This window comes from Cornus florida, unplaced genomic scaffold (genome assembly GCF_030987335.1).
Source record: "Cornus florida cultivar Cherokee Brave unplaced genomic scaffold, ASM3098733v1 CherokeeBrave_3.0.0_Hap2_Chr03, whole genome shotgun sequence".
Taxonomy (NCBI): Eukaryota; Viridiplantae; Streptophyta; class Magnoliopsida; order Cornales; family Cornaceae; genus Cornus; species Cornus florida.
This window is the reverse complement of record NW_026775573.1, coordinates 9,274,728-9,418,906: the sequence shown is the minus strand read 5'-3', so window position 1 is coordinate 9,418,906 and position 144,179 is coordinate 9,274,728. Positions and strand designations below refer to the sequence as shown.

Here is a 144,179-nt window from a genome sequence, read left to right as displayed (position 1 = left end):
TTCTCCTTTCTAGCAAAGAGCTTTCATATATGCTTAAGGTTAGCAATGTTGTTTGTCATTTCTAAGTTTGGAAACCCTAAACCTCCATTAATCTCGGGTCTACAAACTACCTCCCAAACAACTTAATTTAGCACATGATCTCTTCAACTCTGGACCAGACCACAAAAATCTCATCAAAATTTGATTCAATTCATCAATAACCTTCTTTGGTAAAACAAATGTTTGAGCCCAATAAGATTGCATTTAGCTTTAATAAGAATAGCTCTCCCACCAAGGGAGAGGAACCTGGATGTCCATCTTTTTACCCTTGCCCAAGTAAAGTTGCGAGTTCTTTTGGGTTGGAAACTAAAGGCATGTGTTTTTTTTAAATAATATATGTATATATATTATGTGCATAGTCTGCCTCGGTGTGTGCGAGCGCATGTGAATTGCTGGACTATTTGTATATGCATACACACATGGTGCATATGGGTTACCTGAGGCTAAGTGGACTCATTATGTTTAGATAAAGTAAGAAAAAAAAAAAAAAACAACAAAAGGATTTGGCCGGGCTTGCCTCGTCGTACGTGTCAGGTAAGTAAAAATGGGTTAAAGAAGTATAAAAAACCAAAACTATCATCTTCCAACAAAACTATATATATATATATATATTCCATTATAAAGAAAATGAAATTAAAAAAATAAAAATGGAGAAGGATTTTAACGACATGTAGTATATGATGTCAAAAAATACAAAAAAACCACAGACATGTTGTGCTAGTCATTAAAGGCATACATTAACAATTTTATAGTAACGTTGTTAAAATGCCACGTACGAGATATTTAAAAATTACGTGTTAAGTCATCAATGTTTCAAAGCAACGGTTATTTAACTATTTAACGACCTGATATTTTAGTATTGACAACTTTTAATGCTTGTCATGGATAGTATAAACTTTTCACGATTTCTTCAATAAAAGCATGCGTCTACTTGTCTTGTGAATCCGCATGTAATTAAAAGCCTTTTTTTTCTTATAGTGCTCATGGAATTTATTTATTTTTATTCTAATTCTCGAGAATAGTTGAAACAAGGCCCAAAACTGGTTCACATATCCTGCTGAAAGGAAGATCTTCTTGTTCACACCATAGCTTCCAGTTACAAGAAGCCTTGAACAAGTCTATTGATTTTCATCAACAGGAATGAAAAATCATAAAGTTAACCCTTTGAGAGTGGGCAGTGTAACAATTCTAATTTTGGTGACGGAAACAAATCCATCTTGAACTTCTGGGCATGTACATGTGGCTCAACGGATATTTTTTTAATCCTAATTGGTACTCACATACACATATCTCCACAGATGCTTAAACCCCTGATTTCTCTACAAACTATCTCCCAAGCAACTTAATTTAGCGCATGATCTTTTCAACTCCGAACCAGACCACAGAAATCTCATCAAAATTTGATTCAATTCATCAATAACCTTTTTTGGTAAAACAAATGTTTGAGCCCAATAAGATTGCATTTAGCATAGAATTGATGTAATAAGAATAAATCAATAAATGTTTGAGCCCAATAAGATTGCATTTAGCATATAATTGATTTAATAAGAATAGATCAACCTGGATGTCCACCTCTTCACTCTTGCCCAGGTAATGTTGCGAGTTCTTTTTGGTTGGAAACTAAAGGTATGTGTTTTTTTTAATAATATATGTATATATATTATGTGCATAGTTTGCCTCGGTGTGTGTGCGCGCATGTGAATTGCTGGACTATTTGTATATGCATACACACATGGTGCATATGGGTTACCTGGGCTAAGTGGACTCATTACTTATGTTTAGATAAAGTAGGAAAACAAAAAAAAAAAAGGGATTTGGCCGGGCTTGCCTAGTCGTACGTGTCAGGTAAGTAAAAATGGGTTAAAGAAGTATAAAACAACAAAACTATCATCTTCTAACAAAACTATATATATGGAATATATATATATATATATATATATATATAACAATATTCCATTATAAAGAAAATGAAATTAAAAAAAATAAAAATGAAGAAGGAGAAGGATTTTAACGACATATAGTATATGATGTCCAAAAAACAAAAAACCACAGATATGTTGTGCTAGTCATTAAAGGCATGCATTAACAATTTTATAGTCACGTTGTTAAAATGCCACGAACGACATATTTAAAAATTACGTATTAAGTCATCAATGCTTCAAAGCAACGGTTATTTAATTATTTAATGACCTAATACTTTAGTATTGACAACTTTTAATGCTTGTTGTGTATAATATAAATTTGCCGTGTGAATTCGCATGTCATTAAAAGCCTTTTGTTTTTTCTTATAGTGCTCATGTCTAAAAATGGTTTTGGAAAGCTTAAAAAAAAATGTATAATTTCATAAAACTACTTTTTACTGTTTTCTCAAAACAAATTTATATATTTTTATTCTAATTCTCGAGAATAGTTGAAACAAGGCCCGAAACTGGTTCACATATCCTTCTGAAAGGAAGATCCTCTTGTTCACACCAAAACTTCCAGTTACAAGAAGCCTTGAACAAGTCTATTGTTTTTCATCAACATGGATGAAAAATCATAATGTTAACCCTTTGAGAGTGGTAGTGTAACAATTCTAATTTTGGTGACGGAAACAGTCCATCTTTAACTTCTGGGCATGTACATGTGGCTCAACGGACTTTTTTTAATCCTAGTTGGTACTCACACACACATATTTCCACTGAAGCTCAAACTCCTAACCTCTTTTTGAGAAGTAAAAATTTGGTACCACTATGCCTGTGTTGGACGGACTTTTTTTGTTCTTGTGATTTGGGCTCACACTCTACAGTTACTATTCTTCACACTTTTAGTCCTTCACATCATTTACCTGACAGTCATGCTGCTAGCACAAAAGTCATTACCAACAAAAATGGTATGTTTTTTCAATATATATATATATATATATATATATATATACATAATATATGAGCTTTGTATTTTTTAAGACACAATAACATCACTATTAATACCATTCAAAAAAATAATAATAACATCACTATTAAATTGGTATATTGGAGGAAATTAATAATGAATGACTGTTTTTGTACCATACTTACAAACTCTACCATTTCTACTTCGATCTTCGGGTTAAATCTTCTGGTAAGTGGGGCACTTGTTCTCTAAAACCAATCCGAAATAGAACAAGATAAAACACCTCCTCAAAAATCTCGTTGGAGCAAAGGTTTAGGTTGATGGTCTAATTGGGTTGATGGCTGATGGCTTTTATACATAAATGGCGCTGAGTGTCTTTATATACACATTAGGGTTTAATTAGTTTTCTAATACGAACACAAATAATGAATTATACCATAGTGATCCTAACAAGATGATATTAAGCTAAATTAAGTTTATGTTTGTTTGGATGTAAAATGTTTTTTAGTTTTTAAATCCTAAAATATTTAAAAAGAAAATAATATATATTTAAACCTAATAAAAATAATTTATTCATCAATTTTTAAATTATTATTTTACATGCTCCGACTAAGAAATAAAAATCAATTTTTAACTAATTATTTTACAATTAGTTTTACTAGATTCATATATATATATATATATATATATATACACACCCTAGTTCAAAGTATGCTTACTTTCTCATATATGTTTGCCAAAGCTATGGAAGCATCTTTTACTACTTCTTAAAGCTAGGTTAAAAACCAGAAAACAAGCTTGGGAAACATATATCAAACTAATTTTTCCTTTGTAAGAATGTAAAAAATTATGTTTTTTATTCTCTATATGTTTTTTTTTTAGGTAAAAGGGTAACCTTTGATAAATAAAAGGAGAATGTACAATAGGTCTATTAAGGACATTACAAGCCAAGGGCTATGACAACAAGTGTTGCCACAGAATCACCAAAGAAGATAGCAAAATATGATACAACACCTATACATTTCTAATACACCACAACTGCTTTTCAAGAATGTAAATTGTTCCACCTGGCAATTTCAAATCTGTTTTCAATATCTCCTATTCTCAACAATCATATATTAACAAGTACCATCTAATCAATTAAGAACCAGGACTGACCATTTGTATACGAACAACCTTGAAGAAATAACTGGTGGAGAGCTTCAGGAGATCCAATCTTCCTAATTTCTGAACCAGACCTTAGTTTAAAGGATGTAAGCCTTGCTCTGATGCAACCCTTGATTAGGTGGATGATGTGAATAGCTGAGGTTGCTTTGTTCCTGGATGCTCTTGCATTCCTCTCCTGCCAAATGAAGTATATGGCACTTGAAAGAAGCAGCTTGTGTGTAATGAAATGGTTCTGTGTCCATGTTGCTGAGCACCATGAAATCAGATCTCTCTAATTGTTAGGATTGATGTAGAAGCCTGCAACTTGCTGAATGAAATTCCAAATGAGGTTACTGTATGGATATTTGAAAAAAGAAGTGATCCACAGATTCTTCAGCTGATTAGCAAAGGTAACATGCATTGGTATAATGTTTCTTCTGCATTGGTTTAGTATCCAGTGTTGCTAATCTCTCCTTGAGGGCAAGCCAAGCAATAAAACCATGCTTTGGGATGTGGTGTTTGAACCATATAAGCTGGACCCAAGCAAAAACCAAAGAAGGAGCTGTAAAGTAATCCATAGTGAGTCTGTGAGAGTAATCCTTTGTTAAGCTTGGAAGCCATTCCACATGATCTGGATCAGTGGTTGGAAGGGGCAAACTAATAAGTTGTGTATTGAAGTCTTGACTTTGAAAGAATGGGATATGATGTAGTGAGCTGGGGATGGTCCACTGATGGTTGGAAATTAGGCTATCAACTGTGATTTGGGGATCCAGTTAAAAAATTTCCACATCATTGAAGCCAAGTTGAATTGTAATGTGACCATTCATGAGCCAGTAGTCATTCCATAAGCTTGTGCTCTACCCAGCTCCAACCCTGTGCTTAACCAAGCCTCTTGCCATACTCCTCAACTTAAGCAACCTTTGCCAAAATCCTGAACTATTGGAAGAAGCTTTGACAGTCCAAATGGATTTGTTTTTAATAAGGTACCTGTTGGTCCATGCCACCCAAAGACTATCCTTTTTAGAACACAGTCTTTACAAGTGCTTGAGACTTGACACTCTATTTGTGAGCTCAAGGCAAGGAAACCCAAGACCACCAAACCTTTTTGGCCTGCAGATGGCTGTCCAAGCAACTTTAGCACCAGTCTTCTTGAGATCAGTTCCAGACCAAAAGAAACATCTCAAAATTTGATTGATTTGATCAATAACTTTCATGGGAAGGATGAAGGCTTGAGTCCAGTAAGCTTGGATGAAGAAGATGATAGATTTAATGAGTAGTGCCCTTCCTGCATATGAGAGAAATGTTGAAGTCCATTGGCTAATTCTGGCTGTGATCTTCTGGACTAGAATCTGGCAATCATTGGCATTGAGAGCTGAAGAGGATAGTGGTAACCCAAGGTATGTGATTGGTAGGTTACCAATCTCAAATTGCAGTAAGGAGGCAACGCTGTTCATTGTGTGTTGATCAACACCTGCAAAGAATGCTTGGCTCTTGGAACAATTGATGGAGAGTCCAGAAAAGGTCATGAAATTACTCAGTCCAGTGTGAAGCACTCCCACAGAAGATAAGTCACCATAAGAGAACAACATAATGTCATCAGCAAATGCTAAATGGGATAAGGAAAGTTTACTACATCTCCAATGGTACTTGAAACAATTACTTTGGGAGATGGCCATGTTAAGTGACAAAGTTAAAACCTCCATGGCAAGTACAAAAAGTTGGGGGGAAATGGGATCACCTTGTCTAACCCTCCTTTTACCTTTGAAAAACCCACATAGCTGTCCATTGAATAAGATGGTATATGAAGGTGTGGTTATACATTGTGAAACCCAGTGTATAAATAGTTGTGGGAAACCAAAGAGTTGTAGAGTATCAAGGATAAATTGCCAATGGATGGTGTCAAATGCCTTTCTAAGATTAATTTTGAGGGTACAGGAAGGGGGATGTGATGATTTATGATAACCATTAAACAATTCATGAGCAAGAAGGATGTTATCTGTGATGTGTCTTTATTTTACAAAAGCAGTTTGGGTAATGCTTATGATTGAAGGTAAGACAAGGCTTAGTTCGTTGGCAATGAGTTTAGAGATGGCTTTGTAGATTAGGTTACAACAGGATATTGGTCTACAGTCACTGACAGTGGTGGGATTAGGGACTTTGGGAATAAGTGCAATGTAAGAGTAATTGATTTCAGCAAGCATTCTTCCTAAGATGAAAAAATCCTTGATTGCGGCTGTGATTTCTTGGCCAATGATAGGCCAAGCATGAGAAAAGAAACAAAAAAAAAAAAAAAAAAAAAAAGAAAGAAAAAGAAACATGAGTTAAAGCCATCAGGACCAGGGCTTCTATATGTTGTTTACCGCTCAAAAGTAAAAATGTCAATTTGATTACCATCAAAAGTATAAATATGGTTTATCTAAGGGCATTTTGGCCTTTTGAAATTTCAGCATTACATAAAGTGTGAAATTGTTGGTTGCGTCTTATATTTTTGTTATTTCCCAAACTTGAGTAAAAGCAAATTTCCATAATTTCGAATATATGGCTTGGATAATATAGATCATTCAAAGGAAAGTGCAGAGCAGGACATGAATGTTAAGTCACATAGTTGATTCATATCAATTCTACCATTTATGAAGGAAAAAAATAAAAAATATTAATCTACAAGTTTTTACATAAAGTTTTGGGTAAATTACACTGACATCTTCTGAGGTTTCGGTCAACACCACTCAGCGGCTGGTCACCACATTTTTTTTTACATTGACACCCCATGTCATTTGAAATGTAATAAATGCCCCCGAATATTTAATTCGATTTTATTATGAAAATATCAGTAATGTTAATTGACAAAAACACTCCCCGCAGTACCCTCACGTGACCAAAAATACACTCTCACAGTTGTCATATCCCTCAATGTTTTTAAATCCAAACCTTCAACACCGCCACCACACCCGTGCCAACATATAACGTCACAGATTTTCCTAATTTTTTTTTAAAATTTTATTTTAATTATTTTTGTGCCTCATTTTTCTAAATATATATATGTTATATTATATACACGTATATAATTTGGGTATTTGGGATGGGTGTTGTGGTGGCGGTGGTTGTGGTTTATTTAAATGTGCGTTTTGTTCGGTGGTGTTGTGGTTGTGGTGTATTTAAATGCGCGTTGTGTTTATTTAAAGTACTTTTTGTATTTATGTTGACAAGTTAAAGGGTTAAACGATAATTTCATATAGTTTTAGAGGTCTGGAGGGGTGTCGATGTATATTTTTAAAACTTCAAGAATGACCATCCTTTGAATGAGTTGACCCAAAACCTCAATATCTCCGGTGTAATTTAACCTAAAGTTTTTTTAGGCAGAGTGTCCTAAAAATTAAACTTTCTAACAAGGTTCTATATGCACTCCTTAATTTTTTATTTATTTATTTGTTTTATTTATTTTTTTTTTTTCACCCTTAAAAAGTCAATATTATATATATATTCCTACATTTGTCTCCCATTACCATTAAGAGCAGCAAGTGCAACACCATTTGATCTCAAAACGACCAACACCTACTTTCACACAAAGCCAAATAAAAGAACTGACAACAAATTCTCAATAACTTAAATAAATATCACGATATAAGCCAAAAATTAGCAAGCCAAACAACCTTATTAAAGTAATGATCATAGATTCATACAACTATCTTTTGCCAATTATTTCAGTAGTGTACTCGTCTTTAACCAATGTGATAGAATGATTGTAAATCAATCTCAACATTATTTTGCAGATATAACATACCTCAAATTAAGCAGCAATAAATGATTGAATTAAATTGAATGTTCTTATTTATCACTTTATTAATTTTGTAATTACAGTTTAATTGTGCATTTGTAATTGGACCATATCAGCAATTAATAAGGATAAACTATTCATCAGTGAATAGGCAAGTCACGTCCATTATAATAATTTAAAACATAAAAGAAGTAAAATGTTATAAAACTTAAAGGACAATATTTGTCTACTCATCGGTGAGTAGGTGATCCCTATTAATAGCTAATTTGGTCAAATTACAAATATACACATTGTCTATAATTATAAAATCAAAAAAGTAATAAATAAAGAAAAAATAAAAAGCGATTGAATTAATACAGAATATATATATATATATATATATATATATTTTTTTTTTTTTTGTTATTTATTACTTTTCTGTTTTATAATTACATGCAATATTTGTATTGTGATTGCACCATACCAACTATAAGTAGAAATAACCTATTCATGGGTAGACAAATATTGTCCAAACCCAAGTAGAGAGAGTAGCATAGAGGCAGAGGCTCCATTCCAAATGAGTTGATAGCAAAATATGGATATTCCTATAATTTTTTGTCGTTTACCTTCAACAATTTTCAGTTGTAGTGGAATATAAATTCCCTGAAATTTAAGTTGAATTGCTCTTTTGCAAATTGGCTATGTGGAACTCGCAATTGGCTTTTATCTTGAGGCAAACAGACACATTTAAATGACCAGGACTTATGGCAGCACAAATGATAATATTATTAAGGCCAACACTTATAATTTTGTAATTTGACCAAATTTTGTAATTTTGTAATTTTGTAATTTGACCAAATTTAAGTTGAATTGCTCTTTTGCAAATTGGCTACGTGGTTCTTTTAATTTTTTTCTCATGACTGCAATTATTCACTCAAAGTGGGTTCAATGTATATATTCTCTTTCTGTGAATGTAACTAGCTGAAGTGGGTAGACCTAGAACACCACAACTGAAGGTGGTTTACTCTGAAGCAGAAATACTATGTATTAAGCTTTACAAATGCATCTAAATGCTCAGACTACAGGCGCATTCCTGCAACACACCCAAATAAAGGTTCCTTATAAGTGTTTCCCTGTCGCGTAAACTGTTGTTTCATTCATGCCATTTTTGGCATGTTTAGACACATCCAGTGACTGACTTATGAAGAGCTCAGTGGGGACAGCCGACCCCACTGATATTTATATTTATTAAATTACCTATAAATTTTATGAAAATCTTAAAAATGCCTCCTCAAAATGTCTGATGATACGTTGTTCAAGGTGCCCCCTCTCATATAATTCTCTGGGTCTGTCACTGGACACATCTTTCTTGTATGACAGTTTTGGATTAAGAGAATTTGTTTTGTTCTTTAATCTTGATAAGAGGTAAGGTGGGAAGCAATTTGTTCCATGATTTTTACATAATCAGTTTAATGTACTGCACATATTCCTTTTTGCAGAATGCATCTTGGGCCAGTGACATGCTTATCATTGAGTGATGATCGGTTGATAATTAGTGGTTCCTCGATTGGTGGTATCACAATATAAGGTCTTTCAACTGGTCAGCGGGTAGCTACCCTAATGTCAAGTGATTCAGCCGGTTTTATGACATTCCTTCTCTGCGATGGTTTTAATTGTAATTGCAAATCTGCTATGCTTATACTTTGTTTCAAATATACACACACACACATAATATGTACCCTTTCCATCTCATATTGTACGCCATTTCTTCCAAGTTGACCAGCATTATGAATTCACATTCAAGTGAAAACTAGAAGCTTTGAAAGAATTCAAATTCAATTAAGAAGGCAATTAATTTTTTTTACAACAGTATGTAGTTTTGTTTTTTTGAAGTGAATATCTATTCCGGGCATTTGTAAAAAAAATACAAAAAAATAGATAAATTATATAGATCTGTGGAGTTTTGCATCTTTAAATAAGAAAGAGAAGAATCCTATATGTAGAAATTGATGACACGAAGCATGTAGATAAGGAAATTTTCCAAGGAAATTAAAGGAAGGGATATTAACTCGATGCACCAGCTATAACTTAAACCCCACACACACAAAGGACTTGTAGCGGGTAAAAGTGGCTCCTTGATGAACAATCAAAGAAGCACCACTTCTGGCTTCTAAAATTTAGTTGGCAGTCTTTGATTCTTACCAGTTGTTGATGACCGCGCCACGATAGCTGATTAAGTGGCGCCATCTCTGCAACATAGGCACAACTGGCCAGTGCTAACCTGGCGTGTCCATGATGGATTAGGTATTTTCGAGCTACCTATCCGATAACTGAACTCACTGGTCGAGGAAGGGGTCGTTACCCTTCCTCCACTGTGGACGCGCCTCGCTCCAGTCGGATGGGCTCTTCCCCCCTTGGCTCGTTCGAGGACGCTCTCTGAAAGAGCGACCTCTACTAACCTGTTCACACGTTTCCCGTCTCAGCAAAGAGGATCTTGGGATAAAATTGGGATAGGACTCTGCGAGGTCATGAAGGCAAGACCTCGAAAGGGACCTATCCCCACTGAAGCACGGGAATCTGAGGACATGTGGATAGGTGACTGAGATCCAAGGGCTCGCCTCAGCCCGAGGCCAACACAAGGGGGAAAGGATACTCGGTACCTAAGCTCGAGCATTGAAGGATAGGAAACGCATTAATTGCGAAAGACGTTTGATAAGACCCGTATTAATTAGGGAGTGCCATTACCTCCTTTAACTGGGGAGCAAAGCGCCGCGGCTCATCCATCAATGTCTCATCCGTCAGAAGAAGAGACCATCAAACCTTTGGGTAAGAGCGGGCTCAGCTAAAGGACCAAAAGACATTAACCGAGGAGGTAAACACTATAAATAGAGGTGTTAATCAGCCTTTAAGACACAACTACCATATTAACAGATATTCCCTGACAAGCTCGAGCTCACACGGTACCAAAGTCGGCCTTCCCTTTCTCAATCTCTATACCTAGAGAATCCCTTGTGTTGCTTGGATCTCCACTTAGATACTGATCTCAGAGTTCTTGGCCTACGTGAAACGATCTCCTCATCTTATTCATGTACAACCATCAACACCAGTCATGATATGGCTAGTTTTCTTTCTCTCTTCCCCTATTTGTGGTTATAGATATAGTGGACACAGTGCAAACACTCCCAATATAGCACATTTTTTGACCTTGGGACCAATATTTGATGCCTCTTATACACGTTAGAGGGAATATTTCTTCTCTTTTTTGCTTCATTAAGGCATTGCTCAAGAGTTGCATCGGTTGGGCTTGCGGAGTTGCCATGTTTTCATCGTCCTGTTATGTTTATATAATAAAATTTATATTTGTTTATTTATTTCTGATGTGTGTGTGTGTGTGTTTTTTTTTTTTTTTTTTTTTTTGGTAAATAATATATTTGTGATGAATCGCTTCCTCAAATCTATTATATATTCCTTTGTTCATATTGAATATTTAACATTCTTCATCAATCGATAAAAGTCTAGAGTTCCTTTACAATAAGGTTTTGTAGATTATTGGTGTTTCTTGTAAATCTATATCGTGGGATGGATATCTGGTTGTAGCTGGGTATTTACTAAAACATATGAAGGCATTGTATATTGTGATAACATGGTATGATTTGTTTTTCAACTACTCGTTACAGGCATTAGGACCTTGTATTTCAACCTTTCTTCTCATTTACTGTTTGATGGATCAACTGCAAGATATGCTTTTTGTTGGGACCTCAGGTATGCTTAACTGATAAAAACTATGCATGCTATTTCATGGAATCGAGTTCTCTTAGAGTTAATCTTGTTGCAAAACGATCAAGTATCTCAAACTAATGCCTAGATGCATATTATTGCTAATTCTGAAAATGAAACTGTGCTAAATAAACAATATATTTGATTTATCCTCTATTGTCTAATATTTACAATGACTTAAGGGTTGAGGAAATTGTTTTGTGGGGACTGAGGAGGTATTTAAACATGCAATCAAGGTGTTAGCTTTAAGATTAATCTTCATTGCTCATAGAAAGCGAAATTTAGTAATATGTTAATCTGAACTTGGTAAATTCTAGCTAATTTTATTTAAGTCTTTGCTGTCTGATAGTTTCTAAAGTTTCTTGATGATTATTATGCTGGAGTTGTAAATTTGGCAAGTTGACCTTGTTGCGTTACATTGTTGGACAATGAGAAACTTTGGGAGACGCAATGTTTTATATTCTATGCATCATCTGCAAATTGATAGATCAACAACATTAGTTACTGGTGGAACAGATGGTGTGTTACGGACCAGAATCACCTCCAGTTGCATAGTGCAACCATTTGCTCCATTTGAAATAAGTGGCTAAGAATGTGCCACATCAATTAAAAAAATTGGGTAACTAATTTTTTACCACTATTTAAATATTGTATTTCAAATATATATAAACTTTAAATATTATTCTAAAATACGTTTTCTCTCTCTAAAAGCTACGGCTGTTTTCCTTTCTTTTTCTAAAAGGAAAGAAGGAAATAGTACCAATGGCAGTATGAGGCGAAGAAGAAGAAGTGAAGAACAGCGGTGAGGTGAAGAAGAAGGAGTGAAGAACGACAGTCTGAGGCGAAGAAGAAGTGATGAAGGAAGGTCTAAGGCGAAGAAGAAGGGAAGAAGGAAGGTCTGAGGCAAAGAAGAAGGGAAGAAGAAGGTCTGAGGGTTATGGTTTGAATTTTGAATTTTGAATAAACAATGAAGAAGAAGGTAAGGGAAAACGAAGAAGAAGGGAAAAAGGTCTGAAGCTAGGTTGGAAAAGTTGGGATAAGTTGGGATCCACCTTAGGAAAATGTTAGGATTCACCGTAGGAAAATGTTGGGATACACCTGAACGGCGGTGAGGCGAAGAAGAAGAAGTGAAGAATGGCGGTCTAAGGCGACGAAGAAGAAGTAAATAGTACCATTTTAAATGGTACACCACCTTAGGAAAATGTCGAGATTCACCTTAGGAAAATGTTAGAATGTACTTTACAAATAAGTTGGGATGTTTGTACGAAAATGTTGAGATTCACCTTAAGAAAATGTTGGAATGCATCTTAGGAAAATTCAATACACAGCTCATTAGTTTGCCTCTTCCAACCACTGATCCAGATCATGTGGAATGGCTTCCAAGCTCAACAAAGGATTACTGTCACAGACTCACTGTGGATTACTTTGCAGCTCCTTCTTTAGTTTTTCCTTGGGACCAGCTTATATAGTTCAAACACCACATCCCAAAGCATGGTTTTATTGCTTGGCTTGCCCTTAAGGAGAGATTAGCAACACTGGATACTAAACCAATGCAGAAGAAACACTATACCAATGCATGTTACCTTTGCCTATCTGCTGAAGAATCTATGGACCACTTATTTTTCAAATGTCCATACAGCAACCTCATTTGGAATTTCATTCAGCATGCTGCAGGCTTCTACATCAATCCTAACAATTGGAGAGATCTAATTTCATGGTGCTCAACAACATGGACACAGAACTATTTCATTACACACAAGCTACTTCTTTCAAGTGCCATCTACTTCATTTGGCAGGAGAGGAATGCAAGAGCATTCAGGAACAAAGCAGCCTCAGCTATTCACATCATCCACCTAATCAAGGGTTGCATCAGAGCAAGGTTTTCATCCCTTAAACTAAGGTCTGGTTCAGAAATTAGGAAGATTGGATCTCCTGAAGCTCTCCACCAGTTATTTCTTCAAGGTTGTTCGTATGCAAATGGTCAGTCCTGGTTCTTAATTGATTAGATGGTATTATGCTAATATATGATTGTTGAGAATAGGAGATATTGAAAGCAGATTTGAAATTGCCAGGTGGATCAATTTACATTCTTGAAAAGCAGCTGTGGTGTATTAGAAAATGTATAGGTGTTGTATCATGTTTTGCTATCTTCTTTGGTGATCCTGTGGCAACACTTGTTGTCATAGCCCTTGGCTTGTAATGTCCTTAATGGACCTATTGTACATTCTCCTTTTATTTATCAAAGTTTACCTTTTTACCTAAAAAAAAAAAATGTTGAGATTCACCTTAGGAAAATGTTGAGATTCATCTTAGGAAAATGTTGGAATGCACTTTACAAATAAGTTGGGATGTTTGTACGAAAATGTTGAGATGTACTTTAGGAAAATGTTGTGATGCACCACTTTACAAATACGTTGGGATATATGTTACGAAAATGTTAGAAAATTGTTGTGCTGCAGTTGGGAAATTATTGTGATGTAGCAAATAAGGAAATAGTGCTGTTTGAAAATAAAATTTCAGATTTTATTTTCAAGGAAATCCTCTTATTTCCATAAGAATGGCAGAAACAAAGAAATCATACCTCTTGCTTTGATTTGGAGAAGTCTGATCTGACCTTCAATTTGGAAATAGAATCGCTTATTCTATTTCAAAATAAAGCCGGTTTATTGCTTTTATTTGGAAAGAAATCAAAATCTATTCGGAAGAAATCAAATTCTAAACTGGGTTGATTGATATTTTGGGAGAGAAGAAGGGTAGCTAGATGGCGGGATTTCAATCAAAATCTATTTGGAAAGAAATAAAATTCTAAACTTGGTTGATTGATATTTTGGGAGAGAAGAAGGACTGGGTGGCGGGATTTCAAATTTATTTCAAAAGGGTTGCTGAAATGAAGGAGGGAGGGAAGAAGAAATAAAGGAGGAAAGAAGAGTATATTTGAACAATGTATACATATATATATGCAAAAATTCTGTATAAAGCAAATATAATTTTTTACCCATTATGGTAAGTACTATTCATTCACAAAAATGGAGCAAATGTTTGCACTATGCAATTGGAGGTGATTTTTACCCGGTGTGTTACATGTATTGGATGAGAACACGGGTGAAGTATATCCAAGGTGCATTGTGTATGAAAGTAACAGGGGATCCAATCGCGCAGAAGGTGTGTATGGAGTCACTGAACGGAAACTAGTGCAGCAGATGCCCCCATTGATCTCATTCCTGGAACTTGTCGACCTCCGATCAGGTACTTGGTGTTGAGATTTTATTTTTTGTAATCCGGGATTATACAGATTGTATAGCTGTAGGATTGCATTATTTACTCCTTGATTTAGGGCTAATTGGTAGGTAATTAGTTTCCTATTATTGTATAATTAGTTACCTAGTTTAGCTAGGTATTAGTCTATAAATTGAATGTCTCTGAATTTCAAGATGGTATCAGAGCCATCCTGAACCGTACCTTTGAATCGTTTGAATTTACCCTTGAAATTCATAGACCCATACACATATCCATACTCGTACACAAACCCATACCCGCTGCTATTTCAGTCCATGCCAAATCAGTCAGCACCGAATCCGTCGCCTGATCAGTCGCAGTCGCTGAATCAGTCACCGGAACTGCAGCCCCCGCCGGAAGTCCACGCTAGCCATCTCTGCCATCCGCCGCCGTGAGCTCTCCTTTCCCGAGTTCGCCACTGCCGCTACTCCACAACCGCCGAGCTCTCTGAAGTCGCCGATCTGAACCGGATTTGGTCTCGCAGCGCTGATCTCTTGACGACCCACCACCGCTGCATCGCCGATCGTCTTCCTCAACCGGATTTTGTTCTTTAGATATATATATATATATATATTGTATTAAAAAAAAAAATCAAAACCCTCTGTTTGGCCATAGGTGTATTTCTATTCCAGTTCTGGATTAGTTCAAAACTAAACTAGTTTTTGTAACCTCATTTGAAAACTGGTTCTGTGATAAACCAGTTTACAAAAAAAAAAAAAAAAAATAAAATATATATATATATATATATATATATATATATTGAATCATCTGGAGCAGACAAATCTACCTACAAATGCACTCATTGCAATCAGATTGGTCATACCAAAAGTCGCTGTTTCAAACTTGTGGGATATCCGGCATGGTGGGATCATCGGCGTTGGAAGAAGAATTCAACAAAGACTTCCACTACATCAGTTGTTAAGACAACAGATACTGGTGGTAAGAATTTCAATATTTCTACACATGTTGCTAATAGTGCATGGATAAGTGATTCTGGTGCCACAGATCATATAACATTTGATTCTAGACAAGTCTCACCTTTTAATTCATCCTCACACAAATTTGTTTCTACTACCAATGGGACTTTGAACCCAGTTATTGGAGAGGATCTTTGACACTCACTGATAATCTGCATTTAGATTATGTTTTAGTTGTTCCATCTTTAGATTCTAATCTTTTATCAGTTTCCCAAATAACCACAGCTTTATCTTATGTTGTCATTTTTTGGCCTGATTTTTGTGTGTTTAAGGACATCCAAACAAAGCAGATGATTGGTTGTGGTATTAGGTGCGGGAAACTGTATTACTTAGACTTGATGTCCAAAAGTTCTGACAAGCTACGACAAGCATTGATAGTGGATGGTTCTGAGAGGGAGAGAAAAAAATCTGAAATCTGGCTGTGGCATCGACGTCTATGACATGCTTCATTTGGTTATTTGAAAAAATTATTTCCAAGTTTGTTTGCAAACCTTGATGTTTCTAGTTTCCGTTGTGATGTTTGTGAACTAGCAAAGAGCGACCGTGTTTCGTATCCATTGTGTTTACATAAAAGTCCATTTCCTTTTATACTTATACATTCTGATGTTTGGGGTCTGTCCAAAGTCACTACTTTAGGTGGATCCCGTTAGTTTGTTACTTTTATTGATGACTGCACCTAGATGACCTGGTTGTGCTTGATGAAGTCCAAAGGTGAAGTGAACTTATTGTTTGAGAAGTTTCATAAAATGGTTGAAACTCAATACAATGCACATGTTCAGGTTCTCCGTAGTGACAATGGTGGAGAATATTAGAGTTTTGCCCTTCAACAGTATTTGGAAGCACGTGGAACTATTCATCAAACCACTTGTTCGATACACCCCAGCAGAACAGGGTTGCAGAGCGAAAAAATCGACACTTGTTGGAGGTTGTTTGTGCTTCATTGATAGAAGCGCATATGCCATTATCGTACTGGGGAGAAACACTTGCCTCTGCAGCATATCTTATCAATCGAGTACCTTCCAGCTCTATTGCCTTCTGGATTCCATTGCAAGCTCTCACTAACGCAGTTGTTGCCCCAACTGTCCCAAATCTACCTCCTCATATCTTTGGTTGTGTAGCTTTTGTACACCTCCATAAGCATCAACGCAACAAGCTAACTCCTCGAGCATTGCGATGTGTTTTTCTCGGATATGGTACTCATCAAAAGGGGTATTGCTGTTATAACCCTCCCACTCGACGAATGTTTATCATAATGGATGTTGTCTTTCATGAAGATTCGATGTATTTTTCGTCTGCGTCTGAACTTCATGGGGGGGTACCAGAACGAAATTCAGACTCTAGATTATGATTATCACATTTTTGAGGATGGCGATTCTAATGTTAATGACTCACAAGTTGGACCAACCAATCAGGAATCAGGCGAATTGGATTCGCGTGGTATAAGTTTGGATCAAAGTGGTGATGAACGCCCAGAAATGGAAAGTATGGCGCCAACCTCATCGTCGTCCGAGTTCGAGTCCCTCGCAATTGATATATCAAACCAATCGTCTGCTGAGGATGTTTCTGATTTAGTGTCTGAGCCATTCAGAAAACAATTACCACCGCGTCACACTAGAGGTATTCCTAAACCCACATATGAACCCGAACTTTCTAGCAAAGTTAAGTATCCCATGAGCAATTATGTGTCAAACCATCGATTGTCAGAATCAAATTTGTCATTTGTAAATCAATTATCTACTGTATCTATTCCTAACAGTGTGCAGGAAGCCTTAGCTGACCCTAGGTGGAAAACAGTTATGAACGAGGAGATGAAATCCTTGCAGAAAAATAAAACTTGGGAACTCATTGATCCTTTACCAGGAAAGAAACCAGTTGGATGTCGATGGATTTACACAGTAAAGTATAAAGCAGATGGCACAGTTGAACGCTTTAAAACAAGATTGGTGGCGAAAGGTTACACCCAAACCTATGGAATCGATTACACAGAGACGTTCGCACGTGTAGCCAAAATAAACACAGTTCGTGTCTTGTTGTCTTTAGCTGCGAACTTGGATTGGCCATTGCAACAATTTGATGTGAAGAATGCCTTTCTGCATGGTGAATTATTTGAAGAAGTCGACATGGATCTCCCACCAGGATGCATGATACCCAAAAAGTATAGTCGGAAGGTTTGCAGGTTAAAGAAATCATTATATGGGTTGAAATAATCTCTAAGAGCATGGTTTGGAAGATTCACAAAGTCTATGATAGCCTTTGGCTATCGTCAGAGCAATTTAGACCACACGTTATTTCTGAAGAAACAACAGGGTAAGATCACTGCACTCATTATATATGTAGATGACATGGTAGTTACAGGGAATGATCCTGAAGAAATGAAGGCTCTCAAGAAGTATTTGTCCAGAGAATTCGAAATGAAAGATCTAGGTCCTTTGAGATATTTTCTTGGGATTGAAGTATCTCGATCTAATAAAGGAATCTTTCTATCTCAAAGAAAATATGCTTTAGATCTATTGCAAGAGACTGGCATGACAGCATGTCAACCAGCTGAGACACCAGTGGAAGAAGGACTGAAGTTATGTGTTGAGTCCAACCAAGAACCTACTAATAAAGGAAGATACCAAAGACTTGTAGGGAGATTCATATATTTAACACACACAAGACCGGATCTGGCTTATGCATTGAGCATTGTTAGCCAGTTTATGCATGATCCTGGAGAGCAACATATGAATGTAGTTATGCACATTTTGAGGTGTCTGAAATCTGCTCCTGGAAAAGGAATTTTGTTCACTAAAAATGCTGGTTATCAAAACATAGATGCATATACTGATGCTGACTGGGCTGGAGCTATAGATGATAGGCGATCTACTTCTGGTTACTTCACTTTTGTAGGAGGTAATCTTGTTACATGGAGAAGCAAGAAACAAAATGTTGTTGCTCGCTTGAGTGCAGAAGCTGAATTCAGAGGTATGACGCTTGGACTTTGTGAAACTTTGTGGTTAAGACTTCTCTTGCGGGATTTGGGTTATTTACCTAGGCAATCGATTAGACTGTATTGTGACAACAAAGCAGCATGTGATATTGCTCATAATCCAGTTCAACATGATCGTACAAAGCATGTCGAAATAGACAGATTCTTCATTAAGGAGAAGTTGGATGAAAAAATTGTGAAGTTGCCTAATATTCGATCTGATGATCAACTAGCCGACATTCTCACCAAAGCAGTCTCAAATCAAGTGTTTTTAAAAATTTTAGGCAAGTTGGGCATGTGTGACATCTATGCACCAACTTGAGGGGGAGTGTTGAAATTTTATTTTTTGTAATCCGAGATTATACAGATTGTATAGCTGTAGGATTGAATGATTTACTCCTTGACTTAGGGCTAATTAGTAGGTAATTAGTTTCCTATTATTGTATAATTAGTTACCTAATTTAGCTAGGTATTATTCTATAAATTGAATGTAATACTCATCGTGAATGATATCGAATAGAGTTTTTTAATTCTCATATTCGTTATCTGAATTTCAAGACTTGGCTGTTGGAATGCAGAGGGTTGTCATCACACACAAAGGCAAGTGCATCAGAATAAGGAAATTCAAAGCATAATCAGTATCACCTCTTCTGGTGCGGATTTGTGATAAATGAAGTTTAAAGATGACGGACAACCATTGGAAAAAAAAAACAGCAAGAAGAAATAAGATATGAATAGTGACTAAAAGTTTTCAAATGATTTATGTTTACTGGCCAGTCTTCTTATCAGTTGCATTACCCATAACTTGTAAAATTTTTTGTCTTCCGTATATGCATTATTGTCAAATTTATGTCACCTCTCTATTATGGTTAAACTTGTAAAATGATTCATATTATAATTCAGTTCACTAAAAACCTAGCTTCTGCCGCATTTATTGTAGAAGTGTTTTGCAGCTACTGCCAAACACATTCATTATCACACGATAAATAGTGCAAAAGCCATAGTGACATAAATTAAATTAAATATGTGGCTGAAGTCATTTGATGACTTCATTATTAAATAGAGATTGATCAATCAGATTAGTGTGTGTGTGTGTGTATTGTAAGAGATCATTGTACTTGCTAGTTCCATAATAAAAATTCAATCCATAACTCGAGAAAATTGGGATCTGAACACTTAAACCACTATGCATTCTCAGCATAGTTTTGTGCAAGGCACAAAATATGTATCTCATTCAGCGTTTTTTTGATCGATACCATCAGAATTAAAATTCTTTTCCATTCCATTATTAACCTTTTGCCACATTAATCTTGAATACATGCAGTAGTAGTGTTTTGCAGCTACTTTCAAACCGATCATGATCACAACATTGAAAGAGATCAAATAATGTACATCAAATACACATGATAAAAATCAATTCAATCCATAACCCAAAAGAAAATTGTGATTGGAAACACCATTTACTTCTTCATTTTAAAGTTTATGAACAGAGAAAATTGATCAGTGTGCTGATCGAACAACTTTAATCAAACAGATTAATTATATACATGTACGTTTGAAAGAATCTAAGTATACACATTAGTATACAACATGAAACTAAAAATCAATTCAGTCCAAAACCCTAGCTTGGGGCAACTGCATGAACACCCTTTAGCTGTTGATTGATTAAAAGAGAACTGATCAACTCTGCGTCGTGCCGGTTGTTGAAGGGATGGAGTTGAACAAGTTTAGAAGCTTTTTTCAAAGATGATGGCAGTGGCTGGTGTTCAACCATAAATGGATGATTTAAGAGCATCTTTGCAGTCCATCTCTCACTTGGCTCCCTCACTAGACACCTTATCAAGAAGTCGGTGGCGTTGGCAGAAAATCCCTCTGGTATCTCCGGCTCTTCTTCTCCTCCGAAACCAATCTCAAAGAGCAGATCATTCAAATCTCCATCAATATTACTCCATGCCGGCTTTCCGGTGAGCATCTCCACCATAACGCAGCCGAGAGACCAAATGTCCATTGGTGCTTCATTCAAGCCTAATGCAACTGACTCCGGCGATGTGTAGAGAGGTGTCCCTCGATAATCATCAAGCCCACCACTCACATATATATCACCCTTTCCAGCCCTCTTCGCCAGTCCAAAATCAGCTATCTTAACTCGATTATTTTCGACCCCACATCGACATGGTACTGATGATGTAGGAAACACAAGGATATTAGCGGGCTTGATATCACAGTGAACAAACCCTTTCTCATGAATGTAATGCAGTCCTTTAAGGATCATTCGGCTGTAAACCCTAACTTCTGGTTCTGACAACTTGCCGCCGCGTTTCTTGATCAGGTCTTCCAAGGTGCCTCCCGGTGCATATTCCAGGAAAAGATTGTAATATTTTTCATCTTTTGCAATCATCTCCTCGAATCCAAAACAACGAATGATCTCCGGACAACCTTTCAGAATCTGTAGAATGATTTTTTCTCGTTGCAGCGAGGCCGATTTTGAGAAAACCGATGATTTAATGGCGATGGGTGGAAGGGTAGGGAAGGTTGCAAGGTACACAATACCGTACGTTCCACTGCCAAGAACCTTCTCTATCTTCCACTGTGTCGCCATTGATGGAGTGAATCGAAGGTTCTTGCCCGGGATAAGTTGATATATATATAATGCAATGTATATATATATATCTTAGTTTCCTAATTGATATATATATACATATATATATATATATATATATATAGTGGTTTCCTTAATTGGCCGGGACCGACTTGATACTTCGAGATTAAGTTATAAGGAAATTAATTGTTTTGTCTGGAAAAAAAATCATCTCTGATTTATCTCTGTTAGATATATTATGTTTTTGACAGGACAAAAAATAATAATAATACTAAACAAAAACTAAAGAAGTAAATAAGGTTTAAAAAAAAAAGAAAAAGTTAAATTTATAGTATAAAGGGTATTTGTTGTATTTTAAAATAAGAAATGATGCATTAATTATTTTATAGATTTTCTTGTCATTTTCTCTAACACAAAAAGGCAAGTGGAGTACAAGTGTAGAAAAATAGAGTTCCTCTTTCTTTTTTTGAGATTATCAAAATTATGTTTTTTATCTTTTGTTTTTCAGTCTAAAGTACAAATATGGATATCTAAGGCCATTTTGGGGTTTTGAAATTTCAGCATTAAGTAAAGAGTGAAGTTGTTGCATGTTAAGATTTTTTCTATCCCTAATATCGTGAATTCTTGTAGTGTAATTTGTGTTTCTTTCGAAACTCAAATATATATGCAAATTTCCATTATTTAGTATGCAACAATAATATAACTCAAAAGGAAGAGCAAAGTAGGGATGCATGAATTAATGTTAACTCATATGGATTTAAGTGAATATAGTTGTGGTATTTGATGGAACCGTATTGGTTGAAAGAAGGGGAGTTGTGGAAGCTTGCCGATTTTTTACAACCGAGTTTTTATGGCGAGTTTTGCCTCTCCTAAAAAGTCTACGTTCAACCTTTGCATACTCTAGAAACACATTTTATTTTATTTTTAAAAAATCCTGCATTTGTCTTAACACAATTAAAACCTATAGCAACAGCATCAATCTCAAAATCCAACACCAAGTTTCACATAAAACCAAATAAAAAAACTGATAAGTAATGAGAATAGATTCGAGATACAAGTAAATATTTGGTGCACGTGATAAAAATATGTGACTCCACTAAGTATTTACCATGCAGGAGATGAAACAAGAAGTTTGCTGATTACCCAATTGTACGTTATCCATTGACGAAAGCTTGAAAGGAAGGTTGATGGCTTTGATGGTGTAAGAATATTAGGGTTTTCTTTTGGAAAGTATATTAGGGTTTTAGTTTCCTAATTGGATTACAAAGACCTATAATTATACAATAGTGATGACGTGGAGATTAAGCTACTTCAACTATCACAACTTTATTTATTTATTACCAAAGTCTTCTAACCTAACCGGTAAGTAACACAGTAACACCTAACATGTTCCCAAAAAAAAAAAAAAAAAAAAAAACTTCATTTATTTATTAGGGAGCCATATTCATAATCCACTTTACTTCAATTTTTTTCTTTTAAATAAATGACATAAAAGTCCCTAAATTTATTAATACATCATCTTCTTAATTGTTTTTTTTACATTCTTTATTTACTCTAATACTTTCTTTTTTCTTTTATTTTTCTTTTTATTTTTCTGTGAGAAGAAATTTACTCAGTTGAAATTATTAGCATGATGGATTAGTGTTAAACTCAGTTATCACTATTCATCAAAGCAAAATTAGAGAACAAAAGGGTAAAAAAAATATTGGAGACAAAATTGTGTGTAAGAGAGACTAATAAGATCTAGCCAAAGATTTAATTTGGCTTTTATGGTACTTTGATTGCAATTATTGTGTATCATTAGATGAAGGATGCTGCAGCTGTTATCCTGGAAAAAATTGAAATCAGTGCTACCACATGAGGGATTATTGTCTCAACCGGATTAATGTTTATTCCTCATAATTTTTTTTTTTAGGCGGGGAGAAAGTAGAGACCGGAAAAAAAAAAAATAGTTTTATTTATTTAGTTATTGGTTGAGAATTTATTTATTTGTGTTAATGTGTCTTATGTGATAATTATTTTTAGTAGGTAATGATGCAATTAAATTTTATAATAATAATAATAATGAATTAGAAAGAAAATAATAGAAAATAAAAGAGAATTGAATAATGTATATAGGTTATATATGTATACTCTGTGCCCAGGTAATGTTGTTTGATATTTCGAGGACAAATATTTTTTTTTTTTAAGGCGGGGAGGATGTAGAGACCAGGAAATTTTATTTATTTAGTTATTGGTTGAGAATTTATTTATTTGTGTTAATGTGTCTTCATGTGATAATAATTTTTAGCAGTTAATGATGCAATTAAATTTTATAATAATAACAATAATGAATTAGAAAGGAAATAAGAGAAAATAAAAGAGAACTGAATAATGTATGTAGTTTATATATGTATACTATTGTGCCCAAGTAATTTTATTTTTTTATTTTTATTTTTATTTTTATTTTTTTAAGTTAAAGGGTAAGCATTTGTATTAATATGTAAAAGAATATACATAAGGTCCAAGTAGTACAACAGCAACTGCCATAGGCAGGAAGCAAGCCCAGAGGCTCAATACAAGCAAGCTCAAAATAGTAGCATTGGACACAATAGTGATAGAGAAATGAGGATTAGCAAAGCAGTCCCTTGAGCTGTGATAAATGCTGTAACAACAATATTTAGTCATAGGTAAGAGAATGAGCATTTGCAAAGCAGCACCCCTCAGTGAATAGCTTCTGTAAGTCCTCCACTTTATCAATTTTTCTCAAGTCATTTGTTTTTCTAACGCTGATTGAAGCAAGCCTTTCTCTAATACACTTCTTGATCAGATTAATGATGGAGGGAGGAGAAGATGAAGTGTTTCTGAAAGCTCTGTTGTTTCTTTCCATCCAAATGAAGTAAAGTGCAACAGAGAGTAGCAACCTAGCTATGTAAAAGAAAACCTTTTGATCTCCAGTTAGCTGAGCACCACAAGATCAAATCAGTCCAGTTTGGTGGTTAATTGAATGTAGAATCCTGCCGAGTGTTGAACAATGGTCCAGATCTCCTTTGAGAACTTACATTGAAAGAATAAGTGATCAAGTGATTCATTATTGGCCAAGCAGAGAAAACAAGCATTTGTGTGGTGTTTGTGCATCATTGATTTCCTGTCAAGTGTGCTTAACCTACCTTTTATGGCAAGCCAAGCAATGAACCTGTGCTTGGGGATATGGTGTTTGAACCATATGATATGGTACCAAGGGAAGATGAAAGTGGGAGGAAGGAGGTATCTACATGTATGAGCAAGAGAGAAATTATCATTTGGTGAGGGCAACCAAATAATTGAATCTGTTTCCTTTGATGGAGTTGGTAGCTCTTGGAGTTGTGAATGGAAATTTTGTGATTGGAAAAATGGAATGTGAGCTAGGGCTGCTGGAACTACCCAATGATTAAAAGAAATTAGACTATCAACTTTAACTTTTGGTGCATACATTGGCCTTGGAATTCCCATTGGAATTTGGCCTTGTTGTTGAGGAGGTTGATGAATGTATGGCCTAGGCATGCCTAATGGAACTTGCATATTATCATTTTGCACATTAGGATGAAGGATGCCTTGTTGGTCTATGTGACCAAGGTCTTCAACATGATCATCATTGAGAGCGTCCATTGGTAGATTGGTTCTATGTGAACTTCCTCTTCCCCTTGGATTCCTAATAGTGGATTCTAAATGCAAATCAAGAGGGACAAGAGTAGGTCTCAATGAACGACGACCATGCATGCACAATGCAACACGAATAAGCAACTTTCTCAACAATGCAATTAAACTTCACAACCACAATTTTCAAATGCAATGTATGTCAAACAAATGCCTCCACGTGGGCCCCAGATTTATCTAATGATGCCATGCAATGCCTCCACGTGAGCCCCCGATTTAACTAAGGAGATTGAGTAAGAAGGTCTCACAATAGTCCTTTAGCACTTCAACTCCAAAATTAAAAGCTTAGCTTAGCAATTTTACTTAACAATTTTTCATTTTAAGCATTTTTCCTTTGCTTTGCTTTGCTCCTTAGCTTGGAATTACTTTGCTAGCTCCTTGCTCAATGCACCTAGTCAATGGAGAACAAATTCAATAAGCAATCAAAAACAGAAAATAAAAAGAAAGTAAAGACACGATCAAAAGAGTACTAATCCTAATTGAATTTCACAATTCGACGTTGCCAATTTAAAATCCCCGGCAACGGCGCCAAAAACTTGTTGTTGGTTTCCTTGATGGAGTCGCCACAACCAACAAAGCTTGAAAGTTGTGTGAGAATTTAGGAGGTGGCCAAGTTTTACATTTATAGAAAGCCACTACTACCTTTCTCTACATAAAATATAGATAGGGCGAGTAGGGATCGTCCCAAGGGATTTGATGGTGTATCGAATTGTGAAACTATGGTAATTAGGGTTAGTAGGCCGAGTGATCACACAATTGATTGGTTGGTTGATTAAGCTAAATTGAATTCAACTAAATAAAATAATATGAAGTAAACAAGAGAGAGAGAGATCTTGGGGTGTAGAGATCACCATCAAGCAAAACTTTTCTATACTACTAACAAGTGATCAATTGAGGGTAATGGATGTGTTACAATATGATAAGGGTGTGTGTGCATTAGGTTGATTCAATTGGCAAGGATGACAAATCAAGCAAGTATTGTCTAAACATCATGTGAAGAGCACAATATATCTAAACAATAGAGTATATATTGTCTAGACAACATGGGGATAGTACAATAGATCAAAACAAGTCATTAATCCTTCATTAAGCTCACAATCCACATACAACACAATATTAGAGGAATATGCCATTTGGACTCACAAGCATGGAACATCAAACATCAAGAGTAGATTGTCCTCCCATCTAACATTACACTACCACTACACTAAATCTACACTACTAGCATGAAAATAAAGCTATCTAGACTAGGGGAGAGGCACAAACCATCAAGAATAGGCATAAACCATCAAATGAACCAAAATAGCATTCATTAAGCATATCATCTTGATAATCTCTAGATCTATAGCATCAATACACATAAACATGCATCAAAAACACTAAATCTAGAGATAAGCACATGAATATCCTACTCTAGCATACATAGACATATGGATAGAATAGAATAGTCAATTGGAAGTATTAAACCATACAAACCATGAAATAATCAAGATTTATATATACATGAATATCAAGATGTATCATACAACACTAATCCCTCAATAATACACAAGATTAGAGTATAAAAAGCATGCTTGGGGCTAACTCTAGCCCCAAGAGGATGTCTAGCCACTCATGGTAGTGATGATCCAACCCTCAAGGGCTAACTCCATGGTTGCTCCTTGTTGGTGAAGATCTCCTCCAATGGTGCTCTAGCTTCCCTCCTTTCTTCCTCTCCAAGAATAGCCTCCAAGATGATTTTCAATGTGTGACAAGAGACTCTCTCCAAAAAGTGTATCATATTCCTTATATAGGTAGGTCAAATACACCCCATGATGAGCTGTGGTTATGCAAGGCATATTCTCCAATGATTGGATGAAGGATCGAATAAATGAGCTGGACTTTAACTTTTTCTCGCTGGAGGAAGTTCGATTGATCGAACCTTAACTTGGATCGATCGAAAATGGGTTCGATCGATCGAACTGCATCTTGGATCGATCGAAGTGGTCTGACTCCTCCGGATAAGGACAAGGCTGAGATATTTCGAAGATATTTATGGGGAAAAGGACAAAAGTGGTTGGTAGGCGTACAGCTGTGGATAAGATCAATCATTTGAATAGGACAAAATAGGGTTCGATCGATCGAAGGTGATGTTCGATCGATCGAACTTGGAATTTCGGCAAAGGCCAATGTTGGATCTATCGAGAAGTACTGTGATCGATCATAGATGTTCGATCGATCGAACTCTAAGTTGGATCGATCGAACTTTTCAGCTGCACAACTTGATTCCTTTTTGCTCCTTTCTTTCTCCACTTTGCTCCCTCCTTTGGTTTATCTCATGATTGCTTCAATTAAGCTCTTATTTGGCTGAGTTAGCTTAATTTTGGGATTAGTGCCTGAAAATATAAATAACACATAATAAGTCTAAAACGGCAAAGTAAGATAGATAAAGGTACTAGAATGCTTAAGCTTAACGGGTTTAAAAGCGCACTTTTCAGTACTCATCAACTTTCAAGTCCAATTGAAGAATTTTCCCATCATTAAGGTTGAGCTGGTTCAGGAGTGGTCCATTTGGCAACCAATAATCCAACCACATTATTTTATCTGTACCCTTCCCCACCCTATGCTTCAATAAGCCCTTTGCCATATCCCTTAGTTTCAGCAATTTTCTCCATAAGCCTGAGCTTAAAGCTGAAGCTTTAACAAACCAAAAGCTCTTATTCTTAATAAGGTACCTATAAGACCTTGCAACCCAAAGATTCTCCTTTTTAGCAAAGAGCTTCCATATATGCTTAAGGTTAGCAATGTTGTTTGTCATTTCTAAGTTTGGAAACCCTAAACCTCCATTAATCCGGTGTTGGGAAACGTGCAATATTTAAAAACTTTTCGAGGGATTTTAATTCATAGATCTTGATTCATCACATAGAGACAAGTTTTATGTAAAAATAAAACATGATGTATCATTCAATTAAAAGATTGAATACTTACATCAAGGTTTGAGTAAACCTTAAATCTCTCCTCTAAAGTGAATGTTCTCACTTATTGTAGATCCCTTTTGCTAGACACCTTTTCCATGGATCTCCATCTTCTTGGTAATGGTCTTGCCTTTAGGAATCACTCATAAGCCTCCATGAATGACCTTGGAAAACTAGGCTTGTGGGAGCCTCCATTAGATGAGAACATTAACCCTAATTTTCTAGAGGGAAAAAATTTATTCCTTTTTCCTTCTTTCCAAAAATCATACCCAAAATATACATAGACCATGTATATTTATAGGCAACATAAAAATAAAGAAAAGGAAACAACAAATCCTTCTCAATCTCTAATTCATATGTCTCAAATCTAATATGATTCCAATATCAAGTTGGGCTACGAGTGAGAATCCATTGGGCCTATTATTTTATTGGCTACAATGAATTAATAATTGGCCCGGTCCATGGACCCAATTCAATTAATTCATAAATTAATTTCTACTCCACTAAAAGAAATTAATTGAACTCCAATTAAATAATAAATAACCTCTAAGTCAATATTGCACTTTGACCCCTCTATTCTTAATTTATTATCGGATAAATAAAGCCATCAATCCGACTACTTAATTAATATATTTATTTTGGTACCATTGATTATTTCTGGCTCGATCACAATAAAACATTTGTTTGACAAAAATAATAATTTAAATAAATAAATATATAATAAATCATTTTGTCTAAAAACACACGAAGGCCTTCGAATTTATTTTGTGATCAACCATAATCAATACAAAATAAATACAAGTAACAATGATGCAAATATTAAAAATATAACCCTCTAACTATTAATTACATAACTACCCAAAGTGTCGGTCTAAGGATCCCGAAAAATCCGCCGAACAAATCAAAGTAATTATTAATTAATAAAAGAGTCTATAATTTTCTCATGCTTAAGAGTCAAATGCCATGACGGTGATAGGGAGCAATTGCATATGACGGCTCTCGCAATATATCTCAACCTAACGCGAATCCAGTTCAAATCTTAATTAATTATGCGTCCATCCATAATTACCGACTATGAACCATTTATGATTACTATTTATATATCATGCATTGATTGCCATCACATACATATATATAAATATTTCTTGTAATCAAATGGACACTATCAATTTTATAATGAATCGAAATATAATACATTGAATTCACCAATTGTATAAAACATAAATATTTCAAAAACGTCAGGAACATATGTCACTTTAATCCAAATAGGAATTTGCTATGCCAGGGCATATAAATCCCAACAGCTCCCACTTGCCCTCATAGCCAATTCAAATTGCACCTAACTCCAATGTTATCCAGATGATGATCAAAATTATTGATCAATGACACCTTTGATAATGGATCAACAAAGTTGTGTTCCAATGCAATGTTCTAGCTACAAGTACATTTTCTTGCTGGACCATATCATGTAGAACATGATACTTCCTCTCAGTGTATCTTGTTCCTCTATAGAACCTTGGGTCATTGGTTTGGACTACTTCTACACTATTGTCGCAATATAGCTCGATAGGCAGGCTCGTATGCTCCACAACCTCTAAATCAGTGAGATCAAACCAATAGGCTTCCTTTGCCGCCTTTAAGGCTGCAATATATTCCACCTGTAGGTTTGAGTCAGCAGTTAAAATCTGCTTAACAATCTACCAACTGATTTCCCTTTCATTAAGTGAACATACACTAAGTCATGAACCTCATAGTATCTACTTCTGATTGAAAATCAGAATTAGCATACCTGACTAGGACCATATCATCACATCCATAAATGAGTATGATATCCTTGGTTCTCCTTAGATACTTAATGATATTTTTCACAACAGACCAGTTATTAAGTCTAGAATTGGATTGATATCTTTTAACTATCTCTACTATGTAGCGGATGTCCTATTTGGTATAGATCATAGCATATATGAGACTTCCATATGCCAAAGCATATAGTTCCAGTCTCATTTGCTCAATCTCCCTTGCTAGTCTTGGAAAACTACTTACTAGAGAGAGCAATCCATATCAATAAAGCAAGAACTCATTCTTTGAGTTATGCATACCAAACCTAGTCAAAACTTTATCAATGTAGGATTATTAAGATAAGCCTATTTTCCTTTTAACCTGATCTTGCAAAAGCTTGATCCTCGGAATATAGCTTACATCTTAAAGATCCTTCAATTCAAAGTAATTGAACAACTACCTATTTATTGATGACAAAACTTCCACATCATCCTAAATGAGTAGGATGTCATCAATATATATAGAATCAGAAAAATAATGACATTCCCTTGTACACTCATAATTTATTCACTAAGAAATCTTCTGGTATCTTTTTGTAGATTAACTTGCCTTCCATAGGAATCACCCTACTAGAAAGTTCTACAAGATCCCAGAATTTATTAGAATACATAGATTCCAACTCTGATTTCATAGTAACTCGCCAAAACGATCTGTATCCATATCGGTTCACGCTTCCGTGTAGCTTACTGGGTCCAACTCATGTTTAACAGGGATGTCCATAACGGTCTCACCTAAAAACATGATTCTGTCGGATTAGATAATTATCCTCCCACTACATCAATGTACCGATGAAGGAATCTGTGTACTAGAAGATGCTGACGCATCAATAGGGAATTCATCTATAATTCTAAATCTCTATACTAAGTGTGTTCATATGTGGTACATCTGGTACTCATACCATATTCTCTAACACTATGCTACTAGGTATGTGATTCATAATATGATTCTCCTATAGATAAACAGTGAGTGTAAACAATCAACTTTTATCATTGAGATAATAAAATAATTCGTTCTAGTGACTTTTAGAGTAGCTATCAAATCTATTATGAGTATGATCTGTTTCCAACTTACTTGTCCATATCAAGCGCACATGTGCAAGACTACCTCATATGCGCATGTGATTCAAACTAAGATTTAGTTAAAAACACAGCTCAACGGTATCCTTGAGACAGACTAAGATGGAATGCAGTTCATAATGCGCATCGATGTCATTAACGCTAAACTCTTAAATGAAAGAGATAATGTGGCATAACTGATCATAGATCTACCATGTTAAATGGAATTCTGTTATTCCTATTTGACACCTAAATGCATTTAGCGTCAATTGTGGAAAACTAGTACACAACACCCTCACTGACCATATAGTCTTTGCACTATCCCAAGAAATACTCATATCCTCGATCAGATCGAAATGTCTTGATAAGTTTACCTAATCTGTGCTCCATATCAGTCTTGACCCTCTCGGAATATACCAAAAGTATAAGACTTGTGTCGCAACAGGTAAATTTATCCAAAACGTGAGTAATCTTGCTTGGATGTTCACAAGACCACATGTGTCTGTGTGTACCGACTCCAATTGTTCTTTATGTCTATTTAATTTGGCTGATTAAGCCCTTAGAGTTATCTATCCTTCAAAACAGGATTCACAAGTTTGGTTTAGGCTCCTCTGCCTCACTAGGTAATAAACCTTCTTTGACCAATCTTTGAATCTCATTTTGATTGATTACAACCCAAAATTGACACCAAAAAATACAATGAGTCAGGAATAACAAATTTTCTCTTAACATTCAATCTAGAGATGCAACATTAGTTTCTACATCCTGTAAATCTTAAGAGTTTGTGATTATAGTATATTAACCATCTTTCAATGCACCAGAAGCAATCGCATATCTATTCAATTTTATAAAACCAATTTTACAAAATAACAACACAGTTTTTATAAACCACAAGTGAAACAAGAATAAGATAGCGTCTAACTTTTGTGCATAAAGATAGTTCTCTAATACTAATATCCTCATACTCTCTAATTTCAGATGTAAAACTCCCACTGACTTAGCTACAACCTTGACATCAGGTCAAGTACAAATATATTCCATATCATCGAGGCTTCTGGATTACTGAAATCCTTGCAACGAATTGCAAAAATGTTTAGTGGCTCCAGAATCTATCCATCAGGAATTAATAGATACAACCACATAACATGGCTCAATGATTAAATATATATTTTCCTGCCACGTCATTGCTTAGACAGTTCGTCCTTTAGTGTCTTCGTTAGCAGCAAAAGAGACAATTTAATTTGCCCTCAACATACACTGCCTTATTCCCTTTAACCTTTTGGATACCCATGTTTTGTGCTAGCCTAGTCCTATTATCATCCTTTTTCTTTGCTTTGTCCGTCCACTTGGGCCTAGAAGAAGATGGTATAGACTAGGTTAGATTGATAGGAACGCCCATACTCTTGATTATCCCTTCATCTGTTACCAATTTTATAAGAATATTAGCGAGTGTGAACTCAAACTAATTCCTTATTTAGTTCACTCTAACAGAGTTGAACGAGTTTGGTAACAATGCAATAATCATGTCAACTTGAAACTTACCACCCAAGTCAGCCCTATTGATCTCCACCCAAGTCAGCCCTATTGATCTCCAGCTAATCTTTATTTGGAACCGTTCGGGCTATTTGGGGAGAAGCAGCAGGACGAATGCTAAACTTTATAGAACTTATGTGCCATGCAATGTGGAAATATTGCCCAAGTATTACATTATGGTTGGAAGTGAATCTTTGATGCGGTTTTGATATCCAATAGTACAAATCCTTTAAGGATTTGGTTAACAGGGCCTATATATGGAGTTGTAATAGGATCTGTTTTATAAAGGGTGACTATAAACAAAAAATCAATGAGTATGTAAGTTCAGAATTTTTTTGTCTCACTTTTTGAAGTGGAAAAACAAAAACAAAAAAACAAAAAGAAATTTACAGTGATATTGGCACTGTAAATTTCGAACAATTTTTTTCTTCTAATAGATTTTGGAGCAAAAGGAATATAGTAACACAATAACATTGGAAGTCCAATTTGGGGTTAAGAATCTTATTGAGGAAGATGTCTGGGAGAAAGTGATTTATGGTGAGGTCTACTCCTGGAATTTGTTTATCATTGCTTTGCTGGCATTCATTAGTTGATTTTTTTTTTTCTTTCTTTTGGGATTCAAAGAGTTTAGAATTTTTTTTTCCAGGGTTGGAGTTATTTTGCATTTGATTGTAGGACTGGAGTTTTCATAAAAATAATCCCTTCTAGATTCTATTGTAATTTGTAAGTAGGGTCACTTATTAGTGAGTTATGAGTCTTATCATTGATGATAATATAATTTTTCTAGATCTTGTTGTAATTTGTAAGTAGGTGTATGGACACTAATTCTATGTTTGGTTGGAAAGAAGGATTGAGGAAGGATAGAAAAGAGGAGGGATAGAAGAATTTCCTTTGTTTGGTTGAAAAGAAGGGAAAAGAGGGAGGAGTAAGCAAGAAGGGATGAAGCATCTAACCCATGGCTTTCGATAAAAAAATCATCTATCCAAAAATGGGCGGAAGAGAGGATGGAAATAAGGAAAAGTTACCCTACAAATATGCTATACCAATTTTAACAGTTAATTACTTACAAAATCACTTGTTAAATCCATAATAAAGGTATATATTGGCACTTAAAAAAAAGGGTATATTTGCAAAATATAAAAAAATTTCATTTGCTTTCTTCCAACCTAAGCAAAAAAAAAAAGAAAAGAAAAAGGTGTCACCCCATCCATCCTTTCTACTATCCCTTCCATTCAACCAAACAAAAAGTGAGGGAGACACCTTCCATTCCCTTCCCTTCCCTTCCTTAAGGATGCCTTATCCATCATTCCTTCTCTCCCTTCCATCCATAATTCTATCCTTCCAACCAAATGGAGCATAAAATTTTGAGATTGACTCATCATTGTCTGATTGGTAAGTGAGTCAAAATCGCTTGATCAAGTCAAAGTCTACGAATGCGGGTCCCACAATGGACACATGGCAAAATGTCAAGGTTTAAGCTTTTCATGGAAAGTTTGATAAATCAAGTTTAAATGCAAATTTATTTCCAAATAAACCGAGACAAAATCTCTTAATTTTGAAAATTTAGAGCAATCATGGTGAGTTTTCAAATTAAACACTCAATGGCCTATAAATACAACTATACAAGGCCACTACACTTTCTGGAAAAACACAGTTTTTTTTTTTTTTTTTTGTAAGTATTTCTGGAAAAACAATTAAAAAAAAAAAAAAGAGACCGCTGAAGCTTTGCCAAAGCTCTGACTCATCCAACACTCGGGAAGTTTTGAAAATGAATAACAAATATGTCGCACAAGTGCCGTTCTTCGAAGACCTTCAACACCTAAGCTTTTGAAGAAGAAGAAGAAGAAGAAGAACAAGCATGCTGCATGCCATGCTGGTGTCATTCTTCTTTAAATACCTTCTACACTCGAAGAATTTGAAGATGGAGAAGAACAAGCACGCCACATAAATGTCGTTCTTCTTTCAAGATCTTCGACCCACCGTTTGAGATGAAGCTTCGTTTGCCCTAGACAGGAAATTCAGTTAAGCCTTCTTCAATTTCAAAGATTTGAAGATAGCTGATCACCACCGGTTCAAGATCAAGCTCCCCTTACTCCGAACATCAAGGAGATTGAATTAGAGGAAGATTCCTGATGGTACAAGAATTAACCATAGAGAATTGCCATTTTCTAAAATTAATTTTATTAATTATTTGTTCATCATTTTCGTTCCTAGATTTTCGGGCATGACACGTCCCAGTGGGAACGGTAGGTTTGTACACACAAATTTCGAGTCCCAAATCTAGGACCGAACACATGGACATTAATAACCAAGAAATGGATACAATTTTCAGTGATTGATTCTTTTACAACAAAGAGTCTTCCTCTCATTAAATCTCCTTGGAATATCCGGTGCAAGGGCTGTAAAGAGCTTGATGTTGAAATGATTATTGAAAGTTGTTCAAGATTGAAGAAGACTTGAACGGATTTGGGCTCGTAAAAATGATGTCCAACAATGTAATGAAGGTCTTCAAAGAAGAAACGGCACAAGAGTGGCAAGCTTGTTGTTCTTCGGCTTCAGAACTTCAAATGTTGGATTTCATAGAGTTTCATCAGTTACTTAGTATGTGTGTGTGTTAAACCCCCCCCCCCCCCCCCCCCCCCCCGAAAGAAAGAAAAAAAAAAAAAAAAAAAAAGAGTTCGGTGGCCTTGAATTTATAGGCAAAAGGGTGGAGGGTTTAATTTGGAAACTGCCTAATGATTGCTCTAAATTTCCAAAATCAAAAGATATTTGTCTCTTTATTTGGAAATAAATTTGAATTTGATTTATCAAACTTTCCATGAAAAGCTCGGACCTTGAAATTTTGCCATGTGTCCAGGATCTACATTTGTAGACTTTGAGTTGGTCGAGAGATTTTGACTTATTGACCAATCGGATGGTGATGAGCCAAATTCAAAATTTTAGTGTCTACAAGGTGCTCACTTATTGGTTAGTTATGAGTCCTATGACTGATTATAAAGGATTTTACTTTTTTAGTTTTTTTTAGAATCTGATTTGCCGTACAACAATTCGGTATTAATGATTATATTTTAACTATGCAATTGCATATTAAGTTTGAATTATTTCGGTATTTTGATGTTGTGCAATTGATATGATGCAAAATGCTGTTTGTATTTAAGTATTTGAAGATACTCTATGGCATGCTATTTTCACTGAAGGTGTGAATGACATCTATTGAAGTGCATAAAATATGGAAGTGGTATGAGATGCTAAGCTGTGAAGACATTAGTCATACTAGCTTTTTATGGATTTTTTGCTGATCCGAGCAAAAAGGGCAAAGGGAAGGTTGGACAGAGGTTTGCCTTTTACTAAATCCCAAATCTTAGGAGGAAGAAGCTATACTTTTCTGCTTTCTTTGGCCTCTAGGGCCTGTATGATCCAGATTGCCAAATCGTCATGGGAAACTCACTGTACACCCCTCCCTCTCCCAGACATTCTTTATTCAATCTTGATAAGCAAGTTTTCTGTTGGAGTGAATTCTATAGTCTACCTATTTCCAAGCCAAAATTTAAATGATCAATTGTGAAAATCTTGATGGGGTTACCATCATCCAGATAACGCCACCTCTGGAAACTCACTGTACACCCCTCCCTCCCCAGCAGACATTCTATATTTCTTCCATATCCATGTAAAGGGTGGCTAATATAGTGCAGGGAAATCATCTGACCATCTGAGCAGGAATAGTTGTTTTCCGTAACCCAGCAAACTGGCAGGTCATTTTTTGTTTTTGTTTTTGTGGGATTGTTTTTCTTTTCTTCTCCCTAGTTTGGTAAAATGAGCTATGGGCTCGAACCCTCACCTCCCATTTGGAAAGGAGAGGTTATACCAGGTGGTGTTTCCATGGGAACTTGTCAGTCCCTCAGCTTGTGTCTTTCTCCACTCCCATGGTTTTTTAGGGTATTAATTCTTTCCATTCAGTTTGAGAAACTATAAATTGGTCTGAAAAAAATTTAACCTGTTTGAAATTGCTGGCCTCTCTGTACTAAATACAGGTTGCAATGAGGTTCCAACAAAATGTTTGGCTTCTGGCAAAGCACAGTCTATTTCAAACTAGTTAGATGAAATGCGTCACATTCTCTTTGTTCAAGTAAACATGCCACCCTACTTGGGTGGCTCAGCAAGCTGATATTGCTTATGCTGGTAAGAGAATACCATTAGCATATCTTTTGGGTCAAAAGTCTTAATTGTTTGAGTCTATACCTCGAATAGCCTGTTCGAGAATTTACGAACCTATCAGGTTAGACTTTAGATGGTGTCATGTTTGTCTCTTAATCTATATATCAGGGGTTTAGTCGCTTTGTTGCCTTTGTATATCTGGGGCTTAGTCAGGCTGACACTCTTAATTGCCTAAAAAATTCCAAAGGAAATAAAAGGCTTTAGAAAATCTTTGAAGTTGTTTGGGACCTCGCATCTAACTCGGGAAAAGGCTTTAGAATTTTCCATGTGCAAAATCCATGTAATTGGATGATTTTCAACTGTATAATTCAATAGCTTTAATTTACTTTTCCTTTCTCCTATGAGAAACCATCCATATGATAACATTTTAACCTGGTGTGTAGAAGTTTGGCAGCGATAATGTCAATTCTGATTCTCATTTTAATCTTCTATAATAACTATTAATTTTCGGGAAATGAAGGTTACGCTGTTTAATTGGCGATCCATCGTAAGATACTAAGAGCGATGGTGGGTTGTTGGTAACACACAGATTGTGTGTGATTTGTGACATAGAGAGAGAGATGAGGAATGCTTTAAGCTATCTGTCCAATGCACGGGTAGCTCAATTGGTAAGGCCTTTGGAGGTATTTTCCTTGGGGTCTTTGCTTTGAGTCTCATTGAAGGTGGTTGAAATGATGCGCGTGGTTTTTTTGGTGATGCAAACTATCCAAAAGTCTAAAGTGGCTAACGAATGGGTTGATTCTTTGTTACTTAAAAAAAAAGATCTATCCAATCTTATCCGTCTCATGTTCCATATAAAATTCATTTCTTCGATAATGGATGGAAACTGAATAACCATCACTGCAATGACTATTCAAAGCGCTGTGCCTAATGACCTTAATGGAATTGTAGATTGCTAACTATGCGTAGCAAAGTGAGGTAGACCCTACAATCAAATAGAACTTAATCATACAAAAGTGCGTTACTCTGTGATTTTTGCGTTTTAAGGGAATTATTCACGGGGTAATTGGATAATGAGTCACCCCAAGATATCAACAAAAACCTGAACCCACTTTTCTTCTCCAATCACTCGTATCTCTTAGGCCATTTTCAACCCTATTTACCTTTTGATAAGTGTTCAACTCTATGTCTTTTGATAAGTGGAGGCCCCACTAGTCAATTATAGTTATTAAAAGAAAATACATGAACACCAGCAACTTTAAGGAAATTTTCATAAACTGAAGTACAAATTTTCAAAGATAAGATGGTATGCAATTGTCCCAGTTGTTGTCCTCGTAGTTCCTCTAGTACTGTTATAACTTATAACTGATTTCTCTTTCAAGTGGTTGGGCGATATGTAGGTGAAGAGGAGGGAAAAGAGTGGTTCGGCTTAGTCAGACTTTATTTTTTCAGCAATTTCAGTTGTATCAGCATCATCATTGTCATCCTTGCCTTTTATCCCATGTGAATTCTCCTTTTCCAATTTTTCCTATTATACACTATGTTTCCTCTTAAGATTTAATATTCTAAAATATTTTTTAGTTACTTTATCCCTTGTAAGTTTTGGCCGGCCTTTTTGTCGTTTACCTTCAACAATTTTCAGTTGTATTGGAATATAAATTCCCTGAAATTTAAGTTCAATTGCTCTTTTGCAAATTGGCTATGTGGAACTCGCAATTGCCTTTTATCTTGTGGCAAACAGACACATTTAAATGACCAGGACTTATGGCAGCACAAATGATAATATTATTAAGGCCAACACTTCCCGTGGTTCTTATAATTTTTTGCTCATGACTGCAATTATTCACTCTAAGTGGGTTCAATGTATATATTCTTTCTCTGTGCATGTAATAAGCTGAAGTGGGAAGACCTAGAACACCACAACTGAAGGTGGTTTACTCTGAAGCAGAAATACTACTATGTATTAAGCTTTACAAATGCATCTAAATGCTCAGACTAGAGGCGTATTCCTGCGACACACCCAAATAAAGGTTCCTTATATTTTTTTCCCTGTCGCGTAAACTGTTGTTTCATTCATGCCATTTTTGGCATGTTTAGACACATCCAGTGACTGACTTATGAAGAGCTCAGCGGGGACAGCCGACCCCACTGATATTTATTTATTTATTAAATTACCTATAAATTTTATGAAAATCTTAAAAATGCCTCCTCAAAATTTCTGATGATTCGTTGTTCAAGGCGCCCCCTCTCATATAATTCTCTGGGTCTGTCACTGGACACATCTTTCTTGTATGACAGTATTGGATTAAGAGAATTTGTTTTGTTCTTTAATCTTGATAAGAGGTAAGGTGGGAAGCAATTTGTTCCATGATTTTTACATAATCAGTTTAATGTAGTGCACATATTCCTTTTTGCAGAATGCATCTTGGGCCAGTGACATGCTCATCATTGAGTGATGATCGGTTGATTATTAGTGGTTCCTCAACTGGTGGTATCACAATATAAGGTCTTTCAACTGGTCAGCGGGTAGCTACCCTAAGGTCAAGTGATTCAGCGGTTTTATGACATTCCTTCTCTGTGATAGTTTTAATTGTAATTGCGTATCTGCTATGCTTATACTTTGTTTCAAATACACACACACACACGCATAATATGTACCCTTTCCTCCATCTCATATTGTATGCCATTTCTTCCAAGTTGACCAGCATTATGAATTCACATTCAAGTGAAAACTAGAAGCTTTGAAAGAATTCAAATTCAATTAAGAAGGCAATTAATTTTTTTTACAACAGTATGTAGTTTTGTTTTTTGAAGTGAATATCTATTCCGGGCATTTGTAAAAAAATACAAAAAAATAGATAAATTATATAGATCTGTGGAGTTTTGCATCTTTAAATAAGAAAGAGAAGAATCCTATATGTAGAAATCGATGACACGAAGCATGTAGATGAGGAAATTTTCCAAGGAAATTAAAGGAAGGGATACTAACTCGATGCACCAGCTATAACTTAAACCCCACACACACAAAGGACTTGTAGCGGGTAAAAGTGGCTCCTTGATGAACAATCAAAGAAGCACCACTTCTGGCTTCTAAAATTTAGTTGGCAGTCTTTGATTCTTACCAGTCATGATATGGCTAGTTTTCTCTCTCTTTTCCCCTATTTGTGGTTATAAAAATAGTGGACACAGTGCAAACACACCCAATATAGCACATTTTTTGACCTTGGGACCAATATTTGATACCTCTTATACACGTTAGAGGGAATATTTCTTCTCTTTCTTGCTTCATTTAGGCATTGCTCAAGAGTTGCATCGGTTGGGCTTGCGGAGTTTCCATGTTTTCATCGTCCTGTTATGTTTATATAATAAAATTTATATTTGTTTATTTATTTCTGATGTGTGTGGGTGTGTGTTTTTTTTTTTTTTTTGGTAAATAATATATTTGTGATGAATCGCTTCCTCAAATCTATTATATATTCTTCTGTTCATATTGAATATTTAACATTCTTCATCAATCGATAAAAGTCTAGAGTTCCTTTACAATGAGGTTTTGTAGATTTTTGGTGTTTCTTGTAAATCTATATTGTGGGATGGATATCTAGTTGTAGCTGGGTATTTGCTAAAACATATGAAGGCATTGTATATTGTGATTGTGGAGGGAAAAAATCCCCTCTAATAAGATTACTCCACGTCATCACGAATGCAAATCTGTCTTTCAAAGGCCCGTCATGCTCAAGCCCAAATTGAATGTATTCTTAGCCCATGATCACTGTTATTTGCCCTCCAACCTTTATCCAGGCCGAATCAAAAGGTTATCAACCCGATTTGCTAATATCAACATCCGGCCCGTTATTCAAGCCCAGCTGGTTAAAGGTATAGCCAGCCCAGTTATTCAAGATTGGACAAATCCTATAAGTTGAAGGATTTACCATAGAAGGAAGACTTTGCAATAGGAAGTTCTACACAAAGCAAATTCTGTGCATTGAAAATTAAATAATGGAAAGAACTCTAATTGTAAAGAAAGTCATACATGGAAAGAATTGGAGGACAAGCAATGCGAGTCCTACCATAATTCTACTACTTTTTTTTTATGTATAAATAGAGGCCAAGACCTCCAAGAAAAAGGATCCCAAGCGTCCAAGCAATTCTACGCTTTTCTATATACTGTTCTTGGTTATTTTTATTGCTGATTGAGTGAGTTGTTTTATTTCTCTTAATCGTTATTGGTTGAGTGAAATTTTGCACCAACACTTTGGCGCCGTCTGTGGGAAACGTATAGAAATATATCCCCACCAAAGTTACAACACTTCAAATTAAAATCTCCAAATCCAGCAATATGACTTGAAATTAAAATCTTCAAGTCCAGGATTTGAACCCAAGTTCTCTACAACAAGTCTCATGGCCGAAGGTTTCCACGTAGCAAGCCGACCAAAGTCCAACATCCGAACTTCCCACAAGGTTCTTTCCATCAATATTCGGCTTTCGGACAATAATTCATAGCAAGACTGATGAATGGAAAACCCAGGAGGCATCACTCGTGTTCACCCTGGTAATCAAATGTCCATCTGAGCTCAAAAAGCCAAGCCATAAATTAATCAGATAAGTGTATAGATCTTGATTTTGTGTTAATATTTATATATATATGTTCTTGATCAACAAATCCAACATGCATAATTATTATATAAGCACTAGCTAGAAGTGATTAATTAGTCTTGCTTTGCTGGTGGCGTATTATTATTTAAGTATTACATCACATGAATAGAGGGTTTTGGGTGGACCATTACATTAAGATCTCAAATATTGGGAAAGAATTACTGATGAATCTACTGCAAAATCTGATTTATTTTTTATTCATGAATAATAATCAATAAGCATCCTTTTATTTATATGAATCACCGTTTGAATGAACTCACTGCAAGTCCAACCTATACAACCGTCAAAAGAAATAAGTCAGTATATATTCAATGTTACATTGAATTGTATTAATCAGTATAAGCGACTGCTATCGTTGATAATCCATCAATAACTATACACTTGGACAATCAACTGGTTCCAGTAACCTTGGGTGCTTCCCGACCAGTCGTAGCATCCCTTCACAGAATTTTAGACTGAAATTAAAATTCTCTAATTCACTCTTCAAAGGCCTGCAAATCGGCACTCTGCAATCTGACTCTTTACAAAATTTTGAGTGGACCTTCAGTATCATCATGGTTAAATAGCATGGTTTGCAATGTTCAGCACCCCTAAAAAGACTGCATTGACTTGCATACACGAGGTGTCTTTTGATTTTATGACACATTGTGCTCGGACTACGGACGTTGATTCGAATGTGAAGATTGAGTCGATCTGCGGTTAGTGATTGGAGATTGAAAGGGCTCTCTGATCGACTCTAACGATGCAATCAAAGACATGATCACAGAGAATTCTCTCTCCGTTGAACAACATCTTCACTGTAATATTCACAGCTTTTAACCAATTCTTGATCTTCATCTCCAACAAATTCTAATCCGTCTTGTGAACCTGCAACGAACTCAATTTTTCAACTCCAAGCCGATATATGCCTTCGTTGATGATCGATTTTCGTATAATGTTGTATATCTTCACCCATCACCGGCTGCACATCAAGCCCACCGCGAGTTCAGTTGAAGTTCGCCGACCTCATGACCGAAACAGAATCTATCTGAGCCAGTTACCATTAAGCCTAGCCACAACTGCTGCACGTTGTCGTCCTTCTTACCGGCCGAGTTCAACCGAGTCGCCGTCGTTGCACCGCCATCACGCCCGTGCTCGCCGTCGATCTCATCTGATCTGCCGCGAACTGCCCATATCTGAACCGAGTGTAGTTTGATGCAACCACATGTGAACTTCTATATCGCAAAGTATTAGTGTCTAACCTGTAGAGATGAGTTGATGACTGTCGCTACCGGCCAAGCCCTTTGGTGTACCGTCAAAAGTTCACAGCCACTTCCTCATGACCAGACCGGAGCTCATCCCAGTCGAGCGACCCATCTGCAGCGTTGCTTCCATCATCGCCGGCCGCAAGTCCTCACCAAGCTCTTGGATTTGTTTCGCCGGCGGTGTTCCCTCACCAAGCGCGTGGATTTGTCTCATCGGCGGTGTTCATCTCACTAGCCTTCCATCTCTGCAGTGAGCTTGCCGGCCATATTCATCCTCGTCGAGCTGTCGCCCACAAGCGGAACAGCCCGTCGTCCATCACATCTGAGCTTCTCCTCGCTCGCCTCCTCTATTGATTGGTACCTTTATCAGTTTTATATATATATATATATATATATATATATATATATATATATATATATATATATATATTTATAGAACTAAACCCGCTTTGTAACCTCATTTGAGAACTGGTTCTGTGGTAACCTAGTTCGGGGGAAAAAAAAAAAAAAAATCGAATTGGGTACTCATTTTGGAGCATTCAAAGCTTTGTCTTCCAAGATAGCTAGGTCTTCCAAGAACCTGAAGAAGTCGGTCTTTTAGGTCGGCAAAGTTCTTCCTAGCATTCCATTTTTCAAGGCTAACGGCGAAATAAAGGCTTTCAAAAAAGTTTTAAAAATGGGTTGCCGCTCAACGCCGCAAACTTTAGTAGACTCATCGGCCGGGCATTTCAAACATCCCAGGCCTTTTCAGACGCGAATCTTTCTATCTCTCTAATCAGATAAGTTTCCTAACTTTGATTTTTACAATCTGGGTTAAGCTTTTCATGATACGAATTTTTGTTAAAAATACATATTATATATATATATATATATATATATATATTTACACATGATGCAATCATATTTTGTTATTCATGTAGACGCTCATTATACATAAAGATTTATGACTTAGTTTGAACCAACCAAATTGCTTATTCAGTATACTCTATTGAGTAAAAAATAAAAAAATAAAAATAACCACTTGAACTTCTGTCTCTGTCAACACTCAACAGATTCTTTAGTCTTTCTTTCTTCGATTATAATCCTCTACTGATTCATCCCTCTCTCTCTCATCGAGGATTTTCAGCATTGTAATTTTAGTTATATTCACTAGCTGTTTTGCTCACACTTTGAGAAAAAATTTAGATTATATCTATTAGTTGTTCACTAAAGGTTGATAATTTATCAGAGCCTTAGGACCACATCACTTGACATTGTTGGTTCAGACTCTTCAGAGGGATGCTCAACTTCATCACTACTCAACTAAAAGAAGATTTTGACCCTCTACATTGACTTCTGAAATTTACAATTGAATAAAGATCCGAGGCCAGAGGCATTGTTGAATGCACGAGCTATGCCAGTTGGTCTATTACTTGAAGTCCTAAAATATTACATACATTGAGTAATTTCAATATACTTGATAAACAAGAGCGAGTAAATACTTATTGCTAATTAGAATTTCTAGTTACAAATTCAATTGTGATACATAAGAAGTTCTTAAAATTCTTACTTTCCATGAATCAGTTGTTATATGCTACGTGTCATCATTTTGCATGCTTCTGATAACTTTGCTTACGAATAACTTTGTATTTGCTCTGTGTTCGTAGGTTACTTAATATTTGGGTTTGATTTATTCGCATTGCAATAAAGATCAATCCCCAAGTGAAGTGACAAATAGTCCAACTATACAGTTATACTATATGTGGCGTCAGAGCGCCAAAAAGCGGGGGTAAGCCTAACCACAAAAAATTTATCTTCGGACCTCAAGAGTCCGAAGACTTCAAATTCCTCTAAAGGCACAACGAGCTACCGAGGAAGAAAACTCATCTTCGAAACTCAAGAGTTCGAAGACTCCAAATTTTCTCTAAGGCACAACAAGCTGCCGAGGAAGAAAATTCATCTTCGGACCTCAAGAGTCCGAAGACTTCAAATTATCTTCGGACCTCAAGAGTCCGAAGACTTTAAATTTCCTCTAAGGCACAACAAGCTACCGAGGAAGAAAATTCATCTTCGGACCTCAAGAGTCCAAAGACTTCAAATTCCTCTTAAGGCACAACGAGCTACCGAGGAAGAAAACTCATCTTCGAACCTCAAGAGTCCGAAGTCTCCAAATTTTCTCTAAGGCACAACAAGCTACCGAGGAAGAAAATTCATCTTCGGACCTCAAGAGTCCGAAGACTTCAAATCATCTTCGGACCTCAAGAGTCCGAAGACTTCAAATTTCCTCTAAGGCACAACGAGCTGCCGAGGAAGAAAATTCATCTTCGGACCTCAAGAGTCCAAAGACTCCAAATTTCCTCTAAGGCACGACGAGGATTTTCATCTTCGGACCTCAAGAGTCAGAAGACTTCAAATTTCCTCTAAGGTACAATGAACTGCCGAGGAAGAAAATTCATCTTCGGACCTTAAGAGTCCGAAGACTTCAAATTTCCTCTCAGGCACAACGAACTGCCGAGAAAGAAAATTCATCTTCGGACCTCAAGAGTCCAAAGATTTCAAATTCCTCTAAAGGCACAAAGAGCTGCCGAGGAATAAAATTACATAAAAATTACTTCGAACTCAAATAAATCGAAGGTTAAATTTTCATGTAAAATTTTGTAAGGCACAAAATAGTGCCGATAAATAAACTTTCATGAAAACAGCAACGAGACATATTTTTCTTTCCTTAATGGGGGCAATACCTTCTGTAATGAGGGCAAGATAAGTAGCCCTAAAGAGCTATTAAGAAAAGAAAATATATTCTCTCACTTTTGAAATCTTCGAACCTACGAGTCCGAAGAATATATATTATCTCACTATAGAGACATTCAAATATTCCCCTCCAAACATGTAGACTCTCAATGCTAGAGCACAGACCTACTTTCAACTTGATGAAAATGTAGCCCACCAAACACAACATGCCACCCTCATCACAGTGGATAATAAGTCTTGGGAAAAGTTTTAAGTTCAAAAAGTTAAAGAAGCCAGCATGCCTCAGCACCGGTCGCTTCGGTACTTGAGAAGAGGAAAAGGATAGATGAAAGGTTCACGCCTCTTCGTACCACCTTGGCTCGGCTATTCCAAGAAAACAAGGTGAGATTCGCAGCCCATCAGCCAATAAGGCAACCCTTAGAGCAAAAGGACATGAGCAAGCACTGCGCCTACCATAGGGACTAGGGATTACGGGCATACAACTAATGATTGCAGATCCATTAGGCAGCAAGTGAAAAACATGATAACCAGAGGTAAGTTGTTAGACTACCTCACACCAAAAGAGTACGTGAAGCCTCGGGAGGTCAACCCTCGAAAAGTGGAGGGCAATCAAGTAAAATTCATTCATACAATACATAGGAGATCAGAGGACGACCAAGAGTTAGAAGAAGTGTACCGATCCAGACTGAGGGCAGCCCACAAGCTAAGGAAGTTATCCTCAGTAAATACTATCACCTTAGACAGTATCAGTATAAATTCCTTTAAGGCGCAAAGCAAAAAAACCACAAGCTTCTGACCCTAAGAGTCCGAATGTATCAAAGAAAATACAAGCCTCGGACCTCAAGATGACGGACAACCATTGGAAGAAAAAACAGCAAGAAGAAATAAGATATGAATAGTGACTAGAAGTTTTCAAATGATTTATGTTTACTGGCCAGTCTTCTTATCAGTTGTATTACCCATAACTTGTAAATTTTTTCGTCTTCCGTATATGCATTATTGTCAAATTTATGTCACCTCTCTATTATGGTTAAACTAGTAAAATGGTTCATATTATAATTCAGTTCACTAAAAACCTAGCTTCTGCCGCATTTATTGTGGAAGTGTTCTGCAGCTACTGCCAAACGCATTCATTATCACACTATAAATAGTGCAAAAGCCAAAGTGAAATAAATTAAATTAAATATGTGGCTGAAGTAATTTGATGACTTCATTATTAAATAGAGATTGATCAATCAGATTAGTGTGTATAGATATATATATATATATATTTATTTATTGTAAGAGATCAAGTGTACTTGCTAGTTCCGTAATAAAAATTCAATCCATAACTCGAGAAAATTGGGATCTGAACACTTAAACCACTATGCATTCTCAGCATAGTTTTGTGCAAGGCACAAAATATGTATCTCATTCAGCGTTTTTTTGATCGATACCATCAGAATTAAAATTCTTTTCCATTCCATTATTAACCTTTTGCCACATTAATCTCGAATACATGCAGTAGTAGTGTTTTGCAGCTACTTTCAAACCGATCATGATCACAACATTGAAAGAGATCAAATAATGTACATCAAATACACATGATAAAAATCAATTCAATCCATAACCCAAAAGAAAATTGTGATTGGAAACACCATTTACTTCTTCATTTTAAAGTTTATGAACAGAGAAAATTGATCACTGTGCTGATCGAACAACTTTAATCAAACAGATTAATTATATACATGTACGTTTGAAAGAATCTAAGTATACACATTAGTATACAACATGAAACTAAAAATCAATTCAGTCCAAAACCCTAGCTTGGGGCAACTGCATGAACACCCTTTAGCTGTTGATTGATTAAAAGAGAACTGATCAACTCTGCGTCGTGCCGGTTGTTGAAGGGATGGAGTTGAACAAGTTTAGAAGCTTTTTTCAAAGATGATGGCAGTGGCTGGTGTTCAACCATAAATGGATGATTTAAGAGCATCTTTGCAGTCCATCTCTCACTTGGCTCCCTCACTAGACACCTTATCAAGAAGTCGGTGGCGTTGGCAGAAAATCCCTCTGGTATCTCCGGCTCTTCTTCTCCTCCGAAACCAATCTCAAAGAGCAGATCATTCAAATCTCCATCAATATTACTCCATACCGGCTTTCCGGTGAGCATCTCCACCATAACGCAGCCGAGAGACCAAATGTCCATTGGTGCTTCATTCAAGCCTAATGCAACTGACTCCGGCGATGTGTAGAGAGGTGTCCCTCGATAATCATCAAGCCCACCACTCACATATATATCACCCTTTCCAGCCCTCTTCGCCAGTCCAAAATCAGCTATCTTAACTCGATTATTTTCGACCCCACATCGACATGGTACTGATGATGTAGGAAACACAAGGATATTAGCGGGCTTGATATCACAGTGAACAAACCCTTTCTCATGAATGTAATGCAGTCCTTTAAGGATCATTCGGCTGTAAACCCTAACTTCTGGTTCTGACAACTTGCCGCCGCGTTTCTTGATCAGGTCTTCCAAGGTGCCTCCCGGTGCATATTCCAGGAAAAGATTGTAATATTTTTCATCTTTTGCAATCATCTCCTCGAATCCAAAACAACGAATGATCTCCGGACAACCTTTCAGAATCTGTAGAATGATTTTTTCTCGTTGCAGCGAGGCCGATTTTGAGAAAACCGATGATTTAATGGCGATGGGTGGAAGGGTAGGGAAGGTTGCAAGGTACACAATACCGTACGTTCCACTGCCAAGAACCTTCTCTATCTTCCACTGTGTCGCCATTGATGGAGTGAATCGAAGGTTCTTGCCCGGGATAAGTTGATATATATATAATGCAATGTATATATATATATCTTAGTTTCCTAATTGATATATATACATATATATATATATATATATATATATATATATATATATAGTGGTTTCCTTAATTGGCCGGGACCGACTTGATACTTCGAGATTAAGTTATAAGGAAATTAATTGTTTTGTCTGGAAAAAAAATCATCTCTGATTTATCTCTGTTAGATATATTATGTTTTTGACAGGACAAAAAATAATAATAATACTAAACAAAAACTAGAAGTAACTAAGATTTAAAAAAAAAAGAAAAAGTTAAATTTATAGTATAAAGGGTATTTGTTGTATTTTAAAATAAGAAATGATGCATTAATTATTTTATAGATTTTCTTGTCATTTTCTCTAACACAAAAAGGCAAGTGGAGTACAAGTGTAGAAAAATAGAGTTCCTCTTTCTTTTTTTGAGATTATCAAAATTATGTTTTTTATCTTTTGTTTTTCAGTCTAAAGTACAAATATGGATATCTAAGGCCATTTTGGGGTTTTGAAATTTCAGCATTAAGTAAAGAGTGAAGTTGTTGCATGTTAAGATTTTTTCTATCCCTAATATCCTGAATTCTTGTAGTGTAATTTGTGTTTCTTTCGAAACTCAAATATATATGCAAATTTCCATTATTTAGTATGCAACAATAATATAACTCAAAAGGAAGAGCAAAGTAGGGATGCATGAATTAATGTTAACTCATATGGATTTAAGTGAATATAGTTGTGGTATTTGATGGAACCGTATTGGTTGAAAGAAGGGGAGTTGTGGAAGCTTGTCGATTTTTTACAACCGAGTTTTTATGGCGAGTTTTGCCTCTCCTAAAAAGTCTACGTTCAACCTTTGCATACTCTAGAAACACATTTTATTTTATTTTTAAAAAATCCTGCATTTGTCTTAACACAATTAAAACCTATAGCAACAACATCAATCTCAAAATCCAACACCAAGTTTCACATAAAACCAAATAAAAAAAACTGATAAGTAATGAGAATAGATTCGAGATATAAGTAAATATTTGGTGCATGTGATAAAAATATGTGACTCCACTAAGTATTTACCATGCAGGAGATGAAACAAGAAGTTAATTTGCTGACTACCCAATTGTTATCCATTGACGAAAGCTTGAAAGGAAGGTTGATGGCTTTGGTGGTGTAAAAATATTTGGGTTTTCTTTTGAGAAGTATATTAGGGTTTTAGTTTCCTAATTGGATTAGGAAGACCTATAATTATACAATAGTGATGACGTGGATATTAAACTACTTCAACTATCACAACTTAATTTAAGTATTATCAATTTTTTTTTTTTTTTTTTTTTTCCTAATTGGGACTCACACACACTGCCTCCACTGTGGTTCGAACCCCTGACTTCCCTTTGGAAAGTAGGAGCCTTTTACCGTTAAGCCACAGGCCTGTTGGTTATCAAAATCTTCTAACCTAACTGGTAAGTATCACCTAACATGTTCCAAAAAAAAAAAAAAAAACTTTATTTATTTATTAGGGAGCCATATTCATAATCCATTTTACTTCAATTTTTTTCTTTTAAATAAATGACATAAAAGTCCCTAAATTTATTAATACATCATCTTCTTAAAATTTTCTTTTTTTCTTTTTTTTTTTACATTCTTTATTTACTCTAATACTTTCTTTTTTCTTTTCTTTTTTTTATTTTTCTGTTAGAAGAAATTTACTCAGCTGAAATTATTAGGATAATGGATTAGTGTTAAACTCAGTTATCACTATTCATCAAAGCAAAAGTAGAGAACAAAAGGGTAAAAAAAATATTGGAGACAAAATTGTGTGCATGTGTGTGAGAGAGACTAATAAGATCTAGCCAAAGATTTAATTTGGCTTTTATGGTACTTTGATTGCAATTATTGTATATCATTAGATGAAGGATACTGCCGGAAAAAATTGAAATCAGTGCTACCGCATGAGGGATTATTGTCTCAACCGGATTAGTGTTCATACCTCATAATTTCTTTTTTTTTTTTTTTTTTAGGCTGGGAGAATGTAGAGACCGAAAAAAATTGAAAAATGTTTGATCGTCATATGGAAAACATGGGAGCTAGAAGTGATTCGAATTGGCTATAAGTGCAAGTGGGAGCTGTTGGGATATGTGTGCCCTAACATAGCAAATTCTTATTTGGATTGTAAAAGTCATGATTCCTTATCTGAATATTATTATTAAGGCATTATACAATTGGTGAATAGAATGTATTATTTTTCGATTCTTTATGGAATTGATTGTGTCCACTTGATTACAAGATATATTTATATATGTATGTAAAGGTAATTAATACTAAGTTATAAATTAGTAATCATAAATGGTTCAAAATCGGTAATTATGGATGGACATTTAATTAGTTAAGACTTGAACCGAGTTCACGATAGATAGAGATATATTGTGAAAGTTGTTGTATGCAATTACTCTTTATCACAGTTATGACTTTTCACTTTCAAGCATGAAAGAAGTATTGGCTCTTTTATTAATTAATAATTACTTTGCTTTGTTCGGCGGATAGTTAGAGGTTTATATTCTCAATATTTGCATCAGTGTTATTTGTATTTATTTTGTTTTGATTATGGTTGATCACAAATTAAATTCGAAGGCCTTCGTATGTTTTAGACAAAATGTTTTCTATATGTATTTATTTAGTAAATTATTATTTTTGTCAAACAAATATTTTATTGTGATTAAGCCGGAAATAATCAAAGGTAACAAAATAATTATATTAATTATGTTGTCGGATTGATGGCTTTAATTATCCGATAAATAATTATGCATAGAGAGATCAAAGTGCAACATTGGCTTAGAGGTTATTTACTATTTAATTGGAGTGCAATTAATTTCTTTTAGTGAAGTAGAAATTAATTTATGAATTAATTGAATTGGGTCCATGGTTTAATGGACCGGACTAATTATTAATTTATAGTAGCCAAGAAAATAGTAAGCTCAAATGATTCTCACCCATAGCCCAAGTTGATATTGGAGTCATATTAGAATTGAAAATTTTGAATTAGAGATAGAAAAGAATTTATTGTTTCCTTTTCTTATCTTTATTTTGTCTATATATACATGGGTCCATGTATATTTTAGAGTGTGACTTTTAGAATAAGAAAAAGGAATATATTTTCTTTCTCTAGTATTTAGGGTTTGCTTTCTCTTTTAAAGGAGGCTACTACAAGCCTTGATTCCAAGTTCATTTATCAAGGCATATTGGTGATTCCTAAAGGGAAAATTATCATCAAGAAGAAGAAGAAATGATCTTACTAAGTGATCTACAACAAGTGAGAACATTCACTTTAGAGGAAAGATTAAAAGGTTTACTCAGACCTTTGATGTAAGTATTCAAACTATTAATTGAATGATACATCATCTTTTATTTTTGCATAAAACTTGTCTCTATGTGATGAATCAAGATTTATGTATGAAAATCCCTCAAAAAAATTTTAAAACTTGCACGTTTCCCAACAGTGGTATCAGAGAATGGTTTGATTCATTACTAGAAATCATGTTTTTATCAAAATCATCTTCATGGATCCAAATTATATATACATATATATATTTATTGATGTATGTTGATGTATGATTTATTATGTTGATATATATTGATACATGATGATGTATATATAATTGTGAATGGATAATGATGTATGGTTGGGCCATGAATGGAGCTTATAGGTTTATTGAATGTAATTTATTCTTTGGATGAATGTAATTAAGGCTTTGATTTAGCCGTTTGAAAGTTCAATGATGTGATTTAATTTTTTCCATTATATTTTAAATTGTAAATATTTATTTAATCCATGTACTCTTCATCAAAGGATGCTATGAAGTTTCAAGAAGTCCAAAAAGATTAAATTAGGCTTCAGCAATTTTCTGGAATTTTTTTGAAATTTTCAGATTTTTTCTGGAATTGTTTAGGCTTAATTTAATTTTCTGGGAATTTTTCCTATTTTTCTAGAATTTTTCTGCATTTTTCTGGTGTATCACACCAAGGATGGGCCTGGCGCTTGAGGATCACACGCCAGGATTGGCAGAGAGTGAGGGCATGCTAGCGCGTAAGGAACACGCGCCAGCCCAAAGTTTTTACCCTGCACGTGCGTGCAGGCACGTAGAGGCGCATCCCGGCACGTACTATAGGTGTTTACAGACTGTTGCAGGACTCTCGTACAGCAAGAATAATATTTAAATGTTAAAAGCTGAATCCATTGGCCATTTAAATTGCTTCTGTCTGTTGTTTAAATATTTATGTGATACATGGAATAATTTAATACTGATTATTATTGTTCATGCATTAGATCCATGATTTTTATTTAAATGGCTTGATTTATATTAATTAAATTATGAAGATAAATTGGATTTGATTGCTAATTAATTTGAGGGTATTTATTGAGAAACGAAAAATTATTTTTGTAAATTATTTTAAAATAATACATCAAATTAAATATTAGTGAATCATTTAAAATCCAGATATTTTCTAAATTTAATTGAAATAAAATCAAGGCATTTTGCATGCATTAAATCATGAATAGAAAACCCAAATTATATATAATTAAAAATTGAGTGGGAGTGGGGATTTTTATACATTACCCCATGGCCTTCGTTATTATAACTATTATGATTAGATCTTTAAAAATAAGGTCCGACGCATGATTTAAAGGGTCTAGATTAAAAGAATGGTTGTCTTATAAAAATATATTTATTAAATGTCCATTATAGTTAGATCTTTAAAAATAAGGCCCTACGCATGATTTAAAAAGTCTAAGCTAATAATGGCAATACATTTAATATTTGATTTTTCGTTGGAGCATTAATTACGTTATACACTCAATCTAAAATCAATAGTATTATTTCCCCAACGGAGTGGTCTATACTAGGTGATTTTAGAAAGGCTAAACATAATCGGGAATTATTTCATATATAGATAAAGTATTGTTTAAAGAGATATGGAAATAATGAGTTTTTCTCGTCAATAAGTAATAATGAATTTCGCCAACTGGATAAGTTATTGGCATATTGATTATCCGATTTTTCATGCAATGTGGTTAAGGGACCCACAGTTAATTAATTATTTTATTTTGCATGAGTATTTTTATTCACTTTATTTATTGTATGAATGTTTTTATTTTCAGATTTATCATGACCAGTCCATTCAGTCCATTTGCAAACATACTAAAAGAAAATCGATTAACTGGACCTAATTATATCGATTGGAAAAGGCAACTAGATGAGAAAAGGTCGGGAAGTAGTAAGCATATAATTGAACTCCTGAGGAACATGAAGTTTTTAAGAAATGGAATAAAGCAGATGAGATGACTAGGTGCTATATTCTTGCTTCACTCTCGAATGTACTCCAAAGTCAACATCTTCATTATCTCACTTCTGCAGCCATCATGCTTAACCTCAAGGAAATAATTGGGCAAGTTGGTAAGAGTGCACGCCAAACTGCTATGACAAACTTGATGACCACCAAGATGGTCCAAGGTACTCCAGTTCGGGATCATGCTTTAAAAATGATTGGTTTTCTAAATAAACTTGAGATCCTTGGATGCAACTTGGATGGTGAACTTCAGGTTGACATGATTATTGCTTTATTGCCAGACTCATTTAACTCTTTTAGGGTTAATTATTCTATAAATAAGCTTGAGTACTCACTCGCTGAACTTCTGAATGAGTTGGTAACCTTTAAAGGGATAATCAAAAGTAAGGGTGCATCTATCAACTACACTCAGTCTGCTGGACCATCCACTTCTAGGCCTAAGAGGAGGGGCAAGAAAAAGAAGAAGGATGGAGCCCAAACTATGTTTGTGCCAAACAAAGTGATCCAAAAGGATAAGGGGAAGAAGAAAGTACGGGTTGAAGGCGAAGGAAACTATTTCCATTGCGGTCAACTGGGTCACTGGAAACCTAACTGCCCAACACTTCGCACGCAAAGCAAAGGAAAATGTATATTCATTATTGAGGCATGTAACGTGGTTGAATCTATAAATTCCTGGTGTATAGATTCTGGAGCTACTAATTATGTTTGCAATTCATTATAGGGATTCTAGAAATCCAGAAGCCTCGATGAAGGAGAGATATACTTATATATGGTATCTAATGCTAAGGTAGAAGCTAAAGTAGTGGGAGTGGTTCATATGCAGTTTGATAGTAAGAGGAGTCTTATTTTAGAATATTGTCGTTATGTGCCAAATGGTAGGCGCAATTTAATTTCAGTTTCGTTGGATTACAAAAACTATATTTTTACTTTTGAGAAAAATGTTTTAATTAAATTAAATGGTTGTGTTATAACTTCTGGTACATTGAAAGATAGTCTATATATTTTAACTCCTAACTCATATCAAATGCATAATTATGAATTAAATGCAACTTCATCTAGATTGAATGTTAAAAGAAAAGCAGTTTCTCCAAACTCATTGTATCATTGGCATCTACAATTGGGTCACATCAATCAAAATAGGATTCAAAGGTTGGTTAAAGAAAGTTTATTACCTTGTGAGGCAGAGGAACCTATGCCAACTTGTGAATCCTGTATTGAAGGAAAGATGACTCGAATGACTTACTCAGCTAAAGGATATAAAGCCAAAGAACAATTAGAGTTGGTGCACACAGACGTGTGTGATTCCATGACCACCTAAGCGAGAGGAGGGTTTGAGTACTTCATCACTTTCATTGATAATTATTCACGTTTTGGATATATTTACCTAATGCGACATAAGTCAGAAGCTTATGGAAAATTTCGTGAGTTTCAGGCGGACGTGGAGCTTTGATTAGGTAAATTTATCAAAACACTTTGATCTGATTGAGGAGGTGAATACCTCTTGGGGAGTTCAAGGATTATATGGTCAATGAGGCTATTGTGCGCCAGTTATCCGCACCTGACTGCCCCCAACAAAATGGAGTGGCAGAAAGGAGAAACATAACTTTGCTTAACATGGTTAGATCTATGATGAGTTTTGCTACATTACCTCTATCATTTTGGGGATTAGCCTTAGAATCAGCGATGTACATCTTAAACTGTGTTCCATCCAATTCTGTTTCAGGAACGCCATATGAGCTGTGGTTTGGACATAAACCTAGTTTAAATCACATGCATATATGGGGTGTCCAGCACACGTGCGTAAGAAATAGGCAGACAAGTTGGAAGCAAGATCAGATGCATGCTTGTTTGTTGGCTATCCTAAGGGCACTAGAGGTGGATTATTTTATGATCCGAAGGACAATAAGGTTATTGTCAGCACTCATGCTGTTTACCTGGAGGAGGATTATATTATGAACCACAGACCTAGTAACCAAATAGTGTTAGAGGAGATGATTAGCACATCAAATATACCCCCTATGGACACACCTAATATAAATACTGAGAATGGTGAGACACAAGAAGTCCCTGTTGAATTACCGTCATCTACTACATCGATTCCTGCACCGGTCCTTCATCGTAGTGGGAGAACTATCATCCGACCCGACAAACCCACGCTTTTGGGTGAGGTCTACGAGGCCGTCCCCGATAAGCATGAGTCGGATCCAGTAAGCTATGCGAAAGCGTTGACCGATATAGATGCGAATCGTTGAAAAGATGCCATGAAATCAGAGTTGGAATCTATGTATTCTAACAAAGTCTGGGAAATTATAGAACTTCCTAGTGGGGTTCAGCCCATTGGTTGTAAGTGGATTTACAAACGAAAGAGAGGAATGGATGGGAATGTTGAAACATTCAAAGCTAGACTGGTTGCCAAAGGCTTCACTCAACGTGAAGGTATTGATTATGAGGATACATTCTCACCAGTTGCAATACTTAAATCTATTCGCATTCTTTTGGCCATTAGTGCTCATTGTGATTATGAGATATGGCAGATGGATGTTAAGTCGGCATTTTTAAATGGCCATCTTGAACAAGACATTTACATGAGGTAACCAGACAGTTTCATGGTTAAAGGTCATGAGGACTGTGTGTGTAAGTTGAATAGGTCTATTTATGGACTTAAGCAAGCTTCACGCACATGGAACATTTGTTTTGATCAGGCAGTCAAATTATTTGGCTTTGAACAAAACGTGTTTGAACCTTGCGTTTACAAGAAAAAACAGGGTAATGTCATCATGATTCTCATTTTATATGTTGAAGACATCTTACTCATAGGTAATGATGTAGAGGCTTTGTCATCAATTAAACGGTGGTTGTTCAATAAATTTGAGATGAAAGATCTTGGAGAAGCAAGCTATATTTTTGGGATCAAACTTTTGCAAGATTGAGTTAAAAAGAAAATAGGCTTGTCTCAAGAGTCTTATATTGACAAAGTTCTGACTAGGTTTGGAATGGAAAACTCTAAGAAAGGGTTTTTACCATTTAGACATGGATTGGCTCCTTCTAATGACCAGTCTCCCAAGACTGATAAATAAATTGAGCAAATGAGGCGGATACCATATGTTTCGGCAGTTGATAGTCTTATGTATGCTATGGTCTGTACCAGACCAGACATCTGCTACTCAGTAGGGATTGTCAGTAGGTATCAGTCCAATCCTGGACTTGATCATTGGTCAGCTGTGAAGAATATCTTAAAATACCTTAAAAGAACTAAGAGTCTCATGCTCGTTTATGGAGGTGATGATCTGGTCCCAGTTGGCTATATGGATTCTGATTTTCAATTAGATCCGGATGCCAAGTGATCTACATCTGGATATGTGTTCAAGTTCAATTGAGGGGCCGTTAGTTGGAAGAGTGTAAAGCAGGGTTGTACTGCTGACTCAACCATGGAAGCAGAATACATTGCAGCCTCTGAAGTAGCAAAAGAAGTTGTTTGGTTAAGAAACTTTCTAATTAAACTGGAGGTTATGGAGCATATAGATCAGCCTCTGACACTTCATTGCGACAATAGTGCGGCTATAGCCCAAACCAAGGACCCAAAATTTCATAAAGGAACAAGACACATTCAGAGGAAACATCATGTGGTTCGTGATATAGTAAAGCGAGGAGATATACTTGTGGCCAAGATTGCATCGGAACATAACCTTGCTGATCCATTCACAAAAGCTTTACCGAATCAAGATGTTTAATCGTCAAATGGAAAACATGGGAGTTAGATGTGATTCGAATTGGCTATAAGTGCAAGTGGAAGCTGTTGAGATATGTGTGCCCTAGCATAGCAAATTCTTATTTGGATTGTAAAAGTTATGGTTCCTTATCTGAATATTTTATTATGGCATTATACAATTGGTGAATGGAATGTATTATTTTTCGTTTCTTTATGGAATTGATTGTGTCCACTTGATTACAATATATATTTATATATGTATGTAATGACAATTAATACTAAGTTATAAATTAGTAATCATAAATGGTTCAAAGTCAATAATTATGGATGAACATTTAATTAGTTAGGACTTGAATCGAGTTCACGATAGATTGAGCTATATTGTGAGAGTTGTCGTATGCAATTGCTCTCTATCACAGTCATGGCTTTTGACTCTCAAGTATGAAAGAAGTATAGACTCTTTTATTAATTAATAATTATTTTGATTTGTTTGGCGAATACCTCGGGATCCTTAGATTGGCACTTTGGGTAGTTATGTAATTAATGGTTAAAGGTTTATATTCTCAATATTTGCATCAGTGCCATTTGCATTTATTTTATTTTGATTATGGTTGATCACAAATTAAATTTGAAGGCCTTTGTATGTTTTAGACAAAATGTTTTCTATATGTATTTATTTAGTAAATTATTATTTTTGTCAAACAAATATTTTATTGTGATCGAGTCGGAAATAATCAAAGGTAACAAAATAATTATATTAATTATGTTGTCGGATTGATGGATTTAATTATCCGATAAATAATTATGCATAGAAGGGTCAAAGTGCAACATTGACTTAGAGGTTATTTACTATTTAATTGGAGTGCAATTAATTTCTTTTAGTGGAGTAAAAATTAATTTATGAATTAATTGAATTGGATCCATGGTTTAATGGACCGGACCAATTATTAATTTATAATAGCCAAGAAAATAGTAAGGCCAAAGGATTCTCACCCATAGCCCAAGTTGATATTGGAGTTATATTAGAATTGAGAAATTTGAATTAGAGATCGAGAAAAATTTATTGTTTCATTTTCTTATTTTTATTTTGCCTATATATACATGGGTCCATGTATATTTTAGGGTGTGACTTTTAAAACAAGAAAAAGGAATATATTTTCTCTCTCTAGTTTTTAGGGTTTGCTTTCTCTTCTAAAGGAGGCTACCATAAGCCTTAATTCCAAGTTCATTCATCAAGGCATATTGGTGATTCCTAAAGGGAAGATTATCATCAAGAAGAAGGAGAAATGATCTTGCTAAGGGATTAATAATAAGTGAGAACATTCACTTTAGAGGAAAGATTAAAAGGTTTACCAAGACCGTTGATGTAAGTATTCAAACTGTTAATTGAATGATACACCATCTTTTATTTTTGCATAAAACTTGTCTCTATGTGATGAATCAAGATCTATGTATGAAAATTCCTCAAAAGTTTTTTAAAACTTGCACGTTTCCCAACAGAAAGTGAGAGGAATGAGGTATCTAGATGTATGAGCAAGAAAGAAATTATCATTTGGTGAGGGCAACCAAATGATTGAATTTGTTTCCTTTGATGGAGTTGGTAGCTCTTGGAGTTGTGAACGGAAATTTTGTGACTGGAAAAATGGAATGTGAGCTAGGGCTGCTGGAACTACCCAATGATTAAAGGAAATTATACTATCCAACTTTGACTCTCAAGTCCAATTGAAGAATTTTCCCATTATTAAGGTTGAGCTGGTTAAGTAGCTAGTAGTCCATTTGACAACTAATAATTCAACCACATCATTGTATCTGTACCCTTCCCCAACCTATGCTTCAATAAGCCCCTTGCCATATCCCTTAGTTTTAGCAATTTTCTCCAGAAGTCTGAGCCAAACCAAAGCTCTTGTTCTTAATAAGGTACCTATAAGACTTTGCAATCCAGAGATTCTCCTTTCTAGCAAAGAGCTTCCATATATGCTTAAGGTTAGCAATGTTGTTTGTCATTTCTAAGTTTGGAAACCCTAAACCTCCATTAATCTTGGCTCTACAAACTATCTCCCAAGTAACTTAATTTAGCGCATGATCTTTTCAACTCTGGACCAGACCACATAAATCTCATCAAAATTTGATTCAATTCATCAATAACCTTTTTTGGTAAAACAAATGTTTGAGCCCAATAAGATTGCATTTAGCATAGAATTGATTTAATAAGAATAAATCAACAAATGTTTGAGCCCAATAAGATTGCATTTAGCATATAATTGATTTAATAAGAATAGATCAACCTGGATGTCCACCTCTTCACTCTTGCCCAGGTAAAGTTGCGAGTTCTTTTGGGTTGGAAACTAAAGGCATGTGTTTTTTTTAATAATATATGTACATATATTATGTGCATAGTCTGCCTCGGTGTGTGTGTGCGCATGTGAATTGCTGGACTATTTGTATATGCATACACACATGGTGCATATGGGTTACCTAAGGCTAAGTGGACTCATTACTTATATTTAGATAAAGTAAGAAAAAAAAAATAACAAAAGGATTTGGCCGGGCTTGCCTCGTCGTACGTGTCAGGTAAGTAAAAATGGGTTAAAGAAGTATAAAACAACAAAACTATCATCTTCCAACAAAACTATATATATATATATATATATATATATATATATATATTCCATTATAAAGAAAATAAAATTAAAAAAATAAAAATGGAGAAGGATTTTAACGACATGTAGTATATGATGTCAAAAAATACAAAAAAAACCACAGACATGTTGTGCTAGTCATTAAAGGCATACATTAACAATTTTATAGTAACGTCGTTAAAATGCCACGTACGAGATATTTAAAAATTACGTGTTAAGTCATCAATGTTTCAAAGCAATGGTTATTTAACTATTTAACGACCTGATATTTTAGTACTGACAACTTTTAATGCTTGTCGTGGATAGTATAAACTTTTCACGGTTTCTTCAATAAAAGCATGCGTCTACTTGTCGTGTGAATCCGCATGTCATTAAAAGCCTTTTTTTTCTGATAGTGCTCATGTCTAAAAATGGTTTTGGAAAGCTTAAAAAAATGTATAATTTCATAAAACTACTTTTTACTGTTGTCTGAAAACAAATTTATTTATTTTTATTCTAATTCTCGATAATAGTTGAAACAAGGCCCAAAACTGGTTCATATATCCTGCTGAAAGGAAGATCTTCTTGTTCACACCATAGCTTCCAGTTACAAGAAGCCTTGAACAAGTCTATTGTTTTTCATCAACAGGGATGAAAAATCATAATGTTAACCCTTTGAGAATGGGCAGTGTAACAATTCTAATTTTGGTGACGAAAACAAATCCATCTTGAACTTCTGGGCATGTACATGTGGCTCAACGGATATTTTTTTAATCCTAGTTGGTACTCACATACACATATCTCCACTGAGGCTCAAACCCCTGATTTCTCTTTGAGAAGTAGGGACTTGATACCATTAGACCGTGTTGGTTAACGGACTTCTTTTTGTTCTTGTGATTGGACTCACACTTTAAAGTTACTATTCTTCACACTTTTAGTCCTTCGCATCATTTACCTGACAGTCATGCTGCTAGCACAAAAGACATTACCAACAAAAATGGTATGTTTTTTCAATATATATATATACATAATATATGAGCTTTGTATTTTTTTAAGACACAATAACATCACTATTAATACCATTCAAAATAATAATAATAGGGTTAAGTGCAAAAAACCCCCCTGATATATAAACTTTGTGCCGAACAAGTCCCTACTTTTGAAAAAGTGCATACAAGTCCACAAAATTCAAAAAAGGTGCATAACCGGTCCCTCTGACAACTTTTTACCAAAAGTAAAACTTAAAACCCCATTTTACCCTTTTGTTTTCCATTTTGACCCTCACCATTTGTGCATAAAAGTCCATCAGCATTGTGCATAAAAGGCCCCAGCACCTAATCCCAATTCGTCTCTCTTTCCATTACAAAGTAAAAGCTGCCTACAAGAAAAAACTCAAGAAACCCAAATTTCATGACATCAGTGAGGAAAATCCACTCTTAAAGGAATTTGATTGTAGAACTATCCAATACTGGCTCTAGGAATTTCAAGACATTTACATCAAATATTGGAATGAAATTGTCAACAGTTTTGCATCCTTTGCAGCAAAATCATCATGTGGGATTAGCCTTAAGCAAAGTGTGTTGTTTAGGAAAATCTCGTTAGGCATTTTGATTGGATATTCTACTGGCATTAATGAAGATGGATGTGAGCTACTGCTGCATTATGTTGTAACTGGTTCCATACTGTAGTTGACAAAAACTCAGACTGCTGGATTGAACCATCGAAAATGGATTGCTGGAGAGCAGGAAGACTTTGAAAAGTGTAATTATTGGGTAATCGGGATGATATTCACCTTGTACCATGTCAGATATACATACACACACACATATATATATAAGTATAAAATGGTGCATCCCTATTGTGTGTGTATTTAACTAAAGTCAGCCGCAAAAAAGAAGAGGATGGCCGTCGCGGAGAGATGGTCGTCGAAGAGAATGGCCGTCATAGAGGCCCTCATCGCCGCCGATCCAAGGATGGCCATCGGTACGTTTGGAGCTCACCTGAATTGGGTCACCCAAGGCTCGCCGGAACTGTGCTCTGTACTCATCACCGGACTGATACAAAGGGAAGCTCGCCAGACTGTACACTGAAATTCTTCACTCGTTTTGGATTTTCAATGGTGTTCACCGGAGATAGAACTGAAACACACTGGAAAGGACCTATTCACAATGATCGCCTGAACTGATTGCTAAGCCATGGTCGCCAAAGCTTTGTAATCTCGTCGGAGTTTATCTCTAAAATTTTCTATGTTCCTACCGGCGACCTAACCAAAAAGATGTGTTAAAATTTTGAGGAACAGTTGGCTGAATATGGTTGCTACAGGCTTAAAAGTTTTCATCCAAACACAATTTGAGCTTAAATCGAACTGATGCTAGAAAGAGCTTGCAGAGAAAATCTTTACATAGAGACAAAAATCCAATTGTCAGTTATTGTTTTCATACACATCAAACCATGATCAGATGATGTTGGGCCTCAATTTTGATTCCTTTCATCTTCCTTATAAAATCCTCACATTTCTTGTTCAGTTCCTCTGCACTCAATAACCCAATTCCTTCTCCCTCTTTTTCCATATCATGAAACTCTGTTTCATCTTCATCTTGTGCAGTCAAGAGCCAATTTTCATCACACTTTGCCGTAACCGAAATTCCATTTTCACTTCCATGATCTTCTTCATCTTCCACAATAACAACTTCATTAACTAATGCTTTTGGTTCAAAAAATTCAGGCACTATTGATCGCCGATCTTCGCCGTCCTTCTTGATGTGTTTGCTATCAACATCACTACCTAGTTGAGGGTTAGTGATCAGGCTAGAGCTGGTGATCAGAAAAACAAGAATTCCATTGCAGAGGAGGAATATGTAGTTCCTGTGAATGGTAAAGGAAACTGTTTGGATGGAAAATGGAGTAACATCATGATTGAAGGAATGGAGAAGGAAATGAAGTGGTGAGTAGTAAGAAAACAGGAAGAAAAATAGTGAGAGTGAGAGTAGAATTGGGATGGCTTTCTTCAAGAATTGGAATTGGCTGAATTGACTCACAGCCATGGAGGCGGAGGCTGAAATGATTTGCCTTAAAACCCATAGATTTGCCCTAATGATATATCGTGTGCACACACACACACACACATATATATATATATATATATATATATATTACAAATTTATTTATATTTCAAAATATGAAAGGGCATGTTTGGTTTTAGATTTAATTATATTCAGGTTTAGGTTATTCCAATTTTATACAATTCGAGATTTATATTATCCTCCTGCCAAACAAACCCCATTTTATACAAATTTGGACAAAAAAGTCATTTTACATGGCCTGTATTTATAATCATTAATTTATTCAACTAAGTGAGGGTATTATCGTCATTTTACACCACCAGAGACCCAATCGCACCAAATTGATAGTATAGGGGTTTTTTTTATCACACAGGGACCGATATGCACTATATCGATAATAGAGGGGTTTTTTTGCACTTAACCCATAATAATAACATCACTATTAAATTGGTATATTGGAGGAAATCAATAATGAATGACTGTTTTTCTACCATACTTACAAACTCTACCATTTCTTCTTCGATCTTCGGGTTGAATCTTCTGGTATGTTGGGCACTTGTTCCCTGAAAACAATCTGAAATAAAACAGATAAAACACCTCCTCAAAAATCTCGTTGGAGCAAAGGTTTAGGTTGATGGTCTAATTGGGTTGATGGCTGATGGCTTCTATACATAAATGGTGCTGAGTGTCTTTATATACGCGTTAGGGTTTAATTAGTTTCCTAATACGAACACAAATAATGAGGTGTTGTATGTAATTATACCATAGTGATCCTAACAAGATGACTTAAAGATTAAGCTAAATTAAGTTTATGTTTGTTCAGATGCAAAATATTTTTTAATTTTAAAATCTTAAAATATTTATATATATATATATATAAACTTAATAAAAATAATTTACTCATCAATTTTTAATAAATTATTTTACATGTTCCGACCAAGAAATAAAAATCAATTTTTAACTAATTATTTTACAATTAGTTTTACTAGATTCAGATATATATATATATATATATATATATATATATATATATATACACACACACATACACACACTCTAGTTCAAAGTATGGACCCACACTTGTGGAACCGATCTGGTAATTAGAAAAAGGAAAGAATCACACACACACACACACACACACACATATATATATTGATCCAATCACTCTCGATCTCCTAGTATATCTATACTTTTGATCAGCTTGTCAAACCAAATCCAGCAAGGTACGTACAAGGGGAACATCTTGGAAATTAACCTTTTTGATGGTGGCTGAATAAGGCATATATGTTTGCCAAAGCTATAGAAGCATCTTTTACTACTTAAAGCCAGATTAAAAACCAGAAAACAAGTTTGGGAAACATATATCAAACTAATTTTTCCTTTGTGAGAATAAAAAAAATATATGTTTTCCATTCTCTATATGTTGTTTACCACTCAAAAGTAAAAATGTCAATTTGATTACCATCAAAAGTATAAATATGGTTTATCTAAGGGCATTTTGGCCTTTTGATATTTCAGCGTTACATAAAGTGTGAAATTGTTGGTTGCATCTTATATTTTTGTTATTTCCCAAACTTGAGTAAAAGCAAATTTCCATAATTTCGAATATATGGCTTGGACAACGATCATTCAAAGGAAAGTGCAGAGCAGGACATGAATGTTAAGTCACATAGTTGATTCATATCAATTCTACCATTTATGAAGGTAAAAAAGTAAAAAATATAAAATATTAATATACAAGTTTTTACATAAAGTTTTGGGTAAATTACACTAACACTCTTTGAGGTTTCGGTCAATGCCACTCAGCGGCTGGTCACCACATTTTTTTACATCGACGCCCCATATCATTTGAAATGTAATAAATGCCCCTGAATATTTAATTCGATTTTATTTTGAAAATATCAGTAATGTTAATTGACAAAAACACCCCCCGTAGTACCCTCACGTGACCAAAAATACACTTCACAGTCATCATATCCCTCAATGTTTTTACATCCAAACCTTCAACACCGCCACCACACCCGTGCCAACATATAATGTCACAGATTTTCCTGAATTTTTTTCGAATTTTTATTTTAAATATTTTTTGTGCCTCATTTTTCTAAATATATATATATATTATATTATATACACGTATATAATTTGGGCATTTGGGATGGGTGTTGTGGCGGCGGTGGTTGTGGTTTATTTAAATGTGCGTCCTGTTTGGTGGTGTTGTGGTTGTGGTGTATTTAAATGTGTGTTGTGTTTATTTACAGTACTTTTTGTATTTATGTTCACAAATTAAGTGGTTAAAAAGTAATTTCATATATTCTTAGAGGTCCAAAGGGGTGTCAATGTACATTTTTAAAACTTCAAGAATGACCATCCGTTGAGTGAATTGACCAAAACCTCAGTATCGTCAGTGTAATTTAACCTAAAGTTTTTTAGGCAGAGTGTCCTAAAAATTAAACTTTCTTAAAAAAAAAATTCACCCTTAAAAAGTCAATAATATATATATATATATATATATATATATATATATATATATATATTCCTACATTTGTCTCCCATTACCATTAAGAGCAGCAAGTGCAACACCATTTAATCTCAAAACGACCAACACCTACTGTCACACAAAGCCAAATAAAAGAACCGACAACAAATTCTCAATAACTTAAATAAATATCACGATATAAGCCAAAAATTAGCAAGCCAAACAACCCTATTAATGATCATAGATTCATACAGCTATCTTTTGCCAATTATTTCAGTAGTGTACTTGTCTTTAACCAATGTGATAGAATGATTGTAAATCAATCTCAACATTAATTTGCACATATAACATACCTCAAATTAAGCAGCAATAAATGAATGAATTAAATTGAATGTCGTTATTTATTACTTTCTTAATTTTGTAATTACAGTTTAATTGTACATTTATAATTAGACCACATCAACAATTGGTAAGGATGAATTATTCATTAGTGAGTAGGGAAGTCATGTTCATTATAATAATTTAAAACATAAAAGAAGTAAAATGTTATAAAACTTAAAGAACAATATTTGTCTATTCATCGATGAATAGGTGATTCCTTCTAGTAACTGATTTGGTCAAATTACAAATATATATGTTGTCTATAATTATAAAATTGAAAAAGTAATAAATAAAGAAAACATAAAAAGCGACTGAATTAATTCAGAAAAAATATATATATTTTTGTTATTTATTACTTTTTTTTGTTTTGATAATTACATGCAATATTTATATTTGTGATTGCAGCATACCAACTATAAGTAGAAATAACCTATTCATTGGAGTAGACAAATATTGTCCAAACCTAAATAGAGAGAGGAGCAAAGAGGATCCAATCCAAATGAATTGATATGGATATTCCTAACCTTGTTTAAACAATTTCTTTTTGTTTCCTTAATCCACGTGTATAGATGGTTAGTTATACTCAAAGTATGGGACCCACATGGACTGTTTGGGTAATTAGAGAAGAATGGAAGCAATGATTCATCTCCAATCACTCTTCACTCCTCCCTGTGCATCTCTACTTTTCAACCGCTTATCAAACCAAAGCCATCAAGTTTCCAATACTTGACTATTCTCTACAGTCAAGTATTAGAAACCACCACCTCCACCAATGGCGATCACCGCCCTCACAAACCTATCCACACTCTCTCTCCCCTTCCCATCACCAAACCACCACCACCACCACCACTCTGCTCCTCCCCTGAACCGCCGTATCATCAGTACCAACTTCACCACTCTCTCCATTTCCCATCTCAATCTTAATTCAATTCAAAACCGTCCTCGTCCGCCTCCTTTCAATCTTAATTCAATTAAAAACCAAAAAACAAGATTCGCAAGTTATAAATAAATTACTTGCTTTGTCAGGAAAAAAATAATCCCAAAAAAAATCATCTCTAGCTGATTATCTCTGTTAAATAAATTATGTTTTTGACAGGACAAAAATATAATAATAATAAATAAAGTTAAACTAAAGAAGTAAATAAGGTAAAAAAAAAAAAAAAAAAAAAAAAAAAAAAAAAAAAAGGGTTAAATTTATCTTGTCATTTTCTCTAACAGAATGAGTTAAGTAGAGTACAAGTATAGAAAAATAGAGCTCCCCTTTCTTTTTTTGAGATTATCAAAATTATGTTTCTATCCTTTGTTCTGGTCAGAAAGTACGAACATGGATATCTAAGGCCATTTTGACGTTTTGAAATTTCACCATTACATAAAGAGTGAAGTTGTTGGTTGCATCTTAAAAGGCATTAGAGTGTAATTTGTGTTACTTTCCGAACTCAAATATGTAAATTTTCATTACTAAGTATGGCAACGATAATATAGCTCAAAGGAAAGACCAGAGTAGGGATGCTTGAACGTTAACTCATATGGATTTAAATGAATATAGTTGAATCATATCAATTCTACAATTCATAGTGGTATTTGATAGAATCGTATGCGATGAAGTTGTGGAAGCGTGTCATTTTTCAGAGACAAAATTTAGGGCCACCTTTGACTCTCCTAAAAAGTATACTTTTTACAATATCAAAAAGTCCAACACAACACCAACTTTCACATAAAACCAAATAAAAGAACTTACTACAAATTCTCAAAAACTTGAATAAATTATAATTCAAGAACTTGATCGAATAAATATCATGATAAAGGCCAAAAATTTAGCAAGTCAAACAAACCTATTATTGTAGGATGACTCCATTATTAAACAAAGCTAGCATGATCAAACAGATGAATTATATATATGTTGAAGAATCAAGTACGTATATACATCAGTAACATGATAAAAAAAAAATCAATTCAATCCATAACCCAAGAAAATTGTGATTGGAACACTTAATGCAACTGCACACCCTTTAGTTCTTCGTCTATGAAAAGAGATAATTGATCAACTTTGCCTCGTCCCAGTTCTTGAAGGGATCGCATACACGGTGTTGAACAACTCTAGAAGCCTTTTTCAAAGATGGAAGTGGCTCGTCTTCAACCATAAATGGATGGTTTAAGAGCATTTTAGCAGTCCATCTCTGGTTTGGATCCTTCACTAAACACTTTTTCAAGAAGTTCTTCGCGTTCTCAGAGAATCCTTCTGGTATGTGAGGCACTTCTTCCCCAAAACCAATCTGAAATAGCAGATCATACACATTCTCAAAACTCCATGCCGGTTTTCCACTAAACATCTCCACCATAACGCAGCCGAGAGACCATATATCCATTGGTGCTTCATTCAATCCTAATTTAACAGACTCGGGAGATGTGTATAGAGGGGTACATCGAAATTTACCAAACACATAACCACCCACAAATATATGACCAGCCTTCTTGGAGTTTCCAAAATCAGCAATCTTAACCTGATTCTCGACACCACATGATGAAAATGAAGGAAAGACAAGGATATTAGCGGGCTTGATATCGCAGTGAACATAGCCTTTGTCATGAATGTAACAGAGCCCTTTTAGTATCATCCGACTGTAAACCTTCACTTCTGCTTCTGATAACTTGCCACCTCGATTGTTGATCAAGTCGGCCAAGGTACCTCTTGGTGCATATTCAAGGAGAAGATCGTAATATTTCTCGCCTTGTATAATGGTCTCTTGAAATCCATAACAAGCAACAATCTCACGACAACCTTCAAGAATGTCGAGGATGGCTTTCTCTCTGTGGAGAGATAATGATTCAGAGAAAACACTGGATTTCACAGCCATATCTGGGAGGAGACGGAAGGGACTCCTTGCTAAGTAGACTTTGGCGTTGCTTCCGCTCCCAAGGAGTTCGCTGATCACCCAGTCGGAAGCCATAGACAAGGAAAAGCTTGATAAACGAAAAGTTAAGGGAAAGGTTTAGGTTCATATGGTCCTATACATAAATGGCGCGAGTGTCCTAATATAGGGCCGGTTTAATTAGTTTCCTAATAGGATTACCAACACAAATAACGAGGTACTAGATGATCGACTTAAAGATTAAGCTACCTTAAGACTATGTTTGTTTGGATGCAAAATATTTTTAAATTTTTAAATTTTTTGATATTTTATTATTGCAAAATATTTAAAAAGAAAAAAAATATATTCAAACCTAACAAAAATAATTTACCTATTAATTTTTTACAAATTATTTTACACACCTTGTCTAGAAAATAAAAATAAAAATTTTACCTGAAAAATAAAAATATATTATGTCGGAAACAAACAGACCCTAATTGTCCACACATTTCTTTTAAACCTAATTGTCACAATTAGTTTTACTAGATTCAGATATATGTATACCCACACTCTACTTCAAAGTATGGACCCACCCTTGTGGAACCGATCTGGTAATTAGAAAAAGGAAAGAATCACACGACACACACACACACACAACTTGTTTTCTGGTTTTTAACCTAGACATGCCTTGTTCAGCCTGTGTGTGTGTGTGTGTGTGTGTGTGTGTGTGTGAATCCAATCACTGTCGATCTCCTGGTATATCTTCTCTACTTTTGATCAGCTTTTCAAACCAAATCCAGCAACGTACGTACAAGGGAAACATCTTGGAAATTAACCTTTTGATCGTGGCTGAACAAGGCATGTCTAGGTTAAAAACCAGAAAACAAGTTTGGGAAACATATATCGAACTAATTTTTCCTTTGTGAGAATATCAAAATTATGTTTCCTATTTGATCTCTATCTGTTGTTTTCCACTCAAAAAGTATAAATATGGTTTATCTAAGGGCATTTTGGCCTTTTTTAATTTCAGCTTTACATAAAGTGTGAAATTGTTGGTTGCATCTTATATATTTTTTTTTGTTAGAGTAATGCTGTTACGAAGTCTCTCATGAGATTTCTCATGAACTCTTTTTTCTTTTTCTTTTTCATGATTATGTATAAATATTGAGGTAGGAACTTAACTACTTGAAAGAGGACTAAACGAGAATTATATAGTTAAAATTTCATTAAAAAATTCATTGACAATAAATCACACGAATCGGTCAAAGTTAATAATGTAATTTAGACATAAAAAAGAGTGTAAATTTTTATATACTAGTGTGATCTACTGTTCATGAATTTTTGAACAAAATTTTAACTATATAATTTTCATTTAATCAATGGGTCAAGTGCAGAAAACACCCCCAAAAAGTATGTTTACAGTGCATATGACACCCCTCACGTGTAAAAAATACCCATAAAGTTTCAATTGTATGTAAATAAGTCCCTCTGACAAATTTAAACCCTAAGTTGACTAAACTATCCTCACTGAATCATTTTATAAAATATATAAAAATAAATAATTTTATAAAATGACAGAAAATGACACAATTGAAAGATGTCATTCACGTGCAAAATATTAGGTGTGCATATATATATATATATATATATATATATATATATATTGGGCATTTGGGATGGGTGTTGTGGTGGCTATGTTTATGGTGTATTTAAATGTGCGTTTGATATGGTGTTGTGGTGGTAGTTGTGGTGTCTGATTTTACGAGTGGTTGTTGACAAGTTAAAAGGAAAGCTGGTCATTTCACGTGTTTGCTTACACTTTTTGTATAACAATTAAGTTAAAGGGTTAAAAATAATTTCATATAGTCTCAGGGTTCTGGAGACCGTGTCAACGTAAAAAAGGTCGTTGACCGGGCTGCTAGCTCCAGCTCTTGCCCTAAATGAGAAGAAGCCGGCTAAGGCCAAAGTTTCAGATGCCATCGGTATAAGGAGAAAAGGAAGTCAATCCTTTGTCAATCATTGGTTCAAATGCATTAACCGAATCAGAGAGTCGAGTCAAAGTCTTAAAAACTCCGTGTTAGGCAGACTGTCTTAAAAAGTAAACTTGCTTATAAGGTTCAATCTGCACTCCTTAAAATTTTCTTACAACGTTCAATATGCACTCTTTAAATTTTTTTTCACCCCTTAAAATTCAATATTTTATATATATATATATATATATTCCTATATTTGTCTCCCATTACTATTAAGAGCTACAACAACACTATTAATCTCAAAACGACCAACACTATTAATCTCAAAACGACCAACACCCACTTTAACACAATTAAAAATTAGCAAGCCAAACAAGCCTATTAAAGTAATGATCATAGATTCATACAACTATCTTTTGCAAATTATTTCACTAGTGTAAACCAAGTACAGTTTATTTATCACTTTTTTTAATTTTATAATTACAGTTTATTTATGCATTTGTAATTATACCATAATAGCATTGGTGAGTAAGAATGACATATTCACTAATAGGCAAGTCTTATCCATTATAATAATTTAAAACACAAAAGAAGTAAAATTTTATAAAAGTTAAAAAGTAATAAATAAATAAAACATAAAGGGCGACTGAATTAATTCAAAAAAAAATTATTTTTTGTTATTTATTATTTTCTTGATTTTATAATTACATGCAATATGTGTATTTGTAATTGCACTATATTAACTATTACTAGAAATAACCTATTTGTACATCGTAACATAAATTCATAATATAATGTACCTGCATATAAGTCTATGTTTACGAGTATATGTATAGAGAGAGAGAAAAAGAACGATATTTTTTAAATGAAATTAATATACAAATATAAAATATAAAGATTAAGAAAACAATTTAAAAGAAAAAAATAGAAAACATAGAATTATATGAGAGAGAGAAAATTTAAGGGAAACTATTCATATTTTCATAAAAATATATATATTGTTATAAAAATATATATATATATATAATAATAAGAGGGGGAAAAAATTCACGGAGGCACGTGTCCCGAGGATCCAATCCAAATGGGTTGATAGCAAAATATGAATCTTCCTAACCTTGTTTAAACAGTTTCTTTTGTTTCCTTAATCCAAGTGTAAAGACGGTTAGTTATACTCAAAAGTATGGGACCCACATGGACTGTTTGGGTAATTAGAGAATGGAAAGCAATCATTCATCTCCAATCACTCTTCATTCCTCCATGTGCATCTCTACTTTTCAACCGCTTATCAAACCAAAGCCACCAAGTTTCCAAAACCTGACTATTCTCTACAGTCAAGTATTGGAAACCACCACCTCCACCAATGGCGATCACCGCCCTCACAAACCTATCCGCACTCTCTCTCCCCTTCCCATCACCAAACCACCACCACAACTCTGCTCCTCCCCTGAACCGCCGTATCATCAGTACCAACTTCACCACTCTATCCATTTCCCCTCTCAGTCTCAATCTCAATCTCAATTCAATTCGAAACCGTCCCCATCCGCCTTCTTTCATCGTCTATTCCGGAGGGAGTGGCGGAACCACCGGAAATGGAAGCAACAATGGCGGTGGAGGTGGGGGTGTGGGTGGGGGTGGGGGTGGGAGTGAGGAGGGAGATGCTGGAGAGAGGAATAAGGCGGAGGTGGTCCTGGCGTTAGCGGAGGTCGGGAGATCTATGGATAGCCTTCCGAAAGATTTGGCGGCGGCAATTGAGGCCGGGAGGATACCGGGATCGATAGTGTACCGGTACTTTGAGCTGGAGAAGTCGCCGGTGTTCCGGTGGTTGCTTCAATTTGGAGGGTTTAAGGAACGGCTGCTTGCAGATGATCTCTTCTTGGCCAAAGTTGCCATGGAATGTGGTGTTGGGATCTTTACTAAGGTTTGTGCTCTGTTTTTGCTTTTGTTAATCTTTTTTTAAAATTCAATTATTGCTTTTTTTTACTGAATTTTGTACTTAGAATCTGTAGTGATTTATGTGGTTATTTAATAGTAGTTTTGAAATTAATTGGCTTGTGGATTTAGATTCTGATTGAACAAATAATTCAAATTGAGAAAAAAAAAAAATTCAGATAAAATTTGAAGCCTATATATATTTGTAATATTTGGACTAATAGAGTAAACTTGACACTAAATTTTAAATTGGCTTTCCAATAATTATTGATTCAATTAAGAAGTTGTGAAATTTAAACAGCTAGATTACAATTGTCCACATAAGGTCTAAAGTTTAAGCAATTAGGAAAACTGCATTGAACTTTGAAATTATCTACTAATTAGAGACAAGTTCTGCTTACAAAAAGAGTGGGGGAATTGACAGCCAAAACTTCACAGAAAGGGCATTTTGATGTTAATGGGACGAGATTGATCGTTCTGCATCAGTTAGTATGATTTCTTATTTATAAATTTATTTTAACGACTTTTAAGGTGTATTTCTTACCCTCGCTCTAACACACTGATCTGCTTTTCTGGTTGCCAAAATTGTGTTTCATTAGATTGCTGAAATTTTTTCTTTATATTTGAAATCATTTTCATCGACTTTTCTGAATTTTTCATTGAGATTTCTGAGCTGTTCTTAATGACATAAGTATTTGTTACTCAATACACATAAATAATATATGTTCAGTTCACTTTGTAGACTGCTGCAGAGTTGGAAAGGCGTAGAGAAAACTTCACCAAGGAGCTGGATTTTGTCTTTGCTGATGTGGTAGGGCTGTTGTCATTAGTATTTTTCATATCTTATTACTCGTTTTGTAAAGTTTGAGTTGGATGTTGAGATATAGACACAATTTTTATTGTGATAATAAACTAGTTTCTTTATACTTAAACAGAAAGGCTTAACACAGTATATTTTTATATATTTTGCACAATTGTATAGGCTAACAATATCTCTGCTACAGAAATCAGACTCTTCATAAACGGGAGAACTAAGTTTCGAGGGGAAAAAAAATAAAAATAAAAATAAAAATCCCTAAGTAAAGCTAGTGTTCCTGAACTTGATGCATCGGCCTTTGGGGGACTAAGATTAACCCTCTTCAAGAGGCAATTAGGCGAGCAATCAGAAACCAAACAGAGCTAGACTTGGTGTTGATCTAAGTCATTTTTGTATCGGTCCATAGAGTTCATTGACCTTTTATCTTTTCCAAATGATAGTCTCGAGGTTTATGTTTAGACTATTGACTACCATTCCCAATGTTCTCAAATTTCAACAGTTTATTAGGAGTTTCATAAAATTATTTGGACTCAATAGATAAAATGCACTTTGTGTTAGGGATATTACTTTTTCCTGTTTTTGAGTTAAACTAAATATAAAATGTGGTTGAGATCATGAGAAAAGTATTACGATCTATTTAATAACAGTTCCTAGGAATTGGGCAAATTTGCAAAAATGATTCGTATAGCCAATTCAAATTGTTGGGAAATAAGGCTTTGTCAAGTTAACTGGAGTTGATCTAGTTGAGTTAGAAATATTTGAGATCATCACACCATATATGCAATTTGCAACATTAGACGAGAAACACATTTTTATCTTTTTTGGGTACTATTTTTTCCTTTGATCAAAAGATTTTAACATTGCCTTTTCTGGTGGTTAACTATTAGTAACTCTAGTGGTTAACTATTAGTAACTCTAATACTTAAAGGACATAGTTTTCTAATTGTTTTTATTTTAGGTAATGGCCATCATTGCAGATTTCATGCTTGTCTGGCTTCCTGCTCCTACTGTTTCACTGCGACCGCCTCTTGCAATTAGTGCTGGACCTATTGCTAAGTTCTTCTACAGATGTCCTGACAATGCATTTCAGGTTGCTGCATACATTGCTATGTTCTACTGTTTCAGGTTCCTAGATTGGCATTTAAAGTGATCTAAAGCTGCGTACGGTCAAGTAAACAAGTTTTTTTATCCTGTATGCAGGTTGCTTTAGCTGGTACATCCTATTCATTTTTGCAGAGAATAGGTGCCATACTGGTATGGTTCGAGTTTTTCTTCAATAAATTCAAATGTCCGTTTTGCAGCAAATAAATGGAACTTACATTATACTGATATGTTCTGCAGCGTAATGGGGCCAAGTTATTTGCAGTTGGGACCAGTGCTTCTTTGGTAAGTTAGTGCTTCATATGCTTAGAAGTTCTTCAATTTAGCTTTGAACTTCTGTAGTTCTAATCCTCTGAGAAGTTTACTATCACTATCGGACTTTCTACTATGTTCTATCGTTGACTGGTAAGGAAGTTTGGTTTTTATCCTTTCTTTGCAACATCAGCTTATTTTTAAACACAAGAAAATGGTCTTGTTTGTTTCTCTGCTAAATATATCATAAATAAATAATTTAGTTATTAACATTATTTTTGTTCATCGGCCATGTTTCCATTCACCTTTTCACGTGCCTTCTTTCTTACAATAAAGGCCTGAGCATGAGTGAGATGTCCCGTAATGTATAAAATTCATTTGGCACATATCTTGGTTCAACAGTGACGAAAATAACTGTTTTAAAGGTTCAACATGGAGATCATCTTGCACTGAAAGGGGCTAATTGAGCAATTTGTTCATATGGATTTTGCGGTTGTTATATATCATAGAAGCTTTGTGTCTTGACTGTTTAGCTTAGTCGAGTTTTTAATTTTGAAATTCACTTTTAATAATGTTGATGGAGATCAGTTATTTTCCCTGTATGAGTTTGTGTGCATATTTAGCTTTGACTAGTTCAATTGTATTGCATATCTTTCAATCGGATTTTAAGTGGTACGCATACAGGATAATGTAGTATCTTGAAATTCTATCTGTCGAGTTGTTATTGTTATAAAGTCGATAGCAATATTATAGATTTGGTGGCATATGCTTATAGCAGCTCTTTGCAGGTTGGTACAGGTATTACAAATTTGTTGATTAACGCGCGAAAGGCCATTGATAAATCCTTCGCTGCTGAAGCCGAGGATGTGCCCTTATTGTCAACCAGTGTTGCCTACGGTGTCTATATGGCGGTTTCTAGCAACCTTAGGTATGTAAATCCTATGAGAATCTGTTTGGTTTAGCATTTAGCTTCTTCAGATTTTACATCATCATCTTCATGAGACAGGATTACTACTTGGGCTTGTCTTTTTGGACTTGCTCTCTCAAACAATAAAACAAACAAAATAAATAATATTTCAATGTTTAAAAAAGAAAAGAAAATGGGAAAATTTTTGTTGCCTTTTGATAGAATGGAAGTACTAAACTACCATAGCACTGCATGACCTGTAGAGTGGGAGAGGATTAGTTATAAATTGCTATTGTCCGTGCACTTGGGAGTTCACAAAGTTTATATAATGATGAATTCTGTGTTGAACAGATACCAAGTACTGGCGGGAGTTATCGAACAACGAATATTAGAACCATTGCTGCACCAACACAAGATCGTACTGAGTGCAATATGCTTTGCTGTTCGAACTGGGAACACGTTCCTAGGCTCATTGATGTAAGAGTTAATTTTATGTCTTTTTAATTCTCACCATAACCACTACTAGTTCATATCTTCTTGCTCTCTCAATTCTCGAAATTTATGTTGCACAGGTGGGTGGATTATGCCCGTTGGGTAGGAGTCCAAAAGATCCGCGATTGAAAACACAGTCGACAAGTATGTTGTTGATGTTGTTTCTATAGACAAGTACAAATGTTGATATGTTTTTTCTCTGAATTGAATGTAAATGATTTGTAAATTTGGATGTTTCGTGGCTCTTTAGTTGTTGGTGGGGTATTAAGCGAAAATAGAGTCTGAAATTCATTAAAATGGAGTAATAAGCATGTGAAAGTTCTTTAGTCTTCTTTTAAATGCTTGGTTTGTAACTCTGAAAACGGTTCTCAAAAATTCAAAAACAGAAAACAGTTTTCAGAGAACTATTAAAATAAGTCTTTTTATAACTTAGTTTTTAGAAAACAATTTTTAGAAACTGAACCAAGCAAAAGTTTTTTGTACAGTTTTTTATTTTCAATTTTTTGAGAACAAAAAACTATTATCAGAATTACAAACCAAGCAAGGTCGACGTCATTTTTACTTAGACCGCTCTCGGGATCCTCTCCTTGCAGAAGTGATAAAGCTGCATTATTGTTTTAATCTAATTGAACATCTTTTAACATCATACATAGATCATAGTTACCATTTGGCATATGATCGGTATGTTGGAGTACATTTGGTTGCGTCTGTATTGGTATATGAAGAGGGTAAATGCTGTTTAACGGACGTGGGTTCATGCAAAGGTTTAAAAAAAAAAAGAAGAAAACTGTAATTTTGTAGTTCAAAAAATTGAGCATGGGACGTTTTAAAAATATATAATAAAATTTGTTTGACCATTATTTATACAACAATGAAGTGCAATAGATGATAGCAACCTAAAAGGCAAATATTCAACCATAAAGCGAAACCCAAATAAAGATACAAGAACCGATTGTAGGTAAGTACCACAGCAATAACACTCACTCAAGAATATCAGGTAAGCAGCCAAATCTTGACATGCCAACATCATTAATATCATTACTCATTACCTACAACTTCATTTGGCATTCGACAGATTGAATCTTGGAGTGGTCTTCCTCTTGAGAAGAATCGCGTGCTTCCTGTCATAACATCCGTTGCAGGACATCTCAATGCGGCCAAGTATGCACTACCAAAGCACCCAACTTCAATACCAAACAGATGATTTGATCCACAATGGCCATACAACCATGACCAAACCAAAATAGCAATGGATCACATTTCTTATGGTGTTTTATCCACTATTCTGTCCTTCATCTCAGTTCCAAACATATATATATATATATATATATATGTGCACAATATTATATTTTCTATACACATATATCACGGAGCCCAGGTATCAATTCAATGTCAATAAAAAAGGAATTAAATGACGAAATGAATCCGTGCATAGATAATACAGGAGAAAGATTCATCAAGGAGTGGTGGGATAATGCGTCCTAAGTTACATAAAAAACGCAAAAGTTGCTTTAACTTAGCAGGTCAGAAAGTTACAGGGGGTTAGGGCGTTAGGAAGTTAAAGTAACCCAATAGAATATATGATTTCACTAAGTTCTAAAACCAAAGAAACACGATTTTAATGAATAAACCATCTTCATTGGGTTGTGACACTCTTTGCCAGATTGCGAGGCTGATCGACATTGTGACCCCGTAGAACAGTGAGATGATAAGCCAACAACTGCACCCAAAGGCAAAAATGATGATGACGGAAAATGTTAGAAAGACAATAGTGGCATCAGCTTAATGGTTGAAAAGATAGAGGTACGTGCAAGAAAACTAAAATTAAGTCAGTCAATGGGTCGCATCCCAAAAATTCTAAAGTTAATGTTCCTCATCTTCTCAGCATTCAAAGCAGAGCATAAAGAATTATATCCAAAAATGGTGAGTGGATTAAAGGGAAAAAAAATTGACAACATATTTAACTCAAACTGTTCTGAATACATATGCACTTTAAGTGTATAATTTGATGGAAAGCATACAAAGAAATAAAGCATATATGCATTTTAAGAGTATAATTTGATAGGAAACATACAAAGAAGCAAAAAAGTATATATGCATCAGGGGAAAAAAATTTGTGGATGTATTGAAACAGGAAAATCACATTTAACTAGAACAGTTCTTATCTCTAAAGTCCAGTACTTATGGCACAGATTTCTAATGACACCAGAAAAAGCTATGTCCAGTAATTTTGCTTCCAGCAAGTCCTAATAGGTTTTCCACAACAAACGGATCTCTCCTTGTATATATATACACACACACACATATGAGTCTTTACAATTAAAATGTGACTGCAAATATATATAACCACACACGCTTATAGATATGGTCTCTGACTGCTTGTGTGTATATATATATAATTTGTTTGAATTTATGACCTATGGTGAATATGGATCTGTGTGTGTGTGCGCAAGTGTGTATAGATGAGCTCAAAAGGAGCTGAGCAATCCCAAGATTTGCTAAATGATCGCAAGTCAAGCCCAAGGTTAGCTAGACCGAGCTCGTTTAAACACAAGCCAAGCCTAAATGGACCTCTGGTTTGGCAAGCGAAGCACAACAAAACCTGGGCTTGGCTCTGTTTATTTGCACCACACCACTACCTACATACGTTACAATATGAAACTACTGCACAACATTAGTATTTCCTATATAGAACATCTAAAAATTAAGATCCAAAGTTTTAACATGGACGATTAAAATTGGCCAAATATTCACTCACCATTACAATTATGAAAGATACATCAGTTTAAAATGATGTGATTCAAATACCTGCAATGGAACTATGTTAATCACAGGCTGAAGAGTGTCCTCAACCTGAGGAACTTCAATTACTCGGCCAGAACCACCAACACAAACAGATGCTGCATCTCCTTTTGAACACATCACTATCAGCCGACCTTTGCGAGCATGAAGTTGCTGAATAACTGATTGTTGCTTGCTGCCCACAAATAATAGATGTCAGTAGAGAACATTAAGAATTTCCAATGGTGTAAAAGTTTGTTACTGTAACAAAACGAACCTGAAGCAAGCATCACGGGTAGCAATAACAACAATTGGGAGATTTTCATCGACTAGAGCCAGTGGACCATGTTTCATTTCGCCTGCAAGTATTCCTTCACTATGCATAAGTGCCACCTCCTTTACTTTCAAAGCACCCTCAAGTGCTGTTGCATAGTTATATCCTCTTCCAAACACAAGAAGTGACTGCTCAGCAATCAATAGTTTTGCAAGATCCTTCATTTCCTGGTCAAGCTTCAGCACTTCTCTGACTTTGTCTGCAAGAAATAAAGAAATATATATATAATAAACACAGCCACATGTATCTATACAGGAGAATTCTTAAAGAATATGCCTGTCGGAATTTAGATATAAAAACTGTGAATCCCACAATATTGAGGGAAGAAAACAACTTAAACATACTTGGCAAGTCAAATAGGCCATCTATTATAGCCTCTCTTCTTGCTTGACTAGAAAGTGCGTCACCTCCAATGGCTAGCGCCAACATAGCCATCACTACTATTTGACTCGTGTAAGCCTGTTAATCACAGTAACAACATGATAAATCCAATAACAGTGAGAAACATAGAAGATTTTAAAAAGAAACTCATTTACCTTGGTACTGGCCACACCTATCTCGCAGCCAGCATTGATGTGCACACCACAGTGTGTATTCCTAGCAATTGCACTACCAACAGTATTTGTAATTCCAACACATAAAGCGCCATTTTCTAAAGCATACTCCAGTGCATTTAAAGTATCTGCAGTTTCACCAGATTGACTAACAAAAACAGCTGTATCTTCTCTGTATATTGGTCCCTGCCTATCCAACAGATCACTTGCGACCTCCAGTGTAACAGGAATACCTATGTATTACATAATAAAACAGTAAAATAATCAGTATCAAATTTCAACATCTGAAGAACACGACCGCCAAGAAGTACTAACCAGAAAGTTCTTCCATTATGGGTCTTGCAGCTAAAGCAGCATTGTAGCTCGTGCCACAACCAACAAAGACAATTCTTCTGCTTCTCTTTATTGTTTTGAGGTGATCCTTCAGTCCACCTAGAAGAACGGTCTTGGCTTTGCAGGAACCTCCACGTATAAGCCTACCCCGCATTGTTGTCGTTAGTGATTCTGGTTGTTCATGAATTTCCTTCTGCATATAATGCTCATAGTTTCCTTTATTTATTTGTTCAACCTCCATCTCAAGAATGGATAAAGCACGTTGCACTGAAGCAGGCCTAGCAAGAGCACCACTATGATTTCCCTTGCCATGATCAAACCTGAGGATTGATGCGCCTCCATCCTAAAGTAACCAATATCAAAAGTAAATATGGTTTTATGTTTGCACATAAATAACATCAATACAAGTTTCAGAAGCAGTTAAACAATGTATTAGGTAAGGAAATCAGTACCAATCAATGATAACCATGATACCACTACACAGGGAGTAAGCACACTCTTAGCTCAACATCATAAATGAGTTTAAAAGCAATATGGAAGAGTATCTGTAAGATGGAACCAATGAAGATGAAGCAGCTTGATTACGAAAAAATTCTCACAAGGAAATTTGGCAAAACTGTCTTGGATTCACGGACCGTTCATTATTGACTAATTTCTCACTTCTTATTAATCATGCAGTTAAAGTTACAAAATTTTAGCAGAAAGATGGAGGTACCAAACCATACATCTAAAATTTGGCAGGAAGCTATTTGTTTCTTTGCTGCTAATAAAAGAAATAAATCTCTGTTTGATGCTTAAAAGCTTAAAAATTTTCTTGGAATTGTAATTGATTTTGATGCAACCCCATATGAGTCTTCTCAATGCAGGATTAATTTCCATGTACAGTTCTTCCTAAAATCTGTTCGTACAGAATCTTAAATGATGCACAGACAGGTCCCCAAGTTTATGTAGAAAAAAATTTAGTGTAAGAAGCTTTGCCTTAACCGGAAATGTATCATAATTTGAAAGACATTTTACATATAAACCCGAAGGGAAGAGAGTCCTAACCGCCTATAATCAAAATTTTAATTTTTCATAGCACTCGTAAACTTACTTTAAGTTGTTCCACATCACAGGAGGCCAAATTTGAATATGGCTTTGGATAGAGATATTCCGTTGAAATCAAGCCTTAGTTGATTTAATTTGAGTTCAATTGTATGAAGTACTTACTTTAAAAAAAAAAAAAAAAAAAAAAAAAAAAAAAAAAAAAAAAAAAAAAAAATTTATATGAATTGATTTAAGATTTAAAGCTTAAACACCTATTTAAGACATTAATGGATTATAATAGGGTTAGTTCAGGTTGTGTAAAGGCTTGAGCTGGTCCTCATGAATTTACGACTGCAACAACGATTTGAATGTTCCAACCACCTGCTGGCTGTATAATAACTACTAATGCAACAAGAATATGTGCATGCAGTGGCATAAATATAAGCAAAATACTAATGCATCAAATACCAGCAAGGAAAGGGGCAAATATGAAATTCAAATGAAATGCACGTAGGACGTCGTCTAATCAGGTTTCAAATTTTATTTGTCTTATATTACATTTACTTTAGGTTTGTTTTTCACCGTCATAATTGTATTTATAAATAAGGTATTTTTTTAATTTCAGATTTGATGCCTATGGGCTTTAATAGTGGTCCATGGGTCTAACATTATGTCAAGTTATTTATCAAGTAGTTATATGTTATCTTAAAGGTCAAAATGTCCATGTTTCTTTTTAGGAGAAGTCTAACATTCTACAAATATCTTTTAATCTTTCTATGCAATGGACTGAATTTTCTGAAAATCCAAGATTAGGTAATTTGGGATGCAACACAGCCTTAGGGAATGAGCCCTGAGGAAATCTAAGGTGAAATTCCTGAAATTATTCTTTGTCGTCTTCTTATTATAGTTTATTTGTTCTGTTTTTTAAAGTTATAAGAAAGCTACTTTGGTAGGCCAGTCCTTCCTTTCATCAAGACTTCACCCAAACAACCAAAAGCCACAAAAAACAACCAAGTTAACATTCATAGTTGCTGTAAAAGAATACTTGTGGCTGTCAGCAATCTCAGAAGATAACATGAAAGATATCAAATCTATTATTCAAAGGCACACAGCAAGACGAAGGATTTGTAAGTTGAAGGTGATTGCAGAGAGAGAGAGAGAGAAGAGGCAAAGAATAAAGAAAAAAGAAAAGGGAAACAAACACAAATACCTTAAGATGAACAACTTCACCATCCTCAATTACCAAAACCTTTTTTGTGTGTTCAACTACAGCATTAGCATCGCTGGATAGGAAGAATTCTCTGGGTTGCCCATTCTTTGAAAGGAATTTGTCATCATGAAATGATGCTCCATTGTTCACATCATCTGTTAATTCCTGAAACAACGACAACTCAATTATGTCAAAACCAGAGTAGTATACAATAGAGAAAAGAGCACAATCCTGTGTTCATCAAGAACAGTGCAATTATTAACAGTCCACTCATGCTTACACAAAGGCATTCAATGACAGCACAGAACAGTAGTCAAGAAAGATCATGTGCAATATTTAAATAATAATAGATGAATCAGAATGAATACAAAAGTTCCAATATGTGCATGGAGTAGATAACTTCAACTAAATGATGCCTAAGCTGGTAACATATCCTTTTTCACCTTGCAATGAACCAAAATAAGCCACATGCAATGCAAGACTACATCGTGGTGTTGATTTTTCAAGAAGCTGTGGTGTTGTGAATTGTGATGGTGAGAGTCTATGAAATATGGATACAGATACAACAAATTCTTAAATTATAGAAACAGATATGCAAGGACAGGACAATATATATATATGTGTGTGTGTGTGTATAAAAATCAATATATGTGTATCTATGAAAAATTTTAAATAATAATTGTTTATGTTATATGTATTGTTATTAACATATCTTTTCTTTTTTTTTCACAAGTATTGTTGTTAACATTTCTTTATAAAATATTATGATTACCAAACAAAACAAGAGTTGAGAGTTATATTGTATGGATAAATTAAGTTCTCTTTTCGAATAAATGTTAAAACTTTTCTTAACAATTATACAATGATATTATTGTTTGAAAAGTTACATTCTAATTCTCAAAACTTGCTAAATATGTATCTGAGAAGTATCCGTACGTGGTTGAAATTTTAAAATATATTTCAAAATTATAATACGTAGAGGAATCGAACACTCATCCATGAGTATCTGAGAAATATTGGTGTCCGACACGGACACAACATGGGTACGTCACTCTTGTAGAAGTATAGGTGCTTCCTAGGTGGCAGTTGGTGGTGCGGCAGCTACTGGCTTAAAAATAAAAATCGAATAAACTACCATAAAAAATGCTATGTAAATTAAAAACTTTCCATCGACTTTTAGGATCAAGAGAGGAGGGGAACAGATGAAAAAGGAGAATTAAAAGCAAGTAGAAAAAAGTTTCTGACAAAGATGCAATTTGGCATAAATAAGACTAGCAGCAATTAGGCCCACAAATTACCACAAACAAGACAAACAACAACTCTTCTCACCATATGTTCTAGGCCAAGCAAATTAGAAGCTTTCTTAAATACATACATATATATATATATATATATATATATATATATATATATATATTCAGCACCAAACTTGCTGCAGGATATACACACTTTGTTCAAGTGGCACATGAGGAAAAATCACTTAACATACTGATGCAGGAGCACCAAAGAATGATTGAAAAGATTTTGCAAGTCCGCCGCCCATCAAAATAGCCACAATTGATTTATTTCATGGCAATCTATCATTATGAACCGTCACTAAGGTCCCAGTTTTAACTGGAGTCATGTTCTGCACGTGTCTTTTGCAACACAGACCCTTTGCATCTCCACAATGACAATTTGCAGGAATAAGGAGTCTCTTGGGTCACATTAAAATAATATTATCTTTTTTAATTTCCTAGTTGGTACTCACACACACATGCCTCCACCGAGGTTCGAACCCCATACCTCCTTTGGGAAGTAGGGGCCTGGTACCGCTAGGCCACTGGCCCGTTGCTCACAGTTATTTCGTTAAAATCACAATGAGATTCACGAAGTTCAAGGATTTCTTGAAAATAGAGTAACAACTTAAAAAAATATTTACCTATTCTTATGAAAATAATAAAAATAAACAAGGCACATTTATCATCTGCGTATGTATCAAGATCATGATGTCTAATGGAAAACCAAAACTGTTATAAGCTTAATTTCGGGAAAGAGTATATTACTGTTACCCACAAATAACTTACTTTAACACCAAGGAGCAATGGACTTCCACGTTTGCAAGCAATCAATTCATTTGGATAATGGCAGCTTTTAAAAATGAGAGCATAGGCTCCTTCAAGATGTCTCATAACTTCAAGCACAACTTGAACAAATGTGACAGAATGATCCTCTGCAACACAAACAGTTAATAGCAGTTGTGTAAAATGTTAGATAACGGTCAAAGACATTAATGAAAAATGGAAATGGCATTGCCCAAAATAAATCTAATTTACATTTTAATAAATAAACACTTCAGGATAGCCAGCACTAGCAAAAGCAATGGAAAAGACACAGGACACATCAAGGCAGCCAAGCTTTACACTAGAAATGTTAGGAAATCAATAATTACCAAAAAAAAAAAATTTAATAAATGTATGGAAATCAACAGACAAAGTAATTATTATATAATAATCAACCTGGCTGAAATGAGAGTGCTAATATCAATAAGATGCAACATGAAATATATAGATGCATCAATTGATATAGTTGAGGAAAAGAAAGTTGCATAGCCAACTCTAATTCATTGGGATTTAAAGCAATGTCAACTTAAGCAGGGAACATAAAACTAGTGTTTGACCAAAATCTATCATTTCAGCGTTCCATTTGTTCAACCAAAAATGGAAATTTCTTCCTCTTCGATTTCTTCTTCATTTTTTATTTTTAATAAAAATCCTCTTTTTGAAAAAACTCGAGTGAAGCTTTTAAGTAGTTGTTCCTTTTTTTCAGAGTGTTATAAGATCTTTCTAATTTCAAATGTTTATTGATGAAAATTCAAAAATAACATTTATGGGAGTAACTTTCCACTTCAATTATGTTCATCAGCTGCATAACAGGAACGATTTCTTTCCCCCGGTAAGTATTTATCTAAAATTATTTCTATCTATAGAATTTAACATTTTATCAAACTTAATGTGTAAGATATTTGTCAAGTCAATATAATTTTAATTAACTTTTGGCAGCAGTAGAAATTATTATTTTACAAAAATACATATATTCCTCAAGTTTCACATGACCTATGGTAATATGGTTTGTTTTGAACTAACGTTTGACAGCAGTAGAAACATGTGTGTGTGGAGAGAGAGAGAGCGAGAGAGAGAGAGAGAGAGAGAGAACCCAACCTAAATCAATCCGCTCACAGATGCACACCTTAGCAAAATGGATATTATACGGTTTGTAAAATATAATTATATGATAGTTGTTCCAATGTTTTAATTCAAATTATTGCCACCGTCTAAATGCACTTGTGATAGAGTAGGAGGTCATTGGGGATTATGAAATTATTGCATGTTGTTTGATATTCCAAAATTTCTTACTTTTTTCCTCTCAGTAATTGCTTGCAGTATTAAATTCTATTAAACTTATTTATGAAATTATTGCAAGTCATTTGATATTTCAAAATCCATCTTCGGAATTGCATACAGTATTTATACTAAAAAAGCATGGATTATGACTTTTGTTGAGTAATGAATGATTTTTACAGTGTTGGGGAATAAATCATTTTGAATAAAGAGAAGGTAAAAATATTTAAGTTGGTGCTATGAAGTTTCATGCTTAAAATACAATAGGTCATCACGCATGATGAACGTAGTATGCGGACTGCAGCAATCATGAACCATAAAGTCCAAATCCCTTATAAATTACAAATATAAAGCAAAATCCAAGTAGCTGTACATTCACAGAGGAAAATTACCTCCTTCATTTGCTTTGTCAAAAACAAATTTGGCAAGCTTTGGAATAACTTCTGTATCTGTTTCAGATTCAAAGGTGAACCCTTGTCGGACCAGCGTTTGCTTTAATACCTGCAGATTCACGCAATGCATCAGAATAAGCCCAACCGTTAAAAGGAAATAGCTCAAAAGGAGAATGGATATAAAAACAAAATGGAATACAGTTCAAGGACAGCAGTATGAAATGGAAGTTAAAAATAAATATGCAATTATAAGAACAAATAAAAAATGAGGAATATGAAAAGCAAAGGGAGAAGAAAGAAGTTGAGCATTTCATAGGGCCTAGGCACATCGATAAGCTCGTCTAGCAAATATGTGTTTCCTAACTAGGCACATACACAACTAGAAGCAAAGAAAAGCACATGATTAAAGAAAATTCTTACTAGAGCAAGGAAGCAAAGCACAACTAGAAGCCAAAGCCACAAACAAAACACACAAAAAAATCATTATCAGTGTTATCGATGAAGACAAAGAGCACTAAAATATTTCTTATATTTCATTACTGCGCAACCTATTTGTTTATCCTTAAGTTACTCTACAAAGTTTGTTGGATCAAACACACATATTCGAAAAACGTGACTATGAACACGTCCATGAGAAAGAGTAATGTGGGAATTTAACAAATATATCTTCAGCAAGAAAAAAGATTTCACACTAAAAAGCAGCTGGTACAAAGAACCCAACAATCCAAAATACCATAACAACCAAGAATCCAGAATAAGAAGTCCACAACTTCCAGAAAAAGTTCAATTTCCCTCCCTTCTAAAAGGTTCTCCAATTCCTTTTTCTCTTTAGGGACTCTAAGTAGTGTATTATCACCCAATTGAGCTCAAAATAAATTTGATGAAGAACCATACTGAAAATAAAAAATATATATTAATGTGAGATTGCACTAAATTCCAAGAGTAAGTTCTAAGAGCCCGTTTGGGATTGTTGTTAGAATGATGAAAGTGATTTTAACAGTAGAGCTACCACAAATTGCTATCAGTCAAAAGCATGTTATGTGTTTGGTGATGCATTGTTGTATAAAGAACTTTTTATACTTAAAGCACTTATTAATTTGTTTGGTAACAATGTTGTTTAAAGAAATTTTATTACTATTTTACTATAACAATGTTGCATGATATTAATGTGATTATGATTCATTCATATGGCATTATTTCTGGCTAACATGACATGATTACTGATTATAAAACTAGTTTAAATAAACCTTTACAACTGAAAAATAGGATTTATCATTTGAGATTTTCACTCTACGCAGGATATAGTGTCTTTATGGCTTACCAGATACGATGAGAACAATGGCAGTGATGCAGATCAGTAAGGGATAAAATTGTATTTATAATGAAAAGAGAGGGATTAGATTGTCAAAAAAAATTAGGTAACTACCTCTGCCTAGAACGCAATTCTAAAAGTTACAATTTCTGGCTTCAAGTAAACGCGCTTTTTTTAGGAAATCTACGCAATTTTTTTTAGTCACCAAGCACATCAAACCACAAACAAACGCGCTTTTTAGTGGTATAGAAGCAATCCCAAATGGGTACTAAGAATTATAAAGTCAGTCCAACTGAATAATCAAATCTATTTATATATAAAAGTCCCCATAGCCTCACTATAAAAGATAGGTAAAGACACAGTAAGATGCCAAGGTTCCTAGGGCTTAGTGCAAGAGGCAATAAAAGACGTAAGCCTAAACAAAGTAAGCATATGTGTGATTTTGTATACTTGCAGTTGAAACATTTTCAAAATATATTCAGCACACGCGAGCGCACACCCTAAAAAAAAAAAAAAATGGCAAAAAAAAAAAAAAAAACTAAAAAGAAAAAGAAAAACTCAATTAAGAGAGCCAAATCAATGTACATATATCCTTAAAATTTGCAAGTGCACTCAACTAAATCAAAAATGGAAATGTGCAGTAACAGAAGGCTGCAAAGTGCAAACATGTATTAAATTATAAAAAATAACAGAATCAAGCCCTAAACAAATGTAATTCAAGTAGTCAAACATAAGCCCAAGAATTCCAAGCTGAATATCATATTAATAAATGGGCATTTGAAAATAAAGAAGATATATGAATAAGTGACTAAAAAAATAAATTTGAGCTTTCTTAATCTTGAAGCCTACTACAGAACACCTAATGCCTTTGTGAGTGCCTATTAGAGGGCTTCACCTATCATGGAATAAGATACTGTAGCTGAGCCTTGACTACTATGGGGCTTCTTTGGATCCAACAAGCCCAGTCACGCCTTAAAAAAATGCCCCATAGGACTTGTACAACAAAACCTATCTCAGGCCAGTGAAATCCCATTATATGAAGTATCAAGAGAAAAAGGAACCTACTGATCATTAGTTCTGAAAATGGAGAGTCTGTGTTATGTTCAAGGGCCTAAAGGATTAAAAATAAATAAAAATCTACACAAACATAGGGAATAAATGGTGATGGCATAGCTTTTTTTATTTTCAAGAAATGCCGCCAATTCTAATTGGTACACCATTCTAGTCTGCACAAAGTGATGTCAGGAGGGCTGAGATTAAACAATAAAAATAAATTAATAAAAGTTCCATTGAGAAAGATAGCTGTAAATATTTAAAAGTTCAAACAAAATGAATAAGGGTGGATTGAACATTAGTTTTTTGACCACCAATGAATTTGCAAAAACTTTGAGCTCAGCCAATAAAAGCTAAAAGAATTTGCAAAAACTTTGAGCTCACCCAGTCACATTTTGTACACTTGTTTGTTAATATCATTAACAGAAAAGCCTAAGTAGTTGTACTTACATCATAAGTTTAACATATACTCTTCTATTCATCATTGGAGAATTAGAATTCATTCAATCACTTGCTAAAAATTTTGGGCGCATATTCACTCCGCAGAAACCACACTTCCCACAAAATGTCTAGGCATCAAACTGAATTTATGAAAACAGAAATGTAAAAGAAGAAAAAGATGATTCCTGTCCCCTCGGAAAATTACTATTTTACAACAACAAAATAGTCAAAAAAAAGTCTACTAGCGTGTCTATATATAAAACATGATGTTGTGCAATAAAGAAATTAATACAATAATTTGAAGAAAAACAGAAAATCTGTTATAAAAGATTAAGGTGAACCTCATAATTAGTGACAACTCCATTGTGAACAACCAAGAACTCGTTTCCAGCACCAGATGTTTGAGGATGACTATTCCTCGGAGCTGGTTCCCCATGGGTTGCCCATCGGGTGTGTGCTATTCCAGCGTGGACAGAGTATGATTCCTCCAAATTTAGATCCGTAACAGCAACCTCTGGGAACACAAGATGCATAATCTATTAAATAAAAAATTATGCTAGACCCAGCAAATTTTATCAGAAGAACCAATGTTAAACAAAAGATGGTTGAAAGGATTATAAATGCTACTAAGGAACCAATTCTAATGTCCACCATAGCAACCTCTGGAAACACAAGATGCATAATCTATTTAATCAACAATTATGCTTGACCCAGCAAATTGTATCAGAAGAGCCAATGTTAAACAAAAGATGGTTGAAAGGATGATCAATGCTACTGAAAGCACTCTAATGTCCACCATATTCAGATAAACTGTACCATAATCCTTTACTACACACTCAATTGTCTTTTATACCACAAAAGATTCTATAAGACACTAGGCTAACAAAGAAACTGAATATAGAGAACTTGTTTAAATTCAGCTCTTTAGAAAGAAAGCATATCCTTGCATAAAAGATCTTTGTAGCAAATCATGATGTATTGGACACAAGTCTAACATGCCCAGACACAAATTGACATGCCGAAAGAAGTGTCCTTTTTATTTTTTATTTCTTCAAAATCAAACACACGGTATGGATTTAACCAGTATGGTACCATGCATGGGCATTTTATTTTTATAGACACTTATATTTCATTCTTGGATTTCGATTTTAAGATGCTGATCTCTTATTATTATTACCATGGAATTGCTTCAGTGAATTGATACCTAAATGATATTTAGTTCAATCCTTGTCAATATTTGTTTGTATACTGAAGTAGTTATCAAATGTCTTATTTTTAGAGCATCTGTGTTATATTTTATTATGATTTGTCATTTCACCATGTACATATTGTGTTCTGTCCATATCATATGCATGTGTGTTTCTTAATTATTTAGGAAAGCATTTGTTAAATTTCATTCACTTACTGCTGCTGATATTTCTTATTTTATTTTGATTGAGAATTAGGTTATAATCCAATAGAAAAGGCTTCATTAGTCCCATCAATATAGTTTGGAAAATGTGAACTCAATGTAAACGCCCAACTTCTAACTCACTCAAAGTGACTATCCTCACACTCTACCATTAAAAAAAAAAAAAAAAAATTTAAAAAAAAAATCACATTTTCTTTTTCTTTTTTCTTTTATATTTTTCTTTTTTTTATTTATTTTACCAATAAATGGAAGTGTAGAGGAACCCCCAATTTGACGAAGTTACTAATTTATACATTGAAAAATCTGAGTAGCCAGTTCTGAAGAGTGATGTGCCAGGTACTAGGTTAAGGCCCAGTGAGACTGCACAAACAAGAATTGGCCTCCCATCAAGTATTTTACAGTCTGCAGAACCAATTTCAATTAGAAAGAGCCAAACAATCCATAATTGAGCAGGTTGATATCTATTAATTGACCTTCCAACTATTGCCGTTTGACCAATAAATGGCCACTGAGAAATTAAGAGCTAGTCAGTGATATTGATAACCAGAATGCAGTAACACTAGGCTGATAAAATAAAGTGTACCCCCTCCAGGGAACACTACTTATCAGTCCTATCCAGAACTGTTTCCCTCTCTAGTCACCTTCTCTCCTTTATTTAGTTCAGTGGTTCTCAGTTTACTCATAAAGACTCTGTGATTCAGAATATGTACATCGTGTTGTATCTAACAATCCACAGTAATTCAATGCTCCACCCACTTCATTCAGTGTTCTACTTATCAAAAAAAAAGTCCTCCAAGCTACCAAACTGATAAAAAAATTTAAAAATTCAAAGATTATATGTACTGTTTTGTGCTTCTCAAACAAAAATAAAAATAAAAATCTAGCCTTGGCTTAAGAATTAATTAGTTGTACGGGGCACAAATATAGTAAAAGCACAAAATTTTTGAAATCCAGAACTTTAGTGTTCAATGATTTCCATTCTTTTATTTACTTCATTTTTTCTCGGCAATTAAACAAAAAAATATATAATAATACACACGTATGTCAATAAAGTAAAAGCTAATGAATCAGATCAAAATGTAGAAGAACGATCAGTTAAGATCGAAGAAACTGACCTTCATAGACCGATTTGACGAGCGATTCAATGTTTCCTTCTTGGCGAAAGACGAGAGGAGGGAGAGAATGGGGAGAGGAACCGTTTGGAAGATCAGAAAGCGAAGAAGGCAACGACGAAGAATCGATGGAAATTCCGGCGGAATCGTAGCCTCTGTACTCCAAACGCCTAAGTCCATTGAAGAGGACTTCGAGGATGTAACGTCTCTCTCTGTTGACATTGTAATTCAAATACGCGAATATCCCACACATTCTTTCTCTGTATCAATCGCTCCTTTTTGTTGTTAAACGTTGTTCTTCTTCTCCAACAAGAATCGAAGATCGAAGAGCGATTGAATTGCGTATCTATGCATACATATCCATATGAATATATATATATATATATCGGTATGTAAAATTGAATTGTAGAGAGAAAAAGATGGGAGAGAGAAATGGGAAGGGAGGGAGAAGGGGGGAAAGAAGGGAGTTTTTGACTACTTCTTGGAGTTTAATGGGATGTTGCAAGTCAGTGTTTGACAAATTGACAATTACCACACGCCACGGAAGAGGGTTTGATGGGTATTTTAGAAATTCGATGGAGTTTTCTTGTTCTCTTCTAGAATTATGTGAAGAAAGACCAGCTAGATACAAGGGACTTTGCACCTGCCCGAGAGACAGGGCGACGAGAAATTTGGACCAGTTTAATTTGGGTCCGACCCATTTGAGATGATGTGAGAATAAAAAAAAAAATAACCATTTGGAGATCAAAGATCATAATAGAATTATAGAAGTAGTCTGTTGCTCTTTCTATTCGTCACAATTTTTATAATTATATGTTCATTTATAATATATTTGTTATTTTTATAAGAATTAAAAATATAAACTCTTAAGATAAGATTGTCCTTTAATCTTTTCTTATTTCTGCCCTTTTATTCTCTCTCCTCAATTTTACCATATACATATACAAACACTCACACATATATATTTTATATATATATGTCAATAACATTCTAAGATTGCTAAAAAAATTCATACAAGAATATATTATTTTCTTTCTTTTTAGGTTGCCAAAACAAGTAACATGGAATTGGATTATTTTATTTCCTTTTTTTAATTATATTTTAACTATATATATATATATCCTATAAATGGATTCAAGTTGAGAGAATGGTTTGATTAGCAAAAGATTTGTTTGGTTGAATATATGATAGCAAGTGATGTATATAATGATTAGCAAAAGAGTAGTTATTTATATATATATATATATATATATATATATAGACATCGCATGAATGAACCTATAATTATAACACCAAATAATTATCACATATATAATTATAATTAGACGGGTTGAGTATCTAAAACACAAAGGCTTACTTTTTGAGTAAATAACAATATTTTTTTACTTTTGGTATATAACCCACTGAAGAATTTAAAAATACTATAAAAATGAACTTTAAATATGTGTCTAGAATTAAAGGTCAATTGACGAAAAGTTCTTATTTAGGCCTACAATAAATATTAAGAAAAATTACACTGACACATCTGTGATTAGGTCATATTTAAGTTATATAAAGATTTTAGTTTTAATTTTCACTTACACCCCAAGTTATTGTTTGACTTCTGACAGATGTAAATCGACCCTTCTACCCTCAATTTTTTTAATACAAAATATGTATAATTTTAAATGACAAAAATGCCCTATGTATATACGCACTATTTGTACATGCGCCGCCACCATCTTTAACCCCACCACCCACAACTTCCTCTGTCCGTATATATTAAAATACCCGGCGGCAACTCTACCTCCACGTCGCCGCCGCATCATCACAGCTCCACCACCAAATTGACAATACCCACAACCACCAACAAGCCTTCACCTTCGTCCCTGTCACAACATAGCACCGAAATCAACAATAGAACGCACACCGAAATCAACAACAGAATGCTAAGGACAGTCCTCCACCACACACGTATCAGATCTCGGCCCAGAGGAGTCCGACGATATCATTCACCGGAATCACTGTGTCGTCGGATGGCATGAAAGAAGCAGAGTGTAGAGAGTGGGGGATAAGAATCTGAGGAGAGAGTGTTGAAGCGTGGTCGCCGCCACTACCGCAGATCGAGGTGGTTCATGACGGCGCCGCGTGGGTTGAATGCGCTGTAACGTCGGTGATGGCGGCAATTCATTCTTGGCCGTCTGGTTGTCTTCAACTCTGACGACGACGGTGGCTAGATTTGAGCAGCTCTATTTTAGGGGACACGGTAAACAATTCCTCAAAAATGTCAGGCCATTTATCATTGATATCTTCCATCTCAAATAATTGGGGACCAAAAAAAAAAAACAGAGAGACGCAAACCCCGAAGAAGAAGACCATGACTGGGTCAACGAGTTTCTTGGAGCACCAGATTGTTCCAGTATAGAAAAAGACAAATTTCTTCGATTGCGCACAGGTAGTTCTAGTCTCTAGTTCCAAATCCAGGTTTCATCTTCAAATCAATTTTTGGAATCCATGTTGTGTTTGAGCAAGAAGATAAAGGTACCCCATACAACATTTATCCTTGTAACTGTGTGAGAGGATGAGAGAGAAAGGGGAAAAAGAAAGGTAGAGAGAGAGAGAGAGAGGAATCGGAGTGCATGAGGGCTTGAAAGAGAGAATGGGGTTCGAAGAGGAGAGAGGAAATGTGTGGAGAGGAGAGAGAAAGAGAAGTGGGGAGATTTGGGGCTAGAGAGAGAGAGAGTGGGGTTCATGTTTGATGATGAATATTGTAAGGTTGTTGTAATGGGTTGGCAATGATGAAAGAGAGAGAGAGAAGCAAAGGTTGGTGATGGTGTTGCAGAACACACACAGGCAGGGCGGTGGTGATTGTGATGGGTAGTATGGTCATAAAAATAGTCAATAGGATGTCAAACGGTAGTATAGTCATTTAAAATCTCCAAAGCCTCTGACTTCATAAAAAATCCACATTTGGGATGTATGGCTACGTTTGGTTTGGTGTATAGGAATTCTCATTCTCATTTCATTCTAAGTTTCATTATATTTTATTCATGCACACCAAACATAGCATAACACTAATTCAGCTCAAAGTGAAATTTAAAATCAAAATGTTAATTTAAGTGAAATATGACCTAACCACAAGGGGTGTAAGTATAATTTATCCTAAATATTATGGGTTTTCAAAACAGAGAATTATAGGAGTTAAATGCATATTAGAGGGATGTTAAATAGTTGTGAGCACTTATTAAACGGGCTATGTAGCATTTTTATGGGAGCGGGATGCTGGGTCTGGGTCCTACAAAAGAAATAAAAGCTAACACTTTTGAAAATAAGAATGTTAAGGTGGATGAACACAATGATTAGAAGTTATAAGGTCACTGTTCACTAATAAGAATGTGAGAAAAATACTTATCAGAGAAAAATTAGTGTATATAAATCCCATTAGTGAGAAAATTACAAGGTAGGCTTAAATGGTTTAAATATTTACATTGATACTTATACACTTATTCGGATCAAACGAGGAAGAATAGTTGTAATGGAATGTAGAAGATAAAGACGATAAAAAAAATTAAATAAAGAATTCATGTGACGAACCTCATTCATATGGGGATTAAGATGAGAATGAAAAAATCGTGAAACCCAATCAACACATGATTGAGAACATTATACGCCGGACCACATTTATTTAAACCAAGATAAAATTAACTAATTAAAAATATTAATTACTAGCTCTAAGTAGGTGCAGAAGGGAAATTAATTAAATGTTGCTGTGTATATATATATACCTGTAGAAACGCCACAGCTGAGCAACAAGTCCATCTTCTTGGGTGGAGCTATGTAGTCAATCTTGACGATACTGAGGGAGTCTAGGATGGTGTATTCACTGAAAGTGGAAGTGCGTAGAAAATGGAAGATAGGTTCGCCATCGTTCGCCATCACGCTCTTTGTTGGATTCACGCCAAAACTCTTACGCATATATATTAGTAGTTTTCACAGAGTTGCAGAAGATAGTCTCACTGCACTCGATAAAAAGAGAGATGTGTAGAGAGAAAAATATTAATCCCTCCCAAAATAAGTATTATACTTTTTTTTTTTTTTTTTTTTGTGGTTTGTCCCAAAATAAATGTCATGTTTTTTATTTTCAAACAATATATTTTACATATTTATATATCGTTTAAAATTTCAAGCTTAATATTCAAACTTAAAAAGGCAATTTAGTAATTTTTCAGATAAACAATATATAATATCCAATGTGTTTCCTTAAAGATCGTACTATTCCCCATACATGTCACTTAAATTCAAACAGATGAAATAATATATACCGTATAGAGAGAGATATGCACATTGTAGTGTAATATCCATTCTTTTGTTGGCTAGGAAAAATAAAGGAAGTTATTATCTTGGGATGAAAAAGAATGAAAATTCATTCCACATCTCAATTATTATTCTATTTTCAACTAAATAAATAAATAATTACGTTTCAAAATAATAAACACTTTTCAAGATAAAAAATTGCTGTCATTATCAAAACCCACCACGCTAGCACTGATCCAACTCAAAACTAGAATATTGATAATTATTTTTTTCTTACTTTATTTAATATTTATAACTAAACAATATATATTCTTTTCTTACTTTATTTAATATTTATAACTAAACAATATATATAATGAGAATAATCAATACATTTCAACACTATTAGTATGCCCATTCAATCATATATTTATAACTAAACAATATATTATTTAATATTACTAATAGTGTTGAATGCTTACAAGGTAGGTGAACCAAGCATTCAACACTATTAGTATGCCCATTATATCATATATCCATCATTTTAATTTACTTATAGTAATTTTTTTTTATAATAAAAATGAGAAGAATTTAATTGAATGGAGTATATCGATTAATTAAGGATACCAATAGTGTGTTGTGTATGCCTTTTCAGTATGGGCAAATCTTTTGATCAAACATATTTCACCAAGATGGGGGAGAGAGGTGGTAATGAACTGATAGCCTGATACCGAGTGATATATATATATATATATATATATATATATATATATATATATAGTAGTGTGGAACTGCTTTGTGGAATAAAAATTATGTACTCACTTTTAATTATAACCTTAATATCTAATCATGCGGTAATTAATTAATTAATTTTTCTTTTCTTTATTTTAAGAAACTTACTCTTTCTTTCCCATTAAATATTGTTAAAGGAAAATGACAGAACTAAACAATTTATTAAAGGAAACAAGAATAAAATTATTTGGCTACTCTTTGCCTGGGTTTTTCAGTCTCGTAAAAAAAACACTTCCCCATCGTTGTTGGTTGTTTGTTCAACAAATTTGAAAGTGGCAACCGAAACCAAATAAAATTAATCAAAAGAGGGTATATAAAATGGCTATTAAATAAAGATTTCTTGAGAATATTGGTTATAGTCCGAACTTAAATTTCAAAATTGATCCATGTTTTTATTTTCAGCTTAATTAGAGATCTTAAATTTGTTCAACAACTAATTTAGAAATAGGAGATGACTATTGGCTTCATAAATTTTTTAGAAGAGTCCTGCCAAACAATTCTTAATATATGATTATATATCCATCTAAATATTCTCAGTGTTTCTTTTTCTTTTTTCTTTTTTTTTTTTTCCTTTTTCTTTGGGGGTGTGGGGTTATAAATAAAATGTTCAAAGTGTTGATCGGGGGGTATAAGTTAAATGTTCAAAGTGTTGATCCTATAAGAGCATACCAAAATGTGTATAATATTACAAATCCTAGATTTTTCCAAAGTCCTTAATTTATAGTATTCTAATGGAAAATTATGTTCTTTATTTATTTAAAATCATTTAGGTATATGTTTTTTTAATTTATTGCATAATTTATTATATTGATAAAGTGTAGGAAGAACCTAAAAATGATGACTTTTAATTTCTAGATTAATTTTACTTTGTCTAGATGGCTGCTTCCGAATTTGGCAAAAGTAGCCAAGTTATTTTATTATTGTTTCCTTTAATAAATTGTCTAGTTTTGTTATTTAATAGTATGGAAAGAAAATGTAAATTTCTTAAAATAAAGAAAAGAAAAGTTAATTAATTAATTATAGTATGATTAGATTTTAAGGTTGTAATAAAAAATGAGTATATAATTTCTTGGAAATAATTGAACACTACTATATATATATATATATATATATATATATATAAAAGGTAAATCAAATTTTGTTTTTTTTAAAATAGTCCTAAAGAAAAATTTTAAGACTTCTTTCTTTTTTAATAAGAAAAAGTAGAATTTCATGATAATTTTTCTTAACCAATGCATTTAAATAACACAAAGAAGAAATAACCACTAATAGAAGTAAAAATAGAAAGGAATTGGAAAGAAAATATTAGAAAATGATAGCACGCCACAAGTCACATCTCATCTAATAATGTTTTGTCTAATCTTTTAATGATAGCACAACAAAAGTACTTAATTTGATAGCCAAATTAGCCAAATATAGCTTAACAGGCTTGTATTAATTATTACGTAAAACACAAGAAACCACGAGAAGTTGACAATTACCCCAGGATTTGATTGGTGTTTAATAAAATCGATGGAGTATTTTTGTCATTTTATAGAATCACGTGTAGAAAGCCCAACATGGACTTTGAAACCGGCCCAAGTGACAACGGGCATGAAATTTGGACGGTCCGACCCATTTGAGCGTTTTGATGATATTGACATTTGAATCACATGGAATGGGAAGTTGGAACCAACCGACCGTCCGACACATGATTGGGATTTGCGAGTGGAGGGACATCAGCCACGTTATGTGTACACCCAAGAAACGTGGCTGATGTCCCTACACACACACACACATATATATATTACAAAAAAAATCTAAAGATTTTTTCTAATTTTGAACAAACATTGATTGAGTAAAAAATGAATGTGTGGAACTTAACAATGCAATTTTACAAGGAAAATTTATCACCAAATCTACTTTTCTTGTTAAAAGATAAATAAATATTAAAAATAATTTAGATTTTTTTCTATACTCTAAAAATACATTTTATTGATTTTTTAAATAATAATAATTTCTTTGTACCAAAGTCATCGTGTATTAGACACGAGTTTTTTTTTAATGAATTTAAATTAGATTAATTATTATTTAAACTCATTAAGTAACTAAAACTTAAAATGAATATATATATATATATATATATATATATATGATTATATACCAATTCTTGAATAAATTTACTTTTATTAACAAGGGTATAAATGAAAGATTTATGATTTAGAACTTCATTGAAATAAAAAAATCTCCAAGTAGGACTTAGACTCATTATGTCTTTTAATGAGAAAAATAATATTTTATGGTAATTTTTTCTTAACAACAATTTTTTAGAAAAAGAAGAAAATTACCACCAATTAGTTTTGAAACAAAAATTCTAAAGTTCAAGATTCTATATAAGACAATATGAGTGTGAGTTTCTTGCTATAAATAAATAAAATATTGAGTTGATTCTTCTTGGTTAAGATATTTTGGTTCTCGTGTTAATATTTTGAGTTGGTTTGTGATTTAGCGATTTTGGTTCTCCTGTTAATATTTTGGGTTGGTTAAGAGATTTTGGTGCTCTTGCTAATATTTTGAGTTTGAATGAGTGTTGGTCCATTAGACAGCCCAGATAATTTGAAACCCGATCCAACAACATCTCATGGACCAACACTCAATCAAACAACAACTAGGTCGGTACAGCTATATGGGCTCTTAAAGGGCCCAAGTTAACGGGCTCCTGAAACAATGCTCTATCTCTGGAGTCTGGACCAATAAATCTCAAAAGCTTCACACAGTTCACAGGAGATTTCAGAAACCCTAAGACGCGAAAACCATAGACAAGCTATAGGAAGATGACACAGAAAGCTAACCTATTCAAAGGTCAGAAGAAGAAGAAATCGATTCCTCCAAATCGCCATGGAAAAATCCCTCAAACTCGAAAAGGTTTCAGACTGAATCAAACTCTCAATGATTATCGCTCTTTTTTCCCTATCTATATATATATGTATTTTGTTTGTATATGTACTTGTTGAATGAACTCTTTAGTCTCTTTTTGTTGAATTCAAATTGCAGGGAAGAGAGCTGTAAAGCCTTCGAAGGTCACAAAGGAGATGGATGCTGATCGGGTAAGTTTCGTTTCTCTATGCCCTCTACTGAATTGAGCTAAAACTATACTATTTAATACAATTACTAGCATTAGGTCTTCATATAAATTCAGTTCGGTGAAGTTTCTTAGACATTCAATGTGTGAGGTCACTTTGTTTGAACGACAAACTGCATCAGTTTGTTTCTCATTTAGTTACTTCTGTATCTGTTATAATTTTGATATTATTTTGTGTTGATTGTTTGGTTTGTTATGTTTTGTACAACGACATGGGTCAAAAGTAAAATAAGAAATGTGAATCATAGTTTTATAGCATTGAGTCTTCGTGACAATGAAAAAATCCAGTCTTGTATGTGCTCAATTCTCTGTGTGTCAACACTGAAAAAAATCCAGTCTTGTATGTGCTCAATTCTCTGCGTGTCAACACTAAAAAAAATCCAGTCTTGTGTGCACAATTCTCTGTGTGTCAACACAATTGTTACAGTCGATTTGCATTCTCTTTCCCTTATTCCTTTTTGCTATGAATTAGTGCAATCTAACATGCATGTCTATAGATTCGTGAGATGGACACACTATGACATGGATGCACTATGACATGGATGCAGTGACTTGGTGAATTCTAAAACAAGAAGACATGGATGTAATAATAAAAATAAATAAATAAAAAAGAAAGAAATAAAACTTTATTACCTAGTGTATGTTGATTACCCGTCTAGTGGGTTTTGGACAGGAAAGATTGGAGATAGACCTAATATTTGATATAATTTTGTATAAATTAGCTGTTTTGAGACTTGAACCAACTTTCTCATGCTTTCCAACCCGTGCCTTTATTATTACTTCTTGCCCACGCTGTGTGCTTGGAGGGGAAGACTAGAGACGTGACCTATCATTTGACATTTTCTTGGGCAAATTTGTTAATCTCAAGACTCAATTCATATTTTCATACTTGTCTCTTCCAGCTTTTGCCATTGATGACAAAATGAATAGTAAATGTGCGTTCATGTGATCGTCATTATGTAATATAAGAATAATATCATCTATATATATTTATTCAAATATGAGTGGAAGTATTTTATGTTGAATATTTTACGTTACATAGAAATAAATTAACTCTAGAAAATAAAAGAAAAATATTGAATGATATGAATATTTAGCTATGTCCTTGAGTCTTGGTGTTTTGTGGCCTGTAACGGACGTTTGATTGCGTTTAAGTTTTAGGATCAATGTTTAGGGCTTTGAACGATAATGATAGGATGTTGAAGGTTGGTTATTGCTTTTAATAGTGCCCAACAGTCTTGAAAATTAAAATAAAAGAAGAGAAGAAAGATATTAGAACCTATAAGGATTTCTATGAGTCTCACCTGAAAGAAATTAATGGAGAATCAACATAAAATGGTAGTTAAAACTGTTGAGAAATTTTATTAATCAAACTTGCATAGTCTCTGTAAAACTTGTGTATAAAGAAATATGGAAACTTACCCTGTGAGACAGTGAATTTCCTTCATACTGAAAATTATTCATAACCAAACAAGTGATTAACCTAGATATTAAACATAAAATAATATTACCCCTGGTTATATAAACTATCAATATCTACCTCCGGTGGGAAAAAGGAAGTCGGATTAAAGGTCCAAAAACAATTGAGTTCATCCAAACACTACTTGATTTGTCCTCTTTAATGTGACATCGATGGCCTATTCTGTTGACTAACTAGTTGGGGCCCACATGATATTCCTCTTTTCCTCCTAGCATATACTTGTTGGGACTAATCACCATCATTCTACCTTAATATTCTCTGGTCTTAGTCTCTTCATGTTTTAGATTTCGGTAGTTCAATAAATGTAGAATATCAGTGAGAAAATGATATATTGAACGTAGAATATCAGTGAGAAAATGATATACATAAATATGGCATATATTTACTGGGACTGGCGCCATCAATCTACCTTGGGAATGTCTGATTTTATCCTCTTATATTTCACTTTCAGTCTTTCAGGTTTGGAGACATCAATAAACGAAGCACAAATCAATACAACGCCCATACCCACTTCCATGTTTGACTACTGTGAATGAGACCTTTGTTGTGCTTTTATTTTTGGTTAATTGTAGTTGCATAATGATTTGAAGAAGCATCTCTTATTGAGTGATTGACTTTTTAATTTGGCTGACTGAGCCTTTAGCCAATTTATAAATAAAGAATTAGAATGAATGTTTCTCCTTATAGTGGTTACAAACCTTCACAGGCTCCAAATGGTGCCAAAGAGACATTTGATTTGTAAAACAGGAATATTTTTCTTATTCGCAGACCTGGCTAACCAATTAGAAATTCAATATAAACATAATGATCAGGAAGCCTATAACTGGCAAGTGCTTTCCTTATTTCCGACTCTTGAAAAAACTGGTGTTGAACACATAAGCAATTTGTTTGACCTGGCGTTTGGTAACAAGATATTATGTCGCATATTGTAATGATAATTTTATCGGCATTTAGGCGGAAAAATCCTGTATCCACCCGAATTTTATTTTTATTTTTATTTTTTTATTAACTGAGTCCAATAAAATTGCATCTAACTTACTCCAGCATCTTTCATAAATCATGCTGGTTTCTTCATAGTTTGTTTTGTTTTGCATTTATATATATGTGTGTGTGTGTGTACCAGGACCTTGAATATATATTTGAATTGCTACAACGATTCCCGATGGAACATCCATTTTTTTTCCACTTCATGTAAAGCAGACATTGTGATTTTATAAGAATTTGGTTCTCTTACTAAGCTACAAAAACAAATTGACCTGTTTTCTCTCTAGCTGTGTTTGTTGCTGTGTAGTACACGTTGCTAATAGAATCATTTTTTGGTTGGGACTTTAATGTGTCTGTTGCAAGGGATTGAAAGTTGTTTGTTGTTTTCTTAGCTTGAAGGAGCCCATCATCCTTAGCTTCAGACATTGTGATTTTATAAGAATTTGGTTCTCTTACTAAGCTAGAAAAACAAATTTCTCTAGCTGTGTTTGTTGCTGTGTAGTACACGTTACTTGTAGAATCACTTTTTGGTTTGGACTTTAAGGTGTCTGTTGCAAGGGATTGAAAGTTGTTTGTTATTTTCTTAGCTTGAAGGAGCCCATCATCCTTTTCTTGTTGTTCGTGTATGGAAATCGTTTGGCTTTCAGAACATGATTTAGTTGGTTCACTTTTTCTAACAAACTGAATTCGTGCTTTCAAAACCGTTCCATGTTATGCCGTGTTATTCTGGAAAAGATCCAGTCATAGAAAGTGGGACGAGTATCACGAGTTGTTTCCACTATTTTAAAATGTGAAATGACGTCCTTGAGCCTTGAGGTGTTTGATGCCACTGTTGTATTGCTTTAGTTACAAGAAATGATTTCATTTCAACAGAGATTTTAAATTCTTTCATTTACGCCACTAATTGCTCTCTATTTCTTTTTTGGTCATCAGGAGACGAGCAAGTTCATAAACTACTGCAACGAGTTGAAAGCGGCCACTGCTGCCAACAAGGAAGGTGGACAATTGAGTATTGTTAAAGCACCGCCAGAGTCCACTAGTGATGCAAAGAAATAGTTGACCACGAGACTGCAGCACTGGGTAATTGTTAAGGAAACACAAACTGGCTTCATGTATCAAAACATTTGTGATGTAGGCTGCCTTCTTTTTGGCCGGTGGGGTGAGAGGTGGTTTTTTGTTTTGCTGTTTGACTTCCCTTTTGATTTATACGATGTTTAGATATGACGGTCAAAACGGTTCAAATTTTGAAAAAATGTGTATTCAAAATGATGCAATATTTAAGATTTGCGTTGCGTAGATTTGAATTCACTCAATTTTTTTGATTGTTTGAATTTTAGTTGCCCATTATCCCACAATGGATGGTTATTTTTTATTTATTTATTTTTTTTTTTTGGGGTATTTATTACCTTTGTTCTGGGACAATATAAAAAGTTCATACAAAGTATATTTTTTTCTTTTCTTAGTTGGGTACTCATACACATTGCTTTTATTGATGCTTGAACTGCTGACCTCTTTTGAGAAGTAGGGCCTTATATTGTTAGGTCACATAATTTTGTTTGGGAACTTTTTTTATGATAGACTATACTTTTAAAAAGACATAAGTGGTAGAACAAAGTGTTTTTTTTTTTCTTTTTTTCTTTGTTTTTTTTTTTCTCGGAGTCATGAATCTGTTTTTCCCTGGACCCAAAACTTTACCAGATGACTGGATCAAGCACCACATAGGTATTGCCCACTACGCATATTATTCGTATTTACGTTCACATTCAAAATGGGTAAAATCGGTACTTGCTTTTGTGGGTAATGTGAGATAAGAAAGAAATAGTGAAATATATATAATATTTTTTTATTTAACTTGTTGACAATATTAAAGTAATCAAAATTGTGGACAATAATAAGGTCTGGCCCCTCGAGAGATTGTTATTTAAGGTAAAGTCAATTCAAACCTTTTAAGATTAATTTGATTTTAGGAATTCTGTTCGGATTTATTCGATTTAAAGAATTTTGAGTTTAGTATTTAATTTTGGTTTGCCTTCTAAATCAAATCAAACCACAAGTGTTTGTCACCCAATTTTAAAATCAAAGTGATGGGGTTTGTGGACTAGAAAATTGGCAAGTGAAAATAAAAAAGGGAAGACGACAAGTGAGACAAGATGAGGTGGATCCAAGTCATGAAATCTGATAAGTTAGCCCTCACCAACCCCAACCCTAACCCTGTAACGTGTTTATTCTGACATCATGAAAAAGCCAAACTGGTCTCCTGCATAGGACACGTGAAAAATAAACGCAGTGAATATTGAATAAGCTCTAAATCCTTATTTGGACCCACTGCTCTGAGGTGAGTGAATATTCAATTACCTCTAATTCCTTCGTGGTCCAATTTGGACCCCCTGCCCTGACGTGAGTGAAATGTTTCTGCTTTATTTATGGGTAAAATTATGATTATGAATTATATCCTTAATGTTTGAACAAATTATACATGATTGGTTCGTTTAAGTGTTTATTATTAATATTTTTACCTTTTTTCAATCCTTTAGAGTTTTTTTTTTTTATGTGAAAGTTGACGATGGATATTACTGACTTTTCATACTCAAAATCAATTTTCGACCTCTTGGAATGGATTTAGGAAGATGAAAGTAATAAACTTAAACAGTATACTTTGTCCAAACTTTAAAAGGAAGTCAGTGTAATTTATCATTTATTTTAGGGCTAATTTTTAAAAACTCACTATTTTTAAATTTTGATCATAAACTCTCAACTTGTTTCAAAAACCCCCTATATTTTAAAAAGTGATCAAATTATCTCAATATCCGTGTCCGACACGTTAACAAATTTAACCTTATTATTTAATGTTAAATTTAAAATTAAAAATAATTTTTTTAAATTACAAAAATACCCTTTAATTATATTTTTTACCTTCTCTCAAATTCACCCCTCTAAATTATTTTTTAAATTAAAAAAATAGTTTTAAATTTAACATTAAATAGTAAAGTTAAATTTATCATTTTACAGCCAGGTTAATGGGTCGGATGTAAATATTAGAGCAATTTAATCACTTTTTTGAAGTGTAAAATTTTTTTTAAAATAGATTGAGATTTTATGATCAAAATTTAACGGGGTTTTATAGAATTATCCCTTTATTTTATTCAAGTATATGTTCTCTCAAATTAGCACTTTTGCTTCTGGTGGAACTTTTGTTCTTGAGAAACACTTGGACCAAATCATATTTTATCCCCGGTCTAATGTTAAGAGTGCGTTGAATTCTAATTTGGGAGTCAATTTTATAAACATAATTCATATTTGGCGTACAATATTGACCTTTAAAAAAAGAAGCAAGCACAATTCATTCATACAGTATAAATGAAGATATAAAGATGTATGATAGGAGTCACTAGAGAGTTAACACAAAAAAAAAAAATGTAAGAAAAAACATAAGGTGTGATGCTTGTTAGTGAAAAACGAAGGATATTAAATTTAGGTGGTATGGATACAAACATAATATTCTTATAGACGCACTGATCAGAAGGCAAAGGTTAATTTGGATAGTTGGCAAAAAGGGTGACCGAAATTAACATGGATGATTTTTAAAAAGTTAAATATTAGGACTTGAGAATAAAATAGAAAAAGGAATTAATGTGGCCCACCTTATCCCCTCATATGAGATTAAAGTGTTGTTTGATAATTCAATTTAGTGTTTAATTTTGAACGAATTCAATACTTATTCAATTAAGTGCGTTTAATTACGCAATTTGAATATCACTGAAACAGTAAGATCCACTTAAAATAGAGTAGAATTTCAAAGTGACGGGATATCACTTATCACTAGAAGCTGAACGCTAAATTTTTTTAAAAATATAAAAAAATATTTATTTTTAATTACCACTTCAGAATTTTTAAAAAAATTCAATTTTAGTTTTATCAAACAACACCTAAGACAAGAAAGATAATAATTAAAAATTTATATTTGATCCTTGGAATACATGATTATTTTGAATAAAACTTAACGTAATAAAAATGAGATTCTTACTCAATTGAATTTTAAATATATTTAGCTTTATTTAAATGTTAAGATATTACGTTGAATTCTAAATTGAGTCGATGTTATAAACTACTGAATTCATATTTGGTCCATGTAATGCATAAATTATTTTAATAAAACCTCACATAATAAAAATGAGGCTCATATAGAATCGAATTTTAAGTTAAGCAGGATTGATTTCCCATGACTACTTAATTGGACTTGACATGGATTAATTGATACAGGAATTACAATTTAAAATCACCAATGATTTACGATCAAATCAAATCTTCATGTGATAGTGGAATGTATGAGTTGAGCATATATACCTTATATTCAAATGAAAGGAAAAAAAAAAAAAAAAATTGTATTTAATTTTCATTTCCAGCATGTGCTGCCTTCTCTGTTGCTACAAAAAAGCTTCATTCATAATTGAAATTATTTATTATTCTCAGACCCACCACACAGATGTGTTGGGTGGATAATTTATTGGAAAGAGTCATATTGTTATACCAAGAGCACATGGTTCAGTCCTGGCTGTCTATTGTTAACTAGAGATATTATATATATATATATATATATATATATATATATATATATATATATATTTAAAAGTGAGTGAGAATGTAATTTAATACTCACTCTGTCTCAAAATAGTTGTCCATCTTAGAAGTTGTGATTTACAAAGATAATTATTTTAGCACGAAGGGAGTATGACTTATAAGGTATAAGATTTCTTTGTAACAAAAGTTTTATAGCATAAAAGTGTACAAAAATAAATAAAATTTGATAGAAATGGAATTTTTTTTTTTTTTTTTTGGTCCAAAGAGATATGGGTTATTAACATGAAAAGTAGTGATACTCAAATCGAAGAATTGGATACAATGTCTTGACCTAATACTCATAATTAATTAATGTATGCAAAATATAAGAAAATGGGTCTCTCTTTTCCTTTTTTTCATGATCCAAAGAGATATGAATCGTTAACGTGAAGAATAGTGACACTCAGACCGAAGAGTTAGAGTTTGATGGAATACTTTCAATTGGTGAGTATTCGATCCCACTTCACCAATTAAAATTATCTGGGCAAAGAATTATCTACAACTACTTAACTTTAAAATCATTTTCCTAATTTGAATAAGTAACTAATTGAAAAAACAGAAGATATATATATAACTTCTTCCCAGAAAATTAAAGAAGACAAGTGTTATAAGGGGCTTTGTCCACATCGAATTCAAATAAAGAAAGTAATTGAGTATAAATGTGTTGGATTTTAACTCCACCTAATAACTTAAGCATTTTTATCAAATTGCAAAATACTCAACCCGATTATAACCAATATCAAAGTCGGGCTCAATTCTTGAACCAGTGTGAGAATGTTCTTCATCATTCCTTTTTCAAGTATGATGAAAAAATTCAATGTGGATAGTTTGCTTGAATGGTATCAACTCATTGTTTATTTTTACCCCCCTTTCTATTTTTATTTTGTACTTTATATGTTTATATCTTGCCTTGAATATAAACTAAAATGAACAATCTAAAAATTAAAAATTAAACTTGTCATTACAAAAATAATGACAAAATCATCGTGTCATGTTCTGGAAGTGTGGAAGTGTCTAAAATGTGTCTTTGCCGTATCCCAATCGTGTCTAACTAAAAAATAAAATATTCAAATTTCAAGACATTTCTAGTCATATTTGACACGCCCGATTTGGACCATGTCAGCGTGTCCGAAACATGTCCAAGTGTCTAATACTTCCACGACACCATAGTTGGAGTGTATGTGCTTCCTAGGTCCTTACCAAGATAACCTTTCAAGTTTTAATATTAATGTATATAAAGTTAGAAAATTTAGAAAAGCCCCACGAAAATATGCAGCTTACGTAAATTTTCAAGTGGGACAAATATTTTGAAACAATCTAAAAAGAAAAAGATAAACAACTAATATGAGAAATAAGTATGTCATTGTTTTTGTTGGGTTTTTTTTAGTAGTGATACTTACATCGAACACTTGCAGTGAATTGCCTAACCGAATAATTTTTAATTTACTATTTATACTAAATACAACTAAGTTGAGGGTTCCACTTCTTTATTTGTTGCATAATTGACTAATTAAAAGAGTAGGTCTAACAATTTACTGTAACTATTCGTACAAGAATCATTTTTTTTTTTTTTTTTTGAAAAACTTCAAGGTATTTATGAAAGAATGCATTTAATTTACATGAATTGTTTGTGGAATAAGTATTTTGAGACAAAAAAAAAAGGAAGAAAAAAAAAAAGAAAAAGAAAATGAGGGAGGAAGTATTTAATAGTCATACCACTGTTTTTATGTGGTTGGAATAACTGTAATAATCAGTTTCTTAGCAATTAATTAAATGTATTTAATGACTTTACACCCTACTTTAAGGTAGGTAAATTTATTGACCAAGAAGGGTACTAGAAGTTACGTTTTACTTTTATTAGCATGACAAAAACAGTACAAAGTTAGGCATTTGTAATTAAATGTAGTTTTTTTCGGATAATAATAATTAAATGTAGTTGCCTTGCACGCTGAGAAACAAATAATATGACGATAAGGTGGGGTATGTCTGTCACTTTCTTTCTAGAAAAGTCTTGCCATCACCCCATTCAACATCACCTTACGTATATGTGTGAAGTAACCCCATGATGATCAAATCTCAGCCGTTCAATCCATCATCACCATCATCATCCTATCTCTACAATTCAACCAGTTTGCGTAACAAACTCCATCTCCTCTTAATATTATGATCAGAAGCATCTTATTATCTTATTCAGTTCAAGTACTTCACTATTGGAAAAAAAAAAAAACAAACAAAGCTTCAATGTTAATGTAAATAAAATTAAAAATTGGCACATTTGTATTATAGGAGACCTCACCACCTAACTTAATTAGTACATATGATATTAACACCCTGACTACTTATATTATATTTTAATTTATTTTATACTATGTAGAGAAACGAAAAAACTAAAATAGAAGAGGAGAGAGAAAGTGAAATCCAACATATTAATTCTTTCCTAAGATTTTGACTTATTACAATGGTTTTTCATATGGGTCAATTTGTAATTACTGTATTTTTTAAGAACCAAATACCGTTTAACACTTTTTATGAATAGGCCTGTTAATGATACAGAATGCTTTTAATTATTTTGAGAATATAATATTATTACTTAGAATTAAAAATGGTAAAGATCACATTTATGTTATTTTGTGTGTCTAAGTTCTCCGGCCTCGCTTGTTTAAGTTCCCAACACAATTTTTTTCTTTGATTTTTTCACTAAAATTTTAGAACTCATATTTAATAAATAAATTAAAAATATATATATATATATATATATATATATATATATATTGTTTTTTGCAAATAAAAATATAAACTAAAAACATTAATATTCTTCCGAAACCGTCCCCGGCCAAAACCGTCTCCAAATCTGATCGGGAGGTTACTATTGCTCTCTTTTTGTTGGTCAATCCAAACCGACACGTGTGCTGACCTCCACCACGATTGGCACGTGTATTCACGCGCAGTTCAAATGCGTTGGACAACATGAGCTAAGTAGGTCGTACATGTGTCTGAGACACTTGAGGTAATGTCTAAAAACAATGAGGCAATAAAATCAGCCACCACAACGGAACAAATCCAACGTTCACCAGATAAGACCACCGACGCCGCCGCCGACCGCCTCCGGTGACCTGACCACCTCCTCCCAAATGGGTGCCCCAGATTCCGTAACGCAACACCACCACTCCCCTTATCTATTCCATTGAATTTTTGTTTCTTACTCTGTTTCTAAAGTTTTGTGTTCATGTGTGTTGGTTAGGCGATGGAGAGAAAAAATGATGATGATGTAGAGAGAGAAGAAGAAGATGAAGAAGAAGGGGATGAGAAGGAGAATCAGAAAGAAGACGAGGAAGAGAAGGATGTGGAGAAAGTTGAAGTGGTTGTTGAAGAAGCAGTGATTCAGAACAACCCTCCAAGACCAATTCACATGTCGAGAATGCAAAGATTGGCCACTACAAACCCTCTGAGACTTGTCATCAATAGTGCCACCAGAGTCGCCTCACCCTCTCCCCAGCAACCGCGTCCCTCTCCCCAGCAACCTCGTCCCTCTCCCCCTATGTCTCAGCCTCGCTCTACCCCAACCCCACAAGTAAGTCTCTCACACACACAAACACACAATAAATTATGCAACTTTTTTTTTTTAGCTAATTTTTGCAAATTTGATCTGAAATTTGTTTTGGGTTTTTTTTGGTGTCCAACCAGCAACCAGTTTAACACTCAATTCAAGAATTTACACAAACAGAATATCATTATTCTTGTTCCGCGCGCGCACACAATTATATATGTAACATTTTTTTGGCTGATTTTTGCAATTTTGATTTGGTTTTTTTGTGTGTGTAACCGGCAATCAGTAATAACACTGAATTCAAGAACATACACAAACAGAAAATCATTACTGTATTTCTGTTCCACACTCACACACATAATTATATATGTAACATTTTTTTGTTGATTTTTGCATATTTGATTTGGTTTTTTTTTTTTTTTTTTTTTTTTTTTTTTTTTTTTTTTTTGTGTGTGACCAGCAATCAGTTATAACATTGAATTCAAGGACATACACAAACAGAATATCATTGTTCTTGTTTGTTGTGCACACGGTTATGGCTATTGGGCTAGTTGGTTTTCTTCTATACAGGGGAATTGAAGGCATGATACAGGCAGGTTCAACAAGGAGAAGGGAGAAGAGGGTATTACAGTATTTTCTGCCACAGGTTGAGGTTGCCTCCATTCTTAGCATCACACTCGCATTCGCATGGCAAAAGGCTGTGAGGGTATGGCCTAAATTCACAGTCCATTTCATACTTTGGAGCTCTTTCGTCATGTCGTTGTCAGCTGGAATTCTCCTAATTTGCTTCCAAAAACCCCCCACCGATGGCGTTGGAGTCCTCTTTATCGCCTTTGCAATTGGCAATGGCTTGTACTCTTGTTGGGTCACGCCGCGGATTGGGTTTTGTTGCAAGATCCTGATTAAAGCGCTTGAACCAGTTTCAAAGTTCTCGGATTTGAATCAGCCCACTTATTGGATGCTTGGAATTGGTTTCTTGTGGATGTCTGTATGGATTTTAGCTGTAATTGGGTCAATAAATTTCTACTTCACACCACTGATCATAATAGTGTTAGTCTTGAGCTTGGCTTGGACCACTGAGGTCATGAGGAATGTTGCTAATATAACAGTTAGCAGAGTGATTGCTTTGTATTATCTCAGAGGAATGCAATCTGGTACTCAATTTTGCTTCCAAAGAGCCTTGTCTATAAATCTTGGAAGTGCTTGTCTTGGGTCCCTTTTTGTGCCTGCCATTGAAGCTCTGAGAATTGTAGCTCGAGGTTTGAATTTGATCGAGGGAGAAGATGAGTTCATGTTCTCTTGTGCACATTGCTGTCTCAAAGTCATGGAGTCCATCTTCAGATATGGCAATGGCTGGGCCTATGTACAGGTATTGTTACTCACAAACCATTACCACTTGCCAATATTATTTATTCCGCATTTCATACATAAAATGATACATTGTATATCTAGTACAGAAAATAGTTGCAGAATGTGACTTCTCCGTTCTTTCTTAGCAATTGTTCTTTGGAGAGTTCGATGAAAGTTGTAAGTTGTGTTGTGTTGTGAGGGATTTACTGTGTCTATAGTTGGCTTGTATGGTAGAATCAACGGGAGACCGGAGAGGCGGTGGTTTATTCTCTTCTGAGACCATACAACTCAATTTTTATTTAGGCAAGCATTTTGTGAGTAATTTAAAATATCATTTAATATTTTTAAAATGTTTGCAGAGTTATTCCTGAAGTTTCTTAATATATCTGTTATTATTCAGAGTTACTGTTTAAGATCAAGTTTCATATTATATATGTATATATAATGTTACTTTGAGATCCACTTGCAATGCTTGCCAAATCATTGTGCCACAATTGACTTATCTACTATTATTGAATGGAATTCGTCACCATGGTCCATCTACATCAATTCCAGCTATAGACTATGGTTTTGATTATATAATTTTTGTGACAGAATGAAGTATTCAAAAAACAATTGTTATATTTACAGATAGCAGCATATGGAAAAGATTTTGTGAAGGCATCACAAGACACTTGGGAGCTCTTTGAGGAGCGAGAAATGGAGCCCATTGTCGACACCGACATGACCAGCGCGATCTGCTTCCTCACCGGTGTCTGCAGTGGCTCCATCTGTGTTATTGTAGTTGCAGCTTGGACTGCCACCGTGCACGAGAAGTTCACCGCCACCATTTCACTCCTTTCCTTCTTCGTTGGTTACCTCATGGTTAGTGGACTTGACCCAACATTTAGGTCATGTGATCAATTTGGGATACATTTTTATCAATTTAAATCGTTTGATTAACGAATTCCTATCCCCTCCTGTGCATGAGATCGTCTACATCACGAAATGTAACAATATGAAAAACTATGTAACATAATTATTGCATAAGCAATGTAAAGACACATGGTGAAAACGGCACAGGAGAGGATTTGAGTTCTTGATTAACGTATTCTAATTGTGGCTCTAATGTTTCAGACTAGGATTGCCATGGCATTGCCTCATGCTTGTGTGAATTGCTACTATGTTTGCTACGCCGAGAATCCACAAAACAGGCTATTTGATAAAACAATAGCTGACCGTCTCACCATGTTGAATTCCGGTCGCGACGTGTATGTGCCGACGCCACATGTCCCTCGTCGATTTGCGAGATAGTTCAGAGCTCAGATGACCACAAATTGTGTCAAGTCTAACAAAATACGCATGTGTTACACATTGGTATGGTTTTAATTATGCCAGGGAGCTAAAGTTATGCACTAAAATGAGCACACTGAGTGGGACCAAAAAGGGTTAACCTAGACTGGACAGGACCAAAGCTGAATTTTCCACATGGTGGTGGAGATATGGTGATGATGGAAATTTTGAACATGAAAGTACTATTATACCACTATCGAGTGGATGGATGCTTTTGAAATTGGGAGGGATGAGGAGACCCCACTGAGATTCTTATCAACAAGGCTACAAGAACAAAGTGTCTTCTGGTCCTGCCCTATTGTGTATTGTATTTGGGAATACTTTTGGGATATTCGATTATAGCTAGTCCCACCATCATTTAATTATTATTATTTTAGTCTGGTAGAATCTATCATTATTTAATTACATTGTTTTTGTTTATGTAATCTTCATGTGAATCACCACCATGGGGAGATTTCATTAATTTATTTTTTCGACCTTTCACTTCTATTCTTTTTTTTTCTCGAAAAATTCAAACAAACTTGTACACAATTACGATATTGTCTTTAACAATGGGTCAATCACTCAATCTATCCTTTTAAAAGGAGAGATCATACTAGTTGAGCCTGTTTGGCTAATGTTTTTGCTTTTATGTTTTTGACATTTGCTGATGTATGTAATAAAGTAAAAGCACGAATCATGTTTGGTAACGTTTACTATCATTTGAATAGTATCGAAAAAAATCTTTCTAAATTAATATTTTTAACTAGCTATTCAAATTTTCAAACTTGTAGCGTTTTTTTTACCAAATATGCTTTCACGTTTTTGCTTCTGAAAATCTTGTAACAAATTTATGTTACCAATCAAGTTTCAAAATAGTGTTGAAGCATAAATATTGCTTCTGTTTTGAATCAAAACAAAAGTATAGAACAACTATAGTTGTCAAATGGGCCCTTAATATACTTTGATTCTACTCTGTTTAGATATGATTTTATAGTATTTTCTTCAAATAAAATTTTAGTCCTCATTAGACATCCCACCAAAGGAAGGTGCAACTCATGTTCTATAAAATAAATAAATAATCTAATTTCAAGGCTCCAACTCACCTCTCACAAAATTCTATTTGAATAAAACCCTATATGGGCTAATGAAAGTGATGAAATGTCCACTAACAGTTCAATAATGAAGATCACGAGACACTAGGATTTAAAATTTTTTTTTTTAATACATGTCATATTGGCGCTGATATGTGTGTTGAAATGCCTTTCGATAGTCTCTTTAAACGAAGACTTGGAGTTGAATCTTGAACTGTAGAGGAGGGGTCCAGTGGTCTAGCGTAGGCATTGGTCCAAAAATAACTTAGAGATGCTATCCAGTATCCACAAACACATTCGAAGGGAATGCCGATGTGTCTCACATTGAGACCCACCCACTTGATCAAAAGGGCTTAGATCCAATAAAATAGGTTACACCCTCAAGAAAGTTAAGTATTTTAATTGGCTTGACAGGACAGGTCGGGTCATTCAATAACTCTATAATTGACCAGTGGGACCCTCCACTTATCAAAAGACAGATAGAGTTGAAAATGACCTAAGAGAAGCGAGAGGTTTTTGTTGCTACCTTTTGGGTCACTCATTATCCAAATTACCCCCCATCAATTATTCCTTTAAAATGCAAAATCTTATAAAGTTGCAAACACTTCTGTTTGATTAAGTTATGTTTGCTAGTAGGGTCTACCTCAATTTGCTACTCATGGTTTGCAATCTAAAGGCCATTAGGCACAGTGATTTGAATAGTCATTGCAGTGTGACTGACTACTATTTATTAATTTCATATGAAAATTATTTTTGATGGATAGTGTGGAGCATGTCAGATACTGTATAGGCCCAACTTTGCGAAATTGAATTCCCGAAATTTTTTTTTTTTTTGACTGTGGATGGTTTCTCTGAGGAGAAAGGAAAAGCAAACAAAAGCTATTGAATCATACAGTTTAAAATCATCCCGTTTTATATATTTTGCACATTAAGCCTTTCGCTCAATGTTAGATGTGAAGTGCCAACCAACTTCAAAAAATTTCTTGAACCTTTTCCTTCCTTGTAATCTTTCCTTCGTATTTTTTTAGACAATTAAGAGTCTCAGCCCCTGATATATATAGGCAACAAAGAGACTAAACCCCTCATATATAGATTTAGAGAGAAACATAACACCGTAGTAGATGGTATAAACCAAAGTCACAAATTTTCTAAATTCGTTCGAATTTTCGTTCTCACCTCCACTTTATGTGACTTAAATTTTGTCCTTTTTGTGCTTCCACTCTCGTTCTATTTGTGTGATTGATTAAGTATAACCTGAGAGGTCCGTAAATTTTTCATCAACCTATTCGAGGTAGACTCACAACCAAAATACCAGCATAAGCAATTTAGCTTGTCGAGGCACACAAGTATGAAGGCGTGTTTACTTAAACATAGAATGTGACAGCATCTTCATGTAACTAGTTTGAAGTAGACACTGTTTTGGCAGAAGGCAAGCATTATCTTGGACCCTCGTTGCAACCTGTATTTTATAAACACTGGCCAGCAATTTCATTATCCCTTAGACCCATTAACCATTGTCAAGTCAAAAAAAAAAACAAAAAAAACCAAAAAACAAAAAAACAAAACAAAAAACAAAAATTAACAAACCAAAATTATAGTTTCTCAAAAAGAACCATGGGAGTGGGGAAAGACACAAGGAATGACAAGTTCCCATGGAAAACACCATCGGGTCACTGGCCTGGGAGGTATAACCTCTCCTTTCCATATATTGTAGGTGTGGGTTTGAGCCCATAGCGATCATTTTACCAAACTGGGGGGGCGGGGGAGGAAATATATATATATATATATATATATATATATATATATATATATTTCCCACAAAAACCAAAATGGCCTACCAGTTTGCTGGGTAATGGAAAACAACTATTCCTGCTGCTCAGAAGATTTCCCTGCAAAACTATATTAGCCAACCTTTTTTACGGATAATAGAAGAAATTTAGAATACCTGGGGAGGGCGGGGTGTAGAGTGAGTTGGCATTATCTGGATGATGGTAACCCCAGCAAGATTTTCACAATATTTCAATTTTGGCATGGTATGACTAATCTCTTCACAGCTTAGCATCTCATACTACTTCCATATTTTATCAACTTCAATAGATGACATTCACACTTACAATGAAAATAACATGCCATAGAGCATCTTCAAAATACTTGGATACAAACACCATTTTGCATCATATCAATCGCACATCATCAAAGAACCAAAATAATTCCAACTTGAGATTCAATTGCATAAATCAGGTTCTAATAGAGAAACTAAAAGGGTATCATACTTTACAATCAGTCACAGGACTCATAATTAACCAATTAGTGTGCCCTTGTAGATACTAAATGTAATGCCCGTGATATTTGCCTCGTATGAATATGGACAGTTCGGTGGAAAAGGCATTTAAGCATTTGAAATTAATTTAAATACTACAAATGTAACTGGGAGTTGTTAAGTGGGTAATGTGCCGAGATATTTCTCTAACATACTCAAGGTATCTTTAACAGATCACGATCTATTCTACATATATGATAGAATATACTTCTAAGGAATGTTGGATATTTCACTAAGAAAATATAGCCTTTTTATGTAGAATGAGAGAGTTTCTGGGAGAGAAGAAGAGGGAGTCCAGGCTATTAGCCTAATAAGGCAACTATTCTACTGCGTCTTGTTTTCAGATTGCAAATTGTATTAAATAGTATATTTGTTAACTGAGAGTGATTACAGTAAGGAGAGTTGAATTTGAAAAAGGATATCCCTGGAAAGAGTTTTAGCTTGAGAAAAGTTAACACGCAAGTAATTCTCTAGTTTACTTTAATCTCAATCGTATGGTATATTGAATGGAAAATGAAATTGGATTATAGTGGTTCGAAAATCTTATTGGTAAGTGGAATTTTTGTAGATATATTTCTGGAAAATAAAGTAGCATTAAGTTAGTACAAATATGTGTACCTCTGTTCCAAGTATTGAAATCATATAGATTGACTATGATTTCAATACTAGGTCTGTTCCTAGTATGACTTAAGAGCATGCGTTCTGAACTTTAAGGGTAGTTGGGAGGATCATTTGACTTTAGTTTAATTCGCATATAATAGTAGCTTTTAGGCCAGTATTGGAAAGGCTCCTTATGAGGCGCTATATGGTCGACCATGTCGTTCTCCTACTTGTTGGGCCGAAGTGGGGGACAACAACTTGTTGGGGCCAGAGCTGGTGCGTGAGACCATTGAGAAGGTGAAGATTATTCAAGACATGTTGCGTACAACCTAGAGTCGCCAGAACAGTTAAGCTGGCAGACGTAGGACAGCGTTAGAGTTTGATGTGGAAGATTATGTTTCTAAAAGGTCTCACCCATGAAAGGGGTTGTGAGATTTGGGGGAAGGAAATGAAAGCTTTCACCAAGATTTATTGGGACTTTTTGAGATGGAGGAGAAATACCAACATTCCATCTCCCATGTGGTTCGCTTCATCTTCTCCATGGTAACTCCATTGAACCTTCACCAATGTTATATCCTTGAGTAGTAAGTGCTCAATGTAACAAGGGGGAGGCTGGGGAGCTTGTCTCACATAGGATCCGGATGGGAGAGTGATTGCGTATATATGGGCTGGGTGTTAGCCCCACCTAAGAGCTTAGGCTTTTGGGTCAGATCACGAAGTACCCACTCGTTACAGTTGGTATCAGAGACAGACCCAATCCTTGATCCAGTGTCACGCCAAGCGCCCGGCCCGAAGGGTTTCTGGGTCTGCAGCCAGGGGTAGGCAGGGTGGCCTAAGTCGCAACGAGAGCGTTGCGAGTTCGGGTAGGGGAAAATGTAGCACGGGGGAACTTGTCCCGCATTGGATCCAGATGAGAGTGATGAGGTATAAATGGGTTGGGTGTTAGCCCCACCTAATAGCTTAGGCTTTTGGATCGGATCACAAAGCACCCACCCGTCCGATCAACAATACGTTCTGATACCTCAACATATGTAGTAACAGGTTGAACTTCCACACACTCAATAGCCTGAGTATCATCCTGTAAACACTTCCTCAGCATCGACGCATGAACACATCATGTACTGTTGCCAATTTTTTTTTTTGGTACTATGGAGTACAGACAATTTGTAAGCCCCCTCACCAATCCTCACTATGATATCAAAAGACCCAATAAATCTCTGTGAAAGCTTCCATTCCTTCCCCCAAATCTTACAACCCTTTCGTAGGTGAGACCTCCAAAAAGACACAATCTCCCATATCAAACTCCAACACTCTCTTATGTGCGTCCGCATGACTCTTCTAGCGACTCTGGGTTGTGCGCAATATCTCTTGGATAATCTTCACCTTTTCTTTAGTCTCACACACCAGAGCTGTTACGTACTAGGAACAGAGGCACACATCTTCAAACTAACTTCATGCTACTTTAGTTTCCAGGAATATATATCTACAGAATTTCTACAATAATCTAACTCCATTCGTACATACAATTAACCTAATACAATATACCATACAACTCAGACTATAATCCAACTCCATACGTACATACAATTAACCTAATACAATTAGCATCTCAGCAAATCATCTCAGCAAATCAGTCTACATTATCATCATCATCTCTACAAACCAGTCTATATTCTTCATTGTCTCATAACTCCATCAAAAGTAAGGAAAAAAAATGGGTATGAAGAAAAAGAACACGGTTGAGAGAGATGAAAACATGTCTCAAAGAAGGAGTTGTTGTTGGAGCAAATTTATCACATCAATCACCCGTAGATTAAGTGCTGACATTTGATCTGCGATTGAGAGGTCTCCTGTAATCATGGCGTTACCAAATACCAAGCTTACTGCCCTAACACTGGTCTTGGCTAGAGAGATGAGAGAGAGAATGTGAAAGAGTCGAATGCTGATCTATGATAACTTGGTAAAGTGATGGGTTGATAGTCTGATGCTTCAATTGCTAGATTGCGAATAAACATGGACACGTCATTATAAGGACATAGCAAAGAGATTACAAAGAGATAAGGTTAGCATTTGGCAATATGACAAGGTGACACGATTTTTTATTGATAAGGCTTCCAAATTTGATTTGTATATTATTAATTTTTATTTTTTTAAAATAAGTTTTGCATTTTAGTGATCTATATATTCATAAGAGTTTGCAATTTATGAATGTATACGAGCCTTATATGAGCTTGTGTTCACGAACACAACGAGCCTAAAACGAGCTCATGTTCACGAGCTTATATGAGTCAAGCTCAACACTGTTCGGGCTCGGCTCGTTTAGTAAATGAGCCTAGAAATTGAGCTCGAGCTCGGCTCGTTTGCTTAACGAACGAGCCTGAGCCGAGCCTGCGCTGTTGATGAGTTCATTTGCAGCCCTATACCAAACTGCCCATATACACACATGTAAGGCAAAAATCACGGATATTGCACTAAAATTTTGAGATTAGCTCATCATCGTCTCATTGGTCATTAAGTAAAAATCTCTTGACCAACTTTAAGTCTACAAATGCAGATCCTACAATGGACACATGGCAAAATCTTAAGGTTCATACTTTTCATGGAAAGTCTGATAAATCAAATTCAATTTTATTTCCAAATCAAAAGAGGCAAATCTCTTTTGATTTTGAAAATTTAAAACAATCATGGGAAGTTTCCAAATTAAACACTTCACTCTTTGGCCTATAAATACAAGGCCACTCAACACTTTCTGGGTGGACAAACACGGGCTAAGAGACAGTTGAAACTCTGGTAAATCTAACACTCAAAGTTCTGAAGACAGAGAACAACAAGCACACCACTCTTATGTCATTCTTCTTTTAAGACCTTCATAGACTAGCCCTTAATCGAAAATTCATTCTTCAAGATTCTTTAAGAGCTTGAATAACTTTCACAATTGGTTTAAGATCAAGCTCTTTGGAGCACTTGCACTGGGTATGACAAGGAGATCTAATCAGAGGAATATTCCTTGTTGTAAAAGAATCAAACACAGAGAATTGTACCAATTTATTTATTATTAATATGTCCACGTGTTCGGTTCTAGACTTTGGACATGAAATTTGTCCGAAAATCTAGGAACAAAAAATGATGAACAAATAATCAATTAAATTAATTTAAAAAAAATTGTACAATTCTTTGCGGTTGACTCTTTTACGAGCATGAATCTGCCTTTAATTCAATCTCCTTGATTTTCTTTTTATACGTAATAATGAAATAAAAAGGCATTCAAAAGGGGAACGCGTCCCTTAAACAATAGTGGAACCGGGGGCTAAGGCCCCAAAGAATCCTTCAATCTCCTTGATTTTCGGTGTGGAGGCTGCAAGGAGCTTAATCTTGAATCGGTTATGATGAGTTTTCTTCAGAGCTTCGAGATTGAAAAAGGCTTGACTGAATTTCCTATCAAGGGATGGTGCAGCTTAATCTCGAACGGTGGGTCAATGTTCGTATATGAAGAACGACACTTGTGGGGTGTGCTTCTTGTTCTTCATCTTCAGATTCTTCAAGTGTAGAAGGTATTCAAAGAAGAATGTCGTTCTTGTTCTTCTTTGTCTTTAGGAAAAAAAAAAAAAAAAAGTGTTGAAGTTCTTCAAAGAAGAATGGCATATGCATGACGTACTAGTTGTTCTTTGCTTTCAAAATTTCGAGGGCCAGATGAGTTAAAGGTTTGATAAAGCTTCAACAGTCTCTTAATCTCTCTGTTTGTGTTTCACTAAAAAGTGTTGAGAGCCTTGTATTTATAAGCCAGAGGGTGGAGTGTTTAATTTGGAAACTCCTCATGATTGCTCTAAATTTTCAAAATCGAGAGATTTTGAATTTGATTTATCACACTTTCCATGAAAAGATTGAACCTTGAGATTTTGCCATGTGTCCGTTGTGGAACCCGCATTTGTACTTTAACTTGATCAAGAGATTTTGACTTATTGACCAATCGGACGGTGATGGAAAAATGGATGGAAGGGAGAAGATGGATGAATGAGACATCCTTAGGGATGGGAAAGTGTCACCTTTCACTTTTTGTGTGGTTGAATGGAAGGATGGATGGGGGGTTACACCTTTTTTTTTAGTAAGGTGGGAAGGAAGGGAATATGAGTTTTTATATATTTTTTACCAATATATCCCAATTACACGTGTGTGAAAATTTAAGTAGTATTTAACAAGTGATTTTGCAAGTAATTAAAGGGTAAAATTGGTATCACATATTTATAGGGTAACTTTTCTTTCTTTCCATCCTCTCTTTCGCCCAATTTTGGATGAATAATTTTTTTTCTTCCAAAAACATAGGTTAGGAGGGATGCTTCATCCCTTCTTGTTTCTTCCCTCTCTTCCATTCCTTACAAACCAAACAAAGGAAACTTCTTCCATCCCTCCTCTTTTCCATTGTTTCCTCAATCCTTCCTTCCAACCAAACATAGAATTGGTGTCTATACACCTACTTACAAATTACAACAAGGTCTAAAAAAGTTATATTATCATCAATCATAAGACTCATAACTCACCAATAAGTGACCACGTGCTTACAAAGTACAATAGAATATAGAAGGGATTCTTCTATGAAAACTCCTGTACTACAATTGAATGAAAAATAACTCCAACCCCAGAAAATGGATGCTAAACTCTATCAATCCCTGGAAAGAAAAAAAAGATTTCAACTAATGAATGCCAGCAAAGCAGTGATAAACAAATTCCAGGAGTAGACCTCACCACAAATAGCTTTCTCCCCGACACTTTAACACAAAGTTCTCCTCCATATTTTGCAGGCTCCAAAATCTATTTCAATAAAAAAATTGGAGGAAATTGGCAGGCCTATATCAGCTGAGACTTTAAAATTCTTCTTGTTCTTCTTTTTTCCCATTTCAGAAGCTGATACAAAATTCCGAATTTACATAATTGATTTTTCATTTACAGTCATCCTTTATAAAACATATTCTTTTACAACTCCATAGATAGGCCCTGTCAAACTAATCCTTCAAGCATCAAGAATGCACTTCCAACCATAATGTAATACTTGGGAAATATCTCCAATTTGCACAGCACATAAGTTCTATAAAGGCAAAACTAACAAGAAGAGGAACACTCAAAGCTGAACACCCTTCTTACCCTTGGGGCTTCACAAATTTTATAGACTTGTTTTGCATGATTTTCAACAACTTGTATTTATTTTAAATTTGCATTCTTGAAGTTTCAGAACTGATATGAAATTTTGCACAAAGAGCACAGCTTTTTTAAAGTTATTTTCATTTTCTATGGGTAGGGTTCTTATAAATGGATAAATAAATAAATAAATTCTTTCACAAGGAAAGCCTTCAGCTTATTTTCTCAAAATACTTTGCCGAATGTTTTTTCTATTGTTTCAATTTAAAATATTTGCTTTTAGCAGGACGGTATCAACAGAAGTGAAGGATGACTTTGATGGGGCTTTGAGGTGGAAACAATGAGGGAACCCTCCTTTCAGCTTCTCATCTTGTATACAGATGCTATATGACTAAACCGATTTGAATACAGCAGACAAGTCAGGTCATCCCATACAAAATAAACTAATGGTTCACCTAAGCCGATACCCCGCCTCAATGTCATTTCCTGAATATTGCTAGAACCATTTCCACTACCTCTATAATTGATGAATACAAATCACCTAAATTACAGAAAGCATTCGTCCTGCTGCTTCTCCCAAACAGCCCTAATGGTTCCAAATAAAATTCCAATTATGTACACTTGATCTACCAGGCAGGAAGTATCACACCACTTCTTAAAATCTAAACCACCACAGTTTGTCTAGTCATAGAATCACAAATACATACAATCAACAAATATTTGGCCAAATGAAAGCTGTAAGAGGAAAATCACACATGATTTCAAAATCACAAAGCCATCCAACGCAAAACAAATAAATCACTAATTCATTCCAAAGAACTCAATTTAAGACACATAAAAAGCAAAAGCATGTCCATAAATTATTGGATACTAAACAGTAAGCACAAACATTCATCAAAATACCCAATTTCTACTTTGCTTCCACTTACTACTTATACAATACGAACAATAACAATCCCCAAAACACAATTTTAAGCCATAACCCCAATTCAAAACCCCAAATTACCTCTCACCATCACTCTGCGGAAGCCGGCCCTGGTTTCCCATCTCCGCTCTTCGCCTCACCCGAGCAACACCCACCACCATGGTGGTGATGATGATGATGGTGGTGGTGGTGCTGCTTACCCTTCAGCTGCTTCCTCATATCATACGCATCCTCACCATCCGCATAGTACTTCGCCTCCACATCATGAATCTTGTATCCCAAAGTCTCCGTATAGAGATTAAACGCCGCCCGATTGCTCTTCCTCACGTGCAGCGACACGTACTCGGCACCGAACACCTGCTCCATAGCGTTTTGTGCGGCGGTCATGAGCTTGGTGGCGAGACCGAGTTTGCGGTGGGTTCGGAGGACGGCGAGGGAGGTGATGTGGCCGTGACACTCGGAGCTCTCTTCCTCCATCTTGGCCAGCACGTAGCCGACGATCTTGCCGCCGTAGTCTTCGGCGACGTAGAGGAGCTGAGGCCACGATAGGATGTGATAGAAGTAGTATTTCATTTGGTAGTTCTCGGGGAGGCAGAAGAGGTTGCATGTCTGCATCGCCAAGAGGTCGTCTATGGTGGCCTTGCGTATGCACACCATGGTTGCTTGTGTTCTAGGGTTAGGGTTTGTCTCTGTGGTGGGGAGAGAGGGAGTGTGCGCGCGCGCGCTGTGGTGGTGTTGAGTCGATGGACTTGGCTCGGGCAATTGGACCTTTAGTGGGTTAAGAATCGGCGTATTGTGCTGCTCCGTCCTTGCTGAAAAATGGGATTACTTATTAAAGGGCGAAGCGAGAAAAATACTCTTCTGGCCATTTTTTATTTTTTTGTTTATAGCTCGTTTAGTTTGAAAAAAAATTGAGTAAAAAAGGATTTATGTTGTATATATATAAAGGAGAAGTGCAGAAAATATCTTTAAAATATATATTTAAAAAAATGTACAAAAAATACTCCTAATTTTTTTACATTGTACAAAAATACCCCCTCAGATATAAATTAGCCCGTTTTGCACTTTTACTCTTCAAAAAACGCGTATATATGTTATTAATCTCATAGTATAAGAGTGTTATGTGCACATTACCTTATATATATATATATATGGCTTACGTGTGCTTTACACCCCTATGATATCGATATAGTGCGTATAACCCCACATTGTTTGTTTACCTTTCATATACTTTAAAAGTGGTGCGAATTAGTGCATTTTGGGCGTTGATCGCTATTGACCGGTACCGGAGCTACAAAAAGACTAAAATAGCCCTCTATCTATGATTTAAAAAAACTAATAATATAACATAAAATGTGAAAAGACTAAAATAGTCCTCTATCAATACTCCATCTCTATTCTCGTTCTCGACTCTGATCTTACCCCCTCTCTCTGCAACTACAAACTACAAAACCATACAAAAATCAGAAGTTCAAAACCCATATATCTATGATTTTGAAGCAATTCAGCTTCAGGTTCGAAGGGGACGCCAGGGAAGTCACTCGGATGCAAATCCATACTCACAAGAAGAGGTTGATGCATGGACTGGTTTTTGTTGTTGTATTGGAAACATACTCCTGGGTATGTGAATCATCCTCGACAGAAAAAAAAAAAAAAAAAAAAAAAAAAAAGAGTCAAGATACGGTTTCTCACTCCTTTATCCATAGAATCGATTGAAATCTCCGATTCCCTCAGCAACATTGGAAGGGGCTTGCTTTTAGAAAGGTAGGGTTCTGCACAAGAATCAAAAGTTCAAAACCAATTAGGAAAAAAAAGTTCAAAGCCTATTACCTATCAAAACCTATATCGGTATATCATTTCAGAATGTTCAAAAAATCAGAACCCGTATCTTTCAGTTTCCATTTCAGATTGTTCAAAAAATCAAAACCCATATCTTTCAGTTTCCATCGCCCGCTGTTCCAGTTCGGGTTTGCCGTTTGCAAACTTCAGCCACTGTCTTACAACTCTCAAGCTTACCCCTCTCTCTCTCTGCAACTGCTAACTTGTATGTATGGGTTTTGTTTTAATTTTTTTTCTAAATCAACTAATCAAGGTCTATAATTCTTGTTTTGCAAACTAAATCCTATTTGGTGAAATTTTTTATGATCTTTTTTATATAATTTGTTTTAGGGCAAATCATTTCAGCCTCCCCAATCGCCTTTATCTCTATTCTCGTTCTCAACTCTGAACTTACCCTCTCTCTCTGTGTAATTGCAAACTACAAAATTTACAAGAATCAGAAGTTCAAAACCCATATATATACTATATACAAATATTTACAAATTGTGATACCCCCGAATTTCCGAATGCGGGTTGGCCAAGCCCACGCCCAAATACCCGAGGATATCAAAACAAATTGATAATAAACGAACACAGAGTACAAAAGAATAAAGAAGAATAAATAAAATACTGACAAGAAACTAAAATGATAATCTAATAATAAACCTCATAATATATTTCCATTAATTAATAAACTCTTTTGATACAACTGATCCTCCAAAATACAACTCGGGAATCCATACTATGTGAACCCCTAGAAAATTCAAACTAAACAAATGACAGTAATCTGAAACAGGAAACTGAATCATAAAGGAACTCCTATGTAGCATCGGCAGAATGAAGTAGACTGATCCCCGCCCAGCACGAACAACCTCTACTCGTGCCGAACACCTGAAAAATAATGGTGGGTCAGGCCCACAAACAAGTTCTACTCTACTACAATCCAAGCAAAGATCCGATACACGTATACATCCTAGTCAATCCAACAGTAACTAGTAGTCCGTATATATATATATATACACACTAAAAGAACCTCACTAGACTATAGGGTTGTCTCAACCTGAATAGTAGGCAACATGCAAAACGCACATATAGTAGGCATGAGTACCTAGACCTACTAGGGTACACAACTACACTATATCTAGCTACACATCCCTGGCGATATACGCGCCCTAACCATTGATCCTGAGACTCAAGCTCATATCATGGCACCATACTTATATATATATAATCTAGTAACCATCCTATCCAGTATAAATTAATCCTTCATAAGTCATTCAACTTGTTCAGCTGACCTGACTTGAATATAAGTAGGACTTAACATTTTAGTTAATACATTCCCTTTTATAATAAATTAATCCTCCATAAGTCATTCAACTTGTTCAGCTGACTTGACTTAAATATAAGTAGGACTTAACATTTTAGTTAATCCATTCCCTTATATAATAAATTAATCCTCCATAAGTCATTCAACTTGTTTAGCTGACCTGACTTAAATATAAGTAGGACTTAACATTTTAGTTAATCCATTCCCTTATATAAAATAGGTAGGACTTAACTGATAAGTTAATCCATCCCTAGAATGCCACCGTCCCATACCGGTGCATTAAACCACACAATCCAACAATTGATGTAACAATTAAGGAAATACATCAAACATTCCATAAATAACTATGATAAATATGATATCAAGTTATCACATAATAGGAATGACTTATTATTTCTTTAAACTTCCTATATCATATGTCATACACAAACTGAATCTTATACATGATGATATTTTATTATACCGTTAAATAAGGATTCTCTATATCCAATTCATCCTACACATTTAATCTCAATTGCTAAAATATTTTAAAAGATTAAATCCATTCGTTTGTTTAAAACATTCAAATAGCAAGCATCATTATGATTAAGTCTATTTAAATTTATTAAAACCCAAACCTAGTCCCTATTTAATGTTCAGGAATCCTAGGCATGTTTCTACGTTCCATCATTCCACAAATATGAAAAATACATAATTTAAACATGTAAAAATTCACATAAGAAATCAAATCAAAATCATGCATTTTATCAATTCATAACACAAGAACAGATATGAACCAATTCCATAAAATCTATGTTCTAACCCAATTAAACATGCATAATTATTTAATTTTATGTGTTTAATAAATTCTGGAATTTCCTAGGCATGTATAGAAACACGAATCAAAGGGAAAGAGATAGAAGAAGAACTTGCCTTAAACTTTCGGATCGAAAGTTAAACTTCTTCTTCCTTGATCTTCTCTCTATAGGGTTTTTCTCCTCATTCCTTCCTTTTCCTCCTTCCCTCTCTAACATTATCTCTCCAGTATATATCACGTGAATATTTCTAACCCCCTTTTTCAACCTATAGCTATATATTTATAGGCTAAATAAAATAACCCTAACCCTTTTCCCAATCCAAGTCAACTAAAAAAAATGAAAATAAAAATATTAAAAAGGTAAGCAAAATATGTTACGTATATAATTTATATATATATTTATTAAATAAATAAATTATACACATTCCATTATTTATTAATGGATTATCCAATAATATTTAAGTTACCATAATATTATAAAGTAACTTAAAACATAACACGTATCAAATCTGTGTATATTATTATTATTTAAATAAACATATACATCAGATTAAATATTACTACCCAAATTACCATAAAAGTAATTAATAAATTACTTTCTCTTTTATATATATATTAAAACGGTAAGTAAAATATGTTACGTATATAATTTATGTATATGTTTATTAAATAAATAAATTATACACATTCCATTATTTATTAATGGATTATCCAATAATACTTAAGTTACCATAATATTATAAAGTAACTTAAAACATAACACGTATCAAATCTATGTATATTTTTATTATTTAAATATAAAACATATACATCAGATTAAATATTACTACCCAAGTTACCATAAAAATAATTAATAAATTACTTTCCTTTTTATATATGTATATAATATATATCTATATATATACATACATTATCCATGGGTAATAATCCATATATATCCAACCTCCTATCCAAGTAGTCTATGGGACTCAATTAGTTGGCCCATTACTACTAACCATAACCATAAAAGAAAAATAAAATAAAATAATAAAAGAAAAGAAAACATTTAATTTACAATTAATCAAAACACCATTTAAGCACATAATCTAATTAAACAATTAACACATAGACAAATACAAATAATACATAGACACATAATCAAATAATCAAGTAATACCTAATTCAATTAAACACATAAGCAATTAGTCAAATAATTAATTAAATAATTAAAAAATACAATTAAAACAAATAAATAAATACCGAGACTATTCTTTTAAAATTAGGGGTATTACACAAATATATATATATAGTGAGGGGTAGTAAAGAAATATTAAAAGGACAATTCCGGAATAAAGGGTTTAAAATAGTCAAGTGCCATGCACATGACCAATTGGCGTCCAATTCTCACCGGAATAGTAACTGGAGGTGGCTTAATTGTACATTTTTATATTTAGTAGGGATTTATATAAATAAATCTAATTAAAAGGGTGTAAGTCGCACAAATTTAAAACCACATGGGTGTTTTTCAAACTTTCCCCTATATATATATATATATTGAAACTTTTTTCTCTATATATATTTCTAAACAATTTTTTTTAAAATTTTTTGAGAATTTGCAGAATAAGGATTTGAAATTTTTGAGATTTCAGTTTATTCTTTTCTACTAAATATTTTTTCTTTAATTTGTTTTTTTTTTTTTTGATACCAAATTTGTTATAAAAAAAAATTCCCAATATCAGTGTGCCCTGGTTTTCGGAATTTAAAAAAAATTATTTTCTTTAGTTTGCACTTTATTTTTATTTTTATCTTTACTTTTCTTTTATATTTTTATCTTTACTTGTCCATTGCTGACATCCTCCAATAGTGTCATTTTATAAAATTATTTATTTTTATATATTTTATAAAATGTTTCAATAAGGGTAATTTAGTTAACTTAGGGTTTAAATTTATCAGAGAGACCTATTTGCACCAAATTGAAAGTTTAGGGGTATATTTTGTACGAGATGGGCATCTCCAATAGTGTCATTTTATTAAATTATTTATTTTTATTTATTTTATAAAATAGTTTAGGATTTAAATTTAGTCGACTTAGGATTTAAATTTGTCACGGGATCCTATTTGCACAAAATTGAAACTATAGGGATTTTTTTGCACGTGAAGGGTGTGAGGTGGTTTCTGCACTAGACCCTATATCTAAGTACATTAAGTTTGTAAAAAGAGTAAAAAATGGCTTGAAGTCACTATTAAGATATAAATTTCGAAAACACCCTCATCTCTTCTGATAATGCCGCCCTCGTAAAGGCAAAGTGGAAAAACATACATAATGTTTATATTTTGAACAAATAACACCTTTATTATTTATTTTGAGTATATAAGTCCGTTAAATTTGAAAAAAAATATTGCAAAGAAGGACTTAAAGTCATTGTTTCGTTAAAAATTTAGTCATATGCATTGTACATGACAATTTTAAGGTATAAAATTTCAAAAATACCATTGTCTCTTCCGATAATAGTCTTATATATACACACACACTTGTCACATTTAATTAGTTTTTTTACCTATTTTTTTTAAAGTTATAGATTGATATTTTAGTTTTTTCAGCATTTAGCTCATCGTTTGCACAAAAATTGAATGTTAAAGAGGTTTTAGAACGTGCAGGGGATTATATACTCTATATGCATACCATAAAGGTGTTTTTTTAACAGCAATCTTATATTATATGTATAAAAAGAGGAACAATTTAGTTATTTAACATTTAATTATTATTTTTTACCTATTTTTTTATTCAGTTATAAAATAACGTTTTAGTCTTTTCAGCATAATATTTAGGTCATTGTTTGCTCTAAAATTGAATGTTAGGGACTTTTTATAACGTATGGAGAGTTATACACTCTATGTATATCATATGGGTGTTTTTTGCGACCCATTATTAAATAGTTCAGACCATCTTTTATATCTAATTAACACACTCCAATTAAAATTTGTGAAGTCATGAAAATACAAAATAAACGTGACCTTTGATTGCAGTGCCTAATTCTATAAATCATTTACTATTTTTATATTTTGATCATAAACTTTCAAAAAATGTTTTCGCATTATCTTAATATTAATATTAGTGTCTAACCCGTTATCCGAATTGTGAAATGACAAATTTAACCTTACTAATTAATATTAAATTAAAAACTAAAAATTATTTTATTAAAATTACAAAAAAATCATTTACGTCTTCTTCTTCACCTCAGAGAATAACCTTGATAAAAGACACATAGATAACAGTTTCAGTTAAATGCACTTTCTAGTCAGGCTTTCACAATACAATTAATATATGTATCCTTTGATTATGGAGAGAAAACAACAGAATAGTAGTTTCAATAAATAGACAAAGCCACATCAGAAGGTATAAAATTTAAAATAGTATTGCACACCAAGAGATAACGATGAATCACAGTTGGAACAAGAGAGGCCTGTTAATTTCATTCGTGAAACATTCGCCGAATAAATGTATACTGTTCAATCAAAAACCACAAAATGAATTGTAAAATTGATATTATATACGTGACTTAATATTCATTCTTTATAAGATGCAACCAACAACTTTCACTCTTTATACTTAACCCAAAAAAATAAAATAAAAACTTTCAACCTTTATGTAATAATCAAATTTCAAATGCCCAAACTGCCTTTTAGATAACCATATTTATACATTAAATAGACATCTTTGGTATCCTCAACAATGGAAAAATTACTTTGATGTGTACCAAACATGCCCTATATGCTCAAGAAGATGTTTCTCTGTACGTACCTACCTTATTGGATTGATAAATATATATAATTCTTCCCATTTAGGTTTGCCACTTTTAAAGAAAATGATGCTTTTTTTTTTCCTTCGGTAAATCAACTTAAATAAAAAAAAATGACACTTCTAGCTTAAATTTTATAAATAAATAATTATTTTTTCTTAAATATCACAATTACTCTTTTAGTTGTGAAAAGATATCTTTGCCTCTCTTTCCCCAATTAACATTGTTTTTCTCAATTATTTATCTACTTTGTATTAATTATTTCGAATTTTCTCACTATCTTTTGTCTCTAATAATAATAATACATCAAGTATTTACTCTACAATGATAGGCGAAAGCTATCACCATGCTGGAGATGAAACAAGAAATGAAAATGCAGATGATAATAATTATGAGGAAGGAACATTAATCCGGTTGAGACAATAATCCCACATGTGGTAGCACTGATTTCAAAATTTTCTAGGATAAGAGCAGCATCCTTCATCTAATGATACACAATAATTGCAATCAAAGTACCATAAAAGCCAAATTAAATCTTTGGCTAGATCTTATTTAGTCTCTCACACACACATACACACAATTTCATCCGAGCAGGTAAAAAAAGAAAAATTTAAGAAGATGGTGTATTAATAAATTTAGGGACTTTTATGTCATTTATTTAAAAGAAAAAAAATGGTAGAAAAGTGGATGATGAATATGGCTTCCTAATTAATAAATAAAGTTGTGATAGTTGAAGTAGCTTAATCTCCACGTCATCACTATTGTATAATTATAGGCCTTCGTAATCCAATTAGGAAACTAAAACCCTAATATAGTTTCCAAAAGAAAACCCTAATATTTTACACCATCAAAGCCATCAACCTTCCTTTCAAGCTTTCGTCAATGGATAACAATTGGGTAATCAACGAACTTCTTGGGAGCGGAAGCAATGCCAAAGTCTATATAGCAACAAGTCCCTTCCGTCTCCTCCATCCACCGTTATCTCCAAATCATCATCACATGCAATAAACATTCAATGATTGCAAATTCGATCAATTTGTTCTTAGTGGAGTCACATATTTTTATCATATGCACCAAATATTTACTTGTATCTCGAATCTATTCTCATTACTTATTAGTTTTTTTATTTGGTTTTATGTGAAAGTTGGTGTTGGATTTTGAGATTGATGTTGTTGCTACGGGTTTTAATTGTGTTAAGACAAATTCAGGATTTTTTTTTTTTTTTTAAAAATAAAATAAAATGTGTTTCTAAGTATACAAAGGTTGAATCTTAATTTTTACAACAGGCAAAACCACTTGAAAGGGGAACTCCATTTTTCTACATTTGTACTTCACTTGCCTTTTTGTGTTAGAGAAAATGACAAGAAGATTTATAAAATAATTAATGCTTCATTTCTTTTTTTAAAATACCACAAGTACCCTTTATACTATAAATTTAACTTTTTTTTTTTTTTTTTAACCTTATTTACTTCTTTAGTTTTACTTTATTTATTATTATTATTTTTTGTCCTGTCAAAAACAGAGATGATTTTTTTTGGGATTTTTTTTTTTTTTTTCCTAACAAAGCAAGTAATTTATTTATAACTTGCAAATCTTGTTTTTTGGTTTTTAATTAACCCTTTAAGAACTAAAAAATGTTTATAGAACTATGGGCCATGGCAAACATGCCTTATTCATACGTACGTACTTGAAAAAAAAATCTTGGTTAATTAATTTCAAATATGTTTCGTTTATATGTATTATAGTAGATTAGTCTCACTCATAAGGTGTGTGGTACATCCTCTGCGAGAAAAAAAAAAAAAAAAAAAAATTAATCTTCAAGTTTCATTATTAATAATAGAATCCCAGGAAAGGAATATCGAAATTTACATGGAATATGCTTGACTTAAATGAGAAGTTCGGCTTTTCAAGAAGTGAATGAATTAAGAAAGAAGGGGCATCTCTTTCAATCCATTAGTAGTATCAATGGCCGCGAAGTGGGAGATGCAGAAGGTTCTCGGACGAGGAACGTACGGAATAGTATTTCTTGCAACCTCCCCTACCCTTCCACCCATCGCCATAAAATCTTCAGTTCTCTCAAAATCGTCATCGCTACAACGAGAAGAAATCTTTCTACAGATTCTTAAAGGTTGTCCGGAGATCATTCGTTGTTGTGGATTCCAAGAGATGATTGCAAAAGATGAAAAGTATTACAATCTTTTCCTGGAATATGCACCCGGAGGCACCTTGGAACAGTTGATCAACAAACGCGACGGTAAGTTGTCAGAAGCAGAAGTTCGGGTTTACAGCCGAATGATCCTCAGAGGACTGCTTTACATTCATGAGAAAGGGTTTGTTCACTGTGATATCAAGCCCGCTAATATCCTTGTGTTTCCTACATCATCATCACCACCGTGTCTCGAAAATAATCGTGTTAAGATAGCTGATTTTGGGCTGGCGAAGAGGACTGGAAAGGGTGATATATATGTGAGTGGTAGGCTTGATGATTATAGAGGGACTCCTCTCTACACATCTCCTGAGTCAGTTGCATTAGGCTTGAATGAAGCACCAATGGATATATGGTCTCTCGGTTGCGTTATGGTGGAGATGCTTACCGGAAAGCCGGTATGGGGTAATATTCATGGGGATTTGCATGATCTTCTCTTTGAGATTGGTTTCGGAGGAGAAGAAGAGCCGGAGATACCGGAGGGATTTTCTGCCAACGCTACCGACTTCTTGATAAGGTGTCTAGTGAGGGAGCCAAGCGAGAGATGGACTGCAAAGATGCTCTTAAATCATCCATTTATGGTTGAACACCACCCACTGCCATCATCTTTGAAAAAAGCTTCTAAACTTGTTCAACACCATCCCTTCAACAACCGGGACGACGCAGAGTTGATCAGTTCTCTCTTTTAATAAACCAACAACTAAAGGATTATATTAATGTGTATACTTGATTCTTTCAAACGTAAATGTATATAATTAATCTGTTTGATTAAAGTTGTTCAGCACAGTCTGTCACAAGGTTCCTTGTTTTGGTCTGATTGCTTCATGAACTGGGTTGAGGATCAATTTTCTCTTTCATAAACTTTAAAATGAAGAAGTAAATGGTGTTTCCAATCACAATTTTCTTTTGGGTTATGGATTGAATTGATTTTTATCATGTGCATTTGATGTACATTATTTGATCTCTTTCAATGTTGTGATGATCGGTTTGAAAGTAGCTGCAAAACACTACTACTGCATTCAAGATTGATGTGGCAAAAGGTTAATAATGGAATGGAAAAGAATTTTAATTCTGATGGTAGTCCCTGCATAGCTAGTTTTTGTGCATAGGCTTTATAGTTTTTCTATTTACGGTGGAAAAGAAAACAACTGATAACATTTCCACAAAAGAAGGAATTGTAACAATAGTGTATGGGAGAAAGAAAAGAAAGCTATTAATTATTAGTCTTTATCTATTAATTTTGTCTTTTATTAAAAATAAGGGTAAATTTGGTACTAAAAATTATTGTCCTAACTTTCAATTTTGGGAAGATAAAAACAAACTCATATCCCTCCAAATTTTTTCTTTTCTTTCCAAAATTTTATACCAAGCACAAAAAATAATATCCCTCCACTTCTTTTCTTATTTTCCTTCCATTTCTTTCCAACCTCCACTTCTTTTCTTTTCTTTTCTTTTCTTTTCCTTCCATTTCTTTCCAACCTCCATTTATTTTTTTTCTTTTCTTTTCCTTCCATTTCTTTCCAACCAAACTGGTCCTAATATACCGGAGGTTAATCCCCTCTGATGTACAATACAATCAATATATATATATATATATATATATATATATATATATATTTTGATGAAGAACTCATTTCTACCTGAACTACATATAAGAGACAAACCATGTTATATCATTTTGTACTCAATCAATAAACAAGATATCAAAATAAATTTTTGTAATTACTATCTGAACAGTAACACAAAATTTTGCTGATCTGGTGTAAGAGAAGCAGCCATACACACTCCAGGAACTATTTCAATCAGAAAATAGTTTCTAGGGTTTCATTCTTTCCTTCATCCTCATGTCTGTCCTAGCCACATCTAAACATTAACAAACTCTAACAGGGACACAAGAATCTATTTGAACATTTGAAGATAAAATTTACAGATGCAGTTTTGTTCTTTTAGACATTAATTTCATGGAAGCTTGTAATCAAGCATCTCCCTTATATTTAAACGGATGGAAGGCCCCATCGATGAGCATACATGTGCACTTTTCCAGTATACTCCTTTTGCACCAGATGGTTTGTTTGCTTCTATTGATTTCTGCAGAAATAAAGAATAAACCAAATAAGATTACGTGTTTAAAACGTCCATTTCAGAGTGATCTGGAGCAGAAAAAAGTAAGAGAAAACATACTACTGCAGCAATCAAGTTTACTAGAAGATCTTCCTCGGAAAAGTCTGCCTTTCCGAAGGGTAAGTGAACAATCCCAGTTTTATCTGCTCTATATTCAACTTTCCCCTTTTTGAATTCCTCAATAGCCTGAAATAACAAAGAGACAATGATCATTTAGCAAAACGCCACAGATGAACCAGCAAAGAACTCACATTATTGACAGCTCTGCATGGTATCAACTAAAATTGAATAACACAAACATCATCATAATTCAATCATTTTTGTCTTTTTATTTTCTTTTCCCACTTAAAGACCTCTATCTAATTGTTCAACTTCTAAATGCATATATGGGTTGAAGATCCACTAGGGCGTAGCTTATTCATAAAAAAGAAATGAAGCATTAAAAATAATTACTTCTCGTTTAAAATCAAGAAAAGAATCTGCTGAAAGTGTGAAAAAAATTTTAAACAAGGAAAATTAGACCATACCTGTGGTACATTGGTCGTAACAGTACCAGCCTTTGGATTTGGCATTAGTCCTCGAGGTCCCAGAATTTTTCCTAGGCTGGCAACCTGAAGCAAGTGGCAACATTATGAAAATTAAGTCCACTACACCAGCATAATCTCCAAACAAAACAAAAAAAATGAATATGCATGAACATGTTGATCATTAATATAAAAAACATTTCAGAATCATTGATATAATGTTGATCTTAAAATCCAAACTACACGTTAAGCAAAACCACCTTCCTACTATTGCTGAGCTGACCCAACTAACATCACTATCCTTTTTCCAGAAACCCCTATCTCGTAGTTCTTCACAATTAAAAGCCTTTTGCTATACCAGATTTTGAATTATTTACAGCCTGCAATCAAACTATGTGCTCACTGCTCACCAGTCATGTCAACCAATGTCTATATCGCGATAGGGGTTGTCTTCACATCTAAATAACACAAGCATAAATCAGGCCACATGAGTGTATAAAGTCCCTAAAATAAGGACATAAAAGAACCACTAAAATGGCTGGTATGATCAGGGCCTACTCATTTTTCTACAACTAAAAACCTGGTAAAACGACAAAGTAACAATTGGGCAGACCAAGCTACCCAATAAGATTTGCATGAACTGGATAAAAGCACACAAGTCACAAACACACAGAGGCCTGATAAATATTGATAAAACTTATATCGTGTCCATTGGGAATTCCTCCTCAATGTCATGGACCACATGAGTTTTGGAGCAAAATGAAGAATTGGGTCAAAAGATGTATCTCGGCCGTCCGTTTTCTTTCCTGTTAATGGAGCTCCTTGCAGAATTATTTTCAAGTTCACAAACGCTGACGCAGGTGATCCTACTTTTTCTCTTCTCTTCATTTGATGATGGAAGTTTTGAGTGGTATGATCAGAAAACAGTTGATTGGGCTTTCTTCAAGGGGTTTGAGGTGGGCAGTGTAGAGGGATCTTCTAACTCAGTTTCTCGTCTTATTTTCCCTGATGATACAATTATGATTTTATCCTCCTGTGTTTTTAGGCAGTGTTCAAATTGGGGATTAATCTGCTAAATAATGAAATTATTCGTCTGGGGAGGTGAATGATTTCAATCGTTTGACTGGTAATCTGGGCTGCAAGGTGGGATCTCTGCCCATCTCTTACTTGGGACAACTCTAGAGCATCTTTGAAGCAAGCTTGATCCAGGGATTCAATGATGGAAAGATTTATGAGGATATTGGCAAATGAGAAAGACAATATTTATCAAGGAACTGCAAAACATTATTAGGTAGAACAACATCTATAAATAGACATATATAGCAGCTTGGTAAGAATTATAGACCATCACTTACTCATACCCAACAACAAATATCTAGAAGTTCAAAAAAAAAAACTGTAATAAAGACATCTAAAATGATGAAAAGGTGTTTCTCATCATCTATCTACGTATTATTGCACGAAATATTATCACTAGGCTGATAAGAAGTAGTTTTCATTCAAAAAAAAAAAAAAAAGCTACCATCCCTCACAAACCATGGAATTTTTTTTAAACATGAACCCTTATATAAACAAAATAGTAGTAGTTGCATTGAGCACCCCAAATTGGTGAACATAAGCAGAAGCAGTCTATATAATTAATTACAAGAAGATAAGCATGGCAACACCTTGGGCATCATATCTGGAGTAGCAATTAATTTGTCAAAATCCATGAATCCTCCTTTTATCTGTTCTATCAGCTCCTCTCCACCAACCAAATCCGCTCCTGCACTTTTTGCTTCATCAAACCTCTCACCTGCAGATATCCAGCTGCACAACATTGAGCCCCGGGAAATAATAATAAACAAAGCCATAAACAATGCGACCAACATTATTTCAAATTTATGGAATAATAACAAACAAATACCCTGAAGACTCTGTATCCTTGTATCACAGAAAGTCCCAGAGAGAAGCTGTGTGTGTGTTTGTTATGTGCAGGAACACAGACACGTGGAGAACTGAGAATTGGGGCATGCAAGGTTACATTTTAAGTTTTGGGTAAAATACACTAAAATCCCTTTAGGTAAGAACTAATTAGATCAAGGTGGGTGCAGATTTTGCAAAGCCTGTGCTGAGACCCCCTTAGGTTTAGGCATGATTTCTACCACCCCTGCAGTCATCTAGCCGTTTGGAAGTACACTGAGATGGCATGAAATGACCCTTCTACTCCTTGACTCAGGGAAAAGACACGCTGCTAACTCTATGCACGAGTTGAATTGACAACGCTGCCCTGTTATTAATTTTTAAAATTGACAAAACTCTCCTTTGTATCTTTTTAACTAGGAAGGCTATATAAATTTTATATAATGTGTAATTAATATATAACATTATTTTTTACAATGTGTGATTAATACATAAATTAAATATATAAAACACATTGATTATTTAAGTTTTGTAAAGAAAGAATTTTATAGAGGTACAATAATACTAACCATATGTTAGTTTCTATTTATTTATTTTTTTAATTTTTTGGTAATTAACCACATCTAAGTTACATATATACTATACAATTTTATTTAAAGAAAAAATTCAGAAAGATATTACATAGACTAACCCATTTCTCTCTCTCTCTCTGTGAGATGGTTCTTTTGTTTGAATTTGCAAACAAACTCTTAAGTCTATTTCTGTCCAAATACCAAAGGACCATTAGCCCAATGGTAAAACCTCCCCCATCCACAAAGAGGAGGGGAAGGGTGGCGTGGGCAAAGTATGTGTGAGTACTTACCTTATCAAAACAAAAACAAAAACAAAAACAAAAAAAAAGAAGGAAAAAAAAAGTATATTTCTGCCCAAACAAGCTCTTATTGCTTTGTTCATCTAACCAGCTCAAGGTGAAGTCAGTGTCCGGGTTTAGTTGGGATAACAAATTTGTTGGAGCTCAGGCACTGCTGGCAAAGGTATCAGACTACTGATTAGTAATTCACATTCAACTAGAAACGAAAAAATGAATTAATTAAAGAGATTTTTTTCAGGAACTCTTTGGTGGGAAGACAAAGTTGGGAAAATTGAAGAGCAATGCTGACTCATTTATATGTGCATTGATGCCAGGAAGTAGCCCTTTACAGATTCATACAACCTGTGGTAAAAAATCTTAATTTTAAGTCCTACAAGTACTTTTAGGATGATCAAATAATTGACTTCCTTTTTTTTTTTTCTTTTCATAATAAGCATATTGAGTTACTGCTTCCATTGCTGGTCACCTTCTGTTTACTAAAAGACAGTAATAATTTTGCAGTATGTCACCAGTGCTTCCATGGTCCTTTTGATCTGATCCAAGATCCTAAATGGAGCATATATTGTGGGTGTCCAATGTGGCTTTGTCCGATGTCACCAGTGTCCAATGTCAAAAGCGCTTCCACTGGCTAGTTGGTGGTGGTGGATAGAGGGAGTGGCTTGTTGGTGGAGGTGGATAGAGGGAGAAGGGGTGGCGGGTAAAGAGAGAGGGAGAAGGGTGGGGGTGGTGGCAGCGGCTAAAGTGTGTGTTACGCCCGCTCCAACCCGAGTAGATATTGTCCACTTTGCACATTCTCCTCTCGGTGCTCACAGATTTTCCTCAAAACACGTCTACCAGTTAAGGGGCGTCCAAACATATAAGTGTCATCAAACCTCTCCCCCCAGGCGATGTGGGACATCACAATCACCCTCTCGTGGGACCTAGCATCCTCGTTGGCCGAACCCTCACTGGCTTGTGCACGTTCCCCCATTTCCAGCGGGGGGTTGGCTTGTGTGTGCGTGCGCGCACGTGAGAGAGAGGGAGGGAGGGAGGGAGGGGGGGGGGGGGGGTTGGGGTAACGCTGTGGTTGAGAGTGTGAGTGGTAGAGAATGATCTTTTGGGTTAAATCAACTGGGGTCAAATTTGTCATTTCGTATTGACATATTTTATCAAAAATAAGAGTTATTGTATTGAAAGAAAATGGTGTAATTTCACACAAAAAAAGTAACGCCCAATGCTATGATAACTCTGACGGGTTCTCAGTTACCTCAGGGGTGTCAGTGTAATTTATCCTATACTTTCTTAGGAGCATTATTGTAATAAAAAAATCAATTCCTTCTTTTGATATAAGAATCTGGTGTTTAGTTTTAGTCCATGCTAAGTACCTTAATTTACAAATAGAAGAGGAAGCAACTGTTGCCAAATTTTTGTGTTGTAAATCAAAATCCAAATCCTAAATATTTTTAAGTCAAGCCCTATAATCCAACCAGAACCATACTGAAAGCACTGCAAGGTGTTCTTTTTTGAATTTTTTTTGCCAGTGTATCATTTATTTAAGAGCCCTGAGCATCTTTGGAGTAGCCATTTAACATCCGTGAAACATGCAGATATTAGGAGTAATACATATTATCCTTTTTCCAAATAAGAAATATAAGTTTTTTAAGCATACCATCACAACCTTCGTGAACAAGTTTCTAATAGCCAAACCGAGAATTTTAATCTAAAAGACAATGAAATTAAGGGAGGAAAAATAAGTCGGTTATGAAACCAACCCCAAAATCCAATTAGACAATAAGTGCACTAAATTTCGAGAATCTACATTTGTGGAAATAACTACTTCCACTATCAAATCTGCCCATCTCTACCATTTGACAAAAAGTAACGAGGATCAAAACTAAATATCTCGGTCCAGGTTTGCAGATTCTGTCCAAGCAACTTAACATTCATCTCTTACTTTGGCCACAAACTTTCACGCTCTTATATGCATCCATTGAATGGAGAATCTTTTGCACATCTATTCTCTACTAACATGATTTTCACAATTTTGAACATCCATCAATGGTCTATCCAGTCCCTCCTAATTCTTTCACTCATGCACAAGCATCACCCTTTTTTGCTACTGATAGAAATATGTTACTATGGACTGAACAACAAGAAAAATAGCTTACCATCCATCAAAAGAAAACTGAGTAGAAGCTTGACAATTAAGAAGCGTAGTTACCTTGAGTAAGAACTGCCACTTTAACAGTTTGTCCAGTTCCTTTGGGCAAATTCACCTGTTATAATAATAATAATAATAATAAACAGATGGAAGAAATTAAATGAACCACCTGTTTAACAATTTGAATGTATTTTTTCTACAATCAATGCCAGAAAACTCACTGTTGCTCTCAGCTGTTGATCATTATATTTGGGATCAATGTTGAGGCGGAAATGAGCTTCGGCTGTTTCCACAAACTTCGTACTTGCCATTTGCTTTAGCAACGATATTGCTGTTTTTATGTCATATTCCTTCTTGTTCTCTCTCAATTTTTGAATTTCCAAGAATCTCTTAGACCTCCTCTGAGAAATACAATAAGAAATGGGGGAAATAGACAAAAAATGAACATACAAACTTTTTCAGGAAAGGAAAATGTAAGGAAACTAAAACAATTAATCTAGCAACCTAAATGAACAAAAGAATGTAACAGGACCAGAGAGAGGCCATATTATAACAAAGGTCTTTGTGAAATTAGTGAAAGAGTACCGCCAAAGCTCAAGCGTAGTGGTATTTCCTCCTCCCACATGGGAGGTTAAGGTTCAAGTCCCACGAGGCAATAATGGTGAGTGTGTACATTCTTACATATGAACTTTTAAAGTTTGTTCTGAACTTTGAAGAACGCTCACCCCCAAATTGATAATAACATAATATAAAATGAAAAAGTCTAGGAAGTTATTGATTAATAAATAAAAAGGAAAAAAGAGAAATTAAGGGCAGACGGTTTAAAACCCAAATATACCAAACATCACCACCCCTCCCAGATCATTAAAATAATAAATAAAAAAATTTAAAAATTTAAAAAGAAGTAGAAGAAAATAAAAATCTAATGATGCTAGGGGAAAAATAATCCGAATAACTATTAACAACACATCCACGATTATGAAAATAAAACAAGCATAATAGAAGTTAGATTAGAATGGGCATATATTCTGTTTCACTTTAAAGGCAAAGAAGAAGGGCTTACTTGAATTAAATTTCTCAGTTTTACAATTACGAAGAAAATCAGGCAAAGCTCATTTGGAGTCTCTACTAACTCAATGGCAATATATTATAGCTACTTATCGAAATTCCGAAATGATAGTAATAACTAAGAAAGTGGAAAGCAAAATTACTAATTAAATCACAATATGTATCAGCAATTTATATCTTGTAAAGGAAAAACAACAATTTATTAACAAAATAAAAAATATATATCAACAATTCATGTGAATAAAGTAAGACCGACAATAAGAATCCTAAATTACATTTCTCTCAGTTTTACAATGAGAAGAAAATCAAGTAAAACCCATTTGCAGACTCTACTCAACGGCCATAGTTTAGAGATACTTAACTAAAACAACACATCCACGATTATGCAAATAAAACAAGCATAATAGAAGTTAGATTAGAATGGGCATATATTCTGTTTCACTTTAAAGGCAAAGAAGAAGGGCTTACTTGAATTAAATTTCTCAGTTTTACAATTACGAAGAAAATTAGGTGAAGCTCATTTGGAGTCTCTTCTAACTCAATGGCAATAGATTATAGCTACTTATCAAAATTCCGAAATGATAGTAATAATTAAGAAAGTGGAAAGCAAAATTTACTAATTAAATCACAATATGTATCAGCAATTTATATCTTGTAAAGGAAGAACAACAATTTATTAACAATATATATATATATATCAACAATTCATGCTAATAAAGTAAGACCAAGAATAAGAATCCAAAATTACATTTCTCAGTTTTACAATTAGAAGAAAATAAAGCAAAACCCATTTGCAGACTCTACTCAACGACCATAGTTTAGAGATACTTATCAAAATTCTGAAATGATAGTAATAACTAGAAAAGTGAAAAGCAAAACTCACTAATTAAATCACAATATGTATCAACAATTCATGTCTAATAAAGTAAATTGATGGGAAAAAGTAAGACCACGAACAAGAAACGAGATGTTCCATACCCTGTCTCTCTTCAGTGGCAATGCAGCTTTGCCTTTCTTGGGCTTTGTTGGAGGTGTTGAAGCAACTCCACCTACCAAATCCCCCTCTTCCTCTTCCACAGCTTCCGCTAACTCTGCTTCAGCAGCCAAAGCAGCCACAACAACCGGGTAAGATCCATACTTGGGTGAAGAAACATCGACCCAATTGCACGATTTTCTCTCTCTACACTGCAACACTAGTGGGCAGAGAGAAAAAGTCTTGGGAGAGGTGTAGAAGAGTGGCTTGGGTTTGAAGGAGAGAGAGAGGTTGTTGAAGTCTTGAAGGAGAACAGAGGAAGCAGCGTTGGATAACACTAGCGTAGAAGAGGCTGTAGCGGAGGACGCCATTGTTGTGTCTCTCTCTCTGGTTAATGAGTCCACTTTCTCTCTCTACGTATCAGTCTATCCATATAAAAGATGATGATAAGAGTCATTCACATATACTGTAATTTCCGAATTGTAGACGATTGTTACTGTGTACAGGCAAAAGTTTAGAAATGGGGGCAATATGGGTTACAAATGAAGTTATTTCTGGTGGGCTCAATTTCTAGCCCTGAAAGTGAAATAAATAGAAGGCTGGAGTATTTGACACCATATAGTTTATATAATCCCTTATAAATTTTTAAAATTTCTAATATTTATTGTAGGGGCTACTGTTAAGGGTGATAAAAATATTAAAATGGCTTTCTTACAATTAAAAAAAATAAAAAAAATTCAGTTAATGTAAAATTACTATTATATCCTTCATTTTTGAGATTTATATACAAAAGGGAATGGCATTTTCGGAATCAATAAACAGTAATTTTGGTATTATATCTTTTATTTTTGTGACATTGTTTTTAAGGTGCATTTTTAACTGTCAAAAAGTCATTTTTTACAACATTTTTAAATTTTTAAGGAAATTATATAGCCAATGTAAAAGGGAGCCAGAAATGAATGTTATTTGTTCAAAAAGTAAACATTAATGGTGTTTTAGGTATATACCACTAAATATAATATCAAAATAAAGAAAAATAACATGATTCATATAAATTGATCCATATCCCAAATACTTGTTGACCACATAATACAGGTTAAAAGAGTGTTATATATATATATATATATATATATATATATATATATATATATATATAATTGTTAAGTGCACATGGGATGGAGAAATTGCATTAGTCCAATGATAAATTATAAAATCATCTATATATATACATAATCATTAATTATTTAATAAAATTAGATATATAGATCAAGTGGATGAACATTTATCAAAATTGATATAAAATAAAATAAAAATAAAACCCTAATCCAGTTAGCTATATGGTGAGATTAAGTCTGATTAGTCCACTAAAATTCATGCCATGAATCATGGAGTCTAATTAGTCCACTAAAACTCATGCCATGAATCATGAACTTTTGTCCTGGAAATTACTTTAATAAATAATAACAATTCCTCTCTTAAGAGGGATGATAAAAAATAATTAATAAATAAATAAGTAAAAGTGGGATGAGAAATAAAATAAGGAAAAATAGAGGGATGATAAATTTCAAACGAGTTATTTGATCGCTTGTACGAGCTAAATGATTAGAAAATAATGATTTAGAAAATTAAGGTTGATCTGCTACATGGAGCTGAGGGTCAATATTTTGCTTTCATTACATTTTTATACAGTAAATAAAGCTACAAAAATCACTTAAAATCCTAATATTCCCAACCCTCCAACAATTATTTTCTGTGATCATATTTTTTCCACTTTTCTTCTCAAGTGCTTTTAAATAA

At 34.3% G+C, this 144,179-nt stretch overlaps 11 protein-coding genes and 1 long non-coding RNA gene across 12 annotated transcripts; 4 read left to right on the top strand and 8 right to left on the bottom strand.

Annotated features, from left to right (window-relative positions):
• Window positions 1-20,429: 20,429 nt before the first annotated feature.
• On the bottom strand, window positions 20,430-21,407 carry LOC132301076 (mitogen-activated protein kinase kinase kinase 20-like). The gene has a single exon (XM_059798364.1). The coding sequence runs from the start codon at window positions 21,405-21,407 to the stop codon at window positions 20,430-20,432; it is 978 nt and encodes a 325-aa protein (XP_059654347.1).
• Window positions 21,408-47,046: 25,639 nt separating this feature from the next.
• On the bottom strand, window positions 47,047-48,024 carry LOC132301075 (mitogen-activated protein kinase kinase kinase 20-like). Its single transcript, XM_059798363.1, has one exon. The coding sequence runs from the start codon at window positions 48,022-48,024 to the stop codon at window positions 47,047-47,049; it is 978 nt and encodes a 325-aa protein (XP_059654346.1).
• A 14,156-nt stretch (window positions 48,025-62,180) lies between these two features.
• LOC132301074 (uncharacterized) lies at window positions 62,181-62,780 on the bottom strand. The gene has a single exon (XM_059798362.1). The coding sequence runs from the start codon at window positions 62,778-62,780 to the stop codon at window positions 62,181-62,183; it is 600 nt and encodes a 199-aa protein (XP_059654345.1).
• Window positions 62,781-67,676: 4,896 nt separating this feature from the next.
• LOC132301072 (mitogen-activated protein kinase kinase kinase 20-like) lies at window positions 67,677-68,603 on the bottom strand. The gene has a single exon (XM_059798361.1). It carries the CDS (start codon window positions 68,601-68,603, stop codon window positions 67,677-67,679), a length of 927 nt encoding a protein of 308 aa, XP_059654344.1.
• A 3,125-nt stretch (window positions 68,604-71,728) lies between these two features.
• LOC132299373 (protein RETICULATA-RELATED 4, chloroplastic-like) lies at window positions 71,729-76,201 on the top strand. Its single transcript, XM_059795926.1, has 8 exons — window positions 71,729-72,395; window positions 73,149-73,217; window positions 74,182-74,313; window positions 74,424-74,477; window positions 74,565-74,609; window positions 75,365-75,504; window positions 75,835-75,960; window positions 76,056-76,201. The coding sequence occupies exons 1-8, from the start codon at window positions 71,838-71,840 to the stop codon at window positions 76,102-76,104; spliced, it is 1,173 nt and encodes a 390-aa protein (XP_059651909.1). The 5' UTR covers window positions 71,729-71,837; the 3' UTR covers window positions 76,105-76,201.
• A 1,155-nt stretch (window positions 76,202-77,356) lies between these two features.
• Window positions 77,357-91,863, bottom strand: LOC132299372 (glutamine--fructose-6-phosphate aminotransferase [isomerizing] 1). The gene is made up of 11 exons (XM_059795925.1): window positions 91,318-91,863; window positions 89,133-89,305; window positions 85,986-86,094; window positions 84,280-84,425; window positions 82,214-82,378; window positions 79,960-80,320; window positions 79,627-79,877; window positions 79,435-79,549; window positions 79,034-79,289; window positions 78,784-78,952; window positions 77,357-77,695 (listed from the first exon to the last, which is right to left on the bottom strand). Exons 1-11 carry the CDS (start codon window positions 91,565-91,567, stop codon window positions 77,612-77,614), a joined length of 2,079 nt encoding a protein of 692 aa, XP_059651908.1. The 5' UTR covers window positions 91,568-91,863; the 3' UTR covers window positions 77,357-77,611.
• Window positions 91,864-92,927: 1,064 nt separating this feature from the next.
• Window positions 92,928-94,204, bottom strand: LOC132298652 (uncharacterized). Its single transcript, XR_009479916.1, has 2 exons — window positions 93,655-94,204; window positions 92,928-93,542 (listed from the first exon to the last, which is right to left on the bottom strand). It is a non-coding gene; the product is annotated as an uncharacterized LOC132298652 (long non-coding RNA).
• A 4,903-nt stretch (window positions 94,205-99,107) lies between these two features.
• On the top strand, window positions 99,108-103,271 carry LOC132299371 (uncharacterized). Its single transcript, XM_059795924.1, has 3 exons — window positions 99,108-99,282; window positions 99,412-99,464; window positions 102,897-103,271. The coding sequence occupies exons 1-3, from the start codon at window positions 99,192-99,194 to the stop codon at window positions 103,017-103,019; spliced, it is 267 nt and encodes an 88-aa protein (XP_059651907.1). The 5' UTR covers window positions 99,108-99,191; the 3' UTR covers window positions 103,020-103,271.
• Window positions 103,272-109,566: 6,295 nt separating this feature from the next.
• LOC132299370 (uncharacterized) lies at window positions 109,567-113,298 on the top strand. Its single transcript, XM_059795923.1, has 5 exons — window positions 109,567-109,729; window positions 109,822-110,151; window positions 110,588-111,496; window positions 112,108-112,341; window positions 112,594-113,298. The coding sequence occupies exons 1-5, from the start codon at window positions 109,712-109,714 to the stop codon at window positions 112,768-112,770; spliced, it is 1,668 nt and encodes a 555-aa protein (XP_059651906.1). The 5' UTR covers window positions 109,567-109,711; the 3' UTR covers window positions 112,771-113,298.
• Window positions 113,299-122,717: 9,419 nt separating this feature from the next.
• LOC132299369 (N-terminal acetyltransferase A complex catalytic subunit NAA10) lies at window positions 122,718-123,701 on the bottom strand. The gene has a single exon (XM_059795922.1). It carries the CDS (start codon window positions 123,512-123,514, stop codon window positions 122,948-122,950), a length of 567 nt encoding a protein of 188 aa, XP_059651905.1. The 5' UTR covers window positions 123,515-123,701; the 3' UTR covers window positions 122,718-122,947.
• An 8,841-nt stretch (window positions 123,702-132,542) lies between these two features.
• LOC132301071 (mitogen-activated protein kinase kinase kinase 20-like) lies at window positions 132,543-133,472 on the top strand. Its single transcript, XM_059798360.1, has one exon. The coding sequence runs from the start codon at window positions 132,543-132,545 to the stop codon at window positions 133,470-133,472; it is 930 nt and encodes a 309-aa protein (XP_059654343.1).
• A 1,003-nt stretch (window positions 133,473-134,475) lies between these two features.
• Window positions 134,476-142,848, bottom strand: LOC132299368 (large ribosomal subunit protein uL1c). Its single transcript, XM_059795920.1, has 7 exons — window positions 142,388-142,848; window positions 140,563-140,742; window positions 140,402-140,456; window positions 137,096-137,223; window positions 135,432-135,515; window positions 134,965-135,090; window positions 134,476-134,871 (listed from the first exon to the last, which is right to left on the bottom strand). The coding sequence occupies exons 1-7, from the start codon at window positions 142,751-142,753 to the stop codon at window positions 134,743-134,745; spliced, it is 1,068 nt and encodes a 355-aa protein (XP_059651903.1). The 5' UTR covers window positions 142,754-142,848; the 3' UTR covers window positions 134,476-134,742.
• Between the last annotated feature and the right edge of the window lie 1,331 nt (window positions 142,849-144,179).

Coding starts and splice junctions, on each gene's coding strand:
- LOC132299369 (XM_059795922.1), bottom strand. CDS start 123,514: ATGGTGTGCATACGCAAGGCCACCATAGACGACCTCTTGGCGATGCAG.
- LOC132299372 (XM_059795925.1), bottom strand. CDS start 91,567: ATGTGTGGGATATTCGCGTATTTGAATTACAATGTCAACAGAGAGAGA. Junction 86,095..89,132: donor GAGTTGTCACTAATTATGAG/GTTCACCTTAAT, acceptor GTGAATCTGCAG/GTATTAAAGCAAACGCTGGT. Junction 79,290..79,434: donor TGGCCTATTTGACTTGCCAA/GTATGTTTAAGT, acceptor TATTTCTTGCAG/ACAAAGTCAGAGAAGTGCTG.
- LOC132301076 (XM_059798364.1), bottom strand. CDS start 21,407: ATGGCGACACAGTGGAAGATAGAGAAGGTTCTTGGCAGTGGAACGTAC.
- LOC132299368 (XM_059795920.1), bottom strand. CDS start 142,753: ATGGCGTCCTCCGCTACAGCCTCTTCTACGCTAGTGTTATCCAACGCT. Junction 135,516..137,095: donor CTCCAGATATGATGCCCAAG/GTGTTGCCATGC, acceptor CACTTGCTTCAG/GTTGCCAGCCTAGGAAAAAT. Junction 134,872..134,964: donor TAAACTTGATTGCTGCAGTA/GTATGTTTTCTC, acceptor TTATTTCTGCAG/AAATCAATAGAAGCAAACAA.
- LOC132301072 (XM_059798361.1), bottom strand. CDS start 68,603: ATGGCTTCCGACTGGGTGATCAGCGAACTCCTTGGGAGCGGAAGCAAC.
- LOC132299370 (XM_059795923.1), top strand. Junction 110,152..110,587: donor GCTCTACCCCAACCCCACAA/GTAAGTCTCTCA, acceptor GTGTGTGACCAG/CAATCAGTTATAACATTGAA. Junction 111,497..112,107: donor ATGGCTGGGCCTATGTACAG/GTATTGTTACTC, acceptor TTATATTTACAG/ATAGCAGCATATGGAAAAGA.
- LOC132301071 (XM_059798360.1), top strand. CDS start 132,543: ATGGCCGCGAAGTGGGAGATGCAGAAGGTTCTCGGACGAGGAACGTAC.
- LOC132301075 (XM_059798363.1), bottom strand. CDS start 48,024: ATGGCGACACAGTGGAAGATAGAGAAGGTTCTTGGCAGTGGAACGTAC.
- LOC132299373 (XM_059795926.1), top strand. CDS start 71,838: ATGGCGATCACCGCCCTCACAAACCTATCCGCACTCTCTCTCCCCTTC. Junction 75,505..75,834: donor GCGGTTTCTAGCAACCTTAG/GTATGTAAATCC, acceptor TGTGTTGAACAG/ATACCAAGTACTGGCGGGAG. Junction 75,961..76,055: donor ACGTTCCTAGGCTCATTGAT/GTAAGAGTTAAT, acceptor TATGTTGCACAG/GTGGGTGGATTATGCCCGTT.
- LOC132301074 (XM_059798362.1), bottom strand. CDS start 62,780: ATGGCTGTGAGTCAATTCAGCCAATTCCAATTCTTGAAGAAAGCCATC.
- LOC132299371 (XM_059795924.1), top strand. CDS start 99,192: ATGACACAGAAAGCTAACCTATTCAAAGGTCAGAAGAAGAAGAAATCG. Junction 99,283..99,411: donor AATCCCTCAAACTCGAAAAG/GTTTCAGACTGA, acceptor TTCAAATTGCAG/GGAAGAGAGCTGTAAAGCCT. Junction 99,465..102,896: donor AGGAGATGGATGCTGATCGG/GTAAGTTTCGTT, acceptor TTTGGTCATCAG/GAGACGAGCAAGTTCATAAA.